Source organism: Cryptomeria japonica, chromosome 8, assembly GCF_030272615.1.
Source record: "Cryptomeria japonica chromosome 8, Sugi_1.0, whole genome shotgun sequence".
Classification (NCBI taxonomy): domain Eukaryota; kingdom Viridiplantae; phylum Streptophyta; class Pinopsida; order Cupressales; family Cupressaceae; genus Cryptomeria; species Cryptomeria japonica.
This window is the reverse complement of record NC_081412.1, coordinates 420,582,173-420,726,351: the sequence shown is the minus strand read 5'-3', so window position 1 is coordinate 420,726,351 and position 144,179 is coordinate 420,582,173. Positions and strand designations below refer to the sequence as shown.

The 144,179-nt window shown below is 36.7% G+C and overlaps 1 protein-coding gene across 4 annotated transcripts; it reads right to left on the bottom strand.

The window, feature by feature from the left end:
• Nucleotides 1–62,889: 62,889 nt before the first annotated feature.
• Nucleotides 62,890–110,913, bottom strand: LOC131075630 (transcription factor MTB3). Of its 4 annotated transcripts, none has more exons than XM_058012460.2 (4): nucleotides 110,146–110,905; nucleotides 109,774–109,995; nucleotides 63,438–63,608; nucleotides 62,890–63,351 (listed from the first exon to the last, which is right to left on the bottom strand). In XM_058012460.2, the coding sequence occupies exons 1-4, from the start codon at nucleotides 110,581–110,583 to the stop codon at nucleotides 63,253–63,255; spliced, it is 930 nt and encodes a 309-aa protein (XP_057868443.1). In that variant the 5' UTR covers nucleotides 110,584–110,905; the 3' UTR covers nucleotides 62,890–63,252. The 4 variants fall into 4 exon arrangements, with proteins under 4 accessions (XP_057868443.1, XP_059065838.1, XP_057868445.1 ...); XM_059209855.1 differs by lacking the exons at nucleotides 62,890–63,351; nucleotides 63,438–63,608 and adding exons at nucleotides 63,839–64,482; nucleotides 109,500–109,561 and having other exon boundaries at nucleotides 110,146–110,913; XM_058012462.2 differs by lacking the exons at nucleotides 62,890–63,351; nucleotides 63,438–63,608 and adding an exon at nucleotides 63,846–64,482 and having other exon boundaries at nucleotides 110,146–110,913.
• Between the last annotated feature and the right edge of the window lie 33,266 nt (nucleotides 110,914–144,179).

Below are 144,179 nucleotides of genomic sequence, written 5' to 3'. Positions count from 1 at the left end.
CAAAGTGAGAAAACTGATATAATCTAGAATGATGATCTGCTTTTCCCACAGCAACAATAGACCCATTATGCATTTCGCTGATTACCACTGCATCTGGTGTGAACTCAACTCGCTTGCCAGAACCAGTGTGAGTGATCTGATAAATAGATAGGAGATTAGTTGATAAAGATGGAACACAAAGGACATCTTGAAATGTTCCTTCACCCACATCAACAGACCCTCTCCCATGCACTTCAACAGGAGTATCATCACCCATTAGGATGGAAGGCATAGAACATGGCTCTAAAGATGTGAAATCATCTTCTAAAGAAGCCATGTGATGTGAAGCACCTGAGTCAATTATCCAAGAATTTGGTTGTGAAGCAATAGCAACTAAGGCCTTACCCTTTCCTTTCCCCTTACTCTTATCTATGTCCTTAGAAGATCCTTCCGATGAACTCTATTTGACTGAATCAGGAACCTTGATATTATTCTTTTCAAGAAGATTTGAAAGGTGATCAATTTGTTTCTTTAAACACTTATGTTCATCATGACCAGGCCTCTTACAATAAGAACACTTGACCTTCTCCTTCTTAGGTTGTTCACCTTTTGATAAAGAGGTCTCATTGTCTGCTTTTGAAGTAGCAGATTTCTGATCTTTCTTCTTCTCTCCTTGGTTCTTTTGTTTCTTATCTTGCTTACTAGACCCTTTATGTTCTTTTGTGCCTTGATTTACAACTAAGGCATGTGACTTAGAGGGCGGGCTTTATTGTACCCATTTGAACCAATTTGTCCTGCTCCCTAGTGAGTTCTGCAGCAAAATCATCTAAAGAAGGCATTTTGAATGTGGTACCTAGGGCACATTTGGTAGCATAGAATGTAGAAACAAACACTGAATAGTTAGGACCAAGCTTAGAAAGAATACTCAAGATCAGTTGCTTATCATCTTTCTTAGTTCCACACTGTTCCAACTGCAATCTTATAGACTTAAGTTTAGTGAAGAAGTCTTGTATAGTATCAAAATTGGTTGGATTCAACCCTATGAGTTCATTCTCCAATTGATGACCTCTTAGTTCATCCTGCTTACCAAAGAGGTTTCCCAAAGTAGTCCATACTGCATTTGGTGTAGTAGCAGATTCAATGTGAAAAATAAGGTCAGGAGAGACTGACATGCACAATGTACCAAAAGCTTCATCACATTTATTAAACCATTTAATCTTTTCTGCAGCATCTTGAGGTTCAGTTTCAAGTCCCATAGTAACACGATGATATCCATGTCTTTTCAGATATATTATCATCTTAGATTTCCATTCAAAGTAATTATATGGTGTTAAAAGTGGAACTGTAGATGCATCCATGATAGCAGAAAAGAAGATTGCAAAGAGTCAAGAAGAGTGCAAGAAAGAAGACACAAGAGACACCCCCCCTTTTCACTAGTCTTTGAAATCACCCCCCCCCAAATATTACAAGGTTGGCACTTTATAATTAGTGCATTTACAAGGCTTTTATCAGATTACAATGCTTTCTAAGGCTTTAATGGCCAAAATAGAAAGTTTAAATACATATAAATTTAACACAAAATCTGAAAAAATTAGCCTTATAGCTGCTCAATGTATCTTAATACCTTTCCAACAACTATTCGTTTTTGTAAAATAGAGTTGTGAGAAGAAAGATATGATCTCTAGAAGGGAAAAAAAAACATGCAGCTGATTCAACTTGCAATATCTAAAAAAGAAGGGTAGAATATTTCAATAAGACCTACAATTATGAAGAGTGCTCATTTCCAGCTTTCCGTCAAGTACTCTGATTTTTTTTACTGTGTTCTCCAAACTCTGAATTTGGTGAAATAAAAGTCACTTATGATTTTCACAAGCCTTCTGGACACTCTGGAAATGCTAAAGAAGCCTCCAATATTACCAAAAATGCTGCAATCACCCAGATCTCAAAGAACACATATATAAAACCAGATTTAACTAGAAGCTTATTTTCCTTTAAACTGTTCTGATTCTCCAGATCACACGAAAATGCAGGAGAAGAGCATACTTGGTTTTTAAGAAAATATTAGCTATCTAACAATCTCAAATCTCTCAAATAAATCAGAAAAGCAATGAGCTATACCAGACAACACTGCTCTAATACCATGTTAAATTCTGTGAGAAGCAAGAATTGAGCCAGGATCTGATGTCGGTCATAGATCACATGCAACTCCAAGCAACGGATGATCGAAGATCAAAATAGCTGAATGAAGATAAATCTGATATGAGAGAAAAATAGAGATAAAGAAGAGAATTTAGAGAAGACTCTCACCGAGCTATCACTTCACTTGTGAAGGTGAGAGTATATTGCTTATTATATAGAAAAATAATAGCATATACAACCAAGAGGTGCATTAACTCCCACCTCCATAAAAAGTGGGAGGTTTTACCTACTACCCCATAAAAAGTGGGAGGTGAGAGTATATTGCTTATTATATAGAAAAATAATAGCATATACAACCAAGAGGTGCATTAACTCCCACCTCCATAAAAAGTGGGAGGTTTTACCTACTACCCCATAAAAGGTGGGAGGTTTTTACCTACTTGGTAAATGCCAAAACATGTGGCATAACCTCCTTACATGAAAACAAAAAAGGAGTTATAAGAGGTGGCACATAAGGCCAAAAGAGGGTGAGAAACCCAACTACCCCATAACCCACTTAGGAAATGACAAAATAGTGGTTATGAGAGGTGGCACAACAAGCCAAAAGAGGGTGTGTAACTCAACTACCCATGTGAGGTGGAGAGTTACACATGTAGCTAATGTATTCTGCCACGTGTCCTCATATTAACCACACCTAATAACCTAAGCAAGCTTAATAATATATGTGTAGGAAAAATAAATACCCCCTAACATAAAGAAAATAAAAAAACCTACACTAACATAAGCTACATGCATTTGAGCTAAGTAATTTTGATAACAGTGGGTCATCGGTAAATAAAGTTGAATCTGCATTTAGTTCTTTTCATCTGAATGAATCTAATGATTACAATGAAAGAAAGTATAAGTACTCTAGAGGAGATCATAGTGGAGCAAGCAAAAGATTTTGGAAGAACATGGAGGAGGTACACAAACTGTATGAAGAAATCAGAAAGCAAGAAGAGTTTGAAGCACTATTGGCCAAAAGGTTACCAAGAGGCAAAGGTAAGTATAAGGGAAAACTACCATTGAAATGTTTCAATTGTGATAAGATTGGACATATGGCTTCTAATTGTCCTGACAAAGATTTCACTGAAAAGAGAGATTACCGCGATGACAAACAGAAAGATAATCATTACAGAGGTCACCGAGACTTCAGAAGAAGAGATAGAAAGACCTGCTTAATTGCTAATGAGGAATCTGAAGATGATAAATCAAACTGATACAAAGGAAGTTGTTTATGTGGCTATTAAGGATGGATCAGATGAAGAAAGGTATGAAGAAAAAGCCCTAATATCTCACATAAACACTAATGATTCTTGGATTATAGATAGTGGATGCTCACATCATATGACAGGAGATAAACACAAGTTTGTTATGTTAGAAGATTATGATGGAGGCTATGTTAGATTTGGTAATGATGCACCATGTCCGGTAAGAGGTAAAGGATCCATAACACTTCTTGATAAAGCAAGATGCAATGATGTTTATTGGGTTGAAGGTTTGAAATATAATTTGTTGAGTGTAGCACAGCTAAACAACACAGGTTACCAAATAGAATTTCAGAAAGGAATTGTCAAAGTTCATGACAAAAATGGAAAGCTAGCTACTACTGGGACACAAACAAAAGGTAATACATTTCACCTTGACTCTACTCACAACAAGTGCTTGCATGCAAAGATTGATAACACCAGGTTATGGCATAAAAGGTTTTGTCATGTTAATTTTGATAATCTGATCAAGATAAGTAAGAAGCACAGAGTAAGAGGTCTACCGAGTCTTGAAAAACCTGAGAATGCTATGTGCCAAGGATGCCAAATGGGCAAGATGACAAGATCTAGCTTTATAAGTAAGTCCTACACTTCTAAGGGAATTTTAGATCTTGTACACACTGATCTTTGTGGTCCTATGAAAGTTCAAAGTTATTATGGTGATAAGTATTTCATATTATTTCTAGATGATTATTCAAGGATGATGTCAATAATGTTTTTAAAAGAAAAATCAGAAGCTTTTCAAATGTTTAAGTGGTACAAGGCTAGAGTTGAAAATGAAACAGGAAGACAACTGAAATTTCTTAGATCAGATAGAGGAGGAGAGTTCACATCTGATGAGTTCAACCTATTTTGCAATGATCATGGTATTAAAAGACAAGTCTCTGCACTGAGGACTCCACAGTAGAATGGAATAGCTAAAAGAAGAAATAGATCTATTGTGGATTGTGCTAGAACACTGATGATCGAGAAGAAGGTTCCACAAAAATTTTGGAGAGAAGCAATAAGCACAGTTGTTTACACCTTGAACTGAGTTCAATTGAAGAAAGGTACTTTGAAGACACCTTATGAAATCTGGTATGGCAAGAAACCTAATGTAAGTTATTTTAAGATCTTTGGAAGCAAATTCTATGTTCATAAAGATGATAGAAATGGCAAGTTTGATCAGAAAAGTGAAGAAGGAACATTTCTAGGATATTCTTCTAGAAGCAAAGCATTTAAATGTCTGATCAAATCATCTAACAAAATAGTAGAAAGTGCAAATGTGAAAATTGATGAATTTGCAGAAAGAACTGATGACAAGAATTCCAAAGAACCAGAAGACTATGATGAATTTGTCTATGTGCAACCAAAAAGTCCTACTGAGATAACTGTTGAAGGAAATGAGGAAGATATCCAATTACCAAGTGATGAAGAGGATCATACAGAGCCTACCGAGCCTGTATTAGCCAAATATGTCAGAAGACATCATGCACCAAGTCAGATTATAGGAGATAAGGATGATCTAGTGATGACAAGAAACAAACTGAGATAGAACACATGTTTGATTTCTGAATTTGAACCAAGATTAGTAAAAGAGGCATTCAACAGTGAAGATTGGGTAAATGCTATGACTGAAGAGATTGATCAAATCAAGAAGAATGACACATGGACACTAGTCCCAAGACCTAAGGACAAAAATGTAATCGGTACAAAGTGGATCTTCAGAAACAAGCTAAATGAGAAAGGAGAGGTCATTTGGAACAAAGCAAGATTGGTTTGCAAAGGTTATGCCCAAGAAGAAGGAATTTATTATGGTGAGACTTTTGCACCTGTTGCCAGACTTGAAGGAGTTAGAACATTGTTGGCATATGCTGCTTTCAAAAACTTCAAGGTATATCAAATGGATGTCAAATCTGCATTTCTAAATGGAATATTAGAAGAAAAGCTTTTATTGAACAACCTGAAGGATTTTTTGAAGACAATAATAAAGATCAGGTATGTAAATTGAACAAAGCTTTATATGGTCTGAAACAAGCACCTAGAGCATGGTATGAAAGACTTCACTCTTATTTGATTAAGATTGGTTTTATAAGGACAAGTGAGAACAGCAACATGTACATGAAGAATGAAGAAAATGGAATACTAATCTCAGCCATATTTGTTGATGATATTATATTTTGTGGAAATGACTTTTTATGCAAGAACTTTGGTAATGAAATGAGCAAAGAATTTGAGATGTCATTAATCAGTGAGATAAAGTATTTTATAGGCTTACAGATACTGCAAATGAAAAATGAAATTTTCATTACTCAATCCAAATACATAAAGGAAATCTTGAAGAAATTTGGAATGGAGGATTCAAAGCCAGTAAGTACTCCTATGACTACAAACTGCAAACTATCAAAGAATGATGAATCTACATCTGTTGATGAGACACTCTACCGATCCATGATTGGAAAACTACAATATGTTGTTCACAGCGGGCCTGATATAGCACATGTAGTAGGTATTGTTGCAAGATTCTCTGCAGATCCTAAGGAAATACACATGACAGCAATCAAAAGAATTTTCAGATACTTGAAAGGCACTGAAGATTATGGCTTAGTATATCAAAAAGGAAATGATTTTGATTTGAAAGTCTATACTGATGTTGATTGGGCAGGCAACATTGATGACAGGAAAAGCACAAGTGGAGGTGTTTTCTTCTTAGGAGAAAAACTAGTGAGTTGGCTTAGCAAGAAACAAGGATGTGTTTCTTAGTTAACAGCTGAAGCTGAATATGTTGTTGCAGCATTGAATTGTACCAACATTGCATGGATCAAAAAATTGTTGGAAGGTATAAATGAGAAAGTTAACGAGCCAGTAACTATATTCTGTGACAATACTAGTGCCATTAATATTTCAAAGAACCCTGTTATGCACTCTAAGACAAAGCACATATCTATCAAATATCATTATCTTAGAGACGAAGCTCATGAAAAGAAAGTGGTGTTGGAATATGTTAACACAAAGGAACAAGTAGCTAATATCTTCACCAAGCCACTACCAAAGGACACTTTTGAATATCTCAGAAGTAAGCTAGGGGTCCTACCCCTATCTCTTACTCATTGACCGAGTTCGGTGAAAGCATCACTTCGATGAATCTATTGAATATCTTTTAGGGAGCTGATGCTAGAGTGATACACTTTAAGAATGCTTTTCTGAAAGTGTACTGGAACAATATTGGGATAATATAGAAAATGATACAGGGAACAGGAATTATAAACAAATGCTCTAACCGAGACTCAGTTGATACACATCAGCAAGAAATAACTTCTTACAGAAACAACTTATGTTTTAGTTCTTTTCATTTTGGCATTGTTGTCAAAGGGGGAGAAGACCTACCCAAGGAGGAGAAGACTACCAGGAGGAGAAGACCTAAGAAGATTAAGAAGAGAAGTTTGATGTATGGGGGAGAGCATTTCAGATTCACAGCAATCCGAATTCTTAATGGTCAAATCAATTGGTTTTGCCATCAATGTCAAAGGGGGAGATTGTTGGCAATATAACAAGGATATTGAGGTTGTTGATGATTATGGACATAACTGATTAAAGATGTTTTACTGTCTTGATATTATTATTTTGTCATTGATGTCAAGAAATTAATTTTCTAATTTAGTATGATGTTGCCATATCTTAAGAAATATCATATGAAGATTATAAAGAAGTCGGTAAAGACACAGGAAAGAATATGATGAATAAAGGGATAAGTTATTCAATGGGCAACTCTACCGAGTCAGACAATGATGAGATCTTGATGTTTTAGATTGTTTTAACATCATACATATGTTGTAAAATATAAAGGTTAATACTAAACTATGTTATCAGGAAAAGAACCCAGTCGGTAAACCCTAAGGAACCTAGTCGGTAAACCCTAAGGTTATCGCAGTCGGTTAATGAAGACAGAATGTCTACCGAGTAAAGTTTAGTATTCACCGAGTTGTAACCAAGCTATAACAGAATGCATTGAATGTTTACATGTGATATTTAATGAAAGAAGCTGATGAGATGGAGCGGATCAATGATTGGCAAGCCATGGAAGAAGTTTGTTAACAAATCTAAGGCAACGGAAAGTCGGCAAGAAGATCTACAACTCAAATTGAACCGCATTACCCTAACACAAGTTCCAAGATGATTGTGCAAGTTTCGAGGCAAGGTAAAACATTTTTTAGATCGTAAGATACAATGAACCTGGACAAGATTGAATATCTGATGGCTATGATTGATCATGGGAAATGTGATCAAGGAGATTAAGCGGTTAGATGATTGTTTATAAATAAGGAATTGTTGATAAACAGTGGATGCAAGCAAGTGTATGCACAGGGATGCTACATAGTGATCACCGAGCACAGAAGCTTGAAGACCTGTTGGAATAACAGAGTATTGATGCCCAGCAGATAGACAAGAATAGTTCTATGTCTAGATTGTGTTGAACAAATAAGAATTTGCTTTAGCATTTGAGATGTAAAGTTGTAGATAGATTGTATTACTGTTAGCTTGTGAAAGTAACAAGAAATCTCTTAACCGAGTGGACTTAACAGTCTTATAAGTAAATCCTCTAACAAGGTGGCATTCTAAATGAGTGTTTGAAATCCTTTGACAAGGTCACTTCTAACAAAGTGAAGATCCTAACAGATCTGAGGGAAATCCCTTAACCAGGTCACATCTAGCAATGTGTTTTGTAATCTTTAATAGGATTGGCTTTTAACCGAGCATACTCTAGAAGAGTATATTTCTTAGTGGGTCTAAAATCCCACAGTGGTTTTTCCCTATTTGGGTTTCCATGTTAAATCTGGTGTTATGAGGTTTATATTGTTCATATGCTTTTGAGTTTGCATGTTTGATAGTTTTTATTCTATGACAGATATAAGTTATCGAGGTAGAATCTAATGTTTTCAGTGATGATTAAGTTTGTATGATTCACCCCCCCTCTCATCCTGTTGGCTATTGGATCTGTACTTATATTAAGTATCAGAACTATCACCACAAACCATATTCTGATGTACCTTGCAAGTATCTAAAAATATTTCTCACCGCATACTTATGATTCTCTCTAGGATCACTCTGAAATCTTGAAATAATACAAACAATATTCATAATGTCAGGCCTACTCTGAGTCAAATAAAGCAAACTTCCAATCATAGATTTGTATCTTGTAGGATTTACTGGTACAGAAACATCTTTTCTTGTCAATTTCTCACTTGTAACCATAGGAGTACTTACTGGTTTAGAATCTCCCATCCCAAATTTCTTCAACAATTCCTTAGCATATTTAGTTTGATAGATAAAAATACCTTTGTCAGTCTAAGCTATCTGTAAACCTAAGAAAATTTTCATGTCACCAATCATAGACATCTCAAATTCTTTCTCCATATTCTTAGAAAACTCTATGCATAATTTATCTTCACCTCCAAGAATAATGTCATCAACAAATACTTCAATAATCAGTATATCATCATCAGTGATCTTATAATATAAATTACTGTCAGCACTACCCTTTGTAAAACCAAGCTTCAAAAGATATTTATCCAACCTTGCATACCAAGCTCTAGGTGCTTGTTTCAATCCATATAAAGCTTTCCTTAATTTACAAACCATGTTTGTATCCTCTGATAGTGAAAAACCATCAAGTTTCTCAATATAAACTTCCTCATCAAGATCCCCTTTCAAAAATGCACATTTAACATCCATCTGATAAACCTTGTAGTTTTTATAAGCAGCATAGGCAAGAAATAATCTTACAACTTCAATCCTAGCTACAGGTGCAAAAGTCTCTCCATAATCAATTCCTTATTTATAAGAATATCCTTTACAAACCAATCTAGCCTTATTTCTTATAACTTGACCATCCTCAATCAATTTATTCCTCAAAAACCCATTTAGTTCCAATAAATTTCTTATTTTTAGGTCGGGGAACCAAAGTCCATGTGTTATTTTTCTCAATCTGTTCTAATTCTTCTTCCATAGCTTTCAACCAATATTCATCTTTGCATGCCTCAATTATTGATACCGGTTCAACTTGTGAAATTAAACGTACCTCATTAGTTGCCAGTCTTCTTCTTGTCATCACTCCATTGCCCTTATCCCCAATGATCTGATCTTTTGAATGATTCAATCTCACATACGTAGGAGTCCTTTGACTCATTGCTCCTCTTCCATGTTCTTTAGTTACTATAGAAATCTTTGATACTACCAGAGAAACTGGTTCAACACTTTGTTCCGGTAAAGGTGCTACCGGTTCAGATATAATCATTTCTATTGCCGGTTCCTTCTCATAAACTCTTATTTAACTTTTGTTCAGCTCATCTACTTTGACATTAGCACTCTCCACAATTATTTGCATTCTCTTGTTATAACATCTATATACCTTGCTTTCATTAGAATAGCCAAGAAATATTCTTTCATCACATCTAGGATCAAATTTTCCAATGATATCATCTCTCTTGATATAACATTTGCTACCAAATATTCTGAAATACTTAACTGTAAGTGTATTTTCAAACCATAATTCATAAGGTGTCTTACCGATTTCTCCTTTGATATGTACTCTTTTGAATGTATAAGTTGTTGTGCTCACTTCTCTCCAGTAGATATGAGGTAGACTAGCTTCCATCATCATTGTTCAAGCAGCATCCAAGATAGTTATGTTCTTCCTTTCCACAACTCCATTCTGCTGGGGTGTCCGAAGAGCAGAAAAATGTCTTCTTATACCATGCTTCTCACAAAATTTATTAAACTCATCAAATGTGAATTATCCACCATGATCTGACCTCAATCATTTAATCTTTTATCTTTTCTCAGTTTCCACTTTAGCCTTAAAGATTTTAAACTTTTCAAATGCTTCATATTTTTCTTTTAGAAAAGTAACCCACGTCATTCTAGAATAATCATCAATGATTAGCATGAAATATCTATCACCTTGAAAACTTTTAACTCTAGCAGGGCAACATAAATCAGTATGAATAAGATCAAGAATATCATTTGATTTATCTTGTATACTCTTAAAAGAGGTTCCGAGTTGTTTACCTATTTGACATTCTTTACATACCGGATTATAGGGCTTCATAATCTTAGGTATATCCCTAGCTTCCTTAGTTGAGCTAATCTTTACAATGCAATCAAAATTCACATGACATGGCCTTTTATGTTATAGCCAACTCTCATCAATTTGTGTAATCAAACATGTCTTCTCACTGGAGTTCAAATGAAATATGTTACCTTTTGTTTGTGTATCGGTTGCAATCTCCAAACCAGATCTGCTAATGACTTTGCAATTTCCATCCTTGAACTGTAATTGAAATCCCCTATCTACCAATTGTCCTAGACTCAAAATATTATGCCTTAAGCCTTCAATATAATAAACATTGTCAATATTGTTCTTACCATCCAATGATATAGTTCTTTTTCCTTTAATCATACATGCTTTGTCATCTCCAAATCTAGCTAGAACGCCATCAAATTCTTGCAAAGACATAAACTTCCCTTTATCTCCAGTCATATGATGTGAAAAACCACAGTCAATTACCCATTCATCCTTGTCTTCAATTTTAGAAGCAAGTGCCTTCTCTTCAGGTATATTTTCTTCCAATGTCGGATCATCTTCTTTGATAGCCAGGAACACCCATTCCTTCCCATTGTCAGAACCACTAGCAAACTCTTATGTCGGTTCATCATCAGAATCAGTAATGCCCTCCTCATCCGCTATGTAGCATGATTTGTCTTTGTTTTTCTTGTACTTATACTTGTTATGATATCCAGGGTTAGGCTTAAATGATCTTCTAAATATTTCTTCAAATCTAGAATTCCTTTTAGGACATCTAGATGCAAAATGACCAATCTTATTATATGCAAAACATTTAAAAAGTGTTTTTCCTTCATACTTACTTCCTCTCGTTCCTTTAGGTACTCTTATAGAAAATAGTGCTTCAAGTTGCTCAAACTCATAATATTCTCTCTTCGTATCTTCTAATTCCTTTGCATATAAATCTTTCCATTATTTCTTACTAATTGAAGATGTAGATTCATGAAAAGTAGATTCAATCTTCACAGCTCTAGAAGGTCCAAATTCTTCAAGCTCAAAAGCAAATAGTTTCCCAACCAAACTATCTCTATTCACAGATGTATTAGCCATTGTTCTCAACTCATTAATAGAAGTATCCTTCATTTTGTAAGTCAGTGGTAGGGCTCTCAAAACTTTAGAAATAATTTCATCCTCTCTCAGAGTTCCACCACAACATTGAATTCCCATAACAATATCATTTACCCTTTCCATAAATACAGTAATCCTTTCATCTTCTTCCATCTTCAGGTTTTCATATCTCACCCAGTAACCATCAAGTTTAGAAATCTTCACTATAGGGTCACCTTCATTAAGAGTCTCCAACTTATCCCATATTGCCTTTCCAGATGATTTGTCGGTTAGTCTCATTATTTGTTGATCAGAAAGTATACACAAGAGGGATTCTCTTTCTCTACAATCATTCTCAAGCTCCTTATCCAGGTTTGTCAGAGGAGGATTGTCAGATCCCGGATTATAAGGTGTGACACCATTCTGTGTGAGTTCCCAAATCTCCTTGCCAAGAAATCTCAGATGAGTCTCCATCCGAATTTTCCATATTGTGTAATTTATTCCATCAAACCTCGGAATATTTCTCCAAAAGATAGCTCCAAAAGAACTAGATGAACTTGAACTATTAGTCGTCATAGGATCCTCCTCAAGCGGTTAATCTTTCTACAGAGAGAAATAAAGCTCTGATACCAATTGTTAGACAATTCAAATAACCGGAAGACAACTAAGAGGGGGGATGAATCAGCTGTCATAGATTACCAGGACAATTAGTAATTAAAACATTAATACCGAAACCCAAACATTACTACTACAATAGCACTTAAACCGATTAAACATAAACAATAATCATAGAATAAATACCATCCATATGACACCAAGATTTATACGTGAAAAACCCAATAAAAGGAAGAACCATGGTGGGAATCCTACCCACAGTCAGATAATACTTCTGCAGTAAGTATGTGAATTACAATTGAGGGGCCTACAATTGTAGGAAGGCCAACAGCCTAGAGTGCACTACTCATCACAAAAGGAGCCTCACTGACTACATAGAAATCTAGACTACAATCTAGAGAAGTGTTGAACTGCAAAAGATAGCATCTCCTATGCCTGAGTACAGTTCGATTAAGCTCAATACCAGAGGACTAAATCCTCTTACATAAACTCAATTCGATCTCCAATGATCGACCAAATCTTCTGCCTAAATGATATTACATTATTCGCACATTACATCCCTTGACCATGACCTCTAACATAACCATGATGATATACAATGAGATCTTACATCTATATATACAAACCCTCAACCATAAACACTTAGGTTAGCCACCAAATAATAAACCAATTACATAATTACAAACCATGTCAGCCTTAGACCAAACAAATAATATCCAACACATAAGACATCCTGGAAACACATCAAGAGGTCCAATCCACATGTTACATTAAAGTCAGTCCATAACCTAGATCAGTCGGACCCAATATAGGTCCACACGCTACAACAATGATCTCCATCTGCCAAGTCTCGAACATGATCACCATCAGCATCCTGAAACTCCACCAGAAGATGCACCAACACCACTTATGCAATTCATAAAAGATCTTCATCAAAATCTCTGTCAGTGAAACTCTCGCCAAAACCATAAACCAAGATTCTAAGCAAACAGGATAGCATCTGATCATCAGACCAAAACCAGCTTACTGAATATGAACATGAGTATCATGAACAAGCCAAATCCATAACCAAATCATACTGGAGCCTACCACAAAACATCAATGCAACACATAAATAATTCCACCAAATGGCCAACAGAATCCATCCCATGGTTGTATCCCTCTTGTTTAATGGTTTCTTGTCTTGGTTTTAGAGAACAAGAGCATTGTAGTGCCCCTTTCCGGACCAAGACACCATGGTGTCCTTGTTCCCCTTAATCAGGATCCATTTTAAATATAGGTTGACACTCCCCCTCCTCGATGGATTTTGGTCCTTGTGTGTCAATGTGACCATTGTAGGTCGACCCAATCAATACATTTACCTATAGGGAACCCTATATAAAAGCATCCTATCAATATATTGCATCATCAATCTGTTGGATCCACCCCTCTTGTAATGTATTGGTTCCTTACATAAGGCTAGTGGACTTATTATCTTAATTGGTGAAACCCTAGTTTTGCACCCAATACAACTCAGACACACACACACATACATACATACACATATATAATATGTATATATACCTACATACACATATGTGTGTGTATGTATGTATGTAAATGTATGTACAAATGTATATACATGTATGTATATATGTATCTACATATGTATATATGTATCTATGCATGTATATGTGTACATATGTCTATATATGTATATGTATACATATTGTTGGTGTAATTAATTATTCATGTTGGATATTATTACACCTTACTTAAGTTTACTTAGGTACGTGCATTTCATAGTAGTTTGGGTATGAGACACTTGGGTGTTTGTGTCACATTGGGATAGTGTGTGTAGGAGGATGTCCACCTTTTGTGGTCTTATCTTGTTGTTACATTCCACCTTCGGTGGGTGATCCACCTCATGTGGAATATTATATTGTTTCTCCTACCTAGCACACCTATTTCCTAACTACCCTTGTTTCTCATTGAGCCACATGTCATGTTTGTGTGCTCACATATCCATATAGCCTTGCCTATATAAGAAGGCTCATATTAATTGTATGTAAAGCTTGATGATCCAATTGATCAGTATTTCCATCTTGATAGAATATAGTTTATTTTTGTCATCTATTTTCTCTCTCTATTGTACTTTTAATTGAGCTCTTGATCTTGGCAAAATCTCACATGGTATCAAACTCTAAAGCGCTTCTTTGATTAGTCATTTTGGAGGCTTCGATTTTTGAATTTGGGGATCTGCTTTTTTCTTTTTTTTGTGGGGGGGGGGGGGGGGGGGGGGGGGGCGTCATATAGTGATTTAGACACCACGGTTGAGTTTGGAAGGCCATTTCCATAAATTTTGACTATAAAGTCAGCTTGTTTTGGTGAGGGAAAAAATTTCACCAATTCTGCTATATTTGTATGGATTTTTTCAAAAATATATATATTTTTTTTAATTTCCTGCGAATTTTATTTTCAAAAATGCATTTACCTATTTGCAAAAAAAATTTATATATCAGGGGTGCATTTTCAAAAATTTATTGTCAAAGGTTTTTTCAAAAAAAAAATTAAAAAAAATATATATTATTTTTCGAGGGGTTTGACCCCCTCGACCATCGTACAGAGCCCACAGATTTTGCAAGTTGTACCGTACCGTACACCGCCACCTACCTCCTCCATTTGTACTACCTCACCAGTGGCCTCACTACCAATGACCTCACCATCATCAACCTCTCGTTTGGGCCCACGCCATCTCCCTGCTGGACCCAAGCTCCTCCCGGCCCCGTCAGCCGCCTATCCTCCCGCCAACAGCTGGCGACATCCTCGACCATTGACTGTCGTTGGTTGCTCCTCCTCTAACACCCTTCCAAGCCACACCACCTGTAGGAAATACACCAAGCAAACACATTGCTTCCATCTATTCGGCATTTTTACCAGTCTTTCTACCACATGGCAACCATCTATTTGGCATTTTCAGCCAGTCTATACTATACGGACGTCGAGTTGGCTGGGGAGGTGAAGTTCATGTGACGTCTAGACAAACGTCAATTTTAAGCTCATCATTTGTCGACAAATTTTTGGACCCCCTCTCATTGAGCTTTTCAGTTTTGCAGTTCAACTTTCGAAGGCAATATCTTGCTCATTTTTGCTCCTTTTTTGGTGCATTTTTTTTCGAAATGGGCTAGAATTTTGTGCTCTTCATGGTGGTCGAGGAATTTTCTGATTTTGATGGATGGAATTTTCATAATTTTCAGATCTTCATGACTATACATGTCTAATCTCGGATTTCACAACTTTAGAGGCTTCGTTTGGGGTCATATGACCTCCTTTTCAGGTGCCATTTTTTTTAAAAGTGCATAACTATTTGTCTACTTTCATAATCTGCCATTAGTTTGCAGTGATTTTGAGTAGAAATTGTACTTTTAGTACTTGGTCATTTTTGGCCTATTGGGTACTTGTATTTTGCTTGGATCTCAATTTAGATCACTTGTAGTATTTGTGGGAGTCTCTTATATCCTATTTGAGGTAGTTGTAAGATTGAAATTGGAATTCCACCTTGCTTTGTTTTGCAAGTGGCCCATTGTATACGGACTAAGTATGAAGTGTCAAATCACCAATTTTTTTTTTTATTTTTTTTTTTTTTGTGGGGGGGGGGTGTTTCTTGATTGAGTAATTTGGGGGGGGTGTCTTATGTGATTGTGTTGGAATACAATGAACCCAAGAACACTGAGAGGAGTGGGTGAATCAGTGTTTTGTCGGTAACCCAAGATTTTAACCTTTTATAACATACACATATAAAATGGTAAATGAAGAAACATATAACATGAAGTAAATAAACCAACCAAATGAATAAACACCATAACACACTAAATTTATACATGGAAAACCTCAAAGAGGGAAAACCACGGTGGGATTTGTGACCCACAATATCAATTCACTAGCCATATGAAAGATATTACATAGCATAGGGGCCTGCACATGCAGGAAGGCACATTGCTTAGAGAACACTGCTCAACACAAAAGAGTCCCATTGACTACAAGCTTCTACTGAAATAAAATAGTACAAGTGAACTCACAAAATGCATATGCAATGCCAAAAAGAGTTTCGGTTAAAGCTTTGCTCTGTACCGGTTCATAAACCCTAAACCTTCTACTGGTATCTCCTTCCTCCAAGAATGCTTTACAAACTATCTACTGATCATAGCATGATATTACATTCACATACAAATTACCTTCATACATATCCTTCGCATCACATAGTTCTTCTACCATGTCATATATCTTGTCCTATCATCTCTTCTACAAAATTACCTAAGGGACTAACTTATATACCCTTACAAATAATATGCCTTATGTCAGCTTACAATACAAAAGATATCAATGTCGGCCCAATAAAATAATTACAAAATGATTTTACAATAAAACATTTTGGATCTAGACTGATGTCGGCTTCACTAAAATGTTGGATGTCGGTGTTGGTACCGGTGATGACCCTAAATACTCAATGCCGGTATCCATCGGTGTATACTTCCAAATGTCGGTATATGTCGGTGTATGCTTCCAAATGCCAGTATATGTCAGTGTATGCTTCCTAATGAATCTTGTTGCCATCAATGAAAACATATGAATCCAATGAATGTCAATTGTCAACAATCTTCCCCTTTGGCATTGATGGCAACACTCATGTGAAAAATGGATTCCCTACCGGTTCAACTGAAAAATGAATCATGCTCCCCCTAAGCAATAAATTATGTCTAATATCCTTCCCATATTTTTTTATCTGATATTTTTCACATTATATACACTCCCCCTTTGGTATCAATGCCAAAGACCGGTGAAATAATTGAAAGAATAATTACAGATTACTTTACCAGAGCTTGACCAATTTCAAAATTTCTGGGTAAGATTTCTCTAGCAATTGTCAATATGTATCCCAGCTGGTTTTGAAAGTTTCAGATATGGATACAAGTCCACTCAGTAAGTGTGCAAGTGTTTCCTTCTCTGTGACTTCTGTCGGTGTAGGCTTTGCAAGCATATCCATACATTCCCTTTTATGTACACTAAGTGAATCCAATCTTGGACTCACCAATCTTCTGAGACTCCTTGTTCTCTGAATGATCTTGTCTCTTTCTTTTTCAAAAGCAAAAATCTGGTTTTCCAAAGATAGAATTTATCCATCAATAGATGTTGTGAGTGAGGTTAATCCATCAAAAGAATTAGCAATATTAGCAACCTTATCATGTAACTCCTTTAACCTATTATCTACATTTGTTGTAAGAATTTCTATGTTACAACAGATCCTATAGATGTTAGTACAATGTTTCAAAGAGTTTTCAATAAGAATTAGTTTCTCTCCAATCTTCCTCTTCTCTGTTTCAATAATCTGATCAAAAGCAACTCCTTTAGCCAAAGTAAATCTCTCAAGTGCTTGTTGGTATGACATCTATTGTAATGACTAAAAGTTGTTAGATATATGCTCAGTTAATGTCTTAAGCTTGCTAGAAGGGATTTGTTCATTCTCAATCATACAATCAAGAATTAGTCTGTGCAAAACTGTTATTGATTGATCTATTATTCCTTTGTCTTTTCAATAAATCATCCAATTGTGAAGCACTAATTCTGAATTTTTCTTTATACTCACTTGCAATAGTCAGATCATCTCTTAGAGTTGTTATTTGTCTTTCAGTCTCTTGTTCATTATTCTGGGAGTGTGCCAAATCAGTTCTCAACAGATTATTCTCATGAGTCAATCTGCCACATTCATCAAATTTGTTCTTCAGAGATATAACAAGATTTTCTTCATTGTTCTTTCTGTCTTCAATATCTTTTGATAACCTCATAGTCAGGTCTTGCATTTCATTCTTCATGAGAATGTTTGCTTGACTCAGCTTCTGACATTGTTTCTTAAGTGCATTTTTCTCTTCATCATCCTGGTTTTGCAAAAGTTCCTTTCTCTTAGTTTGAGCCGATGATAACCTTTCTTGTAGAATAATAATGAGTTTGTTAGCAGAATTCAATTCATCTTGTAGTTTCAAGTTATTCATCCTTTCAGCATCATAATCCTCAAGTGTCATCCCAAGTTGCTTCTCCATAGCCATGTTCAATGATTTCGGTTTCAGGATCTTCCTCAAGCTATTAAACTTTCTCCAAGGTACCAAGCTCTGATACTAATTGTTGGGATACAATGAACCCAAGAACACTGAGAGGGGGGGGTGAATCAGTGTTTTGTTGATAACCCAAGATTTTAACCTTTTATAACATACACATATAAACCGGTAAATGAAGAAACATAAAACATGAAGTAAATAAACCAGCCACGTGAATAAACACCATAACACATTGAATTTATACGTGTAAAACCTCAAAGACGAAAAACCATGATGGGATTTGTGACCCACAATATCAATTCACTAGCCATATGAAAGATATTACATAGCATAGGGGCATGCACATGCAGGAAGTCACACTACCTAGAGCACACTGCTCAACACAAAAGAGTCTCACTGACTACAAGCTTCTGCTGAAATAAAACAATATAGGTGAACTCACAAAATGCATCTACAATGCCAAAAAGAGTTTCAGTTAAAGATCTGCTTTGTACTGGTTCATAAACCTTGAACCTTCTACCAGTATCTCCTTCCTCAAAGAATGCTTTATAAACTATCTATTGATCATAGAATGATATTACATTCGCATACAAATGACCTTCATACATATCCTTCACATCACACAGTTCTGCTACCATGTCATATATCTTGTCCTATCATCTCTTCTACAAAATGACCTAACAAACTGACTTATATACCCTTACAAATAATATGCCTTATGTTGGCTTACAATACAAAATATATTCAATGTCGACCCAATACAATAATTATAAAATGATTTTACAATAAAACCTTTCAGATTCAAACTAATGTTGGCTTCACTGAAATGTTGGATGTTGGTACCGGTGCCAGTGATGACCCTGAATACTCAATGTCAGTATCTGTCGGTGTATGCTTCCAAATACCGGTATATGTCGGTGTATGCTTCCTAATGAATCTTGTTGCCATCAATGACAATGTATGAATCCAATGAGTGTCAATTGCCAATAGATTGTGACTCTCTCCATCTTGTGTTTTTTTCATTTTGGTGCTATGGGTTCTCCTAAATTTCCCCTTTTAACTCCTCATAATTATTCTTCATGGAAGATAAATTCATGGAGTAAACTAATGGAAAAATAACTCATTCATTATGTAAATGGAACTATTACAACACCACCTAATCCTAAGGCTAATCCTATTGAATGGCTCATGAAGAATGCTATGGCACTTAGAACTCTTAGAAAGTATGTATCAAATGACCTCATTTTTCAAATTGATAAGTGTACTACAATTAAAGAGGCTTGGGATATTTTTCAGAAATTGTATGGTCAAGTTGATGAGATTAAAGGTTACAAGCTTGATAGTGAACTCACAACATTGGATCCCAAGGATTTTGATACAATCCAAGATTATGTCACAAAAGCAAATAAGCTAAGAGAAAAGCTAAAGAACTGTGGAATTGACAAAAAGGATGCTTGATTGGTTTATAACTTGTTGGAAAAGCTTCCTTCAGAGTATCCAGCCTTTGTATCTATCTTTCACACACATAGGTTGGCTCAAGGTTCCTCATACACTTCTCCCTCATTTGATTCATTCACGGAGATGTTGATACTTCAGCAATCTAAGTTGACCAAGATAGGGATTCTCAAATCTTCAAAGTCACAAGCTTTGGTAGCTAATAAAAAGAATCAAAGCAATCAAGGAAAAAGCAAGAATCAAAAGCAACCTAAATCAAAACCACAACAAGATGGAGCACAATCTTCACGACAAGGTGATTCTACATCCTCACCTAAGAGGAAATCATATAAGGACAATCTTTTTTGTGGATATTGCAAGAAGTCGGGACATGATAAACACCATTGTTACAAGAAGGATATTGATGGGTTGAAGAATCTTCTTGAGAAGAACAAAATCAACCTACCTTCTAGAATGTCTATATTGGCTTCTTCCAAGGAAAATGATAAAGGAAAGGATCACACTTTTGGGACAAATAAAGGAAAGGGACAAGCTCTTTGTGCTACTATAAGTCATGATTCAGGGAGATGGCTTCTAGATTCAGGAGATTCTCATCATATGGCATCTTTACAGTCTATGTTCTCTTCATTTGGGCCTTTCCACATGCCACAGATTTTGATGGGCAATCATACATACATGGATGTGATTGGAAAAGGATCTATTGCCATTGGGGATAACTCCTTCAATGATGTGTTGTGTGTACCCCACTTGACAAATAATCTCCTTTCTATCTATCAAATCACACATGGGGAAACTAGGAAAACTATGGAGTTCACACCTGATTCAATTATCATTAGAGACTTGGAGACTAGAGCTATCAGTGTGACTGGGGTGGTTGATCATCCATCTCAGTTGTACTCTTTTTTACATTTTGGTCCTATTGATGAGGTTGATTCTTCCTATGTTGATGATTCAAATTTTGAGGAGAACTTTGGGTACTTGAACTTGGGCATTCTCACATGTGACCCCATTCTTGAGCCTTCCATTTCATCTCCTCCTATTGATATCACATCACCTATTGCAGTTGATGATGCAGCTAGTGTGACAGTTTTTCCTTCTTGTGATTCAGTACAGTAGGATATTTCATGTCTTCCAGCTTCAGTTCATTGGGATGACTACTTGACAGACATTACAGGTTTGTTTTTGGAGTCCTACATTGCAGATTTGGGAGACATCATTGATGACATTCATCTTCTCTTTGGTGAAGATGATCCTTCTCTAATTGTTGCGAGGGAACGCTTTGACCCTCTTGTGCATTCTCTACATGATCATTCTTTAGAGGTTGACATGATTGTGGAAACTTTTGTACAATAGTTGGAGGAGGTTTCTTTATTCTTTGAGGAGACATGTGAGTCTTTGGATATTGTTCTGCATACATCTCCACTAGATCTTGGAGTTCCTTTTTCAGTAGTGTGGATCCATTCACCACCTTTAGAAGGGGTCTCTTTCATCATTGACATGGGGACACTTGAGCATTTTTCTGAGACTTCATTCATCGTGAGTTTTTTTCCTACATCTTCCCTTCATGATTGGGGAGACTTCATAGATACACCTTTGGTTTTGTTTCTTCCTAAGGGGAGGAATGTTGTTTGGCGTTCATGGAGAAGTTTCTTCATACATCATCGAGATTCTATCATTGGTGCAAATTCTACATTGAAGGAGGTCTACCTAGCTTCTCTTCTTCTCTCATATGAGGGGACATTTTCCTCACATGGGGTTTTGTCCTTCACATGCTTCTATGAGATTTTTCTTTGTATGTAGTTTTCATCTCTCTTTTGGGGAGGATTTTTTCCCATTGGGTTTTTCTCTCTTTCCCCACTTTGTGAGAGATTTCATTGCATTGGTTTGCATGCATTTGCAGTTGTACCTAACATTGCCTAGTAGTCGGGACCCATTTTGCATTGCTTAGTTGCATTGTAGACTTAAGTACATTCCCCTAAGTTGCACTTAAGGGGGGGTGTTGGTGTAATTAATTATTCATGTTGGATATTATTACACCTTACTTAAGTTTACTTAGGTACATGCATTTCATAGTAGTTTGGGTATGAGACACTTGGGTTTTTGTGTCACATTGGGATAGTGTGTGTAGGAGAATTTCCATCTTTTGTGGTCTTATCTTGTTGTTGCATTCCACCTTCGATGGGTGATCCACCTCATGTGGAATATTATATTGTTTCTCCTACCTACCACACATATTTTCTACCTACCATTGTTTCTCATTGATCCACATGTCATGTTTGTGTGCTCAAATATCCATATAGCCTTTCCTATATAATCAAGCTCATATTCATTGTATGTAATGCTTGATGATCCAGTTGATCAGTATTTCCATCTTGATAGAATATAGTTTATTTCTATCATCTATTTTGTCTCTCTATTGTACTTTTCATTGATCTCTTGATCTTGGCAAAATCTCTCTCTCTCTCTCTCTCTCTCTCTCTCTCTCTCTCTCTCTCTCTCTCTCTCTCTCACTCACTCACACACACACACACACACACATATATATACATATGTGTGTGTATATGTGTGTGTATGTATGTATGTGCAGACACCTAAAATTGTCCTAGCCTGATTAAATAAATATTTTATTTATGTAATTGGTCTCACTTCCTCTATTAATTAAATAGATTTTTATTTATTTAATTAATTCCTTATATTTTTCCTTCCATGACACTTGTCATTTATCTCTTGATTTTATCATAACCACCTTTCTAATATTTTATCATTTTCTATACCTACCCTTTAATCCTAGCCAACCATTTATCCTTTCACCTCTTAATCCTATCCCTCCATTTTCTAAGGTGTTCTCTATATAAGAGGATTCCTTCATCCTTATCAACCCTGATCATTCAAGCAACTAAGAATTTTATGCAATTAAGCGATTTCACAACCAAAATCCATTCTTTGTTGAGCTCTTGTGCACACATAAAATCTAAGAGCAATCATATCAAACAAGATCAATGGATATAGGAAACAATGGAGTTCAAACCCTACCAAGCATGTCAATGGTATAATCTTTCTATTTTGTTGTGATTTTCATATTTTAGGTTATTCATTGGTGTAAGGTGGATTATGTGTAGAACACAGAATACCACTAAGAGGGGGTTGAATCAATGGTTTCTAAGCTTATTCTTTTTCTGATCTAACTTCAAAATATCAGTTATTCACTTATCCACTAAACCATCATACTGGTAATACAAGAAAGAAAGCCAAAGAGATTATTCACACACAAGTAACTCACAACACTAGATTTATGAGGAAAACCCAATATGGGAAAAACCTCGGTGAGAAAAGTTGTTGGAGACTACTGCTCCAATCCAGCCCCACAGGTAAAACATTGACTTACCAAGATTTTGGGCACCAACCCAAGGAGCATCGACCCCTGCACCAAGCTTCAACTTGGTGATGTCTATTGAAATGCTATTTGAATACAGTTAAGGCTTCTTGTTGCAAATGAATTCTACAACTCTTTGATCAAATAACTCTCTGCTGGTTGATAGTCTTTTCTCCTCCACTAGATCTCACATTATTGGTTGTGAGATTACTATCTTTACTTCTCAACCTCTGTTATCTTTCTCTACCTCTCACACATAGTCTCTCAACACACTGTGTCACACTAGGATACTGCCTACTCTCCCACACCTTGTCGATTTAGACTTAGTTACAAGACTACAATTCTATCGGTAGAATCCTCTCACCGATATGCTTGCTCACACACACTGCAACTTTCTTAGAATTCTTTCTAAGGCTCACAATCCTTCTCCTTACTTCCTCAGTCTCCCTTTTTTTTTTCACAGCATCAATTTTTTCTAGTCTTGAGCTCTCATTTCTTATACAATAATTTCCCCCTAGAATACGATTCAAAAACCTGAGCGGTAAGGGTTTCCTCTTTTCGACACAATCTTCATGAGATCCAATCCCACCTATCTAGGATCGATCACCTATCCTTCAAGGATGCACTTGGACATGGTTTCCATTATCCAATGCATATTTTCTAGAAACGGAAATCTCGAATCCGATCTTCTGTCATGAAATCGGTCGACACATCAAGTGCTTCAGAAGTCTCATTTTCAATAACTTCCTGAATCGGATTTACTTTGCATAGATTCAAGTGCCAACTACTCCCTGATCTTCCTCTGTCATTCCCTCTTCCTCAAGCCGCAATGTTAGATATAATCTCATGATTTGTGGCTCCTTCATTAATGGTGATTATTTGTTTCATCAACCATGTCAATGGGGCTTCACCAACCACAACACGTTTGCCACTCGTGCTAAACATGGCATCACAACGATCAAGACATGGCCCACCAACACACAATCAGTATGTCAAACACATACTGATACAAACCTTTTCTAGTAGAGCTCTCTTCTTCTATTAACCAGTAGAGCATCCTATACCAGTAGCATATCTTTACTTCCAGAGGTGTGAGACAACTTTAACATTCTGCCTCTTCATCATAAACAAGCAACCATCCCTTCAGACCAGTTTGTACTTAAACGGTAGGCCTTCATTGTTTATGTTCACCCTTATGTGAATCTGCATCATGTCAGTTGACATCAATGACAACTTAGTGCCAAAATGCCAACAATCTCCCCCTTTGGCATTGATGTCAACTTCTCACGATTCACTTCATACCGATACATTTCTCCCCCTTTGACACAATGACAAAGGGTATTGTTCACTCCCCCTTTGATCCATACCAAGCTCCCCCTTTTACCACTATCAAATCCCCTTGAGCCACATAAGACCAGCCTAAGCAGAAGACACAACTCCCAACATGTGTCGGAGGTACTCAAAAGTGCTTACCGGTAATGGTTTGGTGAAAATGTCTACTACTTGTTCACCAATAGGAACATAATCCATCCTTACCTCCTAACCTTCAACCTTCTCTCTGAGAAAGTGATATTTGATGGCAATGTGATTTGTTCTAAAATGCATGACCGGATTCTTTGCTATGTTGATTGCACTCAAATTGTCACACCGGATAAGAATAGGATCAGTGATGTCCACCTGTATATCTTTGAAAGTTTGCTTCATCCAAAGCACTTGAGAGCAGCATGTAGCAGCAGCAATGTATTCAACTTCAGCACTAGATAGAGAGATTGAGTCTTGCTTTTTTCTATGCCAAGAGACCAACCGGTCACCTAGAAAGAATGCACCTCCACTTGTGCTCTTTCTATCATAAATGCATCCTCCCCAATCAACATCAGTGTATGCTTCCAAGATAAAATCTCCCTGTTTAGGATACCACATACCATATCTGAGTGTTCCTTGTAGGTACCTAAAAATTATGCTAACAACATTCATATGTGACTACTTTTGTGCAGCTTGGAATCTGGCCACCATGCATACTGCCTGAACTATATCCGGTCTTGAAGCAGTAAGATATAGTAGACTGCCTATCATGGACCTGTATAGAGTCTGATCCATTGCCGGTGATTCATCATTCTTGCTTAATTTTTTGTCGGTCACCATGGGGGTACTTACTGGTTTACAATCTTCCAGTTGAAATTTCTTCAACGTCTCCTTTGCATCCTTGATTTGAGAGATAAAGATTCCTTTATCTTGCTGTAATATCTGCAAACCAAGGAAGTAATTCAATTCACCAAGCATTGATATCTCAAATTTTGACTACATCTGATCAGAAAATTCTTTGCAAAGGGTATCCTTGTTGCCTCCAAAGATGATGTCATATACATACATAACCACAATAATCATATGATTTCAATCTTTCTTTATGTACAAATTGTTGTTAGCACTTCCCTTTTTGAATCCCTACTCCTTCAGATACTAATCTAATCTTGAGTACCATGCTCTAGGAGCTTTCTTTAAACCATACAGAGACTTCTTTAACCGACACACAAATTTCTCATCATCATGTAGCAGAAACCCTTCTAGTTGCTCCACGTATACTTCTAAATTTTCATTTAGAAAGCAGATTTTACAACCATTTGGTATACTTTATATCCTTTGTAGGCAGAGTAAGCTAGAAACATTCTAATTGCTTCTATTCATGCCACTGGTGCAAATGTTTCTTCAAATTCAATCCCCTCTACTTGAGAGTATCCTTTGCACACTAGTCTATCTTTATGCCTTACAATATTACCTTCTTCATTCATCTTGTCCCGGTAGACCCATTTTGTGCCAATGATATTGTTGGCATTTTTTATGTTTATGTTGTGATTGTCATTGATGGACACACACTTGCATTGAGATCCCCTTTATATGTATGAGCTAGAGCTCAACCGGTATTTGTTCCAACCGGTATGTTGTATTCTAGTCTTTAGACTATTGGTGATTTTGCAGAATGTGTTTCCCGGTTTGAAGCAGCATGTCAACCCCAAGTAGTTTGTAGATCTCAAGCGGTACGAGGGAGAAAAGCGGCATAACACATTCTTACCAGTCTTCATTTTTGTCAAACCGACAACCGGTATTTTGTATGAACCAGTAATACTCTATGTTGAGTTACCAACCAACATTTTGTGATAAGTTACCAATCCACCAATTGTCTGATGGTGCCGACACACTGACAGTGCTTTTTGTATCGTGTTACTGAGTATGTCTAGATTCATTGAACCTAGGAAATTGAAATGTAATCCTATTGGACTGACATGAAATCAGATTCCTTCATAAGGACATCATGTCTAGGGTTCTAGGTTATTTTTGAAAGTTTAGTTTGTGCTAGGGTTTAAGGTGGTTGATGAGTTGTTGTAAGAGCGATCTTATTTGAGAAGATCAAGTTGTAACTGAGTGAGAGATAGAGAAGACTGAAGTAATGCTGGAATGCATTAGCTGTGAGCTATACTAGATCTAACCAAGCATTCTGTGCTATCTAATAGATCACACACTTGTTGATTACTCACCTCTTTGAAAAGTTTGTAGCCCTTAACCGGGTAGACTCAGAGTAGCCTTTGTAAAATCCTCTAACAAGGTGGTTCACCTTTGTGAATCTAAAATCCTCTAGGAAGGTAGTCCTTGATCAGACTTATCTCCTAACAGAGATTGAGATTCCTAGCAGGATTTGTTCTGGTGAAGAACATTGTAAGACCTTAACCGGTCTGGTTTCTATTCTGCAGATAGTGACTTGTGAGTTCCATCTCACCGTGGTTTTTCCCATTTGGGTTTCCACGTCAAATATCTTGTGTTGTGGTTGTATTGCTTTTGTGGGTGAATGCTTTATTTGCATTTTGGTTTGCTTGTGTGATAACTAGTCTGCCTGTTAAGTTGTCTTACCAGTTTATCTTTAGACTGTTTAGGTGTTTAAGTGCAGTGTTTTTCGATATACTAATTCACCCCCCCTCTTAGTATTCATCAATTGGTATCAGAGCTAGCCTTTCTATAAGTTTAACCACTTGGAAAGAGATATGGGGGAATACACCTTGAGGGAACTTACTCAACGGCTCACTTAGTCTGAGAAAGCCTATGATGATCTTATGGTCAAATACAAGGCATCTCAAGCAAAAAGGAGAGAACATGCAGAAAAGTTGATGGAGCTATCTGAAAATAGTTCTGCAGATGAAGCAGACATGGAAGCCCTAATTGCAAAAGTAAATAAGTTGAATGAATCAAACTCCAACCTGAGAAAGGAGTTGGAAGGACTGACTATCCGGATGTGTCAAGAGCTTGAGAACTAGAGAAAAACTAAAAACCCAGTGAAAGAAAGAGATTGTGAGATCTCCAAGTTGAAACAAGAGATGAGTGCCCTAAATGCTCAACTCCATGCAAGCAAGATGGAAAAGGAAGACATGCAAGGAGAACTGAACACTGCCATCTCTGAGAATGAAAACCTATTGGAAACAAATGCTGCTATTTCCAAAGAACTCTCTGAGTCAAAGGAAATACTTGCTAAGTTCAGCAAAAGTATTGTCAAGCTAGAGCAAAAGCTTGAGTCAGCTAGACCGGTAAAGAATACCAATGGAATTGGTTTCTCTGGACATGAGGAAGGAGAATCCTCAGGAACAAATGCTGAAGCATCAAAGAAGCAACCGACATTCAAAGGAAAAGGTAAGCAAAAATTCAAACCTGTTTTCTTTAACTGTCATAAAGAAGGACACACTGCCAATGTATGTAGGAGCAAAGCCTACAATAATTTTCCTTACTTTATTAACAATGTACCTAGATCTAATAAGTTCAATGGTCATTGTTATGCATGCAAAAGGTTTGGGCATAGAGCATTTGAATGCAGGTCTGTGATGAATAACACCAGAAGATATCCTCAGAGGACCCAAGGAGCTGGTCTGGAATCTTTTATGAACCGGAACCCCAACCGGTTTAATGCTTACAATTATCAGTCAGGTAACAATGGTTATCAACCGGCAATCGGATGGAGAGCAAACTGTTGGATTTGTCATGGTCATGGTCACATTGTTGCTACATGTAGAAAGAAGAATGGAAACATGAACAATGGACCTTGGAGAGCACCTGGAATGATTTGCTATCATTGCAACAAACCGAGTCATGCGACAAGATTCTGTAGAAGTAGAAAGAGTGTATCTGATGATATACCAGTTACTCAAGAAGGAGAAATTGATGTTGTAACAGTTCAAGTAGACATGAACAAAACCTGGAGGAAGAAACCAACAATGTTGGAAGAGGAACCGGTTTCTGCACCTAGTGTGGAAATATCGGAACCGGCAAACTAAGCTTCAAAAGGCTTAGGAGGAGCAAACGGCGAAATGTTTTCGAACCCTCGGTTTATACCGGCAAAAGACCTTAACCAGTATATGATACCTATCACTTGGCAGAAGACCGGAAATGGTAAAAAGGCAAATTAGGGTTTACGCCCTAATAGAGGAGCATTAATGGTGGTAGGTGAGAGACATGTATAAAAGCATTTTTCAAATCATTTCTCACTATTTGTTTTCGAGCGAAGAAAAGTTTTTCAAAGAGCAGAGCAAAGAAAAGGCTATTTGAACTAAGATTTCAAGAAATTGACAAATCATGAAGGAGATTCAAATTCAAATTGCAAATAGTCAAGTGGAGAACACAAAGCGGTGATTCAGCAACCGACAGAGTGTGGAGTGAAGGAGAATCAGAAAGCCCTAAATTCACGTTTTAAAAGTATTTCTCGAGTTCTTAAAATATTCTACAATGGATTTCGCATCTCATACCAGTTCTAGTGCATCCATTGAGTCTGAAAGTTTCATTCAAAGGAAGTCAAAGTATAATGCCTTATCACAAGTTCCGGCTGGAGTGATAGTAGAAGAGGGAATTTCTGACTATATTGATTGCAAGATTGAAGACCTAGGGTCTCTAGCCATCCACTCCCAACTAGGTCTATTTTATGGAAAGGATAAGAAAATCAAACCAGAATATAGTATCTTAGAGAAGAAGAAACTCCATAATGTTGTATACTTTCTGGAAGACTTTACAGAGGATTATATTAGGATCATTTTGAGTAGAGTCCATGGTGACAAGATGTACCTGGAGAGGATGCATGATATCACGCCATAGACAATTCATGTTGTCACCAGTTTCTACAACACAAGGGAAGTGCCAGCTCTGAGGACAATAAGCAAAAATGAGATGTCCAAGGTCACCGGTTCAGTGAGTGACTCACATGGCATGACTGTAAATTCAATCAAGGATGATCTGGTTAAGTATGCCTGCATGGTGATAGGCTACCGAACATTCTCTTCCAGCTGAATTAACTTTGTATCTACTGCAGTGGTAAATGCTGCTTACTGGATGATTAAAGAGGATGCATCATTTGACCTATGCACCGGTATGCAAAAGTAACTCCTATCTAATCTAAAGTCGATCAAACAGGATAATGCACTGAGATTCAAGTTCGGACAACTATTGGTTGGGTTGTTCTTCTATTTCCAAGGCTACTTTCCTAGAGTAGGAGATGTCCAGTGGTCTCCTGACCAACCGGTAACCAAGCAGATCAAGGAAAGCATTCAAGCAATCAGAACCGGTTACCCTGATGTGTTGAACAAGTATTTTGATGAGTTCAGACGGAAAATGAGTCAAAGGATGAGGATCTCAGGTGACATCATCAAGAAATATGAAGATGACATATATTTCACCATCCAGGTGGACAAATGATTAATGGAGGTTGTTGAGTCTAGAATGGAAGAAGTGGAGCCAATGGGCTATGAGGTGATGTACGATATGCTGGAAGGGTATGCCTCAACCCTTATTGGATCACCTCTTGATCCTAAGGCAAAGAGGACTAGAACCTATCTGGAAAGGATTGCACCGGTCGAGGAACCCTCTGTTAAGAAAGGAAAAGAACCAGCAGCAAAGAAGGCAAAGGCAGTGCCTGCAGCATCGGCACCGGCTACTACTGCAACTCCAAGAGTGACCAAGTGGTCACCTACAAAGAAGAAACCGAAAGTGGCACCGGCAAAAGTCTTTGAAAGAAAAAGGAAGACTAAGTTAAATGAATCAAACTCTGAAGAGACTGAATCTGAGGAGATGCCAAAGAAGGTTAGACAGATGAAGAAGATGAAGAAGAATGAACCGGCAACGTCTGCACCGGTAAATATTGATATCTCCTCATATAAACCTTTGACACATTGTCAAATAACAATAAAGAATATTAGGAGAAAATTACTTCATGACTTAGTAGATTATTATGATGAGGAGAAAGAAGAAGTACTACAGGAGATTATTATTTATTTGTGTAAGAATGACTAGTCGCCATCAGAGATTAAATCTCAGACACCGGATTCCTTATATAAGGCATTAGATAATAAATGGCAAATTGCCATAGAAAAAGAATAGGAGATTAGGGAGAAAGTCTTTGCACAGTACTTTCCCGACCTCTCAAACTCAGAATTATTTGATGTTTTGGACCAAAATAAAGGACTCTTCTTCACAAGGAGAAGAAGACTCTAGCTGTTAGAGGGAAGAGTTGATGATGTTGAAAAAGACACTCATCAGTATATGGATCATGCTATCCATGCTCACAAAGCATGTATGGCCAACCTGCAAGTGGAAAAAGAACCGGTTATATCCAAACCGGATGAAGTTTTTGATGAAGAAGGAAACCTGGTTGAAGAACCAATCGACACTATTGATGTCGATGCCCTGGACATAGAAGATGTCACTCAGGACATACCTTCTAAGGGAACAGGATAGGTGCAATAGGCCAAACAGGGTAGTGAGCAAGTCGAGGACAAATAGGAAGTGGCTAAGGAACAGGTAGAGAAGAAGAAGAGGGATGAAGATGAGAAAAAGCGGAAAGAGGAAGAGAAGAGAAAAGAGGAAGAGGAGAAAAGAAAAGATGAAGAGAAAAAGAAGCAAGAAGATGAGAGGAAAAAGAAAGAAGGAGAGGAAAAAGAAAGAAGAAGAAGAAGAAGGAAGAGGAAAAGAAGAAGAAGGAAGAGGAAAAGAAGAAGAAGGAAGAGGAAGATAAAGAAAAGGAAGAGGAAGGAAGAAGAAAAGAAGAAGAAGGAAGAGGAAGAGAAAGAAGAGGAGAAGAGGAAGGAAGCTGAGAGGAAAAAGAAAGAAGAGGAAGACAAGGAACAAGAAAAGAAGAAGGAAGAAGAAGACAAGGTAGCGGAGAAAAGCAAAGCAGAGAAAAAGAAAGTGGAAGAGGACAAGGCAACGGAAGCAGTGAAGAGCACACAGATGGAGACTCCAAAGGCAACTGAGAGACAAGCCAAACTGGCTGATATCACCAGTCCTATCGATCTCTAGTCTGCAAGTGAATAAGAGCTAATGCAGAGCATCAAGGTTGCTCAAGAGTGCCATGAAATCATTTGAAGGAAAAAGGAGCAAGATATAATTCAAGTGGCTGTAGACCCCTTACCAGTTTAATCCCTGGTACCAATCTTCCCAACACTGAATCATCACTAGAAAAGCTTAAGCTACTATGTACAGTAGTGGATGATCAGGTGCAGAGCCTGGAAGAAGCAGCTGAGGAAAATGTCAAGAAAGAGTATCAAAAGGCTCTTAACATTTCTCTAGTGAAGAAGTTGAATGAACTTCGGTCTCAACTGCTAAAAGACCAAAAGGATATAAGGGACGCTTTGGATGAGGGAAATCTGCTACTAAGAAAAATCTATCAACCCCATCTATTCTATGATGATGTGCTAGCTCAGAAGCAAAAGCTTCAAATGGACTTATAGTCTTACTTGAGCACATTTAAGCCATCTTATGATTCCTTTGCAACTTATGGGCAAATCGTTCACCGGTTTCACATCCAGTCAGCCAAAATGGAGCAAGAGATCAGCACACAGTCTAGAGATTTGTAGGAGCTTCAACTGGTTCTACTCCCACGTTTACAAATTCTTCAGAAGTGTTATCTAAACCTGGATGCCTTGACAGTTACACAAGAGATGAGCATAGTTGATGTCATGGAAGAATAGGTCTCCCAGATGCAAACAGAGAAGGAAGTGGCCACCTCCCTACTTGAGTCCTAGTCTCTATCAATGAAACAATTTTTGCAGGACTATAAATCAGTTTTTGACAAGTATTATTCCCTGTTGTCATAAAATTTTATTATTTTAATATCAAATGGAAATAGGGTTGTTCAGCGGTACTTTGTCACTATTGGCAAAGGGGGAGAAGTACTCTATCTATTTTGGAGAAGTATAGGGGAGAAGTATCTGGCTTTAAAATTTTGCTATATGCTTTGATATATGCTATATGCTCTGATATCTCAATGTTTATGCTTTGTATGCAAAATTGCTATACATTGTATTGATTAAGGGATAGTGTATATGCTTAGGGGGAGCAATTTTGTTAATGGCATGTTTTTGTTGTAAAACACTTAGATGTCAAAATTTTATTTTCCTAAGTGTTGCCATCAATGCCAAAGGGGGAGATTGTTGGCATTTTTGATGTTTGTGTTGTGATTGTCATTGATGGACACACACTTGCATTGAGATCCCCTTTATATGTATGAGCTAGAGCTCAACCGGTATCTGTTCCAACCGGTATGTTGTATTCTAGTCTTTAGACTATTGGTGATTTTGCAGAATGTGTTTCCCAGTCTGAAGCGGCATGTCGACCCCAAGTGGTTCGTAGATCTCAAGTGGTACAAGGGAGAAAAGCAGCATAATACATTCTTACCAGTCTTCATTTTTGTCAAACCGGCAACTGGTATTTTGTATGAACCAGTAATACTCTGTGTTGAGTTACCAACCAGCATTTTGTGATGAGTTCCCAATCCACCAATTGTCTGACGGTGCTTTTTGTGTCATGTTACTGAGTATGTCTAGATTCATTGAACCTAGGAAATTGAAATGTAATCCTATTGGACCGACATGAAATCAGATTCCTTCATAAGGACATCATGTCTAGGGTTCTAGGTTGTTGTTGAAAGTTTAGTTTGTGCTAGGGTTTAAGGTGGTTGATGAGTTGTTGTAAGAGTGATCTTATCTGAGAAGATCAATTTGTAACTGAGTGAGAGACAGAGAAGACTGAAGTAATGCTAGAATGCATTAGTTGTGAGCTATACAGGATCTAGCCAAGCAATCTGTGCTATCTGATAGATCACACACTTATTGATTACTCACCTCTTTAACAAGTCTGTAGCCCTTAACCAGGTAAGCTCAGAGTAGCCTTTGTAAAATCCTCTAACAGGGTGGTTCACCTCTATGAATCTAAAATCCTCTAGCAAGGTAGTCCTTGATCGGACTTATCTGCCAACAGAGATTGAGATTCCTAACCGGATCTATTTTGGTGAAGAACATTGTAAGACCTTAACCGGTCTGGTTTCTATTCTGTAGATAGTGACTTGTGAGTTCCATCTCACCATGTTTTTTCCCATTTGGGTTTCCACGTCAAATATCTTGTGTTATGGTTGTATTGCTTTTGTGGGTGAATGCTTTATTTGCATTTTGGTTTGCTTGTGTGATAATCGGTCTATCTGTTAAGCTGTCTTACCGGTTTATCTTTAGATTGTTTAAGTGTTTAAGTGCAGTGTTTTTCAGTATACCAATTCACCCCCCCCTCTTAGTATTCATTAGATATTTTTGTCTTCTGGTCTAGGAACTAATTCCCAAGTCTTGTTCTTCTCAATCTGGTGCAGTTCTTCTTCCATGGCATCCATCCATTCTTTTCTCTTGTTGGCCTCATTGAATGTTTTGGGTTCAAATTCAGTCATGAGGCATAGGTTGACTTGTTCATCATTGCGGGCAAGTCTTCTTCTAGTCTACACACCATCACTCTTATTTCCCAGAATTTGCTCTTCTGAGTGATTTAGTTGTACATACCAGTTGGGAGCCTTCTTAGATGCTACCTCTGGTTCAGTATCCGACTGAAATTCATCATGTTCATCACTGGAGTCATCATACCAATTAATTTTTGGTTGGCATCCTTTGTGCATATCTTCATCAACTCTTACATGTGATAGGATTCGCCTAGCCAACTCAACACTTCACTAAGTTGATGTTGTTCAATTCCACCAACTCACCAGGCCTAGTTGTTTTCCAGACCTACAAGAACTTCTCAATCTCTTCTTTGTATTTTATCTTACTCACTCCAAGGTGTTTGTTTCAAATTTCCTTTCTAGGAACCCTACCAATTCATTATGTTCCCCATATGCTCCATGATGGCTTCTTGGCTCAAATTCATCAAACTTCCCTCCAAAGGTCTTGAAATGTTGCAGAGGTGTGGAGGGTTCTTCTCTCATGTTTTTAGATGGTTTTAAGGTCCATTTGTGGTTTTAAATCCAAAATTTTCTTATCGATTTCAAAAATTGGTCTAGAAAAGGGCTACAAGGGAAAGAGCCCCAATTAGGCCTCCTAGAACCGGTTTTGAGGTCTTGCGCTAAAATGATCCAAAGGAAGCCCAAACAAGAGTGGATTTTCTTCAATTTTTCACTCAACTCTAAGGTATTTCAGTGGTTCTAATCTTCCAACCCTTCTTTGCATACACAAACCCCAAAATGAGAATTTCAAGGGCTTCTAGGCACTTGACTGGCAGCAGCAAGTAAAACTTGGTTTTGGACCTTCAAATGGAACTCTTGAGGCTTCCTCCTGCAAAATCAAATATTTATATTCCTATTACAACTTCCCAAAAGATTGGGACTTTCATTAACATTCACCCTTGCAATTTGTGCTATCTTTTCATCTTGTCTTCTCTAGCCGAGTTGCTCCTAGACTCACCTAGGGTAAGATGGTAAAAAAATCAAAAGACACTTTTATACCTCCTCCTTCCATATGTACATTTTACAATGGGTTTCCTACCATTTCCCAATAGGTCGTGATGAACACACGGTGGGATTTTATGGGGCACCCATTTTAGCAAAAACTACTAATTACAAGCCAAAACTAGCTACTTGAGAAACAAAACACCAAAATCGTAGTAAATGTTATGTAAAAAGATTGAAATTAAAATTAATACCCTACAAAACACTACCAAACTTCAATCCATCATTGGATTCATGGATTCAATCCATTAAACCTTCAATAAATGCAAAATTTGACAAAAACAATGAAAAGTGCAGTCCAAAATCTTGTGTTTCAATTATTGCTTCCAAAATCCAAGTACACCAACCTTGATAAACTTTCAAGAGAGGATTTATATATCCTTCCCATGTGTGGAGTCCTTCCATGGTGTTGGGAAATCCCTAGCTTCAATGCTAACCAAATTCAAGACAAAACTTGTCATGACAACTTTTTGCAACTTTGTGCTTTTTTCACTTTTGATCTCTCCAACCTAAGAGACCTATGTCCAGTAATCAAATGTGACATTTAAAACATTCCTAAGACCTATTTGACCCTCTCTAAGGCTTCTGACAACATTTGATACTTTTGACCAACCAAAAGGCCAAAAACCTACTCAAACACACTATCTACATAAAAATGCAAACCTAGGTAAAATGAACTCCACCTAGGCCTACTTTGACCAAATACTCACTCTTGAACCCTCTTGGAGTCCTTATTTTCTACTAACTTGGCTAGGGTCAGTACAAGCCAAAATTTGTAAAGACAAGAAAACTAGGACCTAGGTGCTCCTGCACCATTCTCCCTAACCTAAAGAGATCATTTCACCCCTTGAGGAATCAATGTTGGATCAATTCCAAGCTTCTAAAACTCTAACTCCATCACCCATGTAGCCTCACCATCATCCATACCCTTCCATTGAATGAGGTGTTCCCAATAGGTTTGATGCCTAGTCTTCTTGGCAATTCTTGAGCTTAACACCTTCTTGACCTTAGGATTATGCTTGGTTGGTAACTGAAGGTTATGCACTTCATCTGAAACCTCTGAGTGACTGCATTCTACACCTTGGACTAGCCCCTTGTATGCAACCAATTCTGCTATGTTAAAAACCAATGACAAGCCAATGTCACTAGGTAGATCCACCTTGTATGCATTTTCACCATACTTAGCTAGAGTGGCACATGGACCTATCCTCCTCATCTGCAACTTGTTTGGCACTCCTTGTTGTAGCCTTCCTTTGTTCAAGTGCACCATCCCCACTTAAAATTGTAGATTTCTCCTCTTTTCATCAACTTTTTGTTTGATTTTTCTTGTGTTATCCTTCAAAGCTTACCTAACTGATTCATGGACCTCCTTCATGGACTGAGAAAATTCCTCTGCATATCCACTTCTGATTGTTGCACTTCCTAAATCCCTCAACTCAAAAATGCCTCTTGTGTGCACACCATAGACTACTTCAAAAGGACTTTTACTAGTAGTCCTATTTATGGTGTCATTGTATGCATACTCAAATTGTGCAAGTATTTGATCCCATGTCTGCCCATACTCTTTGGTAAGGCACCTCAATAAGTTTCCCAAACTTCTATTCACCACCTCAGTCTGTTCATTTTTTTGAGGATGGTAGGCTGATCCAAAAGAGAGGTTTGTGCCAAGCTTTTGCCATAATGTTTTCCAAAAATGACTCCTAAATTTTGAGTCTCTATTTGAAACTATGCTCAATGGTAAACCATGTATCCTTACTATTTCCTTGAAAAACAACTGAGCTATGTGGCATGCATCATGAGTGGTCTTACAAGGCACAAAGTGAGCCATTTTGCTAAATCTGTCCACAATGACATAAATTTGTCATATCCTTGCTTTGTCTTTGGAAAACCTATCACAAAGTCCATGCTAATGCATTCCCAAGGTCTACTTGGTATGGGAAGAGGTTGATACAAACTGGCATTTGTTGAAGTACCCTTGGCTTTTTGACAAACTATGCAAGTCTCTACATACCTTTTCACATCTTGATTCATCCTCGGCCAATAATAGAATCTCTGAACCAGCTTTGAGTCTTATTGACTCCAAAATGACCACTAAGGTTGCCATTGTATTTTTCTTGTATAAGGTTTTCCCTCATTGAGCCTTTAGGCACACAAAGTTGTCCACCTTTGAACAATAGCCCATTTCGCAAATTAAAATCTGAGTACTCACTATGGAAATGATTTTGATACTCCTTGCACACTTGGTAGGCACTTGAGAAGTCTTCATCCTCTGCATACAAGTCTTTAAAACTGTCCACACCTATGCTTCTCAATTGGATTTTTTGGATTGTCAAGAGCTTCCTACTTAGTGCATCAGCTACCCGGTTTTGCTGCCCTTTCTTGTGCTTAATGGTGAATGTATAGGCCTGCATATACTCCACCCATTTCATGTGTTTGTGACTGAGTTTGTCTTGGGAATTCAGAAAACTCAATGCTTGGTTATCCATGTTTACCACAAATTCTTTGGGTAAGAGACAGTGTCTCCATTTTCTTAATGCTTGCACCAAAGCATACAACTCAAGGTCATAAGAGGAGTATTTCCTCTTGGCATCACTTAGCTTCTCACTATGGAAGGCTAATGGTCTTCCTTCTTGGATTAGGACAGCACCTATTGCAACATTGCTTGCATCACACTCCACAATGAAAAGTTTCTCAAAACTAGGCAACACTAGCACCGGTTGAGTAGCTATTTTCTCCTTCAAGGTTTCAAAACCTTTGTTTGCTGCTTCATCCCATTGAAACTTGGCCTTCATACCACCTCTAATGGTATCTAGCATTGGGGCACATATAGCACTAAATTTCCTAATAAACTTCCTATAATACTGAGCTAATCCATGGAAGCTTCTCACCTCTGTTGCTGATCTAGGAGTGGGCCAATTCACTATGGCTTCAACCTTGCTGGGATCCATCTTGAGGTTTCCTTGAGATAACATAAAACCAAGTTAAACCAATTCCTGCTTAACAAACTCACATTTCTCCAAATTCATGGTTAGCTTTTCATCATATAACCTTTTTAATACGGTTTCCAAATGGCTAAGATGTGTTGCTCTATCTTTACTGAAAAATGAAAATATCATCTAAGTAAACCACCACAAATTTACCTATGAAGTCCTTCATCACCTCATTCATGAGCCTCATGAAGGTGCTTGGAGCATTGGACAAGCCAAATGGTATTACAAGCCATTCATAAAGACCTTATGTTGTTTTGAATGTTGTCTTCCATTCATCACCCTCCTTGATTCTGATTTGGTGGTATCCACTTTTGAGATCTATCTTGATAAAGAACTTGGCTTCCCCTAAACAATCCATTAGGTCTTCTAATCTTGGAATAGGGAACCTATATCTGATGGTGATCCTATTTATGGCTCTAGAATTAGTACACAACCTCCAAGTACCACCTTTCTTTGGTGCTAACACAGTAGGGACAGCACAAGGGCTACTGCTTTTCCTAATTAGGCCTTGATCTAAAAGCTCTTGGATTTGTTTGGCAATCTCAATATTTTGTTGGGGAGTCATTTTGTAGGATGCTTTGTTAGGTAAGGATGCTCCAGGAATGAGATCTATTTGGTGGCTTATGGTTCTTTTGGGAGGTAATGCGGTTGGGTTCCCATCACTTACAATGCCTTTGAACTTCTCCAACAAATCTTGCACTTCTTTTGGTAGAGCTTGCTGCTCTTTCTTGCCTTCCTCTTTAGGCTTCACCACTAGTGCAAACCCTACACCTTCACCTTCCTCAAGTGTCTTCAAGAACTTGTTTTCACTCACCAAAAGGACATTGGGACTGCTACCTTTTTCCACCTACCTCAAGGATAGACTGAATCTTGAATGTGACTCCATATTTCTTGAATGAGTATGCATTATTGGCTCCATCATGGATAGCTTGTCTATCAAATTTCCATGGTCTTCCTAATAGAAGATGGCATGCATCCATGGGTAGGACATCACATAGTACCTTATCCTTATACCTTCCAATGGTAAAATCCACCCATGCTTGCTCATTAACCAGAACATGTTGGCCTTTGTTCAACCAAGTGACTGTATAAGTATCATTGTGAGGAATCCTTTGCAATCTGAGTTTACTCACTACTTCTTCTGACACTATGTTGTTTGTGGATCCTGAATCAATGATTACTTTGCATACCTTGTCCATTATTTTGCATTTGATCCTAAATAAGGACCTTCTTTAGCTTTGTTCTTCACTGACCGGTTCCTTGATCAAGGTTCTTCTTATCATCAAGTTGTCACCTACCTCTGACTCTAAGGAAACTTTTGATGTCTTGCTACTTGAAGACTCTTCCTAAAGATAACTCACTCTTCTCTCACCACCTGGTGACTTCTCTAGACACCTATAAGCTGGATGACCAAGTTGGTTACAATGATAACATTTCATTGTTGCAAAGTATGAGGAACCTCTACCTTGGCCACTGGATCTTCCTCTAGAACCACTACTTGATCCCCTTCCTCTATTGTATCACCCTCTACTAGTGTCACTCTCTTGTTCTTTTTTCAGAACTCCTTCGTCCAAAGCCTCCCCTAAGGCCTCTATTATCATTTCCTCTACCCATGCCCCTATTGTTGCCTGAATCATGCCTTCTTTTTAGTTTCTCCTCCACCTTAGAGCAAGTTGAAAGGTTTGATGGACTATTTTTGGACTCATCAAACTGATTTCTTCTTGGATGTTCCAATGTAGTCCATTGAGATACCTAGCAACCTTGAGACTTTCTTCCTCAACCACTTGAGATCTAAGACAAAGTTTTTGGAATTCCTCCATATAGCTTCTAACATCAAGGTCTTTTTGTCTTAGATTTTGTCTCTTCTTATGGATTTGTACTTCATAGTCTTCAGGGAGATAGGATTCTTTGATTTTAACCAGCATTCCCTTCCAAGAGGAGATAGGTTCCTTGCCTATTTTCTTCCTCTCATCCTGCACAAACTTCCACCATGTGAGAGCAGTGCCTCTCAACCTAGATTTGGCCACCTTGACCTTTTGTGCCTCAATTATACCTTCACATTCAAAATGGTTCTCCATGCCCTCTATCCATTCTAGGACCACTTCCACTTCCATCTTGCCAATGAACAATGGTATTCCTTCTAGTGACTTCCCACTCAGGGAATTCAATGCTCTGATGAAGGGTTCTTGCTCCAAAATAGGATCAAGTGTGGGTACCTTATCAACCTCAGCCACCTCCTTTCCCTTCCCTTCTATTCCTTACACTTTTACATAAACTTCTTCTGCCTTGGCCTCAATATCACCAAGCTTACTCACCAATCTTTCCAATTTTTCCTTCAGGAGCTTGTTCTCTTCCTCTTGATCTTCCACTTTCCTTGCCAATTCAGCATTGGTCACCATATTGTCTCCAACTAACTCTCCTGACAACAAGGACATCAACCTTACTAGCCCAAATCTTGTAGGCTCTGATACCAATTTGATAGGATTTGCTTAGCCTACTGAACACTTCACTAAGTTGATGTTGCTCAATTCCACCAACTCACCAGGCCTAGTTGTTTTCTAGACCTAAAATTCCTTATCAATATCTTCTAGGGCTTGGCTCTTATTCACTCCAAGATGTTTGTTTCAAGTGTCATTGCTAGGAACCCTACCAATTCACTATGTTCCCCATATGCTCCACGATGGCTTCTTGGCTCAAATTCATCAAACTGCCCACCAAAGGTCTTCAAATATTGAAAAGGTGTGGAGGGTTATTCTCTCATGTTTTTAGATGGTTTTAAGGTCCATTTGTGGTTTTCAATCCAAAGGTTTCTTATCAATTTCAAAAATTGGTCTAGAAAAGGGCTACAAGGGAAAGAGCCCCAATTAGGCCTCCTAGAACTGGTTTTGAGGTCTTGTGCTAAAACAATCTAAAGGACCCCCAAACAAGACTATATTTTATTCAATGTTTCACTCAACTCCAATGGATTTCAGTGGTTTTAAGCTTCCAACCCTTCTTTGCATACACAAACCCCAAAATGAGAATTTCAAGGGCTTTTAGGCACTTGACTGGCAGCAGCAAGTAAAACTTATTTTTGGACCTTCAAATGGAACTCTTGAGGCTTCCTCCTACACAATAAAATCTATATATTCCTATTAAAACTTCCCAAAAGCTTGGGACTTTCATTTACATTCACCTCTGCAATTTGTGCTATCTTTTCATCTTGCCTTCTCTAGCCGAGTTGCTCCTAGACTCGCCTAGGGTAAGATGCTAAAAATATAAAATGACACTTTTATACCTTCTCCTTTCATATGTACACTGTACAATGGGTTTCCTACCATTTCCCAACAGACCGTGATGAACACACGGTGGGATTTTATGGGGCACCCATTTTAGCAAAAATTGCTAATTACAAGCCAAAACTAGCTGCTTGAGAAACAAAACACCAAAACAGTAGTAAATTTTATGTACAAAGCTTTAAATTGAAAGTAATACCCTAAAACACACTATCAAACTTCAATCCATCATTTGATTCATGGATTCAATCCATTAAACCTTCAAGAAATGCAAAATTTGACAAAAACAATGAAAAGTGCAGTCCAAAATCTTGTGTTTCAATTATTGCTTCCAAAATCCAAGTACACCAACCTTGATAAACATGCAAGAGAGGGTTTATATATCCTTCCCACATGTGGAGTCTTCCATGGCGTTGGGAAAGCCCTAGCTTCAATGCTAACCAAATTCAGGACAAAACTTGTCATGACAACAAAAGTTGTCATGACAACTTTTGCAACTTTGTGCTTTTTCCACTTTTGAACTCTCCAACCTAAGATACCTATGTCCAGTCATCACATGTGACATTTCAAACATTCCTAAGACCTATTTGACCCTCTCTAAGTCTTTTGACAACATTTGACACTTTTGACCAACCAAAAGGCCAAAACCCTATTCAAACACACCATCTACACAAAAAAGCAAACCTAGGTAAAATGAACTCCACCTAGGCCTACTTTGACAAAATACTCACTCTTGGACCCTCCTGGAGTCCTTATTTACTACTGACTTGGCTAGGGTTAGTACAAGCCAAAATTTGTAAAGACAAGAAAACTAGGACCTAGGTGCTCCTGCACCAACATGCACACTCTCAACGAATCTTCTTAGTCTTTTATTGTAGCATTTGTAGGCTTTGTTGTTAGATGAGTAACCAAGGAAGATTCCCTCATCACTCCTAGAGTCAAAATTTCCTAAACCATCCATATCTTTCTTGATGAAGCACTTGCTTCCAAATACTTTGAAGTATTTGACTGATGGCTTCCGGTCATACCATAACTCATAAGGTGTCATTTTGCTATTTGTTCATAATTGAACCCGGTTCAAAGTTTATGCAGAAGTATGAATGGCTTCTTTCCCATATGTGTTCGGAAAACTGGCCTCATTTAACATGGTTCTGGCCATCTCCTTGACTGTCTTGTTCTTTCTTTCTACCACGCCATTTTGTTGTGGTGTCCTAGGAGCAGAGTATTGCCTGCTAATTCCATGTTGTTCACAATAATCTTCAAATTCATTTGATGTAAACTCTCCACCTCTGTCTAATCTTAGGCACTTTAATCTGTACCCACTTTCCTTTTCCAACATCTTCCAAAAGATCTTGAATCTTTCAAATGCTTGTGATTTATCTTGTAGAAAGGTTACCCATGTCATTCTTGAGTAATCATCAATGAAGAGCATAAAGTATCTTTCACCGGCAAGTTCTTTTGTTTGAGTTGGACCACACAAATCTATATGCACAATTTCAAGTGGTCTTGAGGTGTTGTACTCCTTTGTCCTGAAACTCACTTTAGTTTTCTTACCTTTTACACATTCATCACAAAAAGTGTTTACCGGTTTGATGATGGGTGGAATATTCCTCACACACCCCGTTTTGCTTACTGCAACTAAGTTATCAAAATTTATGTGGCCTAACCATCTGTGCCACAGCCAACTTTCATCTACTTGTCCTAACACACATTGGGACTCATAGAATTCCTTCAGATTATAAACATTTTCATTTGTTCTCTTTCCTTCTGCCACAACTTTACTAGTACTGTCTTTCTTTATCTAGCAACCGGTTGAGTCAAAGGTGAATTTGTAGCCTTTGTCACACATCTGACTCACACTTAGTAGATTATGCTTTAGGCCTTCCATATAGTATACATCATGTGCCTTCAGTTTTCCATCAATGCTTAGTGTTCCTTTTCCCTTTATTTTGATTGAGGAATTGTCTCCAAACCTAAGTGATCCACCATTCCAGTCTTCAAGTTTGATGAATTTCTTTTTGTCACCAGTCATAAGGTTTGAACAACCACTATCTACCACCCATAGATTTTTCTTTTCAGCATGCAAGGCAGTCTATACTATGAGACTTGATCCTACCTTTTCCTTTTCTTTCTCAACCCAAACTGGTTTGATCTCCTGCTTTTTGTCAACTACTATATTGAGCTCCGGTTCAATTACTGGCTCATGATCTAGATTTGCCTTCATTTGCTTGATCTTCTTGTTTTTGCATAACTTTGCTATGTGTCCAAATTCTTGACAGTTATAGCATTTTACATTTTCATTTAAGCGGACGTCCTTAAAATTATTGTAGGGTACTAGTTTACTCTTTCTACACTCAAAACTCATATGACCATATCTATTGCACTGATAGCAAACAATATTCATATCTTGGAGTGCATTAAATGGATTTCTATTTTCATAATTCATAGAAGGCTTAATGTTTAACCTATAGTCCGCTATTTTGTGCCCAAATTTGTTACACCGATAACAATAACCATGAAAGTTTGAAACATACCGATTAGGTTGTCTTGGTCTTGAATGAAACTGCCTCATTGGGGGTCTTCCCTTCATGTTGTTGAGTCTAGTGAATCCTTCACGGTCAATTCTTGCATTTCTCCTTGGGTCTGCATGTTGGTGCAAGAAGTGTGTCCTCTGGTTCATTGATGCATACCGATTTGAGTGGCAATTTCCAACAGCATCTGCATATGTCTTTTTGTCAGCATCCTTGCCTACAGTGAATGTCTTCTTTTCTTCCCCTTTAATTGAAGAAGTGAACATTATTTCTTTGTCGGATTTATCTTTGTGGGTTGAACTTTGACCTTCTTCAAAGCCTAAGCCACTGGTGTCTTTGGATTGCTTTTGTTTTCTCAACATCTTATCTAAGGCCTCAGTGCTACCTTCATACTTGCTCCTTATTTTTATTTCTTCCTTACTTTCTTCAAGCTCCTTCCTAAGCTTTACTATTTCTGCTTCTAGCTCTTGATGCTCCTTTTCTTTCTTTGTCAAATTAGAGTATGTAGCTTCACAAATCCTCTTAGTTTCTTCCATCTGTAGTTTTAAGTCAGATATGGCTTGACCGGACTCATCCAGAGGCTGCTTCAAGAGATCTTGTTCATCTACTGCAACAAGCTTAACCCTCTTGAGTTCTCTTCTTGTTTTACTCAATTCTTCAAGTGCACTGATAATTTCACTCTCCAAATCCACTTCAGCTTCAATATCCTCTTCTTTCTCATCTTCACCAGTGGGTCTGTCAAGTGCCATGAAGAGATTGACTTTTCTATCGTTCTCATGGTAATCATCTTCTGATGCATTATCATCATCAGTTGTGTCATCCTCAATGGTATACAAGTTGTTCTAGTTCCAATAGCTTCTCCTCCCTTGACGGTAGTCATTCTTTTCTCTATCTTTGTCGGCAGATCTTCTAAACTCTCTTGACTCATCTCCACTAGTTTCTTTGTGAGGACAATTTGCAGCGAAGTGGCCTACCTTACCACAGTTGAAGCATTTAAGTGGTAGCTTTCCTTTGTACCGATCGGATCCTTTTTTGAGCTTCCTAACAAAGTTTGCTACTTCTGAATCAGAGTCATCACTGGATTCTTTATGAGTAGCAGCTTATTTGCCCTTTTTAGTGATGTTGAATGTTGCTTCTTTCCTTGAGGATGTATCACCGGTTGTTATCATCTCATAGGTTGTTAGAGATCCAAATAGATCATCCATTGTAAAAGTCTTCAGATCCTTGGCTTCTTCTATGGTAGACACCTTAGTATCATATTTGGGAGTGAGAGATCTAAGTATCTTCTTGACAAGAATCTCATCTACAATCTCTTATCCAAGTCCTCTAATAGTATTCACAGTTTCATCAAATCTGTGAAAATAGTCTGCAATCTTTTCATCATCTTTCATTTTGATGCTTTCAAGTTGGCCCCTTAGTGTTTGCAGTTGAGCTTCTTTAACTTTTGCATCTCCCTCAAACAACCTCTGCAATTTGTCCCATGTCTCCTTTGTTGAAACATGGTGAATGACTTTGACAAATTCATTATCAGACAATCCACTCAAGATGGCATGTTTTGCCTTTGCATTATTCTCATACTCCTTTTTTGCATCCAAATCAGAGGGAGGAGTATTAGGAACGACATACCCATTCTTGATCGACATCCACACATCAAAAAAAAGAGATGAAATATAGGTCTCCATTCTTCTGCTCCAGAAGGCATAGTTGGATCCATCAAACATGGGGGCTTTTGAGGAAGCAAATGAGTGAGTTCACTTCTTGCCATTGTGTTCAAAGTCCAGAATCTACCCAAAGTTTTAAAGATAACCGGGAACCTACGCTTTGATACCAATTGTAGAACACTGAATACCACTAAGAGGGGGGTGAATCAGTGGTTGCTAGCTTTTTCTTTTTCTGATCTAACTTCAAAATATCAGTTATTCACTTATCCACTAAACCGTCATACCGATAATACAAGAAAAAAAGACAAAGAGATCATTCACACACAAGTAACTCACAACACCAGATTTACGAGAAAAACCCAATATGGGAAAAACCTCGGTGAGAAAAGTTGTTGGAGACTACTGCTCCAATCCAACCTCATAGGTAAAACACTGACTTATAAAAATTTTGGGCATTAACCCAAGGAGCATCAACCCCTACACCAAGCTTCAACTTGGTGATGTATATTGAAATGCTATTTGAATACAAATAAGGCTTCTTGTTGCAAATAAATTCTACAACTCTTTGATCAAATAACTCTCTATTGGTTGACAGTCTTTTCTCCTCCACTAGATCTCACAGTGTCGGTTGTGAGATTGTTGTCTTTACTTCTCAACCTCTGTTATCTTTCTCTCCCTCTCACACATAGTCTCTCAACACACTGTGTCACACTAGGATACTGCTTGCTCTCCCACACCTTGCCAATTTAGACTTAGTTGCAAGAATACAGTTCTACCGGTAGAATCCTCTCACCGGTATGCTTGCTCACACTCACTGCAACTTTCTTATAATTCTTTCTAAGGCTCACAATCCTTCTCCTTACTTCCTTTGTCTCCCTTTTTTTCACAACATCAATCTTTTCTGTCTTGAGCTCTCATTTCTTATACAATGATTTCTCGCTAGAATACGATTCAAAACCTGAGCAGTAAGGGTTTCCTCTTTTTGACACAATCTTCATGAGATCCAATCCCACCTATCTAGGATCGATCACCTATCCTTGAAGGATGCACCCGCACACAGTTTCCATTATCCAATGCATATTTTCTATAAACGACAATCTCGAATTAGATCTTCTATCATGAAATCGGTCGACACATCAAGTGCTTCAGAAGTTTCCTTTTCAAGGACTTCCTGAATCGGATTTGCTTTGCATAGATTCAGGCACCAACTACTCCCTGATCTTCCTCTGTCATTCCCTCTTCCTCAAGCCACAATCAATCAAATACAATCCCATGATTTGTGGCTCCTTCATTAATGGTGATTATCCATGACGATCAAGACATGGCCCACCAAAACACAATTGATCCGTCAAACACATATCGGTACAAGCCTTTAGCGGTAGAGATCTCTTCTTCTATTAACCGGTAGAGTATGCTATACCAGTAGCATATCTTTACTTTTGGAGGTGTGAGACAACTTTAACATTCTGCCTCTTCATCATAAACAAGCAACCATCCCTTCAGACCAGTTTGTACTTAACCAGTAGGCCTTCATTGTTTATTTCACCCTTATGTGAATCTACATCATGTCGGCTGGCATCAATGACAACTTAGTGCCAAAATGCCAACATTATGTTGGCATAATTGATGAAGATAATGATGAGGAGATTGTCGGCATATGGAGATGTTGATGAGATGAAGATGACCGGTAAAGTTGATGGAGATTGTTGGCTAGATGATGATATAGTTGTAAGTTGTTTGATGACTTTATTTTTGTTGTCATTGATGGCAACCATGTTTTCTTAGTCATCTAAGTCATCTAGACCTATCGGTATAGCCTAACCGGTAGAGGAATGTGTTAGACAACAAAACTGCTAAGTTGCTATAAACTAGTAAACATGAACAGAGTGATGATCAAGTGACTAGTACAAACAATTGATAAATAGTTAGGTGTTGCGGTTTGGAACATATGTTTATGACATTGGCATGAGTTTGTGATTGAAACCACATCAGCAAATTTAGAGTATTGAGTGAGTTATGATTGACTATCATGAACTCTGTGAAGAAGAATGTATATCGGTAATAGATGTTTAACCGGTAATGATTTATGGTTTGGCGGTGGATCTTATCATGTTCATAACTTAGTGATGACGTGTCAAAATCCGTATGTATTAATAAGATGGCATTTAAGCATGTACAAGGATCGGATTTCTTGGGAAACAGCAAAGTGCTTAGTAGAATGTGATAAGGGTTTGATTGCTTATCAAATCGATGTGCAGTAATGAGCAGTGATCATTCAACAGTGGAAATTGTCTTCAAATTTGTTGTAATGATTTGTAAATGCAAATTCATTTTATTTTGAATTTAGTTAGGGTTATGTAGCCGACCTAACTGAAAAGTGTATTTAGGGCTAGTTGGAGAAGAGATTTTGTGTTGGTAGTTTGAGAGAAGGTGTTGTCGAGCTAGATTGAAGTGTTTGCATGTGTGTAGCAGAGTTGAGCTGAAAAGGATCTATACTAGAAAGCAAGGAAGTGTTGTGATAAAATCATTTGCCCTGTTGTTCACTAACAGTTACATCAGTTTGAAATCCCTTAACCAAGTAGATCCTAACAGGTCTTATTTGCAAATCCCTTCACCGAGTGGCTCATTAACTTGAGCTTAGAATCCTCTAGCAAGGTTACTCCTAACAGCGTAGAGCTCCTAACAAGGCTAACGTAAAATCCCTTGATTGGGTGACTCCTAACAAGGTATGCTCTTAATCGAGCATATTGTAAGTTCCTAATCGGGCTAGGCCTTTAACCGGGCGCATTCTGAAAGAGTGCTTTTTTTTGGTGGGTGCTAATTCTTACCGTGGTTTTTCCTAGTTGGGTTTCCATGTGAAAAAACTTTGTGTTCATATGGTGGTTGCATTGTTGATTTGTGCATTTGATATCTTTACATTGTTTGCATAATGATGAACACTTGAGTGAATGGTTTGGTAAATCCGCTTATGACAATTGTTTGAGTAGTTACCGGTACAGTTTGTTGAAGTATTGCAGAATTGTTTTACTACTAATTCACCCCCCCTCTCAGTAGTAACCGGATCCTCATAATAATAGTTTATTGATTGTAGAACTAGGGTTTATGCAGTTGGATCTTTTTTGGTTTTACAATAGTTTAATCTTCCAAATTTTACCGTATACAATATGTATGTATGTATACATACATACATATGGATTGCACTTCACAATCTCATCATGAAGATTATGACATACAAAGAAAAAACTTCAAAAGGCTTCAAAAGTTGCAAAGCCAAACTATGTGTGTGAGAGAGATCACTTTTGTTGGATTACCCAAGGCAAAACTTTCTTTTTTTAAAGATAGGTCTCAAATACTGTTGTTAGATATGCCTACCAAAATGGATCATTACATTGATAGTTTCCTAGGAATGTAATGCTTCAATGGTCATCTAAATCATATTTTTTTGTGGGATGGTAGTGCATCATGCATACAATTGCACATGGCATTCTTATCTAAGAATTTGAACCCAAAGATTCAAGACTAGGTTAATTCTACTAGTAAAGACATATTTTGATATAATCATATTAAAATTAAAATATTTTCTTTTCTCAAGCTAAAGTGGAGGTTTTGTGTAATGTTGACTCTCAGAGTCATGTTGTTAACCTGCAATATGACACAAGAATTTGAAGATCGTTATTTTGAATTTGAGAAATGGATGCTCAATTTATAGATTTCAAATAAGAAGATTGAACATTTGAGATGCATTTGAGAACAAAATCGATCAATGGTCGATATCAATTGAGACAGAATTGATTACTCATTTGACTTATGAGTCAACTGGATTGATTGATCAGATGAATGGATAGATTGATCAAATGACTGGATAGATAAGGTTGTTCCAAAAAATTGATGCATGAGTAAATTGAGTTAACTGAGAAGATGACTGAATTGATTGGGAAGTTGACTAAACTAATTGCCCAGACGAAAAAAGGTGATTGACAGTTAGACTAAAAGTCAGTGCCAGTTAGGAAATTGACATATGTTGTAGGAAATTGACTTGAAATTCAAATTTCAATTGCATTTTATTTGAATTTGGATTTTTGAAAACATGAAATGAAATGCACATTTTATTGAAATTAGATGAAATTAAAATTTGGGGATTTTTTAATTTGAATTAGTAAAGAATGAATTAGTTAATTAAATAACTTTAAAAAATTATTTAATTATGGGAGACTAGAAATTGAATGTAATTAAATAATAAAAAATTAATTATAAGAAAGGGGTTAAATGATTAGTTTATTAAAATAGAAATTGAATAATTAGAGAAGGTGAAGAAATATTAATTAGATGAATAAAATTATCTTAATTTAATAATTAAAGAACAATTTAATCAATTAAGATGAATAATTAGCGTGTTGGTGATGAGACATTTTTAGGTGTCTACATTTGCCCCTCTTTGAGACAAAGTTAGAATAATGTTGTTTCAAATAAAATTAAAAAGAAAAACATGTCCTAGTAAAAATATGTCCCAGTATGTTGAGGCATAAAGGTAGGATGCCCCCTCGAGAGATTGTTTGTGCATTAAAGGCATGAATGATCTCTCGAAAGAAGAAGAATGTAATATGAGAGATGGAAGAATGGTTAGTTGATGACCTGAATGGGTTTGATTGGGGAAAGAAATGGTTGGAGTGATTGTAGATTGATTGATTGATAAGATTGATTGGATTGATTGGATTGATCGGATTGATTGGATCAATTGGAATGATTAGATAAAGATCAAGTTTGGTTTTAGGAAGGACGCATCCTATATAAGACAAAGATGATCAAAGCATCTGGTTTCAGGAAGGATACATCCTGTATAAGACAAAGATAGATGATCACATCTAGTTTTAGGAAGGACACATCCTATATAAGATAGATGATAGATGAAATATGATGAAATGAAGAATGATTAGTAAGAAGTAAATAATGTTAGGAAATAGAATTGATTGATGGATAGAATAGTTTATACGAGGAAATGAAACTATCACGAAATCTTGTGTCTTCATTATAGCACAACATTTTCATCATTGAGCCTTATTGTGTATCAATGGAGCTTTATACACCAGGGTATAAGGAACCAAGGTGTAAATGATATCTCATTGCAATAACAAACACATAGTAGACAATGAGTGAATCCATCCATTCTAGGGTTGTTGTACTGAGGGTCGAGGTATGTGTGATAGTCACAAGCATAGTTATCCTTGACTTAATTTTTTGCATAGGATACTTGCCAAATGAACATACCAACATAGACACCCAAAATAGTTGTGCCCCAGAACTTCATGAAAACACACCACAAACAACAAATAAAGAAAAAGGATCACTAACCATCCCGACTCCTCTAGTCACTTGTGGACATCCTCGAGTAACATAGGAACATAATCCGTCATAACTTGATAAAGATAAATTAATAAAAGAGATAAGACTAACTTGACCAAATGAGTCAATAGCCATACTAATCTTCTTGCCAAGGATAAGTATTTATGGATAAGATGATTGTTTGATTGGATGCCCATTGTAGGAAAGATGTATCCATTAGGACATGATACCTGATAGGTGCTTGTTTAGGAATGATGTATCCGTGAAGTCACGTTGTGTGATAAGGATGCTTAAACTAATAGGTAGTTGATTAATTAAGTTGTAGGCTAGTTTGGTAATTTGTTTGTTGATGCATGATTTGTTAAGCTCAATGTTTTAATCTATTTTGTGTTTCGTGTCTATTGAAATGCTTATCATTTGCAAAGGATAATTTATTTTGAATTGTGATTGATTAATAGTTTTTGTGTTTTTAGAACTTTTTCATATGTTTTTGGATTTTGAAATTTTATTTTATTTTTTTTGGCTTTTGAAATTTTATTTTTTTGGGATTTTGAAAGTTTTTTCTTTTTGGATTTTGAAAGTTTGTTTTTTTGGATTTTGAAAGTTTTTTTTATTTTTTTGGATTTTGAAAGTTTTTTTTATCTTTTTGGATTTTGAAATTTTTTTTTTTTTTTGGATTACAAGCAAGATGTATTTGTTTGCCCCCAATGTGTAGCACGGCAAGGAATATTATGAATGGCTAAATGAACTATTGAGGTGAAGATGGATAGGAGAAAGATGGAGGTACCTAATTATAGAATTGGAGGTGAGTTGGTTTCCAAGGACTATCTCATGACGAATAACATGTTTCCAAGCTAAGGGATTTGATAGTGTAAAAAAATGGCATGTTGCATAGAATGGCATGTGGTCCACATGAAGAGACATGTCAAGAGCTTTTTGAAACCATGTTTTTGCATTTTTCTTTTTGTCCTTAGTTTTGATCAAGATCAAGGATGGAAAAGGGGATATAGATGGAGATGGGATATGAATAGGAGAAGCAAGATCATAGGTATTAATGGATGATGGAAGGAAGGAATTAATATGATAAGGTATATGGACTAGAGGGTATAGATAAGGTGAAGCAAATAGCATGCTTGATGATTATGAAGATCCTTAGCTTTGTTAAGATCAAAGATGGAAAAACAAGATGGATGTAGATAGGGTGATGGATAATGGATGAAGGATAATGGGAGACGTGGTAGGAAGGATAGAGTGGATAAAACATGCCCCCAAGTATAGAGGTGTCCATTTGCAAAAGGGTGATGTGTGAAATATTTAGAACATATAGCGCCACCCGAATAAGTGTTCTTGAACATTTCAAAGATAGAGACCCAACCCACACTTAGAACCTCCAAAACATTCAACCGAACATATCTAGTGACTAGGAAGCATACTCAAAAGAGATAAAGAATCACAAATTGTATCAAGGTACTTAGTCTTTGATTACCCATGTGTGTGCAAATGGGTTCATTCTAGTCTATATGATCATTGTAATCTTTAGAATCTGACATGACTAGCTATGTGAGCTACCCTGACTTCAAAATCATCCTAGATAGAACCCTGTTGCCAACAAACGTCCATAGTCTTGACGAGGTTATCACTATAATCTCACAAATATTGCTTCATTGTCGGTCAAACATCTATAGCCCCGATGGAGTTACTCGCATGTTCCCAAAGCCAAGCAATTTGATATTTCGTTTCGATTCATTATTCTTTTCTTTTCTTCGATTTTTCTTTTCTTTCTCATGCTTTTGTTTTGATCTTTTTTATATTCTTTTTTCTCTTATCATTTATTATTTTGTGCATTGGCTCGTAAGCAATGAAGCTCACGAGGGTTAGAGAATTACAATGGCGCTAAAGCAAAATTTTAGATTTTTCACTAGCCACGTCTTCACCTAAGAAACCACAATGACTTAGAGCAATTGATTAAGTGTGTGAGATATAGTAATCAGAAGATGTCGATATCAAGATACAACAAGTGATTCTCTTCCAAGTCGAGTGCAAATCCTAACCAAAAGATAATGTTAAAAGAAGAACCTCAGATTCTAAAGCATTTTATGAATAGATATCTATGAAATGGATTGAACATAAGATTGAGTGTGGGCGAGCGTTTAACAAAATGACACAAACACCTATTTCACATATGAAGGAGTTATGCAAAGGATTGATTGAGAGAGATGGAAGGATGAAAAATAGGTGTTGGATAATAGATAGGACATTGGAATATTTGCACAAGGATAGATGGAAATTTTTTTAAGTTCAACGTTGGCACTCACCTTGAGAGGTGGTGGAGTGATAGAGGACAAGTAGATCTTGGATTTTGAGATTTTGGGGAAGGAGTTGATGAGGATTTCGGAACATAAGGACCCAAAATGGATGAAGGAGGTGATGGAAGAATAGATTTGGATCGAAAGTGGGAGATGTGTAGATGGACGATTGAGGGAAGCTTTTGGAATAGCAAGTCTAGATGCCAATTCTGATTTTTCTTTGGAATGCATTGCTTCTATGAGCGATTTAGGAACCCACATAGTTTTGGATTTTTAGTTTTGCTTAATGGGCCTTTGAGGCCTTTTGAATATTGCATTTTTTCTTTTGGATCAAATTTTTCTTTGATTTGACATGTTGATCTTTGGATGTATGTGGATTTTTTGACTTATGGATCTTATGCTTGACATCCAAATTGCTTCCAAAGGGAATGGGATTCATGGATGAATAGGAATGATATGGAGGTCTTTTGAATGAGTTGGTGTAGGTAGATAGTTGGAAGGTGCTCAAAGATGTGTGCCTTAGTTGATCTTGATTTATGACAGGGTAATTGGATTGTGAGCTAGGGGTCATATGGATATTGGATGGAAGGATATAGGGTCCTAAGATAGATGGAAGGGAGGAAGACTTTGATTTTGGGATAAAAGGACCCAAAATGGATTTGAAGGATGGGGACTATGTATGCTTGGATTTAGATGGAGTAATGTGGGATTTAGTAGGGACACCAATGTTTTGAGAGTGAATTGTGTAGCCAAGGCCATGATAATTGAGATTTTCTTTGATATGAAGGGGTTTTAATATACCTTGTTCATGTAGGTCTGACCCTTTGCCATGATAATGCATGTTTTTGACAAAAAAAATTAGCAATAGGATACTTGTTGCTTTTAAAACAATACATGAGACCATTTTCAGAAGGATATGGTATGGAAGGAACGATAGGATCATGAAGTAGACTAGATCAGATGAAAGTAGAGGAACCCATTTGATAGGTAAGTGGTTCATGAATAGCTTTGATAGGGGTGATGGGATATTTTGGAAGATTAGGAGGATTATGACATGGAGATAAAGAGAATCTTTGATCTTCACTTGGAATAGGATCATTGGAGTTTGTGCTTTGCTCTTGATTTTGAATTGGATCATTGAAGGGGATGGAAGGGATATCATGACCTTGCTAAGGAAGTGGATGTTGAATGGGATTGGGAAAGACACTTTGCTCTTGAGATGGAAGGGTATCATTGTGAATGGAATACAAAAGGATTAGGGGATCATCATAAGGCTCTTGATAGGTTGGATCTTGATGAAAAAATTGGATTAGATGAAAGGGTTTGTTCTTTGATCTTGATTTATTTCAGGACTCATTTCTTCTGACTTTGGACGATCCTCTTGACACGAGGTAGAAGTTTGAATATGCATGGGGGATTTTTGGAAGGATTCAATACTTTGGAATGATAAAAATGGATTTTGAATGGGACTCTTTGAAGTTGATTTTGAGAGATTGTTTTGATCACCAAAGGTAAATGAGACAGCATGAACTTTCACAGTTAACCTTGTGTTTGAGCTAAGTTATGATTTTGAGAACTTTGTTGAAGCCTTTGGTGACCAAGTTGTTGTTTTGTGACCCTGTTGGAATGCAAATCTTTGTTTTAGGAATTTTTTTGTGTTGAAAGCACAAAATACAAAATGGTTGTTTGATTTTTGAACAAATTAAGAACATCTTCAAATACAAATTCATAGGTTGGCAAAAGGTAATATCTGTTGGATTCCTACTGTGGAAATAAATTTGAGCCACACTTATCTAGAGCAGATAGCTTAGAAGTTTGGCAGCATTGGCTCCCCTCCATGACACTCACTTCTCAAGCATGCCAAACTTCGAATTCCTAAAGACCCATAGGTCTAAAGGAACTTGCTATCTCTACTCTAGACTGTGAGATTGTGGGACGGCTTCAAAGGTCTGACCTCCAGCATTATCAAATAGGGTTTTTTTTGCTTCTAAAATAGTTGCTTCATAGTGGGGGAACTTCAACTGAACCTAGTGTCTACCCATGCAACGGTGACTCATTTAAGAGCCCGTCTCGAAGGAACCGTCAGTGTAGATACACATCACCAAGCAGTCGCGCCTTTTGCCTAACTTATTAATTTATATAGAAGGCTAAAGAAGTACCGCTTGGGTCGTCCCCTCTCACCGACCTTATGGGCTTCTCGAGAGGTAGGCCATCTACCTAAAAAGAGAAAACTTGAGTGTCGCTAACACTTTTCTCTTGCACCCAGGACCATAAAAGCCAGGGGGAAGGATAGTGTGTGTTAGCAGTAGGTCCACTCATGAGCACAAGCATGCCAAACACAAAAGTGATTGATTAATTTTAAACACCAATTGAAATATTATTTATTCTAGAAATCATAGACAATCTTAACTACCTCTGCAAACACAAAATGTTAGTAGTTTGGTGGATTTTGGTCTTTGACTTATGAGTGCCACACATTGAAGATCAAATGTTCATAACACAAAAAATTCTAATCATGTGACAAAAAAAGAAAGAATTGAAAACCAACATGAAATAGAATTTTTTTTTTTTTAAATTAGGATTTTACCTTCAGAATTTACCACATGGATGTGTTTCCAATTGTTGCACCTACGGTACCTAGTCAAAAAATATTCAATTTTTTTTGCAATATTTTCAATGTAGAAATAATCACAAAGACAGTACCCTTAATGAATTTCTAAGAGGTTTCAAAAAGTTTAAGAATTTTAGAAAAAATCTCTAATTTGCCCCCAGAATTTAGAATTATTAAAAAAACTAAAATTATCACATCTCAGTAAAAACAAATGCTACAAATCTGAATTTTGGACTATAAACTTTTTTAGTGATCCTTAACTTGTCGTAAATAAATCTCAGGGAAATTCATTGATTTTCTCCAAAAATCAAATATCTATGGAAAAATATTGAAACTACCATATCTCACTCAAAAATGACAATCTAAGGTTGATTCTTGGACTGCAGAGTCATGGTATTATCGTTAACTTTCAATGAAAAAATCATGAAGAAATTCGCAACCATTTGGGAGATATGATGAAATCTTTAGGCACCCTGCAGTCTTACCTAGAACCTGATTTGCACAATGGTAGTCTTGAAATTTTTTAATAAAACAATAATTAAGATCAAAAAACTGCTAAAATATGAATTTAAAAGAAAGGTGTGGATTCACGTCGAGTTCACCAAATGTATTATAGGAAAATTCATCAAGATCTAGGCTAATTAGATTAAAGGGAAATCATGAAACCCTATCTAATCAACTAAATTCCATAATAGCAATGAAAGCATGCAATCATAACAACAAGATTATGAATAAATTCAATCAAAAACTACCTATTGTATCAACACAAGTCACTTCCATTGTCCTTTTGCTTCTCGTGGAATGTTGGCTCTCAGAGTCGTACTATTAACCTACAATATGACACAAGAATTCAAAGATCGTGATTTTTGAATTTGGGAAATGGACGCTCAATTTATAGATTTCAAATGAGAAGATTGAACGGTTGAGATGCATTTGAGAAGAAAATCAATCAATAGTTGATATCAGTTGAGACATAATTGATTGAGAGTTAAACTCATTTGATTGATGAGTCAATTGGATTGATTGATCGGATGACTAAATAGATGAGTATGTTCCAAAAAGTTGATTGATGAGTTAACTGAGTTAACTAAGATGATTGAATTGATTGGGAAGTTGACTAAATTGATTGGCCAGTCAGAAAAAGGTGATTGACAGTTAGACTGAAAGTCGGTGCCAATTAGGAATTTGACATGTGTTGTAGGAAATTGACTTGAAATTGCATTTGATTTGAATTTGGATTTTTGAAAACATGAAATGAAATGCACATTTTATTGAAATTGGATGAAATTAAAATTTGGGGATTTTTGAATTTTTGAATTTATATTAGTAAAGAATGAATTAGTTAATTAAATAACTTGAATAAATTATTTAATTACGAGAGACTAGAAATTGAATTTAATTAAATATTAAAGATTATTCAATTAAAGGTATTAATTTGAAATTAATTAAATAATAAAATTATTTAATTAATTATAAGAAAGGTGTTAAATGATTAATTGATTAAGATAGAAATTGAATAATTAGAGAAGACGAAGAAATATTAATTAGAAGAATAAAATTAGTTGAATTAAATAATTAAAGAATTATTTAATCAATTATGACAAATAATTAGCATGTTGGTGATGAGACATTTTTAGGTGTCTACATATACATATGTACATATATACACATACATTATGTGTGTATGTACGTATATATACATACAAACATATATACACATGCATGCACATACGTGTGTGTATGTATTTATGCATAGATTTACAAACATAAATGTGTATATACATATGTAGACATACATGCATAGAATGTATGTATGCAAATAAATGTAATGTATATACATGTGTGTTTGTAATCTAGGTCTACATATATACATGTATACATACAAAAATACATACAAATGTACATACATACATACATGGGTGTGTGATCTATACACATACATGCATAGAGTATGCATGTATGTATGTACATGTGCAAACGCATACATATACACATATACCCTACATATACATATGTGTGAATATGTGATGTTTTGATTATATAATCTTGAGAAGGGCTTGGTCCCATTATAATTCGACCATCAAGACAAATAGAGTGAATGTCACAAGATGTGAGAATGGGAAAACAATGAACTAGCAAATAGAAAACTTTTGATCAAAGCAAGGAACTAGCAAGAAACAAGGGTCCTAAGCCTATACTAAAGACTTATCTTCTACAACACACGAAAGAGTATGAGGAGAAGAAGACGAACCTTCCTCCTACAAACCACAACCCAAGCAATTCTATCATCTAGGATGTCATTACAATGGAAAATAAATGGTGACCCCCTCACTGGGGAATCAACAACATCCGAATGAGGGACACCAAGACGATGTATACATGATGTTACACATATATTAGAATATAGAATGTTGTAAATATATTATATGTTTGTATTCTCGTATAAATGTAATGTATCCTATATATACACACGAGTATAGATATATATTTGCATACATATATACAGGTAGTTATGCATATATACAAATGATAGGAGTATATAATGTAGGTAGGTTGTGTGTGTAGTTAATGTATATATGTATACATTGTGTATATGTAACTACATATATATTTATATAAATGTATTGCATATACATACATACATTATATATGTGTATATAATGTATGTACATTAATATATAATGCAAAGAAATCCCAAAGAAGAATTAGGAACCTTGAAAACTCAACCTTGATAGGAACTTTGAGTGACACTTGCTCAAGTACTTTTTCTCCACGACTCCAATGAAACAACACCAAAATGATGTTCTAAATGGACCAACAGTTAAAGTTGTATAGAAGCATGTACACTTCTTGGTGGTCTTCGAAATAATATAGAAAAAAAACCTTTGTGAGATTGATGTCATGGGTTTCCAAAGTATGTTTGACCCAAGTAGTTCGAAACTACTATAAGGGAATGCAACCAACATATAAGTAATTAAACTATAGGTCTCATATCAATAAAATACAAAATCAACATCTATAAAAAGAAAAGCATGTTAGGGGTTTCAATATCATTACCTCATCATTGACCTTGCTCTTTGGTGCCATCTCTTCTACCATTTCGCAACAAAAAGGGGGGCAAAATCTATGTTAATAGACTTAATCTACCCCAAGGGTAGGATTAAAGGTGAAATTGATGTAGAAACCACTAGATTATTTCACACGAACAATATGGAGAAATGAGGATGGTGAAACAATAAATCCTATCATACCAAAGTCAAACTACTAAGCTTGCATAAGCCAAACCAAAGGTACATATCCATATGCTCTTGTATTTTAATTAAAACTTGTTTACTTCTCTTTTATGTTTGTAATATAATTTTTATACTATTTGTCAACTTATTATAATTACATGATTATTTCCTATTTAATAAAAGTTATTTGATTTTTTTAAAGAGTTTTTTACTTGTGCAAATTATAGCTTGCATTAGAATAATATATTTATGTTAATTTAAAATTAGATCTAATAGCTTCAAAGCCGCTCACTTTCTATCTATGGCCTCTCAAGCTTTCTTACTCATCCATTTAGAAATAATTTTTACATTGATTATACAAGTAAAAAAGTATTATGTTACTTAGCTATTTGTATGCTATAAATATCTCTAAGGTGCCCAGAGGACAATGTTGTCAATTTTCTTATTCAGTATCTCAAAAACATTTTCCTTGGTGCATAGGCCTCCATCTATAACTATCATCTCAAGCACACAAAAAGCCTTATAAACTATTCCTTCAACTAATGATGAATTAATTTGTGAATTTTTTTTGCTCATGCAAAGTCCTAAGATTTTATAATCCTTTTGATTAGCCAAGAAGCTTAGTAAACAAATTTAGCCTAAAGCATTTTGCAGGCTAGTAGTGTTGTTTATGGCAACAAACTTTTAAAGAGGAATGCAACAAATATTTTAAGTATAATGGTAGCATTTTTTTATAGGTTTGTTTTTGGTTCTAATCTTTTCATTACTCAAGTTCACTTAGTGGCAAAGCCTAATAACATTTACCCCTAAAGAAGGATTGCCTACTAATAGATGTCCTTTCCTAATTGTTCTTTCATGTGACTACAAGTTTTTTTTAAGCAAGGAAGATTTAAGGTTTTTTTATTTAAATTGAACCTTGTTTACTTCTCTTATAAGTTTTCTTATAAGTTTTCAATGTAAGTTTTATGTTGTCTTTTTCACACATTTAGAAGATTTTTATAATCATTTCAAGTGAGACTTATTTAAGGGATTTTATTCAACTAAACCTTTTTTAGATCTCTTTTTAAATTTTAAAATATATCTTTTACACATCTTTCAATAATCTAAAAGCTTATTGGAATTTGTAAAGATATTGAGCAGATCAATCCATTGAAATAATTAAGATATATGAACTCCAAAGCATCTCAATCCCTTTTTATAGTCTCTCAATCTTTCTAATTCCTTTACCACTCAAAGAGATTTTTTCAATACTAATATAAAATTCAATCATGGATTTCAGAAACCTTTTTCATTACCTAGTTATTCATAAAAGCTATAGATTCTCCTAAGGTGCCTAAGCAACTTTGTTGAGTAGGATTTTTTATCTAATATCATGGGCATCTAGTTATAACTCCTCTCAAGAGCATGGCAAATCATGCACAATGTTGATCAAGATCTTATGATCTAGAAATCTATAAATAAATTTAAAAAAATAAAAAATTGCTCACATGCAAAGACATAAGGATTTGTAATTATTTTGGCTACTGCAAAGCTTATTACACAAATTTAGCTTTTTTTTTTTTTTGCAATTCAATGATTTTCTTTGTAGTAACAAAATCTAAAGAATGCAACAAGAAGAGTATACATGCAAAAGCAATTTTTTCTTCATTTTTATTTGGTTGGCTTTTCCTTTCTTAACTTCACACTAGTAGCAAAGATAAATAACCCTTTTAACAAATAAAGTTTACCTAATATCAAACATCCTTCGCTACCTATTCTTTCACATCCTTATAGTCTTTTTTTTCCTTTCTTCAATTGTAAGGTCATGTTTCCACTTCAAGTGAATTTCTACTTTAATACAAACGTTTGACATGTAACTATAAATACCGTTATTCTAAATGCATTGAACTTCTACTTTAATACAAATGTTTGACATGTAACTTTATATACTATTATTCTAAATACATTGATAGAATTCAAAATCAAATACATGCCCACATGGACTATCCATTAAATGGCTTGTGTTTCTTTGTGTGTTATCTAGCATTTTCAGAGAAAAAGAGAGGTGTCAAAGATACTTGGTAGTTGGCGCAATTCTTAAATCAAAAGTAGATTATGGTGTATAAGATTATTTGGTGCATTTTATTAAGAGTATGGGATGGACATGACTTTTTCAAAGAAAAATTTATGAGCATGTTGCATTTGTAATATTTTATAAGCAAAATAGCCATAGCTAAAGGTGTAGAGATAAAAAAAAAAATTGGTGTAAAAATACAATTTGGATGAATACTTCAAATGGATTTCTCAAACTTATTTGTGATGCAACATCGTGTGGTATCCCAAGTCTAACTAGGATGACCACTCCAAAATCAAATAGTTAATTTGTTCATGGTGGCACCCCCTTATTGAGTATTAGATCTAACAATGAGGTGGAATGGGAAGTAGTTTTTACAAATATCGTTTTCTTCCTCGATTGTAAAAGGTTGTTTGTGCAAGGAGATTCTATGAATATTTTTTAAGGTTTTTGAAAAGGATTTTGCCCCAACTAGAAGAATTGGTATTTCTTCGTTGAAGTGTTGACTTTAAGTCGGTCTTTTGGTGACATTTTGTTTTCGCAATATTCTTGTGAACTTAACATTGTAGCAAATTTTCTTGCCAATGCATACTGTTGATCATGAAACTTTCTTGACCCTTTTCAATAGGCATTTTCTTGATTAAGACTTGGAGGTGTTGGCTTTTAAACCCATAGAATCATTGTAGGTGGCCCTTCCCATTTGTGCCATATATTGGCAAGGATTTTTTTGTGGCTTGTACTACGCCATATTTGGCATGATGACAATTGGCAGCTTGTGTTAATAGTTGGGGTAGCACTTATTTATGATCACAAGACGTGACCCTAATGATTGTAGCATATTCTCTCCAACACTCAAGATGCACATTTGACCATATTTATTGATAAATTAAAATTTAGAGTATAACATGATTTTTAATTTCAATTAATTAATAAATACAATCAAATGGGCATGCTAAGTTTTAGATAGATGTTGGGATTGTAGTAGATCAGTTTTTGTATTAAGTGTTACATTTATGGCGATGTGCTTCTAGATTTGGAATTGCCTCTTTTGGATTTTTGTGGCTTTTTTGGTGAATGCAAGGCTCAACAATGTGTTAATTTGATAGTGCATTTTGATGCCTATTTATGTTGGGTTTTTTGGCTAGTCAATGTGGTTAGCGAGTATCACTCCCCAAAGCTGAAGGACCCCATTTTAAGGGGTAGGTCTCTAGCAAACACTTTTGCACTATCTTCCATTGCCTAGATATTGCTACTCTCAACTTTGTAAAGGGGTTGTGCCTTTCTAGAATTGGAGATTTTGGCCTTCACCAGTCTAAGGCTTCTATTAGGGAAGATTGTATTGCTAAATTGGGGGTGGTTATTCTCAAGGTGAATCATTGATCATAACTTTTACAATTGTTTCTCCTCTTATAGTTTGAGGCTATGGAGTTGCTAGCAAAGGTTTTGGAGGAGGTGGTTGACCAAGCTGATTTGAATTCCATGGCCACAATGGGGATGTATCTTCGGTCAAAAAGGAAATACTTCCCATGTACCAGTAGTTTAAGGAACTTAAAACCTTTTTGCCTGGACCTATGTCTAGTGGTGGATAATCTTATGGTGACTCACTCTCAAGGCTTCCTTGAGGCTTCTAATGCTTTCACCTTGCCTCCATCAGCGGAAGATAACTTGTGGTGGGTGAAAAAGTAGATGAAAGTATTTCACAAATTAAATTTCCCTACCCTAGATTGTGTATGTGTGGGCATTTCTCCTACAGGTGGTGAGGGCGGCTACAGAGAGGAGGTGGTGATTGAGTTGGATGGTGGGGAGAGGATTCAATTGATGGTGTTGGCAGTTGGCAGGCTTCAGTCCATGGTTGTCATTGGTGCCATGTTTTGCAATGACCAGTTTTGTTTTCACAAGGTGGTGGTGGTTTGTTACAAACTGTTTCTCTCTATAATTGTCATGACCATTTTTGTAAGTTTTATATATATACAATAAACAAAAATTTAAAGACAGTCTATACCAAGCTAAAATTAGAAGTATAAAGAATTTTAAAATGTAAATAAATATACATAAATATATATGACATATATTCTTCAATTTTCCATTCCCTTAGTATGAGTTTCTTGGTACGTAAAGAAAACCATCAGAAAAGAAATTCCTGAAAGGGAGGGTCGGTCATCAAAGTTCACCTCTTGAACTTTTCAATTTGAACGTATGCTGCTTCCCCACACACACAGATCTTCGCCATCTCACAGAACAAACTTCAATTAAAATCACCTCATCTAATTTGTCAATAAGCTACTAGTGGAATTCCACAGATTGTCCTTTTATTTGGTAAACCAACTGAACCTCAAACTGTTTGTTTTTAACTCCATGAATCTCGATTTATTATTTCTGTAGGGAAAATAAGCCATACTTAGATGCACTTTCTAATATCATATCTTTCACCTTATCATCTCCACAGTTTTCCAAGTATCTCCCCTCACCCTGAAACATTCAAAACCGATTTATATTTCTAGTTTCAGATACCACATATTTAATTAAATGAGACAATAAGGATTTGTTAGACATACATTAAATGTGATTGTATAGAGGATGTTGTGATCAGAGCAGCAGATGTTTGAATTTATGATGTGCAATGGAAGAGATTCTATGGCCCTTATGAGATTCACTAATATGCCAGACTCTCTCTTGCTGCATATTCGAACATGATAGACTGATTCCCCTGCCTTGCAAATGTCCAGCTGAATTCAATAGCAACAAAAAAAATTGACTTTCAGAAAGACAAATGTGTCTAGATTCCTTTTATATTAATTGAAGAATTTGATATTTATGCTGAAATTTAACAACAATAACAACTTCAATGAAATATTTTGTAACTAAGGTAAACAAATTAGGATGTATATTTGATGATCAGTTTGACAGGTCCTCCAGAGTAATTTGGTCTACAATAAGATTCTTCGTCATCATCATCATCATCAAACAAGTAAAGTGAAAGCCAAAAACAGATCATGAACACTCGGAACAATTAAGAAATATGTATATATTTTTAAGCTGCAATAATGTGGACTCTGCATATCCCAGATGAAGGCAGCACTATGGGCAATTAGTATTTTTTTCTGTAGCATCATGTTTATCATATAAGAAGAACAGTGGCTATTTTACTCCTTAAAGTACTGATGTTCACACATAGCCAAGAATAACCACTGGAGTCTGGAACCGAAAAAAAGCACTGATCCAAAAAAGTTATTGACAAAGAAAATTATCAAGTAGCCTATGCAGCATCGTTGCCAGGAAACTCCATTACAGAAATGTGGACTGCATACCCAGTCCCTGTACACACAATTTCTGGCGACTACATTTATATATTATGTAGCCATCTCCTTTATTCATTTACTCACATACCTATTTTGATTGGCATCCTTGTTCCCATTGGTACCAGTACCCTTGCATCCAGGTAGCTATGCTATAGAGTGATTGAAAATCCAAAGCTACAGCATCCATAATATAAAATTTATAGCATCTGAAACTTCCTATTGTAAAGTCACTCATGTCTCACGTCCAACGTATAGTTGATGCAGGGACCTACTTGTGGGACACAGCACAATGCTCCACAAACTGCATGTTTTCAGGGGCAAATAGCATGACAGCAACATGATTTATTAGATACATGATTGTTGAGGCTAATTATGTAATTTTTACTATTATCAATTTCAAAATTAAACTTTTTTGTAATGCTTAGTAAATTACTAATAGCTATATTTCTTTTAAATAATTTTGTTCCCTTTTGATTCAAAATTACTAGATTGACTTTGGGAATTACAAATTTAAGTGTGACTCAGTAAGCTGCCATTCATGGCTAAACAGTGGAACAAGAGCAGACCATCCAGGCAGAAACTGGCCTAACCAGGCGACCTAGTTTCTGTAAGACTTTATTTTTACATCTAGAATAAATTGCAAATTTTGTTGCAAGCTCAAGGTGACTCCCAACCTGCTCTGAATCAGTAGTTTAATCTTTGTGAACCAGACACTGTGCAGAGTTCACCAATGGGTTTATCTTATGACAAATTGTACAATGACTCAAAATTGGAAACAACGTGACTTTTGTTTGAAGTCTGATGGTTTCAATTTTAATCAGCACTGTGGAGGCAGCTTTTCCTTTTAAAACGATTTACGGATAAGCCCTTGTTGTGACCTCTAAGCCAATGCCTGCTCTGATGTGGCAAACCCTTTTGGCAGGTATGCAGAGGTGGACCTTTATGATTTGCATGGATGGGGTTATTACAACTGTAAGTTGTATTATTCTCCAGATTACTTGAGATGTCTAGGAACATTGTAAGGTTTGCCAACCAGAGTGAGAGCCTGGTATGTAGCCCTAGAAGTCAGAGTAATGACCTGGACAAATGTAACAAACCAATGGCATACATTTGAGCCTTGAGCCTCACTAGCTCAAAATAATAAAAAATGTAGAACTAGAAATACAGAATGATCAAAAGTACAGAATGTAGTATAGTAAATTGGGCTACATACTTCTATCCATTAAGCCTGTATTCCAATTCTGCTACTACCCCTCTCCGCTCCCATCTCCAGCCTGCTTCCACCAAAATCTGCACCTACTGTGCACTGGCCAAAGGAATTGGACTGTTAGGAAGGTCTTGTGGCCCCCATTCCACCCCTAAGGGCATCTTCACTATTCTTAAGGGTCTCAAAACTTCCACTCAATTGTCCATAAAGAGGAACCTGAAGTTGGCTGAGATGAATTGCTTCAACTCATGCAACACCAAGCACAGATCCCTCAAGAAAAGAAAATGGCTTCGATCAAAGATAACAGAATCCTCTGAAAATTCAATTCTCAATGGATGAGATGGATCAAAGGATTCGATATCTAACAAAAAAGTAAGTCAGCCATATCATGGGAGACTACCGTGGGCCCAAGACTCTGTGCTTTTAGGTTCAGGAAATTACTTTCTATAGAACCCTGTTCTACAACTTTCAACCACATGGAAGATCTCCTTAGCACGGTCCCGTTGTGACCTAATCACACATCACCCCATCCCAGATGGGGACCCCCTAGCTTTTCGGCCTTTTTGGTCGTTTGGTCTTGGTTTTTTGTGGGTTTTGGTGGCAGTCTCATCGCTTTGCAGGTGTTCAAGGGTCATTTTGATTTAATCTGCTTTTTGTTTGAGCAAGTTTGGTGAAGTCTAGGGCCTGTTTTGTCTTTTTTAGGGTTTCTGCCTTTTGTCCTAGATTTGAGGGGGTTTCTGTTAGAGTTTTCAAGAAACTAAACGTACAACTGGAATTAGGACCCTTCAAGGAGCCTCCCAGTAAAATTTGAGCCAAACGCAAAGTTCCTATTTTTTGGATTTTACTGAGTCCCGGAATGTTGTCATTTTGCCAAAAATCAAACTTACTATTTTTAGTAATTTCTATTTTTAGTAAGTTTCTATTTATAGTAAGTCATTCTTGTATCCTGTCTAGGGATCTAACGTTGACACTTTAAAAGTTTCTATTTTTGGAAGGTTTGTTTCTGACAGGACCATTTGGGCAAGGTGACAAAGATCAGACATTTGCAACTATTTCTAATTCTGGAAAGTCAGAAAGCAAACAAAGAAAGCCAGAAGATGGTTAAGTGTTGGAGGCCCACTCCTGAAATGGAAAGCTCGGAAAATTTGTCTCTGTCTAGGAAATCACCCCAAATTCTTATATGGTGGCCTGATTCGGAAGAAACTCAAAAACTCCATCCAAGTTCAGAAGAGGCATGAAATGTTGAAATTCCTCCTCTAAGGCAAAATTCCGCCCCAGGCCAAGGACAAGCACCAAAACGAAGAGGTCATGGAGGAGAGATTATTATCTGAGATTGTTGCATCAGATACATTGTTCGATTTTGATGGTGTATCTTCATTCTATTTTAGCAATCTGCATGGTCTTGCTCTCTTCAATTAGATTAGATTTGCTTACATGTTGTTAGGAGAACCGGATTTGATAGGAGTACTTGTTGCAGAATCTGGGCTCATACTTTTGGTGTGCAGCTAATTGTTGTATACCGTGCAAAGTTAGCCTGAGCCTTTTTTTATGTGTACGCTTAACTTCGATCATCAGTGAAGATTGTTCAATCTGATGGTCCATATTGGTGATCTGAAAAACCTCTACACACCCTTTGAAGATTGCACCGCCTTCGCGTAGTTGTGCTCTGTTGGCAAAGCGAAGCGTGGTTTAATTTTGCATGAGTGATCTCGTCTCCTGTTCTTAGGATTAGATTAGCTTTAGCATAGTTCTCTCTACCCTACTCTCATTTACTTTCTGCATAATTCGAAAATCCAAAAAATCCAAAACCAGGGCTTTCATTGCAAATCATCCATATAGAAACCCTTGAGCTTGCATGAGTTTATCATCTTCTTCAATTGAACACACGTAAGGCCCCTTGGGTTAACAACAAACCCATCAAACAATTGAGTCACATCCACGCACTAAAGGAACCTTGGAATTAGCCGTTTGAACTCTATGCAATCTTAGCATATGGACTAATTTTGATCAAGAGAGGGTAAGGTGACCATTAGTGACTTTATTCTGTGTTCGACGCTGTCAAAAAAAACACATCAACAGGACCCAAAAGACAATAAAAAATATTAAAAAGCATTTAAAAAAAACACTCCTAAAGGAATTTGATCACCTCAAAGTCAGGGCATAACATGTTTTTCAACTCATTTGACAAACATAAAAGACCAAAATCGCATTTTTTCCTCCAAGCTTCCATTGCTAGATTTTAAAGGTTGGTCATTTTTTTCCAAAGGTGAGGGCTACAATAGAGTTAAACCTACACCAACAAGGGAGAAATAGCTACAAAAAGAAGATTTAACCATCAAAGATGAGTAAATCTTTCATTTTTTTAAAGCTTTGAATTTTTATTTTTATTTTTAAATTTCAAACTTCTTCTAGATTTTTTGGTAACTTTTGAGTTTTTTTTTGCACTTTTTATGCATAATAAGGGGTTATAATGCCAATTTTTTAAGTTTTAGGGTTGTTAATTTGTAGTTTTTTTTTTATTAGGTTCATACAAAATGGTTTCAATTGCCCTAAATGCAAGTAGTTCATTTAAATTTGGTGCATTGTCACCTCTTTGGTGACATACAATGATTAAACAACTTCCTAGTGGTGGGGGTTATCTTTGGCATTGTAGCCAATGTGAAAGACTGTATGAGCTCATACTCTCAAGTGAAAGCTCACTTCTACACTATTCCTTTATAGGGAATAAACGTTTGTCCTGGGCCAAATAAAAAGGGTTGTCATAGCATCAAATATTGGTTTCTATTAAAAATCAAGAGGATGCCAACATGGTAAGTACTAGATCAAAGGAAAAAGGACATCCTATTTCCAAGAAACGCTTGCACAAAGTGGCTTATCACAACCAATTGGCTCACATCCTTTCATGCCACTGCAACCATCTTCTATAGAAGAGAATGTTTTAGCTTCACATAAAAGAGGCTCATTGGAAAAGGCCTTCAAGAATGAAGCCAAGGAGATTGCAGATCGGAGCTTTGCTCATTGCATTTATGGCAACGAGCTTCCTTTCAACCTCATTAGATTACCATTTAGGTGAGATATGGTGATGGTACTTTCCAATACACCTTCTGATTATGTTTGTCATGAGTATGAAAGGGTGTGAACCACCTTATTGGTGAAGGAGAAAACTTTAGTAGAGGCATCATTGAGAGAAATCAAGGATACATGGCCCAAAACAAGTGTGTCCATCATTTCTGATGGATAGATATATTGCAAAAATAGACCTTTGATCAATGTTATAGCAATATCCCCTAAAAGAGCAATTTTTTTGAAGGTAATGAATTGTGAGAAGCAAGTGAAAGATGCAACTTTCAATGTCAATATTTTCATAGAATCCATTGAAATAGTGGGCCCTAAAAATGTTGTCCACGTCATAACAAACAATGCTGAAAATTGTAGGGCAGCTAGTACTATAGTGGAGAGTACATATGGTCACATTTTTGGACACCAGGTGTGGTCCATTCACTCAATTTGATATTGAAAAAGATTGGCACACACATTGAGCAGATCAAACAAATCTACATGGAGGCCGAGGAGATCCAAATGTCTATGAGTAATCATCATATGTCACAAGGCATCTTTAGAACCTTGTCCAAGTTGCAGTTGTTGAAGGCAATTAAAATTTTATTTTTTAATATATTTTTTTAATTTTTATTTTGTTCATATGTGACATGTATTTTTTACAGGCATTCCACATAATCGTCTTAAGATGACTTGTGAAGATGCGATAAGCAAAGAGCTCTATGATCATCAACAACCTTTCGAGTGTATGGAGGCAATCAAGCAAAAAAGAGCCCAAAAAGTAAAAGCATTGATCTTGGATGATGAATGATGAGCTCACGTGGAATATGTTTTGAGTTTCACTAAGCCAATCATCAGCATAATTAGGTATGCTGATACAGATCACCACGTTTGGGTGAAATTTATGATGGCATGGACTCCATGGTTGAGAAAATAAGAAATAGAATAAAAGCCAAGGAACATGACCCAATGTAAACATTTTTCAAAAGTGTGCAAAAGATCATCATTGATTGTTGGAACAAGACGACCACACCTTACATTGTCACAACCCTATCATGAGAAGCAGATGCAACACAAAGGGAAAATCGCCTTGATGCAAGACTTCACGATTTTCCAAACAGAAGTCCAGACCAGCAATCAGCCACTGTCTACCATGAACAAAGGAACGAAGGAATAACAAGATCGATAAGAGATTAGTTAAGGAAAGATTACATCCAAAAGGTGTGATTGGTTAAGAGCCAAAAGTTGTGAAGACAAATAACAACCATTGCAAGCACTTGTCCCTTTGGAAGAGACGTGCCTCTTCAAGATAGAAGAAGGTATAAATAACAATGATCGGCCGCCAAGAATTATCATCGAACATCAGCAGATAGAATAAATTATCACAGTGGAATGAGACAGATAGTTTGCAGTCCAGACGAGGAAGCAGCAGACTTATAACTATATTAGATCTATATAACTACATCTACTAATACTTGCATCTTGTGGTATATATCTGCCTATGCATTATTGTTAATGTTTATCTCAATCTATATATATATATATATATATATTTGTGACTGGCTATTGAATGTATGTGTCTGCAATAATTTTGTGTGAAACCTCCATCATTTATGGAAGGAAGGAGACGTAGAAAAGAGGGGAATTAGAAGATTGCCATCTAAGTAGGCCACCTTAGGGATGTCCATGTTACCTGCCCCTAGGGTCAAGAGGGCAAAGATCCGCTCTTGGGCTTAGATAGGACACTCAAGAAATCCCCACTATGATCTTCTCTCTGACTCTACGATGATGGCTATTGTCTTTATGGGGGTGAGACATAGATTGGAAAAGTAGGTACATGCACCCCCCTACATAGGCCACCCCAGTGGATGTCCATGTTGCCTGCCCACCGAGGCCAAGAGGGTGAGTGTCCAAATCCCTAATGTGTTTGAATGATATTATAGATATTATATGAATATTATGTGTTATTGTCTAACACTAATAATTGTATATATATATATATATATATATACCTTGGTTATGGTTGCAAGATTCAAATCCGGGATTGTATTGTTTAAGGAGATCTTTTTCTTAGTAAAGATGTAGCCTTAACCCTAACTTGTTGCAAATGTGATTCTAGGGAAAATTTGGAAGGGGCATTATATAAATCTCTTAGCATTTGTTTTGTCACCAAGTACTAGAGCAAAGAGATATTTTCCTTGCTGGGGAGGGTGCCACCATATAGGGATGAAGAGGTTGCTACTAGCTACAAGATTGCATTTGGAAGGATACTTCCATATGAAGAACTCCAAAGTGTTGTCTTGAGTGAGTTTGGCCACTTCATATCTTAAAGGAACCATGATGTTTCTACTCTTCGAGACAAATATAGAAAAGATTTTCATGAATGGTGGTGCATACATGGTCAAGGCTATATTTACTTGCAGCCTATTGAAATTAAAAGTCTTTGTCAAGTATGTATCTTTTTATTTTTTATTTCTCTCATTTTTTTATTTTACTATTATGGTATGTATTATATTTTATAATAGTATAATTTTAAAGTGCATGTTTTGTATTTATATTATTAAATACTAAATGTTGTATGCAAATTCAACAGGTTGCAAGTTCTTCAATTGAGTGGAATTGGAGTTCTAACTCAGTTAAGCGCAACCATTTGAGTGCAAAGAAAGTTGAGGATTTAGTCCATGTACACTCCAACCTTCTTATCTTGTCACGTAAGACACCTGAATACAATGAGGGTGTGACAAAGAATTCAGATCTAACTCCTAAGTGTGCCAATTTAGAGGCTACAGTTGCATAGCTTGCCAAAGTCTATATAGATGAGGCAACTTCTACACATGACATAGCTATTGGGAGTGGCACTCCAATTGATTGTGGTTGAAATGAAATTGAACCAAATGTTGACTTTGATGCTTTTGATGAAGAGCAATATGAAGGCTATTAAATATTGATTAAAATTTTCATTATGTTATGACATTTTGATTTGGAAAATAATTGAAATATGAGTTTGAGTATTTCCATTTTTGCAAATTATGAATATGAGGCATTAAATATTCTATTTATTGGTAATTATGAGGATCACTATTTTTATATTTGATAATTTATAATTTCGAATATATATATTATATAGCCAAACCCATACTTGTAACCAAAGAAAATAAAATTGTCGTACTGCCATACCTAGTACTCATACCCACACCCAACCCTATACCGAAACCAATAATTTAGGTATTTGTGTAATATTACACCCATTGATGCATTATAGGATGATAGATTGCATTATGATACTAGTTCACTTGTCTTCGTAGAGATGTTATGAATACTTCATTGCATCCTTGTTTATTACATCATGACATTGTTGGTCTTACTCAGGAGTTGTTACTTGATGATTTTGATATTTATTTTTTCAATCAATAAGGAGGGATTATTTAGAATGGCCCCACACCAATGGAGGTCACAAGGAGACCTCCTCCCCTTCAACATAGTCAACTTAGAACGACTTACTCAACTTTATTCAACTAAGAAGTGACAATGGAAATCCAAGAGCCACCAATTGGAATCCCAACATAAGATAATGATTTTAATAGTTTTATTGAAGCATTTTTACATGCTAAATCATTTTCACTTGCCAGCTATGAGTATTTAGATGATGATTTCTTATTGAATAGTGAGTTTAGACTTCATTTAAGTGGTAGAGCTAAAAAACAATTTGATTCATGTCACACTTATTATACATCATTCCATGATTTATCATGTGATTTCATAGATTACTTTTCTATTGGCCCTAGACCATGTTCTACTCATGATTCTCATTATTTGAAAGATGCTTACTTCTGAATGTAGCAATCTGACTTAGTTTTCTGATTCTGAATTCTTTGGCCAGAGGTAGAAAAAATTGGTTTTGTATGTTTGATTTGTGGTATGTTTGTTTGTGTTTTTGCAATGTATATATGCCTTGAAATTTAGATAATGCAATTGGAAGACAATTACAAAACATGAACTAATGACTGAAATTGAATTTCAGATTGACTGATTTTCTAACAGCAATTATCAAAAGCCAATAAATAATGGAATTCATCAAAGATATCCCAAAATTGGCCTACCACAGAGGTCCAACGCCTTGCCTGGAGGGCTCCTTTATTAGCTTAAATGAGTCCAGGTGCTACTACAGGAGCTACCAATGAGTCCTAACTGCTCCAATGAGTTTTATTCCTCTAAAAAATAATTACCAAAAACAAATCTAACATAAATAGACCAAACTACTACTGATTCCTTCAAGCCCCCAAGAGACTTCACTAAAAATGGGCAATTTTCCACACTGATTTGCTCATATCTCTCTCCAATGACATCATAAGCCTGAAAAAATGATTCCAATCTTTATTCCTACTACTGACAATGATATTTGCACAAAAAACCCAAAGGTAAACCCTTCAATTTATTTTTTATGAATTCCAGGCAAGTAAGGATGGTACGGCTGGCCCTGGAATGGTACGGCTGGCTTCAAGGAGTGGAAACCTTGCTGTAAGAACCTCCAATCTGATCAGAACTTGCTGTCCAAACCCTCTCCTTGCTGTCTTAGATGATAAATCACACAATTTGGTCCTCCAATGACCTGAATTACTGAAAATAGTGCCAAATCAGGTAGGGGCTACGTCCAACCTGTGAGAATAAGGGAGATTTCATTCCCAAATCCATACCACAACATGCAGATCTGAATTTGCAGAATAGCTCTAGCTATGAAGATGAAGAAAATAATCCAAGAATACTCAACAATGAATCCAAACCCAACTTATGCCTTCATCTCCCAAGTCGAACCCCTTAGAGGCATCAAAATTAGATTCCAATGGAATCTTTCCTCTCTTGAAAGTGACGCCAACTTAATGAGGGGTCTCCATCATGAAATTCGTACCACCTTTTAAGTTATTACTTTGCCTAGGAAAAGGGTCATGTAACTTTTTAAATAGAGTCACTTATTAAATCATATAGTAACTTATAAGTTACTTTTATTAACTTATTCTAATTTTAGAAAAAGTAACTTTATAACATAAAATTATAAAGTTTTATTATTAATGGCTCACCAAAGCAAATTATGTCTAAGTAATTGTCCCCTTTAGCTAACCAATCATCTCCCCACGTTGAACTTCACCTGTGGAGATGTGTGATAGGTGAATTTAAGCATCTGGATGGCAACTAGAGAAGTGGGGACATGTTGACGTGTTTTTTATGCACATGCGAACACAGAATAAAATACCTAAAGGTACCTTATCCTCTCTTGAATAAAGCCTCCAAATGTTGAAGATGTCACGAAAAGGATCAATCGGGGTGACTTCAAGGTTCTTTTCTGTAGGATCTCTATGTGTGGATAAGTTCTCTGTGGTATGATGTGATTTGCTGGAATTACAAGTCCTACTAGCTAACTAGAAGACAAACAAATGGAAAAAGATATAGGGTTCAGGAAGTCTACTCTACTACCTAGATTGCGAGAAGATGGATGAATGACTAGGTGGATTCCTACTGGGCTGGGTCTCACCATTAGGCTGAACAATTCAACACCAACTCAATGCAATCTTCTAAGGGATGCTTCCAATATGTTTAAATTGTACACCATCTGACAATGATCACCATTCAAGAAAATGCATGAAACAATAGACGTGTAACGACTTATGATTAAGCTCATTTCATTCTAGTTGACCACGCAAGGCACACTTACCATCAGTAAGAGGCTAGTGGTTTGGATTAGACGGATTCCACATAGGTACATTCAACAATTTCCTTCATTCGATCTAATCATCTACCATCTAGAATTGAAGATTCAACAAGAAACCATGCATATTGAAAGAAATGACACACTTCACCATTACTTCAATGAAAATGGAGTTTGTTTACAATCAATGGCAACAATTTCTTGCCTTGTCCTCCTATTCTACTCTAATTGCTATTCTATCAACTGACTAATCACCTCCTAACTACTCTCTATTCACTAACTCCTTTCTATTATCTATCTATATTGGCCTTTACAAATGAAGAGTTGGGGCTTACATAGTGCCCATAATACAATTCGATGGCTAAGATCAATTTGAGATCAATGGCCAAGATTCAATAATGAAAACCCTAATTAGGGTTTGTTACAACCATTACATAACATTTAATGCTTGACCAATGAAATAATTGTATTAATTGGACACATGTCTTCTCTGGAAAATTCAACCAATGGATAGCTGGGGTAGGTACATCGAAGTTTGTGCCACCTCCCATGAGTTAGGTACATTGAATCTGGACACGCTGAGGTGGACCAACCCAACTGGAGGAGTGATGACTAGGATGCCACCTCGTCTGACACTTGGTTGATGCCAATTTGATGTTGCTGAGAAGCTAGCTTTAATTAACTCTTCTGAAACTATCTGCTCCTTCAACGAACCCTTGCTCTGACTTCTTTTGTCTTTGATGTGCAGGATGATTGATGTACCTCGCCTTGGAATGCTGGATTTGAAGAGGTTAGTCATGATGATGCTTGTCCGAAGAAGGTCGTCCTTGTCGATGCTAGAGTGGAGGAGGTCACCCTTATCCTTGCTTGATCTTCTTTGATGATACTGAGCTGGAGGAGATCATCCTTGTCCTGGACCGGATCTTCTTTGATGAGAACTTGCCGACTTGTAGATCCTCCGGGTTTTGGAGTCGCCATCTTGACACCTACACAACATTTCAACATTAGTCCTTGAGCATTTAAGGGTAGAAAATAAGACTCAAAAAGAAGATTTAAGATATTAATTAGGAAACTTCATGATAAATCTAGAGTTATCATTTCCTAATCAACCAATCCACACTTAGACTTTTCTAAAAAAAATGTCTAAAAATCAAACCTTGAACAAGGGTGTTAAGATGATTTCGCCATACCTCCTCTTGAGTATTAAACTCTAAGAAATGATGTAAAAAAAAATGAATTTCGCTAGGCAAAGTTTAAATCATAGCCTCCTCTTGGATGAATCGCGCCTCCATTAACCTCCAACACTTAGCAAACTTTGCCTCCAATCTTCTGGATTTCGCTCCTCAAATTGCTCCTCAATTAGTAGAATTTCGCCTCCAACATGCTATATTTCACTCCTCCAATTCGCACTTCAACTTTGCACTTGAAAAAGGATGAATGAATGATTAAAACTTGAACAAAGCATCTCCTATGATATAGAGCGCTCACCTTCCTCTCTCCAAGGCCGACTTGCCAAATAAAAGGTGAAATAATAAATAAAACCTTAAAAGAGTAGGCCGACTTGTCAAATAAAGGCAAAATAATGCCTTGTGCACTCAACTTGTAATCTTTTATTTTTTTAAATTAATTTTAATACCTCTAAGATGCTTATTTTGATTATTTCAAGGTACAAAATTAATTTATTAAATTAAAATGCCTTTAATTTAATGCGAATTTGATTTAATCTTTCCAAAGGCTTCGAAGTGAGCAATTTTGAGGAATTTGAGGAATATCAATGCTCAAATGTGGTAAAAATAAAGAATGCTACTAACTTCGCCCTGGACCCTTGGTAAGGGTCAAGAGCGAACTTTCAATTTAGGCCTTGCATACCTCATTTTTCTTGTCCAAAACTTCATCTAGGCATTTAAATGGCATCTCTCATTGGAGTTTTGAATTTGATTTCATTTGATCTTTAGGAGGAAAGTGTATTTAGGGTTTTTTCACCCTGGACCCTCAGAGAGGGTCAAGAGCGATTTTTCAATTTTGCTCTTAATCCTTCATCTTTCTAATGTCAATCCACCTTATAAGGGTAAGCAATGATCTCCTTCATCCATTCCATGCATGTTTGATTTGTTTTTGTAAGGCAAAATAGGTGCTCCAAAGATTTTCACCCTGGGCCCTTAGTAAGGGTCAGGAGCGACTTTTGCAAATTAGGCTAGGATCATCAAGCTTTGGAGGCAAATCCTTGTTCATCACATTTTGGAAGACCTTCTCTACCTTAGCACAACCTTGCCTTAGCACAAACTTGGGAGGAAAATGCTGGTTTTGTGATTTTCGCCCTGGACCTTCAGAGAGGGTCAGGAGCGATTTTGAGTCTTCTGCACAAATTCTTGATCATTCCAACTTCAAATTACTCTTAAGGCGTAGAACATCATACTTCACTCCCTACTGAGTCTTGAGAACAAAAATATGATCTCGAAATGCAAGGAAAATGGGCATCCTTGGAGAATTTCGCCTTGGACCTTCAAAGAGGGTCAAGAGCGATTTTTGCTATCTAGACCAAAATGCATCACTTTTCATCTCGAAGTGTCTTTGCTAAGGAAGATGTCATCTCGTTTCATGCTATGAATAGAATTTCACGCCCAAGAAAGGTTAAAAAATGTGCTTGTAAAGAATTTTGCTCTGGACACTCAACAAGGGTCAGGAGCGATTTTGGTGATTTCAACAAAATCCTTAATTATTTCAAGCTAAAACTCTTTCAGGAGGCAAAAGGAAGTTGCTCTTGTTTCACTCATGTCCAAAACTTGACTTTTTTCCATGCAAGATGAGAGCTATTCAAAATTTCGCCCTAGGCCCTTAGCAAGGGTCAGGAGCGATTTTTCATTTAATCTCAAAAATCATCACTTTTCCTGTCTTCAAAACTTCAATCGCCTTTAGTGATGTTCAATCATCCTTCTGAGAGACCCTGCACAAAACAAATTAGAAAAGTCAGTGACAAATATGACTTAAACAATATTTTCGCCCTAGTCCCTCAGCAAGGGTCAGGAGCGAGATTCACCTTTTAGGCCAAACTGCTTCAACTTTAAGTTTCAAATCACTTCACAGGGCAAGATAAGATCGTTTTCAAGGCCAAGAACAAGGTTTCGAGCTCAAACAAGGTGGCAAATGAAGTTTATAATGAATTTCACTCTGGACCTCCTGAGAGGGTCAAGAGCGAAATTCGCTTTAGACCCTCTGGAAGGGTCAGGAGCGAAATTTGACCTTTTGAACTCTCTGTCAGGATAATTTTGTGGAATATAACATTTAAGTATAAGAAAGAAGAAGATACTTTCAGGATGTTTGAGAGTGGTTTCAGACCTCCAGGAGCTATATTGCAAAATCTAGTTTTTAGAGGATTTTCAGTTTCCAGACTTAGTCAAATTTCAGGATCAGGACATTCCAGACTTAGCCAAATTTCAGGACATTCCAGACTTCATTACTCACCAACTTGACCTGACTCAAGCAGAACCTGCTATCCAGGTGATCCCCTTGGCGACACTCAAAATGCAAAGGCTAACAGACAAAACCCTAAAAGACCTAGAGAACAAACCCTAAAAAGCAAAAAGCAGGGGTCCCCATTTGCAATGGGGCAATGTGTGAATACGTCACAACAGGACATTACAGTCCTCCCTTCCCGGGATTGCTTGTCCTCAAGCAACTAAAGAGCTGGATGTTGTAGAATAGCTTCTCCTTCCCAAGTGGTATCCTCTACAGGCAAATCCTTCCATCTAACCAAATACTCTCTGATCACTCTGCTCCTCAATGTCCTTTCACGCCTATCCAGGATCTCAACTAGAACCATAACCAACTTCCCTTCCTCATCCAAGGGAGGTAACACTGAATAAGTCATTGTGCCCTGTCCAATTGCCTTCTTGAGGCAAGATACATGAAAGACACTATGAATTCTACTCTCTGGTGGAAGCTCAATCTCATATGCCACTTCCCCAACTCTCCTCAAAACACGGTACGTACCATAGAATCGGGGCTTGAGCTTCTGTGCCCCACTCATCTTCATAGAACTATGTCGGTAAGGTTGGAGGCGCAAGAACACCATGTCTCCAACCTCAAATGATCTCTCAATCCTATGGCGATCAGCATATAACTTCTACTGATTCTGGGCTCGCTGAATGTTCTCCTTAAGTGCCTTAAGAATGTCTTGGCTCTCCTGAAACCAATCCTGTGCTAATGGTGCTCTACAATCTCCCAGTGCCAAATCCATAAATGTCATAGCATCATAACCATATAGCGCACGAAAAGGAGACATATCAATAGACATATGATGTGTCTTGTTGTAGCAAAACTCTCCTAAATAAAACCAACGAACCCATGTACGATGTTGTCCTGACACATAGTTGTGTAAATACCCCTCAATCCACTTATTCACAATCTCAGTCCGACCATCGGTCTAAGGGTGGTAGCTAGTGCTAAGTGTCAACTTTGTGCCAGTGGGTCTAAACAACTCCTGCCAAAAAGAACTCATGAACCTACTGTCACGGTCACTGACAATGGTCTTTGGAAGACCATGGAGCCGAAATACCTCTCTGAAAAATAGATCAGGAACTGTGAAGCTGTATAATCTGATGCTATGGGAAAGAAATGAGCATATTTTGTCAACCTATCCACTACTACATATATGCAATCTTTCCCTTGCACCTTGAGAAGTCCAGTGATAAAATCCATCGAAATACCTGTCCACTTTTGCTCCGGAATGGGTAATGGTTGCAGTAGACCAACAGGGTATGTATTTTCAGTTTTGTTTCGTTGGTAAGTAATACATTCCCTTACATGCTGTAAAATATCATCTTTGAGGCCCTTCCGAGTGAACCTCTCTCTAATCTACCTGTAAGTCTTGCCATACCCCTGATGTCCTACTACAGGAGTGTCATGAAAAGCATGTAAAATCTAATTTTTCAGTTTAGATTCCGGAACCAAAAATATTCTTCCCTTGTAGTAAATCACATCATCCACAACCGTGTACTTGTCATCTTGAATGATCACATCCATAATTTCACATGCATGCTGGTTTTTGGAATATTCTACCAAAAGTTGAGATTTCCAATCAGCTGAAATTTCACTCAATGAACAAAGAGCAGCAATAGATGGCCTCTTAGATAATGCATCAGCAGCTACATTCTTTTTCCCCTTGACATATTCAATGTCAAAATCATATGCTTGGATCTTACTGACCCATTTTTGCTGCCTTTCATTGAGATCTTTTTGTTCTATAAGTACTTAAGGCTGTTATGATCAGTTTTAACAATGAATTTCCTTCCCACTAAGTACTGTCTGAATTTTGTGAGAGCATGCATAATAGCCAACATTTCTTTATCATAGGTAGAGTATAATTTTTCATTTTCCTTCAATTTTCTACTCTCATACACAATAGGATGATGATTTTACATAAGTACTGCACCCGCACCTTCTCCTAAAGCGTCACATTCAAGCACAAAAGATTGAGTGAAATTAGGAAGTGCCAACACAGGGCAAGTGCTCATTACCTGCTTAAGCCTATCAAATACCTCCTGTGCCTCCTGAGTCCATCTAAAAGCCCCCTTCGTGGTGAGATCTATCAAAGGTGCTGCAAGTTGAGCATAACCTCTAACAAACCTCTTGTAATAAGCACATAGCCCAAGAAAACCACGCAACTCTGAAATGTTCCTGGGAGGTGGCCAATCAAGAATAGCCTGGATCTTCTCCTGATGGACTTTGACTCCATCAAATCCTATCACATGACCCAAGTATAAAATCTTAATGAGCCCAAATTCACATTTGGACATCTTAGCATACAATGACTATGATTTCATAATGCTCAACACCTCATCTAAGTGCCTCAGATGTTCCTCCCATGATCTGATGTAAATCAAGATATCATCAAAAAACCCCATCACAAATTTACGCAGATGCTTATTAAATATGTGGTTCATGCATGACTGAAAAGTAGCAGGGGCGTTAGTGAGACCGAAAGGCATTGCTAAGAACTCATAATGACCGTAATGGTACCTAAAAGTTGTTTTGTGAATGTCTGATTCTCACACCTTAATCTAATGGTACCCCGATAGAAGATCAATCTTCGAAAAATAAACTGAGCCATGAAGCTCATCCAACAACTCATCTATGCTTGGAATGGGATACCGATTCTTAATGGTTTTCTTGTTGAGCGCACGATAGTCAATACACATGCATAGGATCCCATCCTTCTTCACCAGCACAATTGAAGAAGCAAAGGGACTAGAGCTCGGTCTAATGAATCCCATGACCAGAAGTTCTCTGATGGTCTTCTCTATCTCATCCATGTAGGCCTTAGGATGGTGGTAGGGAGTGGTCATGACTGGTTTTGCTCCCTCCTCTAATTCTATCACATGCTCAAAGCCTCTATCAGGCGGTACACCAAGTGGTATATCACCAAACACCACCCCATGCTTATCTAAAATCTGTTGTATGTCAATGTGATAAGTTTTGCCATCCTGAGATGAAGGTGCTTTAGATGAGATAAAGTACTGTGTAGCCCAAAGGATATCTCTGTGCCTAATAATAATCTCCATCCTGCGAGAAGAAACCTCCTTGGGGCCTCCATCTGACAATGCCTTCAATATTGTCTTCTTACCATCAGCTAAGAACTCCAACTGCATCCTACGGTGATCAATGACATATCTGCCAATCCCCTGTAACCACTGCATACCAATAACTGCATCATAATCCTCTAATGGTAAAACATAAAAAATCATCTATCAAAGTGTAGTCTCCCATCTAAATATTGAGTTGAGGAATCCTCCTGGTACATCCCAACACTACACCATCTGCAACCTTCACACCAAGTCCTAAAAATTCCTCTGTCTGTAACTCACGTTTCTCTATCAAGTGTTGATCAATAAAATAATGGGTTGCTCCAATATCTACTAAACACACTACACGATGTCCCTAAATAGTTCCCTTCAATTTGAAAGTGTGGAACTTAGGATAACTCGAGAGAGTGGCCATGGTGACATTGGCTATAGCATTTGCATTAGTAGAATCAAGCTCTATCTATGGTGGCTTAGCATGCACTCCCTCATCATCAGTGTCCTGTACGTGCTCATCCTCCACATCTGAACTCACCTCAATGAGATGGGCTTTGCCTTTGCCAAGGCATCTGTGACCTGGTTCCCAAGGTTCCTTACAAGTAAAGCACATTTTCTTTCTCCTCAATTCATTTCTAGACTCCTGATCAATCTTAGGAGACGATGTGTTCCCCTTCTATAGATTAAAAGGCTTTTGGAAGGGTTTGGAGTTCCTGGGAAAGTTTTTGTTTTGCTGAAAAGTGGAGGATGGAGGTGTGGTGTCCAAGTCCAGAGTAAGTTGTATGGCCTCCTGTAGAGCCTTAGACTTCAAAGCCTTGACTAAACCACGGTATCTCTCCTGAAGACCCTCAATGAAAAGCATCACTACCCTCCTATCGGGCATCTTAGAAACCATCACTGCTATACGCTGAAATTCATTAATATATGACTCCACGTGTCCTGATTGTTTCAAGAGAGCTAAATACCTGTAATAAAGTTCCACATCTTTCCAATCAACCCTGGCAATCAGTCTCTCTATGAACTCTGGGTATGAATGAATAAGGGCATGACCAGTCATATGCGACACCCTCCAAATGCAAGACAGCAAACTGAATGGCTTCATTTTCAGCCATGGGTTTCAAGGATAGATATATATCTAGCTTGTGAACCCACGCTCGAGAACTAGTGGAGCCACTGCCATCAAAAGTGGATAAAGTCAGCTTATCAGTAGCTTTCTTCAGATCATTATTCCATTGTTGTTTGGGTCCCCTATCATTTGGTCCCCTCATAGAATCACGGTGCTGCATACAATATTGATGCAATGGAAATGCATCTCTGATATGTGCTGGAAGTCAAGCCCACTCATCGTTGGAAGCCATGACTGTATCATAAAAAGTGATTCCATTCAATGGATCAGCCAAAGGTAGTTCATCTCTAGGAGTGAGCCAAGGGAGCATAGGCCTGTCCGTTGTCCTCGTATGGGTCCTATCTCTCCGTGGTGAGATGGATGCGCTACCTAGCTAAGATGGAGTCCTACTGCTGCCACGACTCCCTACAGCTGAAACTGTCCTACTACTGCTCCTACACTTTCCCCTGTGATTTCCCAACTCCATTCTATCTAGTGTGCCTTGTAACCTGTTAATTGCCTGAACAATTCTTGGTTGTCATTCAACCAAGCTCCTCATAATCTCATCAGGATTGAGTGGTGCCTATCTCTCCTATCTGGGTGGGCTCTTGTGTCCTTCTGGTATATCACCCATATTAGTCTCAAAGGGTGATTTCGTGACAAAGTTCAAATCCAATCTAGGTCTCCTGCATGTATAATACCTGTAGGTACCAAATCTGCCCCGATGCATAGAATTACTCTGATGACCCTCAGGCTCGCAAGATCGTCGCTTTGATACCATTGAAAGATGTCGACTACTAAATGTAGCAATCTGACTTAGGTTTTTAATTCTAAATTCTTTGGCCAGTGGTAGAAAAAATTGGTTTTGTATGTTTGTTTTGTGGTTTTATGCTTTTTTGTGTTTTTGCAATGTATATATGCCTTGAAATTTAGATAATGCAATTCGAAGACAATGACAAAACATGAACTAATGACTGAAATTAAATTTCAGATTGAATGACTTTCTAACAGCAATTATCAAACGCCAATAAATAATGGAATTCATCAAAGATATGCAAAAATTGGCCTACCAGAGGTCTAACGCCTTGCCTGGAGGGCTCCTTTATTAGCTTAAATGAGTCCAGGTGCTACTACAGGAGCTACCAATGAGTCCTAACTGCTCCAATGAGTTTTATTCCTCTAAAAAATAATTACCAAAAACAAATCTAACATAAATAGACCAAACTACTACTGATTCCTTCAAGCCCCCAAGAGACTTCCCTAAAAATGGGCAATTTTCCACACTGATTTGCTCATATCTCTCTCCAATGACATCATAAGCTTGAAAGAATGATTCCAATCTTTATTCCTACAGCTGACAATGATATTTGCACAAAAAACCCAAAGGTAAACCCTTCAATTTATTTTTTATGAATTCCAAGCAAGGATGGTACAGCTAGCCCTAGAATGGTACGGCTGGCTTCAAGGAGTGGAAAGCTTGCTGTAAGAACCTCCAATCTGATCAAAACTTTCTGTCCAAACCCTCTCCTTGCTGTCTTAGATGATAAATCACACAATTTGGTCCTCCAATGACCTGAATTACTGAAAATAGTGCCAAATCAGGTAGGGGCTACGTCCAACCTGTGAGAATAAGGGAGATTTTGTTCCCAAATCCTTACCACAACCTGCAGATGTGAATTTGGAGAATAGCTCCAGCTATGAAGATGAAGAAAATAATCCAAGAATACTCAACAATGAATCCAAAACCCAACTTATGCCTTCATCTCCCAAGTCGAACCCCTTAGAGGCATCAAAATTAGATTCCAATGGAATCTTTCCTCTCTTGAAAGTGGCACCAACTTAATGAGGGGTCCCCATCATGTAATTTGTACCACCTTTTAAGTTGTTACTTTGCTTAGGAAAAGGGTCATGTAACTTTTTAAATAATGTCACTTATTAAATCATATAGTAATTTATAAGTTTTGGATTAAAGAAAAAACAGGTTTTGAAGGGGCCCCGAAACCCTTTACAAGATGATTCTAAGAGGATTAGAATCAAATAGCATCTTCCAAAACAAAATGGGCTGCAAGGATAGGCATAGAAATCGGCAACCAAAGAGACAACAAAAGCCCAGTCGGGCACAAAAAGACAACAGAAAGACTAAACCTAGACACAAAAAGAACCAGCAACAAAAAACAACCCAATTCCATTAGGCTTCTGAGGGTCTCAGTGACCTCAGCCTCTAGGGCATTCATGGTGTCAACAACAACCTGCATAGCGTTATGATCCAAGTTCTAAAAGGCCACCTTCTTCTTCATGTTCCCTTGAGTCCTTTTGCAGGGTCCATCACCACTTTGAGCCACCTCAACTTCCTCACCAATAACAACAACAGCCTTATCCAGTTGGTCCAAACTTTTCACCATGGTATTCATAACCATAGCAGACTATTTAACAATTTTATGACTCATAATCATAATGGTCTTGAGGGTGTGCTGGATTTTTTTGTAGCCATCCTCAACCCGGTTGATGCGTTCCTCCAGATTTTTCTTAAGCTGGTCAACCCCTTCCCCTGTTTTCTTGATACAGTCCATGGCCGAATTCTTCTCATCCTCAGTCCAATTCCCATCATTGTGCAAACCAAGAGATGAACCAATGGGGAGGGAATCCATTTTGCTACCTAGAGCTCTTTGGTTAATCCGGATCTCGTTGAGTTCATGAAATAGCCACTTGAACAAACTCAAGGTGTCGATTGCATGTTCACGAGCTAAACCCAGCACATTTTCATAATCCTCCCTCTTATAATTTAGCTCATCACTTTTAGGATTAAGGTCAATAATACCAGCCACACCCATATTACTAGTCTCCTTAAAGGAAAGAGGAGAAGTCGGGACATTAGGGTTACTAGGGTTCTTATCAACCTTCTCAGAAGAAGAGGGGGAGCCAATCTTAGCCGAAGTAGAGGACATAACAATATTCTTGTGACCAAATGATCCCTTCCTCGATTTAGGTTTAGAGCTTGAAAGAGTTTCCACTTTATCTTTTTTCAGGGGAGGTGTAGTCTCCTCAGACCCAGACCCAAAATCGTCATTCTTAGAGTCTCCCACACTAGTCTCATCATTCTCGAAAGAAATATGAACAAATTCCTCAGGGGGAGGAAGAGCACAAAAATGTGCATCAATAAGAACCAGCAAACCTTCATGCACAATGGGAAACTTAGCAGGGTTCTTACGGTGGTCACTGAAATTAGCCCTAAGGGCAAACATGAGGTAGAACAGGAAAGACATTTGCACTCCATGGTGGAAATGATTCAGAATAACAAAATGTTGGCCATACACCCTAGTATACCGACCATCCAAAGTAAGATAACTCATAATTACCTTGAGAAGCTTTTGCTTGAAAGGTTTGATGACCACAATATCATAGTAGCTAGCCGTCTTCTTGACAATTTTAGCCCGTTCCTCCTCTTCCTTAGGAAAACCCTGCATAGCTTGCTCCATGTACACCCTATCTCTATAATACTTCATGCCTTCCATAGTGTTGATGTGTATTTTGTACACGACCAAACACAGAATAAAATACCTAAAAGGTACCTTATCCTCTCTTGAACAAAGTTCCCGACTGCTGAAGATCTCGCCGAAGGATCAGTCGAGGCAACTCCAAGGTTCTACTTTGTAGGATCTCTACTCGTGGATAAGCTCTTCGCGGTATGATGTGATTTTGCTGGAATCACAAGGGGACTTGCACTCAATGACCTAAATGTCTGATTTGCTGGAATCACAAGTCCTATTAACTAACTGGAAGACAAACAAATGACAAAAGATGCAGGGTTCAGGACATCTACTCTACTACCTAGAATGCGAGAAAATGGATGAATGACTAGGTGGAGTCCTACTGGGCTGGGTCTCACCATCAGGTTGAACAATTCAACACCAACTCAACAGAATTGGCGCTAGAGGGAGGTCGAACATTTGAACGTCAGATCTTGTCAAGTCACATCGCATTTGAAGAAATTATCCAGAGCTTTTTACCCTCCTCCATGCTCAACAGAATTGGCGCTAGAAGGAGGGTTGAGCATTTAAAAGTTGGATCTTGTCAAGTCACATTGCATTTGAAGAAATCATCTTAAGGCTTGTTACCCTTCTCCCACGCTCAACAAAATTAGCAGTGCCTGACAGCGAATGCGAACTCTTGAATCCAAGGAAGATCAGTGGAAAGCCTTTTCTCAAACACGCGATGGAAGTGATACAGAGAAGGAAGGTGATCGCTGGGTCGTCAGTTGGACTTGCGAAAGAAGGAAGCAAGCTGGAACCAGTTGAGTGTTCAAGTTAAATCTGAGATATTCTAGATCTCCCTTATTTCAAAAAATCCAAAAAAAGTGAAAAATAGAAAATCCAAAAAAGTGAAAAATAGAAAATCCAAAAAAAGTGAAAAATAAAAATAAAAATAAAAATAGAAAAATCAATCAAAAATCAAAAAGAAAAGATTTCTCATGGAGCAACAACAATTTCACGATGAGCAACAAGTTGATTTTCCTGAACTTTGGTGGAGATTAGATACACAGCTTTATCCACGCAGATTGTCCGAGTTTGCAAGACCAGGGCAGTGTCGAGTTCATGAGACAGAGGAACATGATGAAATGCATTGCTTGAAGTACTTATCAAGGATGGAATCGGCAGCACAGGGAAAAATCTTCTTTTGGGATGTCCCCAGGCTAGAAACAGAAGAAGGTAGCTTCAGTGTCCCAGAGAGAAAGGATCCTCTTCTAAGCTTCTTGTGGATGATCGAGAGTCAACTCATTTTGGATGGTGAAATGCGCTTAGAGAACACATTACTACCATTGTGGTGTAGAATTCACAACTTGCCTCACTCCGAATTTACTTGCTCAGTATGTGAAATGGCTATCAATCAAGTCAGAAACCAATTTGGAATGCCAACTTTGTCCGAGGAAGAATGTATTATGAACAGATCTTGGGGTGCACATCTTGCAGTTGAATTCAGGTGAACCTATGAACAGGACATTGCTCCAGCATCTGATTGTGAGAAGGATCAGTTGTACGTTGACGATACAAATGCACCTAAGGAACAATGTATTACAGTGGATAGCTCGCCATGCCATGCACCTGAAAAAGAATACCATGAAACAAAAGTTGAAGAATCAGTTGAAAATACTCAAACAGTAATAAAGGAAGATCCAGGAGTTGAACAAGCAATTAAAGAAGAAGATGACTCATTCCTTGAAGAATTCTCGTTTATGCTACAAAAGGAGATCCTTGAGATTGAATTGCAGGAGTTTTCAAATGGCCTCATTGAAGAAGACAATCAAGTTGAGATGTTGAACAAAGAGATACAAATCATCATAAGTGAGCCCAGGTATGAAGAACAATTCAAAGGGGCGCTTAAAGATTTCATCACCATTATGCTATTTGATGAAGCACTAAAGGACCATATAGAGGAAGCACAAGTGGAATCACTGCCCAAATTTTTTGAAGATAAGCAAGTTACTGTGAGTGATATGATCCATCATCAACTCCGACCTCCCGAGACTATGCTTGAAGAAGAAAGGCCACCTGAGATTATCTTTGATCGACTAGAGGAAATGTTTTGAGGCTCAATCCATTAGGGAGTGCTTGGTTTTTGAAGACATGCTTACAATGTTTCATGAAGATGCCTGGTTTATGCAAGATATCTCAGTGAAAACAGAGAATCTTGAGCTATTCAAAGGGGCGCTGAGCTTGTTTCAAGAGGACTTTCCAAATCAAGGTCAACATATTGCGAATGCTCGTGGAATGATTCATCATCAATGGCGACCTCCTGAAGCAGCTAGTGACCTCGCTTCCGACAATACAGTTCCGTCTGAGCCAGAAATGTGACAAGTTGTCTCTTTCCTCAATCCTAGCCTTGAAAGTTATTATGATTTTGATTATGGGGATTTTGGGAAAACAACTTGCATCTAGATTGATCATGGCCCTAATGAATTACCCCAGTTGATCATTTTAAGTGAAAACTTGCTTGAGTATGAAAAATGCATGGTGAGAGCTTGCTTTTCTGTGTTTAAGGATGAATTTGCCCGACTGAGAACCATCACGTTTGCCATGCTCCTGTTGCACAACCTAAGAAATCATGTGAAGTCATGTATATATTTTGCTTCTTTGAGTCATGTTGAGTCTGGGAGTCTTGTATATAGGTTTAGAGTAGGTTTTCTTTTCATGTCTTTAGTTAGAAGTTTTTGAGCCTTGTTCTTAATTTGCCTTGAGTCATTTGACTCATGATCTAGTGTGGCTCAGGTAGTTTAGTTGTTTGCTTTCTTTAGATAGTTTGCTTTAGTTTAGTTTGCTTTGAGTCGATCTGTCGGTCGGTTTGCTTTAGTTTAGGTGTCTTGAGTGGGAGCCTCCATCTTGTGAGAAAGGCGTCTGTGTTGTTTCTCGCACATTGGCAATATCCTAGATCTTATGTTAGACTCATTTCGTAGATATCTATTCATGAAGTGCTTGGAATCCGAGGTTGTTCCTCTCCAACTTTATCATCTGATCAGGATTTGTACTTGACTTGGAAGGGAATCATTTTTTGTATCTTGATGCCGACATCTGTTGATTACTATATCTTCACACATTAATAGACTCCGAGTCATTATGGTTTTCAGGCAAAGCTGTGATTGGTGAAAAATCTAAAATCTGACTTCAGCGCCACCGCAATCCTCAAACCCTAGTAAGCTTCACTGCTTACGAGCCAAAGAAATTGACGAAATAAAAAAGCAATATCAAAAAGAAAAAATGAGAAATGAAAGAGAAAAAATCAAGAAAAAAAAAATGAAATGAAATGAAATACCTAAATTGGCTAACAGGAATATACGGATAACTCCATCGGGGCTATGGATGCCCGGCTGGCAATGGAGCAATGTTCATGAGCTTGCGGCGATAACCTCGTCGGGACTATGGACGTCTGACTGGCAGCGAGGCTCTATCCAAGATGCTTTTGAGGTTCAGATAAACTACGTAGCTAATCACAGGGGAACCTAGAGATCATAATTGTCTTGTCGAGAGGAATGAATACACTTGCACACACATGCGTAATCAAAGACTAGACATTTTGATCTGGTTAGGGATTCTTCTTCTTCTTTGAGTATACTTTCTAGTCACCTGATAAGTTGGGTTGAATCTTCCAGAGCTTCTAAGTGTCAATTAAGTCTTTATCTCTGAAATGTTCAAGAACATTTATTCAAGGTGGCGCTAGATGTTGTGACATATTCACACATCGCCCCATTGCAAATGGGGACCCCTGCTTTTTGCTTTCTAGGGTTTGTTTTCTAGGTCTTTTAGGGTTTTGTCTGTTAGCCTTTGCAGGATGAGTGCTGTCGAGGGATCGTTGGATTACAGGCTTTGCTTGAGCCAGGGTGAGTCCACAGGGCCCCAAAATTAGGGTTTCTTTGAGAGTCTTCCTTAGGGCCTGGTTTTGCTCTCGTTGCTAATTGTGTCTTGCTTTGTGAGTGGGTATCATTCTTGAGGGTCTGAGTTAGGTTGAGTTGGTGAGTGATGAAGTCTGAAATGTCATCCTGATCTTCAAATGCCCTGAAATTTGGCTAAGTCTGGAATGTCCTGATCCTGAAATTTGGCTAAGTCTGGAATGTCCTAATCCTGAAATTTGACTAAGTCTGGAAAACTGAAGAATCCTCCAAAAACTAGATTTTGCAATATAATTCCTGGAGGTCCGAAACCACTCTCAAACATCCTGAAAGTATAGATGGAATATAACTTAAAGTATCTTTCTTCTTTCTTATACTTAAATGTTATATTCCATAAAATGGTCCTGACGGAGAGTCCAAAATGTCAAATTTCGCTCCTGACCCTTCCAAAGGGTCCAAAGCGAATTTCGCTCCTAACCCTTCCAAAGGGTCCAGAGCAAAATTCTCTATAAGACATTCTACTTTGACCAAAACTTAGAACTAATGCATTCCTAGGCTTGAATGAAGGTAAAAACGCTTGTTTGAATGAAGAAATGTGAAAATGAAGTCAGGATCTTGGCCAAGATTAGGAATTTCGCTCCTGACCCTTCCAAAGGGTCCAGAGCGAAAATCTTTATAACTCTTGTTTTCCTCCTTATTTTGGCTAGGCGTTGGCTTGATGGGAGATGAATGGGTATGTTTTTGCCTTGAGAGGGAGTTTGATTGATTTTGAAGAACAAGATTTTGGCCTAAAGGAGAATTTCGCTCCTGACCCTTCCAAAGGGTCCAGAGCGAAATTCATCATAAACCCTATTTCTTGCCTTGGATAGACTTGCAAGCTTGTTCCTAGCTTGGAAAATGACCTAACTTTGCCCTGTGAGATGGTTTGAAGCTTGAAAAATGAGCAATTTAGCCAGGAATGAGATTTTCGCTCCTGACCCTTCCAAAGGGTCTAGAGCGAAAATCTTCTTAAAGCTTATTTCTCCCTAACTTTGGCTAAATTTTGATGTGCAGGGTATCTTGGAAGGAAGGTTGGACATTCTTGTCACCTTTGAAGATTTGAAAGCATGAGAAAATGAAGAATTTTGGACAAGAAGGGAAATTTCGCTCCTAACCCTTCCAAAGGGTCCAGAGCGAAATTCCCAAAAGCTCTTATTTTGCATTAAAGAAGGTCAAGTTTTTTGACATGGATGGAAGAAGAATGACTTGATTTTGCCTCTTGAGGTTGTTTTGAACTGAAAAAATGAAGGATTTAGCCCAAATGGAGAATTTCGCTCCTGACCCTTCCAAAGGGTCCAGAGCGAAAATCTCTATAAGAGACATTTCTTGCCTGGTTTGGTCAAATTGAGGTGTCCAAGACATGATGAAAGGAAGAATGAACATATTGAAATCCTTGGGCATGTTTAGAAGTTGTGAAAATGAAGGATTCTAGCTAGGAAAGGAAATTTCGCTCCTGACCCTTCCAAAGGGTCCAGAGCGAAATTCCTTGTAAACCTATTTTTAGCCTTTCTTGGACATGAAACTTTATTCCTAGCACAATGAAACATGAAATCCTACCTTGCGAAGAAGTTTCAAGTTGAAATAAATGAAGATTTTTCGTCAAGATTGAGAATTTCACTCCTGACCCTTCCAAAGGGTCCAGAGTGAATTTTCTCAAAACTTCTTTTTGCTATCAAAGTTTTGCTAAGTCAAGTGTGGGATAAGGTAAAATCAAGAAGGAATTGCCCCTGGGAGTGACTTGAAGTTGCAAGAAATCATGAAAGATGAAGGAATTGAGCCTAGAAGAGATTTTCGCTCCTGACCCTTCCAAAGGGTCCAGAGCGAAAATCCTCAAAGTCATCTTTTCTTCCAAAATTTTGGACAAGACCAAGCTAGGACAAGGGTGTGAGAAGGCATTTGGATTGCCTTAGAATGAATATTGGTTGCCAAGAACGCAAAATTGAAAGCCTAATGAAAATTTCACTGCTGACCCTTCCAAAGGGTCCAGAGCGAAATTTCTAAAATTCCCCTTTTTCCTTGCAAATTCAAGACAAGATTTTGGTTTTTATACCATGGGAAGGAGAAAGACAAGATGTTCTATGCCTTGGAAGTGATTTGAAGTTGGAAGGATGGCAAGATAGCCCTAAAACAAGATTTTCACTCCTGACCCTTCCAAAGGGTCCAGAGCGAAAATCCTAAAACCTACCCATTCCTTTCAAATTTATGCTAAGACAAGGTTTGACTAAGGTAAGAAATACCCTTGAGACTACCTTTGACTTGATGTTGGTTTCCAAAAGTGATGATTTTAGGCCAAAGGAGGATTTTCGCTCCTGACCCTTCCAAAGGGTCCAGTGCAAAAAACCTAAAATCTCCTATTCTGCCTTGCAAAACGAAATCAAACTTGGATTGGGTGAAAGAAGAAAGATATTTCCTAGCTTTGTGAGGTGGATTGAAGTTGGAACAATCAAAAATGAGCTACAAGCAAAGAAATTCACTCCTGACCCTTCCAAAGGGTCCAGAGCGAAAAACCCTAAAAACACATTTTCCTTCAAGATTTGAGTAAAACCAGGCCTGGACTACAGTGAAAGAAGCTATTTAGAATGCCTTGGAGAGATTTGGACCTTCAAAAAATGTGAATTTTGAGCTCAAGAGAGAATTTCGCTCCTGACCCTTCCAAAGGGTCCAGAGCGAAATTCTGGATAGGTCCTGTCCCTGGCTAGGTTGTTGAGCGAAATTCCCAAAATGCAGTGTTTCCTTCAAAATATTGTTGAGCCTAGTCAGTGGTTGAGATGAATGGACCTTGGAGATTGCCTTGGAGAAGGTCAATGATCAAGCAAAGGTGAATTTTGACCTAAAAAGAGAAAATCGCTCCTGACCCTTCCAAAGGGTCCAGGGCGAAATTCTTGAAAACACCTATTATTCACCTTGTTTAGGCTAAGTTGAAGGCAAATTGCAAAATTGTGATGGCAAACCTAGGTTGTGAAGATTTTGATTCATGAAGCAAACAAGCCTAGATGAGAGGTTCAAATAAGCCTTGAAATAATTTAAGCCTCCATCACTTTGAATATTTTAATGCCTAAGGAAAATGAAGATTCATCAAGCCTTAATCAAGCTTTAACATTCACTAAACTAGCCTATAGTCTTTCACTAAATTTGCCTATTACAAGACATTTGGAAGACTAAAACAAGTTCGCATAAATTAAGGCATTTATAACTTAATTAATTAATTTCTAAGCTTTGAAATACATGAAAAATCCACCTTTAAGCTTTGGAATTAACTAAAATAAATAAAAAATAAAAAATTATGCTTGAGTGCTCAGTATTTCATTATTTTGCCTTTACAAGCAAGTCGGCCATCCTTTAAGAGGGGTTTTATTTTATTTTATTCCCTATTTGCCAAGTCGGCCTTGAGGGAAATCAAGGTGAGCGCCCTATATAAGGGAGGTGTATTTTAACAAATTCAAATCATTCTTTCATTTATCTCTCATGCGAACTTGAAGAGCAGATTTGGAGGTGCGAAATTGAGCAAGTTGGAGGATAATTTCCAGATTTTGGAAGGTGTTTGAAAGCGAATTTCCAGAATTTGAGAAGCTAGTTGAAGGCAAAATTCTTTTTGAAGGCTGATTGAAGCTTAATTCATCCAAAGGAGGACCTGAAATTCAGATCAAATGTCCTTGTCCAGCAAATTCTCATCTCCCTTCATTCATTTTTCAAGGTTGATAGCTAAAAATTCAAGGAAGAGGTATGAAGAATCAGATTCTTGAAATTTTTTATTCAAAATTTAGTTGGATTTTCCATAGTAATCCTTGGAAAATGTAAGTCTTGTACAATCTGATTTTAATTTAATTTGAAAATTCATAATTCTTAGATTTATCATCATTTTCAAATTAATATTTAGTTATTTCCTTGAAAGGTCTTGAATCCTATACCTTTAGATATTATGCTCAAACCCTAACTTTAAGCTTTTGTGTAGGTATCAAATAACGACCTTCTCCAATCCAGCATCAACAAGGACGACAATCTCCAATCTAGCATCATCAGGGATGACATCTTCCAGTCCAGCATTCCAAAGAAAAGTACACCATCCATCTTGCACATCAAAGACAAAGGAGGTCAAAGCAAGGGTCCATTGGAGAAGCAGACAGTTTCAGAAGAATTAACTAAAGTTAGCTTCTCAGCAGCATCAAATTGAGCATCAACCAAGTGTCAGACAAGGTGGCATCCCAGTCATCACTCCTCTAGTCGGGTTGGTCCACTTTTGCATGTCTAGATTCAATGTACCTGATTCATCAAGAGATGGCACTAACTTCGATGTACCTACCCCGGCTATCCATTGGTCGAATATTCCAGAGAAGACGTGTCCAAATAATGCAATTATTTCATTGGTCAGAATTAAGTTTGTTGTAACAAACCCTAATTAGGGTTTTCATTGTAAAATCTCGGCCATCGATCTCAAAGTGATCTGAGCCATTGAATTGTATTGAGGGCACTATATAAGCTCTGGCTCCTCATTTGTAAAGGCTAATAGTTAGTCAATAGTCAGAGAATAGTTAGTCAATAATAGCTAATAGTTAATAGTTAGTAATAGAAGCCAAAATAGTAGAATAGCAATTAGAGTAGATTAAGAAGAGAAGGCAAGACATTGTTGCCTTAATTGTAAAGACTTCTTTTCATTGAAGATATGGTGGAATATGTTGTTTCTTTGCAATGTGCATGGTCTCTTGTTGAATCTTCATTTTTGATGATAGATGATTAAATTGAGTGAAGAAAATTGTTGAATGCACCTGTGTGGAATCTGTCTAGTCCATACCACTAGCCTCTTACTGATGGTAAGTGCGCCCTGCGTGGTCAACTGGCATAAAATGAGCTTAATCTTAAGTCGTTACACGTCTATTGTTCATACATTATCTTGAATGGTGATCATTGTCAGATGGTGTACGATTTGAACATATTGGAAGCATCCCTTAGAAGATCGCACTAAGTTGGTGTTGAATTGTTCAACCTGATGGTGAGACCCAGCCCAGTAGGACTCCACCTAGTCATTCATCCATTTTCTCGCATTCTAGGTAGTAGAGTAGACGTCCTGAACCCTGCATCTTTTGTCATTTATTTGTCTTCCAGTTAGTTAATAGGACTTGTGATTCCAGCAAATCAAACGTTTAGGTCATTGAGTGTAAGTCCCCTTGTGACTCCAGCAAAATCACATCATACCGCGAAGAGCTTATCCACGAGTAGAGATCCTACAAAGAAGAACCTTGGAGTTGCCTCGACTGATCCTTCGGCGAGATCTTCAGCAGTCGGGAACTTTGTTAAAGAGAGGATAAGGTACCTTTTAGGTATTTTATTCTGTGTTTGGTCATGTACAAAATACACATCAACACATAGATAACCCAGTAACCTAAGCAATAAGGGCTTCATCTACCAGGACCCTCCGACCATGAAGAATAATCGAGCCATCCTTCCAGTTTTTAGCAAAATACCTGGTAACATCTTGATTTCACCCTTGAAGCCTCTCAATGTAATTAGTAAACCCACCTTTCTTCAAAATTCGCCAAACATTCTTTTCATTCTTAAGCTGCACACAGCTAGGCGGCTCAATTCTCTTTCTAGCACCAGCCATTTTCTCAAGCTCTCTATAATTCTCTCTGCAGCGAATTTCCAGAGTTAAGGCAATACTCCAGAAAATGTATGAAATCACCCACAAAGCATGCGAAATAAAATTGCATCGATTATTATGTCCTCTTTGGCCACCTGTCTCAGAACGGAAGGTATTGGCAGTTCTAAAAACACGCAAAGTCATAATAGCACTAATAATCATTAACTTTACTCCCCTGACTTCGCTCATGGAGCAGATACATCGCAAGTTCAGAGTCCAACCTGTCACCATGGGTCTAGCAAAGTTGGGTCTTACACGTCACTCCCTTGTTGGCAAGGAAGTCAGCAATCACGTTGGCTTGTCTATAAATATGAGCGAACATACATTTATCAAAGGTTTTAATAATGTCTTTGGCTTTTTTCATCCAAATATCAACATTCCAAGTCGAAGTAGAATTTCCTTTAAGGTAGTTGATAATGTTCTTAGAATCCCCCTCGACCCAAACAAGCTTATAGTTGTTTTGTTTTGCAAGTTTAAGGCTGTGATATGCCCCTATAGCTTTGGCAACATTATTAGTCTGTTTACTGAGAGGGATTGCAATAGCAGAAATGAAGTTGCCATTGTGATCCCGTATCACTCCACCACAACCAGCTTGACCCGGGTTCCCTTCAGCCACGCCATCAAAATTGATTTTGACCCAACCTTGGGGAGGAAAGTTCCAACTAATGTTGTCCCTGAGGTTGACCTTAGGGGTAACTATATGATGACCAAGATTCCAGCCCTTGACAACATTGACTTCATACTCCTTAAGGATGCCACTATGAATTGGGCTAACAACTGAGAGGTTATCAGAGATGGCTCTAGAAATTTTCTTAAAAACAATATCAGAAGGGAGATGGGTGTCCCTAAAGATGCGATTGTTACGTTCTTTCCATAAGCTCCATGCCATATGAGGAAACACAAAAAGCCAGATCTTCTTTATGAAGGGATTTCTGGAGGGCGGATTCCATTGGTGGACAAACTCCTTAACAATTCCCGATAAGGTACAGCAAAGATCCAATTTCTGAATCACCAGACTCCAAATCTCAGAGGTGTAAGAGCAATGTAAGAACAGATGGTCCACCTATTCAACCGCCTGCAAACACAAGTAGCATCTGTTTGGGATAGCAAATCCCCTCTTAACAAGATTGTCAGTGGTTAGGATTTTATTAAGAAAGAGGAGCCAAAAAAACATATTGACCTTAGGAGACAGGTTCTTAATCCAAACTTTAGAACACCAGGACACGTAAGGTTCCTTACAGGCATCCACAAAATCTACAAAAACCTTCCCATTGGGGTTGAATTTCCAGATTAGTTCATCTTCCACTCTTTCCTCCAAGCCAAAATAATTTAGGGAAATTTGCAATTGGGTAAAAGAAGGATTAATAGCAAGAAGATTAACCCACTTACCCTCCTTCCAATAGTCAGCCACCATGGGGCCATGAGAAGCCACACAAAGATCTTTTAAAGATCCCAGAGTAGGATCCGAAGCAAGTGAGTGATGCCCAATCCAACAATCATCCCAAAACCGGATTTTTCTACCATTCCCAAGCTTCCAGTGGGCTCCCCAGCTAGCCACATCCTTAGCCTTGAGAATATTGTTCCAAAGATGGGAACCAACGGGGATCTGAGAAGAACTCAAAAACTCCTGCCAAGAATGAACATTAGAAAGATATTTATTATGCCATAAGGTGTTCCATTCCCTTCTACAATCATAGGACCTCCAAACCTGTTTAGCCAGCAAAGCAGTATTAAAAGTTTTTATGCTTCTAATACCCAATCCACCAACTCTCCTTGGCTTGCAGACAATCTCTCAGGCAACCAGAGGGATTCTTCTCTTCTCCTCAACTCCTGACCAAAGGAATCTTTTTTGAGTTTTGTCAATAATATTAGCTAATTTAGAGGGAATTTTGAACAAACTGAGAGCATACACTAGGAGGTTCTGAAGAGTAGCTTTCAGCAACTGAATTTTACCAGCTTGACTCAAAAGGTTACCTTTCCATCCAGCCAACATCCTATTAAATCGATCAATTAAAGATTGCCAAAAGGACTCAGAAGGTTTAGCTCCCAGAGGGAGACCCAGGTAAGTAGAGGGGAGCTTACCAAATAGGGAGCCAAGAATGTTAGCAATCTTCATTTGGCACTACTCAGGAGTGTTGATAAAATAGATAAAACTTTTAGTTCTATTAACCATCTGTCTAGAGGCTTTTTCATAGATGCTAAGAATAGATTTGATGACTCTAGCTTCTCCAAAAAAGGAGCTACCCATTAAGATGGTATCATCAACAAACTGTTGATGAGAGCAAATCAATTGGCAGAGGACGATTTGAGACCTTTCAAGGAACCATCGACAAACTTTCTGCCATTATTGTGAAAAGAATAGGCGAGATGGGGTCACCCTGCCTAAGACCCCTTGAAGTTCTAAAGAAGTGGGACAGCAAACCATTGACAATGACAGCAGAAGAGGCAGTAGAAATGAGCTGCCAAATCAAACTAATCACCTTGCCGGAGAAACCAAACGCTTGGAGAACATTTTTTAAGAAGCACCAATCCAGCCTGTCGTAAGCTTTAGCAATGTCCAATTTTAGAAGAAAGCCTTGAGACTTCGCCTCCAAAAGAGAATGAATATTTTCATGAACTATGATGATGGAGTCAAGAATCTGTTTGCCTAGCACAACGCCATTTTGTTGAGGGAAGATCAAAAGAGGAAGAAAACCCAGCAATCTCGACATAAGCACCTTGGAAATAATTTTGTAGAAAGAGTTGCACAAGCTGATAGGCCTAAAAGCATCCAAAGAATCAGCCCCTTGCTTCTTAGGAATAAGGACAATGAAGGTAGCATTCAGTTCCTTCAGCAGAGATCTAGCTCCAAAAAATTCATTAACAGCATTAGAGACATCTTCTCCTACCACATCCCAAAAGTGCTGAAAGAAAAACATAGGAAAGCCATCGAGTCTGAGAGCTTTACTACCATCAAAAAGTAATTTATAAGTTACTTTTATTAACTTTTTCTAATTTTAGAAAAAGTAACTTTATAACATAAAATAATAAAGTTTTATTATTAATGGCTCACCAAAGCAAATTATGTCTAAGTAATTGTCCCCTTTGACTAACCAATCATCTCCCCACACTGAACTTCACCTATGGAGATGTGTGACAGGTGAATTTAAGCATCTGGATGGCAACTAGAGAAGTGAGGACATTACATTATTCCCCTTATAGTGACCCTTTCTTTATGGATCCCATGGATTTTTTGATGCATCATGATGATATACCACTTTTCAATGGAGAAACTCCTTTGGATTCTTGTATATTTTATTATAATCTACCTTTGAGGGATTGTGGGTTCCACAGAGTTTCTTGTAATTCTAGGCATATCCCTTACTGCTTCCTTTTTGCTGATCTTGACAAGATTGTCAAAGTTAAGGTGGCCTAGCCTTTTGTGCCATAGCCAATTTTCATCCTTTTGAACAAAATTACATGTTTCTTCATTTATTTCATTTAGAATATATAAATTATTTGCAATTCTATGGGCATTTGCAATGATTCTTCCATCCTTTTTAATCTCACATCCCTTAGACAAAAATGTCACACTATGTCCTTGATCACAAAGTTGGCTAACACTTAATAAATTTTCTTTTAAGCCTTTGACATATAGCACATTCTCAGTTTTAGTCTTTCCATAATCTAAACTAAGTGTTCCTTTACCTTTTATTTCTCTTTTTGTGTTATCACCAAACCTTACTGATCCTTCATCTGCTGGTTCAAAAGAGATGAATTTGTTTTTGTCCCCTGTCATGTGCCTTGAGCATCCGTTGTCTACATACCATCTATCCTTCTTGTTCTTTGCATGAAGAGCTATTTGAACAAATAAGGATTCTTTCTCTTCTTGCTGTTTTTTCTTCCAAGTCATTCTAGATGTTTCCTCCTTTTTGATAGGTACATCTCCCTTTCTTGGTAAGCTAGGGAAGATAGTTCGGCAGAATTTGGCTGTGTGTCCAAAATTGTGACACTTAAAACATATTACATCATAATTCATTAGAGGAGAAAATGAATTATAGTTCTTTGGAGTGAAGTTAGAAATATTTCTAGTATGACTTCTACAATCAATTGCTTTATGACCAAACTTATAGCATGAAAAACAATGTCCTTTGAATGGATAATAATTATTAGTTACATGTGATTTCTTTATGTGAGATGTTTTCAACGTATTTGTGGGAGGATGAGATTTTTGAGCATCATTCTTCCTTCTTTTGTTTTCTACTGTCTTCCATGAATCATCCAAAGTTTTTGAACTAGTGGCATTTGCTGTTTGATCCTCTTCATGTCCTAGACCTGATTTAATGAGCGTAGGTCTTTGTGCCTTAAGAAGTCGATCCATTTTTTTGGTGTTGTCTTCAAATTTTTGAAGTTTCCCCAAGTCTTGTTTTAAGGAGACAATTTATAATTCTAATTTGTTGCATCCTTCCTCTTTTCTTTTAAGCTGATCCCTTATTTCCTTCTCATTCTTCTTTGCTTCCTCCAATTGTATTTTTAAGTCTTCAATGAGCTTGCTTGATTCTTGTAATTTTGTCATATATTTTGAGACCCTTCCTTTTAGCTTTTCATTGTGTTTATATGCATAATGTAACTCTTCTTCAAGATCTACATCTTCTTCATCACATATAGCCTCTTGTCCTTCTTCCTTCTCATCTTCATCATCTTCGACTTTCATTGCCAGAAAAAGAATCTCTTCTCCATCCTTGCTGGACATATCTTCAGAACTTTCCTCCGATGAACTCGAACTTTGCTTAGAGTAGAAGCTTTTGTTATGTTTTGAGTAGTTCTTCTTGAAGTATTTCTTTTCTTTCTTCTTTGAATAGCTTTTCTTCTCCTCTTCACTGCTATCACTTTCATTTTGAGGACACTTTGAAGCATAGTGCCCAACCTTGCCACAATTGAAACATTTGAAAGGGAATTTGCCTTTGCCCTTTTTGAACTTTCTCATGAAGTAAGCTTCAGCCTCATCTGATTCACTGCTTGTACTCTCTTTTGGTGTATGATTTTTGTTCTTGCCCTTCTTTGATGCTTTTAAAGATACCTCCTTTTGTGATGGTTTGTCTTCTCTCCTCATTTCATAGACTGTGAGGATTCCAAAGAATTCATCTTTTGTTAATGTTTTCAAATCCTTCATTTCTTCTATTGCTGATATCTTAGGATCAAATTTCATTGTCAATGTTCTCAACAACTTTCGAATGAGAGGTGTGTCTTCAACTTATTCTCCTAATGCTGTGATTGCATTTACGATTTCATCCACACGCAAAAAGTAGGTGGCGATATCTTCATCTTCCTTCATTTTAAGGCTTTCAAATTTCATTCTAAGTGATTGAAGCTTGGCCTCTCTTACCTTTTCATCCCCTTCATAGATACTTTTCAGTTTGTTCCATATCTCTTTTGCTGATTTGCAGTGCATGACTTTTGTAAATTCAGAATCAGCCAGGCTGCATAGGAGAGCATGTTCTGCTTTGGCATTATTCTCACTTTTCCTCTTTCTTGCTGCATCGGTCGGAGGAGTTGATGCAGGTGTGTATCCATCTACCACGGAATGCCAAACATCATAACCAAGTGCGTTCAAATAGGCTTTCATCTTGATACTCCAAAATGCATAATTTGTTCCATCGAAAATTGGATTTCTAACTGCATAGTTATCTACCATTGTGCTCTTTTGAGGATCTACCTTCAAGCTGTAAGGCTATCTCCGAAGGAACCAGCTCTGATACCACTTGAAGAGCACACATTTATACTAAGAGGGGGGGGTTAATCAGTATAATGAAACTTTTCAATTCAATATTTTATATGATAGAATCAATCACAAAAAAATTTTGCATATGAACACAATAACACAAAGATTTAAGTGGAAACCCAATGCTAGAGAAAACCACTGAAAATGAATGCTATATATTTATGTTTCTTCTTTTACAATTTTGTGAGCACCAACCCACTAGAAGCACCAACTCCCTAACTTTGTTTTGTGAGCACCAACCCCCGAACTCTGTTTTGTGAGCACCAACCCACTGGAAGCACCAACTCTCTCTGCTAAAATTGTGAGCACCAACTCACTCTTCACAAATCTAGTTTTCAATCTTGAACATGTTGCTGTAACAATGGATGATGGACAATGGTAGCACTCTTTAAATCTGCATACACATCTTCATACAAATATGTCACAATTTCTTTCTTAAATCTGTTGTAAGCTGATCATAAATCTGCCTTACTCTTCATTTCAATTCTGCATGTGCTAAGTTTATATATCTGCTATTATATTCTAAACTTATGCTCTTTTAGGACTGATTGTTCATGTTTCTCTTTGCACACCTCTTACTTCACCTACGTGAGGTATACTTTCAAAAATCCACAGTTTTATACACAGTATATATATCTAGCATATCAACTTCCCATTCAAAGCATTTTTTAAAAATTCATATATATATGTGCTAGTTCCACCGGTTGCAAACCAACATCACTTTTAGTTTGAAAAGTCATATCCTTCAATATTTCAATAACTTCTTTTTGTTAAATTCTATTAATAAACTTTTTACAGGAGTATTTGTTTACCAAAGACTTTTGTTTATATTAATAAACTCTTATGCCACGATACCTTAGACAATACTTTTTCATAATAAACAAACCACCGAACTTAATGAAGCTCGATAATATGTATCGTAAAAATAAGGTATGCAATTTATTTACGATATTATTTTCTCCCAGCCGGTATTAAATAAGTTCCGCTAAACACAAAGATTAATAATTTTTCTGTCGAGATTTATTTTTGGTTTTAATACCGTTGATAATATGTGATGAATATAAGCTGCTATACAACACTTTTAATTTTGCCGCTCCATATCTATCTCCGCTTTAATTAATTTAAAGTGTGTCGCCAATAATATTGTTCAATATATTAAAGCTCATGAGGTGCCGTCAAAAATACTTGGTTAATATATCCGCCATCAAAACATTTTTTCGCTTTAATAAACTTGCCACTATATTAATATATTTGCTGATAATTATAAAGTCTTTCCATATTATATATCGGGTAATAAATATATCGGATTATTTATAAAGTCTTTCCATTAATAGTTTTCATTTGATTTTGATTTTTGCCTTCCAATAATGATATAGATACGAACCATGCTGACTGTAATCTTCTGCTTCATCGTGCGGATTTGCCAAGAAACTTCCAAACCAACACCCGACTCTAGGATATATTTTAGATACTTTCATTCTTTCTGTGATGTCATTTTAGATGCTTTCTGCTTTCAATTAATTTGACATCAATGACAATACTTGCATCAGATGATATACCACTTTTCAATGGAGAAACTCCTTTGGATTCTTGTATATTTTATTATAATATACCTTTGAGTGATTGTGGGTTCCACAGAGTTTCTTGACAGGGGGCATGGGGGTGTGGGGTTGAGTTTCGAGAACAAGGGTACCAATGGCTTGAATTTGGGGATAGTGGGAGGACGGCGATGGAGTGGCAGTGGGGGGGGTAGCATTGATATACAAATTGAGGTGAATTGAAATCTCCAAGGCAAAATCTGTAATATAACATCTTTGTGAGTGCCCCATGAAAGGAAAATTAGTTTTCATGAAGTTAAAGGTTGCAATTAGTATGTAATGGCATGTACCATATAGCAACAGGGGCATCCTCAGTAGAGACGATAGAGATGGGTGATGCTATGGGAGGATGTTTCCCCCAAAGCCCCAATCTCATAAGCATCCCCCTATCGGGGATGAGGGGTTTTTAGGGAGGGATGCATCCCCATGGAATAGAGTACATTCTTATACACCTTCCATTAAAAAAAAAACTTCATTATATAAAGATAAGGATGCACCTTGCGATTCATGCACAACTCAAATCAAAAATATTTTGAGAATTCACTACATAAGTTAAGCTTGTGCATATGGCATTAGAACAACTTTTGAAACATAATCTCATTACCTTACCTCTTGTTAAACCAATGGATAATTCTAAGTTTGACCACACAAGACTAAATATTTTTGTGTTTATCAGCATACACATAGACATTCTATAGATAAATGCATTCCATTTAAAAATAGAATTTGAGAACTTAGAGGCAAAGGAAAGATAAGCATTGAGCATACTCATGAGGCCACAACTTCCTCACTTGATGAGGTTAATTATATGAAATTTGAAAATAAATTATATATAGTGAGAGATTGCTCTTGTTCACCATAACACACCCTATGTTGAGGATATATATGAAATAAAAGAGAAATCACTTGAATACAACATCTCTGCCAACTCTTTTAGAGCATACATCACATTTGGCATTCTTATATCCCATTCTTCTTCACATGGATAGACCCACAAGGGGCATTGGTTTTGACAATGACACATCTTCTAAGTATATTATAGACACATATGATGGGGGATGAGTTCATTGCTATTCCCACGCATCCTTCTCGAAAATTGCCAGATTTTTGTGCTTTTGCTTTCCTTTATTGGCTTTATGTTTCCATATTCCTAGTTAGCATGTGGATGACTCAAAGACACCTTATGAATGCTAATCCAAACCTCTAGTTTTGAATGCTACCTGTTGTGACCATTTCACACATCGCCCCATCTGGATGGGGACCCCCTCTTTTTTCTTGGGTTTTGCTTTCCCTTAGCTAGGTTTTTTCTCTGCCTGCTAGGTGTTTTGAGTGAGTTAGTGGTCGCTTGGGCTGGGTAGATTAGGGTTTCCTTCAAAAAGCTCATCCAAGGTTTCTTTCAGAACTAAATTTAATCTGGGCTTGGGGAAGTCGTATGTTGTATGCCTTAAACCCTAGTGTTATCTTTGAAGGATCTTGCCTTTCAGGAGATTGAAGATGGATAAATTGTGCAAAAGGGATAAAAGTCGTAAGTCAAGATAGGTCAGGGTTGTTGGTTTTCGAGTCAAAATCTTGTCTTTTGTCGAGTCAAAGTCGATTAAACAGAGCCAATGGCAAAGAAAGGATTCAGGAGGAAATTTTAAGAATTGTTGAGCGAATTGGCAAGGAAATGGATAAGTTATGCATCAAGGGATGAGTCTGGAGGTAAAGTCGGGTCAATCTTAGAGGAAATCATGCCAAGGCTAGGATTTCGCTCCTAACCCTTCCAAAGGGTCCAGAGCGAATTCCTCCACAAGACACTCCATCCTGACCCAAATTCTGAGCTAGCCCATTCCTAGGCTTGGAGGAAAGAAAAAGCACTTGTTTGAATGAGGAAACGTGAAAAATGAAGTCAAAATCATGGCCTAAGGGTGAATTTTGCTCCAGACCCTTCCAAAGGGTCCAAAGTGAAATCCTTCTTGACCTTCAATTTTAGCCTTGGCCATCAAAATGAAGATTTTGGAGTCAAGTAGAAGGCAAATAGACTTGGATGAGGCGAGAGGAGAGCAAATTTGACCAAATTTTGAAGATGGATTGGGTGAAAGAGGTAGGAAATCAAGCAAAACTAGAATTTCGCTCCTGACCCTTCCAAAGGGTCCAGAGTGAAATTCTTAAAAGAGACCTTTTTCCCTTTTGGTTGCACTAAAAACCTTGTTCCTTGGGCGTAGTTAGAAAGAGAATGATGTGTCTTTGCCTTTTGTAGTAATGGAATGTAAAAGAATAGAGGAATTTTTAACAAGACAAGAATTTCACTCCTGACCCTTCCAAAGGGTCCAGAGCGAAATTCATTTTTTCTCTATTTTGCTCTCTAGGTTGGCCTTGTTTGGAGCTTCTAAGGAATGATTTGGGGGACTTGGATGCATATTTGCCTTGGAGAGAAGGTTTGAAGCAATAAAATGATGGAAATCAACCTGAAGGAGAATTTCGCTCTTGACCCTTCCAAAGGGTCTAGAGCAAAATCCTCCATTTGACCTCCTTTTTTGCCTAAAGCCCTAGGTTGGCCTTGTCTAGAGCTAGTTTGATGGTGGATTGCCTTGATTAGGATGGAATGAAGTTGAATTGACTACGTTTGAGGAAGAATTGGATGAATGAAGTAGAAAATCAAGCCAAGAATGAGGATTTCGCTCCTAACCCTTCCAAAGGGTCCAGAGCGAAAATCCCCATAACTCTCATTTTCTTCCTAGTTTTGGCCAAGTGTTGGTTTATAAGGCATGTTGGAAGGTGGATTGATATGTTCTTGCCTTGAGAAGTGGTTGAAAGAATTGAAAGATGAAGATTTTGCCTAAAGGATGAATTTCGCTCTTGACCCTTCCAAAGGGTCCAGAGTGAAATTTTTTATAAACCTCATTTGCTCCCTTGCTTAGGCTACAAACCTTGTTCCTTGGGTAAAGAGTGATGTATTTTTGCCTTCCAGAGAAGAATGGACTTGAAAAGATGAAGAATCAATCCTAGAGTTGGAATTTCGCTCCGGACCCTTAAACCACTCTTTTCTCTCAATTTTGTGCCAAGTCTAGCATGGGTCAAGGTGAATTAGGATTGGAGATGTCCTTGGGCATAACTTTGGGTTGCTAATAATCAACAAATACGAAGGAATTAAGCAAAAACTAGGATTTCACTCCTGACCCTTCCAAAGGGTCCAGAGCGAAATTCCTAAGATCACCTATTTCCCCTTCAAAACAAACCAAACTTTTGGTTCTTATAGCCAAGACAGGAATGGAGTAACGTTTTCTTGGCCTTTGAGGTGAATTGAAATGGAAGAATGAAGGAATAAGCTCAAGAGCAAGGATTTCGCTCCTGACCCTTCCAAAGGGTCCAGAGCAAAAATCCTAAAACCTATTCTATCTTCCAAAATTTGTGCCAAGCCAAGCCTAGACCAAGGTGAGAGAAGTTGGGAGATGCCCCTAGGATTGCCCTTGAATGGATTTTGGCCACCGAAAATGAAGATTTTAGGCTAGGACAAGGATTTTACTCCTGACCCTTCCAAAGGGTCCAGAGAGAAATCCTAGATAGGTCCTGTCCCTAGCCATGATTTTGAGCGAATTTCCCCTTTCAGGCCTTTTGGGGGTCAAACAAGTATGAGGATGAGATTATGGCAGAGGAATATGATTTAGAGACATTTGATCTTGGTCCACTTACCTCCAAGCAGGCCATGGAAGAAGCGACTAATTCAGTGAGAGCACTTAATGATAAACTCAAAGAAGAAATGGAAAAGAATAAGAGGCTAGAAAGGGAGGTTAGCACTTGGAGGAATTATTTTAGCCACCTTAATCAACCATTAAGGCGACAGGATCCAGCAATATCACCTTTGCATGCACTTCCTCCTAAATCAATAAATGAGGTAGAAAAGATGAAGAACTTAGCCCAACTCATGAGTTCATGGATTGATGAATCTTACAAGGTAGCCATTGAATTTGTAACAAGAATGATGAAGACAGACCACAGGGCTATCCAAGTCCTTGAGATCATTCATAATCTATTGATAACTATGGATGCATTTACTCACACTAGAGACATTGTCATCCCAGTCTTACAAGTGATAAGAAGGACGCCAAGGCAGGTTTTAGCACAAGAGAAGATAATGGATGGAGGAACCCATAACCTTCTGCAATGGTCAACTTTACTCCAAATGAAGGAAGTTCTATTCGAGGACATCAATACTAGATGCAGTTGAGTTGAGGGCACCATCCATCCTATTCAGGATAAGGTGTTTGATGTATTGTGTACAATCCTTGACAGAAGGATAGAGATCGAGACAGATGTGGATGTCCAAGAATTGGAAGACAGGATCAAGATTATTTTTTGCAAAGAGGAGGACATGATCACATAAAAGCAGCGAGATCAGATGTATGCTACTATGTTCCTGATCAAGAAAACAAAAGAGCTAGAGCCTATATGGGAGATGACCCTTCTCGCAGCTTTTGATCAAGTCCTTCACTTGGAAGAACGAATGAAGAACCTGCATGAGACTCCCATTGCTGAGATCGAGGGGATTACGTCCATATTCATTGAACATGCCAAAAAAGAACATAGAAAAGGGACCAAAATTCTAGATGAAAAGTTGTTATGAAATGATGTGGCAATTCAATTCCTATTGGGCTATGTTTTCTCGTTATTTGTGCCAATTTCTATTGGCTATGGAATGATTATGCTTATCTTATTAGGGTGATTTTTGTGGCAAACCCTAATTAGGGTTTAGGTGTCAAGATCTCAACCTTTGATCTTCTTTAGATCCAGGCCGTTCATTGTACTTGAAAGTGCTAAATAAGCCCTCACTCAATTCATTTTAAAGGTTAGAGTTAGAAAAAAAGAGAGAAAAGACTAAGATTGTTAGCAGCAGAGAAAGAAGTAGTGAAGAAAGAAAGTTGAACAATTGTTGTTTTATTTTGCTATGAGATCAATAAAATATTGAAGTTATGGTGTTTTATTGCAATCCTTGTGGCTATCTTCATGGTTGTTTATCTTCTTGAATCACTCTTAGTAGAGACAGTACTTAAGTTTTAGAATTAGATTGAAGGACAAATGTTGTGTTTGATCTTTGGTAAAACTCATAGTCCAAACCACTAGCTCCTTACTGATTGTAAGCACGCCTTGTGTGGTCAGCTGGAGATATTAAGATTGTTTAAGAGTTCAATCATTATTGGAGATATTGATATGTATCTTAGTGATAGTATCTATCCCATTGATGATTCAAAAATCATTGAATCCCCTTAGAAGATTGCACCAATTCCAATAGAGTTGTAATCTTTTGGTAATACTGAAATTGGTAGAGTTTTATCAAGACCAGTCCTCATTTAGTCATTCCTAGGATTAGTTTAGTATCGCCTCCTTAAAACCCTTATCTTTTGCCTTTTTTTTGAAACATCAGTTAGTAAAGTTAGGAGAATTCACTTTCTTCATTAAAAAGTAGTGGCAAGAACAAGCTTTCTTAGAAAATACATAAGGCCCCTTGTAAAACAGCAAACACAACGACCACTAGTGATTATCCACGAGTAGAGAACCTACGTAACAGAACCTTGGAGTTTCTCCGATTGATCCTTCTGTGAAATCTTCAGCATTCGGGGAGCTCTATTCAAGAGAGGATAAGATACCTCTAGGTATTTTATTCTATGTTTGGTCGTGTACAAAAGACACATCAACACTACCCCTGGTGGGCATGGAATCAATCCTTGTTTCTTTAAATCTTTAGGACAACCCAAAGCCCAACCATCATTCCAAAGCTATACAAAAGAGCCCTGGGCTATTCTCAAAAATCAAATCCAATGCTATTGTTGGCCATTGCAGTTCCAGAGCTTCTTGAAGCCACTGTATGTCTATAAATGTCGGTTGCCCAAGCAATTGTGTTACAACAATACAAAAGAGAACAAATAAATGATATAAGAATGTGGTAAATGAATAGGAAGTATAAATGCAAACAGATTATATGGCCACATAACTGCTCTTGGGTCCAAGTAATGCTGTGGAGCTTAAGCCCACCAAATTCATGTTTTCCAAAAATGAGCTTAGGTAAAGCCACCCCTCACTGCTCAGCAATTGTAGATTTCAAAGGTCCTAACCCAAGTCCCACTCACAGCAAATTTAGCATACCCCATCCTGAACATAAACCACACAAAATTTATTCTATACAAAAGCTCCGCTCTCTCCTTACCACCATTCAATCCAGCTCCACCTCCCACCACCATTCCCCTTGTGGGCCCTTATCACTAGCTTTTCCTCTCTTCCCAACAATCATCCATAGCTAACACCTACAGAAAAGTTTCCTCCAGCTTGGGTTATTGGCTTAAAGCACCTAGATCTCACTCCTAAGGGTCATCCAGCTGCTTCAAGAGTGGGGATAAGCCACTTCTCAGTGCACTTCTCAAGCCCTTATAAGTGAGACAATCTTAGCTACCTTCTCTCCCTCTGTAAATGACTAAATACCACTATAAAAGATCTCACTAAAGAATGTCATCTCCTTGGAAACAATATGGCCGAGTTGGTTAATGTCACAAGATGTCTTTTTACAAACAAATAGGTATCCATTACACGACAACAAACAGAGCTTCCTCGACCTCTTTCCCTGCCAGGGGACACTCTTAAAGCCTCAAACTTGCCTGGATCTGGCCCAAATAAGAGAGACGAAAACTCACCACCAGCAGAATGCTCAGATCCAAGCCCTGCCCAGTCAGAATCCTCGGAGACTGCTAACCCTGCAGAACCACAGAAATCAAACCTTATAATAAGGCCAGTCCCAAATTATGGCACAGTTCAAGATTAAACTCTGGGGGAGAACTGAAAGAGGAAGAGATCAAGAAGAATGTCAAAGCCAAAAAGAAGGCCAAGCTCTGACAAGGAGACCTCTTTCTCCTGGCAGAATTTTGTTTTCAATGTGTTAACAACAGCCCTCTTTCTTTCCTCTAATATTTACTTAGAGATACAGACTCTCTCAGTGTTGTTACAACTCTTGCAATAAGAGCTTTTTGATACTCCCATCTGAAACAGACACTCGTACTCCTGTTCTTCTGCTTACTTTAATTAGTGGTTTTTTATGTTGGAGTTGTTGAAAGTGTGTTTTATCCTACGATGGTTCTGAACAATCCTACCGATTTGCTGATGACTCTATGGTCGTAATTTTATCCATCTTTTAATAGAATTGAATGTTATCTCCCCTTTCTCCGTTCCTTTCCCACCAAAACCAATTAATTAAGAAAAAAAAGACTGAATGATCCAGAGTTAAGAATTCACTGTACATTGAATGATCTTGAAGCAACGGTGAGAGGCTTTAACAATTGGTGGTATCTTCCCTGAAACTCTGTAATAGAGAATACGCAAACTAAGAAACAAAAATCCATGTACAGACCCCAAGGGTTTAAAGCCATTAGAGACCCTGAAATGCAATTTTACACAGCAAACTTGAATTATGAATGCAAAAAACATATAACCCTTATTTGATAATTCAAGTCAGAAAAATAAATAGCTACAATAAGATCTTTATCTGAATGTGGTTGGGCAGTTGATACTAACCCCTAAGATTTTTCCACCCTGCAATATGTTGGGTGCTTGCGGGGTCGTTTCCTCCGATTTAGGCGACTGTATTTCCAACAGATTAATCTTAGTGACAATGGTATTTGTATCAGTAATTTTACGATACAATGCCCCATTAATTTCACTTTCAATCTCTGCTACTTGCTTCTGCAACTCCATTAAATAGCTGACTGCGTCGCCTATGATTGACTGTTTGTCCATCTGTAAAGTATTTTTAAAACAACAATTCAGTTTACTCTCCAAGTCAATATTTTTTTGTTCCTAAAACTTCAATATATCCTATTCATTGTCCTGTGTTTAAGGAAGGAGAAATCCACAACAGCTACAAGTAGATTTATACATGGCACATACCTTACTGATTTTGGGAACAACAGAACGCAATTTATAGAGGGACTCGTTCAATTTCTGTCTTCTCTTTCTCTCAGTATGTAAATTTTTGGATGCCTGCTGCAACTTCACTTGACCATGATCACTTCTGTACAAATCTTCAATGTCTGTCCATATCTGCGTACTTGCATAAGCAGGATGATGATGAAAAAAGTCTTCTTCATCAAGCATCTGGGGCTCCATTCCATCAATTATCACACTACTTGTTGCAGTTTCCATGGTGGGATTTTCTGAATCAGTATAAGCGTCTTCGTCTCTTTTAAGTTGAGAGCAATTAGAGGAAATGGGTACCCCGGGCTTTTGCCCATAAAGAAGAAGAGAAGCCTGGTCCACCTGGCTGCAATTCATACCATAAAAATTTCTAAAGTTTTCCAAGCCTGCAACTTCCATTGACCAATTCATTTCATCCTCCGCAAATGAAATGCTTTGGAATCATCAGATACATCAAAATCAACAAGTCTTGTTAATATTCCCGCATTTCATTTTCATTCGGACGAAGTTTTCAGATAAAAATTTGATAGCCATTGCTCACCTACTTTATCTTGGATTGGCCCAATTTAGTTGCAGGGTCAAATTAATTGATGGCTTTACAGCCAATCTCTCCTCAACAATGGCCTAACTTTACCATTGTAAGATTCTGTATCTGCCTGTAACATGAGACACCTCTATCCCTACTACAATATTAAATTAGCCCATAGCTTTAGCTTTAATTATTATCATTTAATACTTAATAGAACACCCATCTAAATGAAAACAGGAGCATGTTTATTATTATTCTAAAATCTATGGAGTTGATCAGGTGGTGAGTCATTTTCATACCAAATAGCGTATATCAGACGTATAAAGATGCCAGTTAACCATTTCATTACCATCCAACGAATCATTTTTTTATTATTAAATTCCATTTTGTTTCTTCTTAGAACAGGTCATGTGTATAGAAATTGGTTTGATACAATTATGTAGATGAAAAGCTTGTTAGGCTGAAAAGTGCTACCTTACACTTTTCCTCTCTGTTTTCCACTCATTTTTATTATTTTATATGCAATGATTACCAATTACCAATGATTTGTTTTTGTATTCATAAAGATTTAGATTTTATATTTTTACTCTAGGTCGATATTATAAGTATAGTGCTAAATTTCGTTTAGTTCTAATTATAGTTTTCACTTTTAAATATTCAAATTAATTTAATTATGGTCTTAAGTTGACCTCCTTTAAATATTCAATTTTTGGTGCTAGGGTATTTTATATATAGACAATTCACTTTTAAGCATCCAAGATCTATCATCTTTTGTTTGGCTATTGTATTATCATTTAGAGAATATTGAATTGTCAAAGTATCAACTAGCATCAATATCTACTTTAGTTTGACAAATTAGACATCTTGAATGGTTGCTTGACTTGTTCAAATTGTTAAATTGGTTCCAAGGGTTTGAATAAGATGAAACTCCTAGCACAACAAAACTCCAACATCTCTAGATACCACCAATTTCATATAGCAAAGGCAAACATGTTTTAGTAGGTTCAGGATACAAACATATGATTTCCATATCCCATGATGTTAGCATATATTGCTTATGGTTTTAACTATGTGAGTTTTTTTCCTCAAATATTTTAAAGCAATATCTTCTCTATTTGTGTCTTTCTATCTACTTCCTAATGATGGATCATGGAGTTTTCTATAAAACATATGAGGGAAAAAACTCATACAGGTTTTAGATGCATAGGTCAAAGTCAAGGTAGAACATCAAATCTATATATTTGAGATTAAAGTGACACATGTGGAGATTAGTTCTATTGCAAGATTGACCAAAGCAAACAAAACCATCAAACAATACATTAGAGAGTTAGAGTCTCAAATCTTATCAAAAAGAAAAAGATTGGATCATTGAGCATAATCTATAACAAACTATCCATAAGTCGTAAATGAAGGTAAAGACTTGTCCCTTCTTTGTCAATTTTGAAAAGCACATTTGTGTCACTATCTTAACTCTTTATCTATATTTATTTGTTTGCTATCATTGATTTATTACTTTACCTTAGAGATTTAGTAAAGAGCCATTTCATTTCTTTTCATTTTGGTGCACCTAAATCCAATCTTACACCCACTAGGGTTTTGTCTTAAGGGTTTATTCTCTAATTTTACTTTTAGATATGAATAACTTCTAATTTATAGATAAAGTTTGAAACTTATATGCTTATTGACTTTTAGTGTTTGTTCTTTTGTGCATTTGTGCCAAGGTATTACCATCCTGCTTCCCTTTAAGAAAGCCCTTAATTGAATCTCTCAATGGCTACAAGTCAGGCTAAGATTGGCATGGTTAAAAGTCATGAATGATAATGCTCATCTCAATAAGGAAGAATTATTTGCATGTCCATGTTGAGCAAATGGATAGGCAAGATATTGTTTTAACCATATGCATGATTTCTTTGGATCTTATATATTTGGCTCATGATGTTCATCCTACATATTTAGTTAATATTTTACACAGTTTTCTTTATTGTTTAATAATCCATTAGGACTAGAGGTTCTTAAAGGTATAGATGAATGAATAAGTTCTTCAATCACTCTGAGTGATGTGGTCATCCCCCCCCCCCAACCAGCCTCTTCTTTTGTTACTCCTCATTTCCCTCCACTTTTATGGTATGTCCTATGTTCATCTCCCACTTCTTTTAATCACAAACCCATGAACAATATATATTAATACCTTGATCCATAAATCTATTACCATTTTTCAAAGAATGAAGAATTTTGATTACTCCAAAAATAAGAATTCTTATTACCTCAAATATAGAAGGGTTCTTATTACTCAACACCTCCTATTTTACACATCTCGCATCTCTTTCTAACCACTTATACTCATCCCACTTTGTATACTTCATATGGTTATCCTCTATAGTTATGCCTACTTCCCACACTCATCCCGCTAGTGTTATGACCACCCATCATTCTTCTAGTATTGTCACTAAATCTCATTTTCCTTCTAGTTCTATATCTACTTCTCATGTTGATTGTACTTAATCATCTTCCATTAAATCACAACCTAGTTTCATCCTAAATCTTGTTTCTTATATCCCAACCCCTAGTATAACTCTTTCCACTATTGACACTATTCTTTAAAGGCTCAATAGCATGGATAATAAAGTTGAAGAGGATGTATCTATTGAACCTAAACACAATCCACTTGCATTTGATATTGTGACTTGTCCATTACCAACTAGATTTGTAGCTTCTAGATTTAAAATGCAAAATGGTAAAGATATCCCATGATACAATTGAAGTTCTTTAATGTTGAATGTTTAGATTTTGTGCATGAGGATAAGTTAGTGGTTTTAATCTTTATATATGATCTAAAAGAACATATTATTAAATGGTTATAATCACTTATGCATTGATTTATTCACTCTTTTCTATAAATTTATCCAATGTTTTTATGAGTCATTTTAGTGTGAATTTGTTAGATTGAAGACTACTATTCCATATTTCTTTGCTAGTCAACAAGAATTTAACAAGTATACACATCATTATATCATAGTATTTTAATTCTTATCTATCATATGCAACATCTACTTCCTAATGTCATGCTTCAAAGTACATTATTTAGGGGATGATTGTCCACCATTCAACAAAGTGTGTGTATTAAATATTTATTCTTTAAATATGGATTTGTGTTTGCATATAAAGAACCATTATGTCAAAGTTAAAGTTGTTAGCAAAAAATGCACCATAATGTGGATCTTCACATGCTCTTTCTACTCCAACCCACTGTTTGGTTGGGAAAATTAGGGTTTCACCAATTAGGATAGTAAAACCACTAATCTCACCAACTCAACTAAACATTTAAAAGGGGTGTAAATTCAATAGATCTAGCCACAGTTCCTAGTTGAGATACTAATTAAATTTACTTTCTTGTTGTTTCCCCTTTTATAGTTGAAATTAAAATTGAATTGTAAGTTCTAGGGTAAAACAATTGAGAATTGAAGCAAAACAGTAATAATATAGTGTTTTAGATTTCAGACATAGCCACAAATAGAGATATGAGAAGAGGAAGTGAATCAAAATGTGTAGCTGAAAATTTAGGCGAAATTATCGAGACCAAGAGGGTAGGGTGACATGGTCCTACAAATTTTGAATAGACAAGCAAGATATTTTCTAGATCAGGGAGATGCACAAGATCCACTATCTACAGATTCAAAAAAATTCTAGGGACCAAGGCAGTGGGGCTACTTAGTCCTCCACTTTTCGCGCCTATAAAATTTGAACCTGTTTGTTGTTTGTGCTATCGGAATCTTTGATCACAACACTTGAATTAATTTTTTGCACATAGAGAAAGAGAGAAAAATGGTTGTGGATAGGGGTTTGACTTTGGTCAAACCTAGTTTATGAATTAATCTTGAAATTGAAATGATAATTGAAATGGAAATAGAATTGAATTGTAGCAAGATTCTTTCCTTTTGAGGCAAAGGCTAGATCTAAACTTGAATGCTTGAAATTGAAGTTGATACCTTAATGAATATTTCTTGACTCCTCAGACAAGGGTTTAGGATGTCATGTAGAATGTCTTCATGGAAGTTTGGTCATGGATGTCATCTTTAATGCTTGAAATTGACTCAACCTCTCCTTCAATGCTTGATGAATGCTTGATTGCTTGCTCACTTAAATTCACTAAAGTGTAATTGAGAGAGAGATCCAACTTATGCTTAGACTTCAAATGAGAGGGTTTCCTCCCTTTATACTTAACCATCCAAAAATTATTTGAATTTCTAGAGTAGGCTGACATAGGACCTAAATTCTCGTCGACTTGAAGGGGCTATTAATGGGACTAAATTTGGGTCCTGATTAGGAGGACTAGGGTGGTGGGGTGCACTGGTCCTATTAATCGAGACTCAAATTTGAACAAGGGATAGAAAGGGAGTTGAAAATGCAGATTTTAGGAAGGTGTTAGCAGAATCAAAGCAAACATCAAGCACTAAAAGATAGAACACTGAGGTGAGGTCTAGGTGAGGATGAAATTCGTTTGTGGATATAATTTATGATGCTACATTTAGCCCCCACTTTAGCGGGAGTATAAGACTACACCCATACTCACAATAAAGTACAAAGTTGCATCGATAAACTTTCATCAAGATACCAAAGAGACAAGATAAACCAAGCGCCCAGGGACTTTAGGATCTTACAACTCTAATATCAAGATAAAAGGGACAATACATGAAGGGGAAAGAGCATGACTATACTAGCCTAGTAATATTTTTGCTTACTGTGAGTCATGAAAAAGAAAATTTTGAAATACCAAATTACAAATCAAAAGGCTCAGTTTGCAAAGTATCTTGAACATTAAGTTGAATTGAAAAAATGTCATTAGTGTGTGCATAAAGTGTAACATTGAGAAAAGTGTGTGCCCACATGTTGAAGCGATTGCATATGCCTTATCGAGAGCAATATCTTTAAGGTAGCATGCATCCAAAAGATAAGCATGTTACCACAATGAGATGTCCCCAAGAAAGGGAAAATCAAAGGATAATGGTCACAAAACACATTAGAAAAAGAAAACAAAAAACAAAAAAAAAACAAAAGGGATCCACTAACTTTGGGGTTATTAATGCTCTTGTGATAAATCAAGAATAATTGTATTGAATTGACCTCATCCCCAAAGGTAGTGGAGCTACGAACACAATGACAAAAAAAAAACAGAAGGGATCCACTAACTCTTTGGTTAGTAATGCTCTTGTGATAAATCAAGAATAATTGTATTGAATTGACCTCATCCCCAAAGGTAGTGGAACTATGAACACGATGAAAAAAAAAAATAGAAGGGATCCACTAACTCTAGGGTTAGTAATGCTCTTGTGATAGATCAAGAATAATTGTATTGAATTGACCTCATCCCCAAAGGTAGTGGAACTACAAACACAATGGAAGAAGAGCACAAGAGATAAAAAAAAAAGAGCATATTTATAAACAATATCACGTGCATGAAATATACAAGAATTAAGATACAAATAAAGGAATGTCACAATAGATTCAGCCTCTTTATTACCTTGTACTAGCAAAGTAACAAGGGTAATCCAAAGAGAACCTAGCATAACACAAAAACATATCAAGTAACACCTCACGAGGGAAGCACATTATGAACAAGCAAACACACAAAAGAGAATCCACGACATGAATGAATCTAGTCAAGCAAATCATCCACCTCCCAATCTTTCTTAACATAATTTAGGGATGGTGGAAAAGATGCAAGAGGAGCCATAATAATCATAGTAAATGGAGCTATTGCAAGTTCCAAACAAGGACCATGCCCTAATGATGAATCACTTTGTTTGTTCCTAGGAGCTCTAGGATTAATTCTTTTGAAAAATGTGAAGATAACTCATGTTTAATCTCAACAAGCTCATACATGTCATCAGAATAATTAGGATCATCAACATGAGCAATATTATCATCATCTAAATTAATTGTAATATGATATTTAACACAAAAAGAAGTTGAAAATCATTTTTCTTGAGCATTTTTAACTTAGGTGATTGGAGTTGAACTTCTTCCCTAGGGTTAGGTGAAGGATAGACAAATGGGACCGTGGTGTCTTTAAGGAGGAAAGGGTTTGGGAAGCAAGCTCACAAGCCTTATAATAACATCTTCATTGGCATTCTCTTGCACAACTATTCCTTTTAGTTTTAGTCAAGCCTTACGAAGTTTGAGGATCAATTGACATACACTTCTTTTATTCCCTTATAAGGGGGGCAACGAAAGAAACCCCAATAGGTTGAGAGACACATGATGCCCTTACCTTTGTAAGATGTAGGAGGTGGGATTGTGGCATATATAGGAGGAATAGAAGGAGTAGGAAGAAGACCAAGTCCAGGATGAGGAAGAGGAATATCCATAGGTGTAGGGTCTCTAGGTTTACTCAAGGCTAATATCATCTCATTTTTTCAATTTTGGTAAGATAAGAATAGGATGCCATTTCAAGGATTTAAGGGCTCAATTTGTTTAGGCCAAAAGTAATCAAGATTGAAATTTCCACGCTTCATTGTGGGTTGGTAAAGGCTATGGTTAATTTTTATAATAGTGCCATTACAAGGGAATTTCAAGTATTTATGAATTGTATAAGGGATAGCATTCATGGAAGAGAGCCAAGGATGTCCCAACTTCACGTGAAATTGATTTGATGTAGGAATAATAGAAAAGGTGATATTTAAGCACTTAGTACCAACCTCAATTGGAAAAAAAACCATCATGCATCTTAACCATAACATCAGATTTATCATATGTTACTTGATGCAATTGTTGAGTAAAAATATGTTCTTTAGTAATCACCATACATACCAGATCAATGAGAACCCCTCATGAGAGCTTGTCTTTGATGTTCATAGTAATATATAATAGGCCATCAAGTGCAACAATAGTCTCACTAGGATCAAAGGTAATGCATAGGTCTCTTGTAGGTTTAGGTTTATCCATGAGGTTCACATAATTATTAGATTCTATACCAAGGTCATTGGGGAAAAAAACAAGTGGTTCAGACTCAACAACATTTGTAGAATGAGAAGGAAATAGATTTGTGAAGATTTCTAGATTTTGGTTAGGAGGTAATATAGACTTATTCCCTTTGTCATTCACACCAACTAAAAATATAGTATTGTTATCAATAAATTCTTGAATCTTATGCCTCACCTAGTAACATTTCTCAATGTCATGACCTAGTCGATGATTATATTGACAAAAAGCTTTAGGATCATGGGAAGCTATAAATGGTTTAGAATGGTCAATTGGTTTAATGGGAGGAAGTTGCAACATATTATCATTCATCAACCTCAACATTATACTATGAAAAGACTTATAAAGAGAAGTTAATTCTTTTCTAAAGTATTTGGATAAAGGGGTCATACCTAGTGTCTTGGTTTCCACTTGAGTGTTGATGTTATCATTTATCTCGATGAAACCTTTTTTGTGTTTGAACTTCATAAAATATTGTTTAGTGCTCTCATTCTTATCAACTAGAGCCATTAAAGAAGATGTTTTAAATTGACTCACTTGAAGCTGATAAATATGAAGAACTGCACACAATTGGGTAGAAGAAGTAAACTCATAAAATAGAAGCTTATCTCTAATATCCTTTTGTAAATTAGAAATAAAAATTCTCTGAACATCATGGTCAGGCACAGGATAAGAAATTTGTGAATGCAAATGTTTATATCTACCAAAAAAAATGGTCACTTATTATTTAATTCCTTTGTTACAATGAATCAAATCAGTCAAAGTAATCTTAGGACCAATGTTATTTTGAAATTATTGAATGAAAGCGTTAGCCAGTTGTTGAAAATAAGTAATAGAATAAGGAGACAAAGAACAATGCCATTGCAAGGCTTTATCTCTAAAGGTTTGAGTAAATAATTTTTCCATGAGTAAATAATTCTTCATTGTTAGAAGCATGAGCTTGTATGGTTGTCATTGATGTCAAACCTGGTTATCTGGATTTATGTTGGTCTGGATATTTTTTTGGTTGTTGCAGTTGTGTCAAAATGGTCTGGAAAAGTTTTGGTGCCCTCTGGATATGTTACAAATTGTGTTGTGGTTTAGTGTACATTGTTTCATGGCATGTGTAGTATTCTTTGTATGTTTCTTTGTTCCACAAAAGAGCTTTGTTGATTTATGTTTAGGATAAATTCAGTTATGTTGTGGCTCAATATGTCTAATTAAGCTATCTTAGTTGGATCATATTCTTTTGGTCTGGATATGAGTTGGAAGCTATATTGGGATGTTGTTATGGATCTCACCTTGACGTGTGGAGATCTACATGGAATATTTTGCATCAAAAGACGTTTTGTGGCCGACTGATTGCTATATCTACACATTATGTTTGGTAATGACCTTGGAGAATGTATTAGCATGTGTAATTCATTGAATTAATCTTGGAAGGATGTATTGTAATATGTTTTGCTTCCCTCTTTCTCCTGGAGTGGATTGTTTTGAGTAGTTTTGGTCTGGGTGGCTTATTTTGTATAATATTACTTATTCTATTTTTGGCCAATCCTCAATTAGGTTTTCAATGTTGTATCTCATATTTAAGGAGTGTGGATGGATGAGTTGAGTAGTGATGGAAAAGTGAATTATATGTGTTCAAAGTGTATGTGAATGATATGCAAGTAGATCTAAGATTGTGAATGTGTGAAAGTCAAATTAAGAAGAGCTTTGAAGGTGATATATTCAGTGAAATAGTGCGTTGTGACAATAGAAGTTATTAGAGATATTTTCCATGATGTTGGTCACTTGATACAGTTGTTCAAGGATAATTTCATGTTAAGGAGAATCCTTCTCAGTTTCAATTCAACTATTTTGTTCATTGTTGATTGATGGCAATTCCTTTTGCAACAATTTGTATCTTGTCCTGAAGAAGTGACCTTCAATTGAGCAAGTCCTCATTTTGTATATTTCCTAAGGTTGTGTGCCTTATTCTGCAAGTACGGAGTAGTGAGCTCTTTGGTAGGAATCCATATTCATTGTAAATTGTTTATATATATTGTTAGTTAGATTCTCAACTTGATTTTTCCTTGTTTAGGTTTTCCATGTAAATCCGGTGTTCATGTGTTGATGATTATTGTGTTGTTAATTAAGAAAGTTGATATTTTTTAATAATTAATCTATTTTGAAGTTTTGAATTGATTCACCCCCCCTCTCAGTCATGTTGTGCATTCAACAATTGGTATTAGAGCATTGGTTCCTCTTTGGAAAGCTTAATCACTTGAGGTAGATTAAAAAATGGCGTAGGAACTTCTTGTTAAAGCATTGATGTTTAATGGAACAAATTTTCGTTATTGGAAGGCAAGATGGAATCTTACTTGGAGACATTGCAAAATGGAATCTAGGATATTATTCAGATTGGTTACCAACAACCTCAAAATGCACCTTTGACTTTAGATGAAATTAAGGCTCAAGAGGCAAATGCAAAAGCTAGAACAATACATATCAATTGTCTAAGTGATGAATTTTTTGGGAAGGTTAAAGGATTGGAAGAAACTAAGGAAGAATAGAACAAGTTATATTATGCATATGAAGGCGATCTAAAGACTCAACAAGCTAGACTCTTGAATTTGAAGCAAAATTTTAAAGGTTCCAGAATGGTTGATGATGAAAATATTGAGAACTACATACACAGAGTGAATGATACCAAAAAGGCTATCCAAGTTGTTGGTGGGCTATTAAAAGAAAGTGATGTTATCAAAAAGATCCTTTTGATATTGACCAAACCTTACAAACTAAAGAAGTGTGCTATTGAAGAATGTCATGATCTAAATAACTATTCTATCAACTTATCATAATGTTGTCTACCTATGAAATTGGAGAGATGAAAGATATAAAATCCTACCAAAAGGAAGTTGCATTCAATGTGTCAAGGATATCAAGAAATGAACTAAAAACAAGTGAGAACCTAGATGATATTGAAGCAAACTTTGTAAGAAGACTAAAGAGAGGATCTGGAAAGTACAGAGGTAAGTTACCCTTAAAATTCTTTAATTGTGGAAGAATTGGTCATTATGCTTGTAAATGTATATATAAAGAAGACTATAGAAAATTTGATGGCAATGAAAAGAAAATTAGATATAGAATACATGATTTTAAGAAAAGGACAAATGATAGAGATAAAGGGAAAAAGAGTTTCTATTCTATGGAGATACATTCATTTGAAGAAGAAGAAGATGGTGAGGACTCGAATGAAGAATAGTTTTCTTGGCTATAGAGGAGAAGAATCAGAATAGGTTCAGAAGACTAGAAGAGAAGACTGCATTGCATTCTAAGGTATAACCAAGATTGTAGATCATTGACTCCAAATGTTCAAATCACATGACAAGAGATAAGGAAAAGTTCATTAAAATCCTAAGAAGTATGATGGTGGATCAGTAAAGTTGAAAGAGAGGAAGTTGCATTGCTTTGTGGAATAGGAAGTATCATGATTGATGGTAAGCATCAAACTGATGATGTTTATTACATAGAAGGTTTGAGAAGTAGTTTGTTAAGTGTTAGTCAGATGTGCAATAGAGGTTAGGAAGTTGTGTTCACCAATACCGGATGCATAATCAAAAAAGGAAAAAACTAAAAATGTGGTAGCATAAGGTATTAGAACAAGTGAAAATGTTTATTACATAAAGGACAAAAGTAGAAATAGATGTTTTTTGACTCAAAGACATGAATGTTGGTTATGGCATAAAATAATGGGACATGTTAACTTTGACAACATGATAAAGATCAGTAACACTAAAGCAACGTAGATTTACTGAAGTTTGTCAAGCCTATTGATACTGTGTGCAAGGAATGTTATTTAGGGAAGTAGACGAAGAGAAGTTTCAAGAACAAGGAGTATTCCATTTCATATCTCTTGGAGATGATTCATATAGATCAGTGCAAGCCTACAAGAACAAGTGGAATTCATGGAGAAAGGTATTTCTTGTTATTTATTGATTATTATTTAGGATGACATGGGTTACATTTTTGAGAGAAAAATTTGAAACTTTTGAAATGTTTAAAGTTTTCAAATCAATGGTAGAAAATCAAGTTGATTCTAAAATCAAGTGTTTAAGATCTGATAGAGGTGGAAAATTTACTTCAAATGAATTTTACAATTTTTGTGATAAATATGGTATTCAAAGACATTTTCTACTCTGAGAACTACTCAACATAATGGTGTAGTAGAAAGGAAGAATAAGACTATTATTGAGATGGCTAGAATTGTGCTAAAGGATGCTAACTTGGCTAATGTGTATTGGAAAGAAGTTGTGCATATTGTTGTTTACATTCTTAATAGGGTACAGATAAGAGTAAATCATACCAAGACACCTTATGAACTATGGAATGGAAGATCTCCTACTGTGAAGTATTTTAAAATCTTTGAGAGTAAGTGCTATATCGAAAGAGATGAAAATGATCTAGATGAAGGAATATTCTTAAGATATGCTACGAATAAAAAATCCTAGGGCAAAAGCACAATGTTGTGTCACCCTTTGGGCTAACTGGTGCAATCTGGCCAAACTTAGTTCAACCAAACTGAGTTTGGTTGAACTAAGTTCGGTCAGACTATTTTCCTATTGCGTGGTGACCATTGGTGTGGTCATGGTGCCTAGATGACACCAAGAGTTCGATTGAACTTTCCTATGTGTCAGGTGATATGGTAGCAAAATCACCATTTTGTCTGCATTTCTGAAACTTTTCACTTGTACTCTATTTTTCGTCAAGCAAAATATTTTTTTACAAAAATAAAAGAAACCCTTTTGTAGAGCTCGAAGTCAGGAATTTGGACATATACTTTTTTAATATTTTGATTAATTTAAATATTTTTTATTTTTTAGACATTGCAAGTAGGTTTTTTAAGTCAAAAAAGAAGTTGTTTTGAAATTAAAAAAAAAAAAAAACTAAATGATATTAAAAAAAAAATTTAAAAATGTATTTCACTAGATGAGAGAATCTTCTCCAAAAGGGTATAATTTTTTTTTTTGATAATGGTAAATTTAACAGACAAAAGGTGACATTGAATGAAAACTACCAAATTTAGACTTAAAAATATTATTACAAGAAAAATATACATTAGAATTTAATTTTTTTTAGCAATGCATATATATATATATATATATATATATATATCCTCTATTTGGAAAATTAAAATCAGAAAAAACTAAGTTCATTTTCATTTTTTTTGGTGATGCCCACTAGAACCCCTAATTTTCAACATTTTTCTACAATAAAAAATCTGTCTTTGAATATATTAAAAAAATGTCAATTTAAAAAATATAAAAATAAAATGATAGACAAATTTCATTAATATATCTACATTTGATCAGTTCACATCATTTTGAAATTCAATTGAGAAATTTCACTTTTATGTGGTCGAAGTTAAACAATTTTAGTTGTTTTGGCCACTTCCTTTATAAAAGGGTGACACAACATTGTGCTTTTACCCTCTACCAATGTTATAATAAGAGACTAAATAAAATGGTAGAAAGTACAAATGTGAAAATATGCGAGACATGGGATCAAATTTCCTTTGAACCAATTCAAGAGATTGAATTTGAGATCATTCCAATTGTTGGAGAAGAAAAGATAGACCTGGAAGAGAACAATGTGGAAGAGATAGATGAAACTGAAGAAGATAAAGAAGAACCAGAGAAAGCAATTGAGACTCTGAAATATGTGTAGAGGAATCATTCAAAAGATCAGATAATTGGATATAAAAAAAAGGATTTTAAAGAAGAAGAAGTGTTATAGAGATAAATGAGTAAGAAATTTACTATTTTCTTTCATTTATTGAACCTAAATCATATGAAGAGGCAAGCAAAGATGAAATTTGGGTAAGAGAAATGGAAGAAGAATTGAATCAGATATAGAAGAATTAGACTTGGTAACTGGTACCTATACTGGTGGAAAAAAATATGATAGGAACTAAGTGGGCATTCTGGAACAAACTAAATGAACAAGGATAGGTCACGAGGAACAATGTGAGATTGGTATGTAAAGGCTATTCTTAGGTAGAAGGTATTGACTTTGAGGAAACTTTTTCTCTAGTAGCTAGGATGGAAGCTATCAAAATGTTTCTTGTTTTTTCTGCTTACAAGAATTTGAGGTATATCAAATGGATGTTAAGTCAACATTTCTAAATGGAGAAATGGAATAAGAAGTGTACATTGAGCAACCAGATGCATTTAGATTGTTAGAGGATCCCAATGTGGTTTGTAGGTTAAAGAAGGCATTGTATGGACTCAATAAGTACCTAGAGGATGGTATGCGAGATTGGACAAATATTTATTACATTAAAACTTTAGGAAAGGCATCGTAGACAAAAATCTTTATTTTAAGGTTGAAGGCATTGAGTTGTTGATGATATTATCATTAAAGGAAGTGATGGTTTGTGTAAATAATTTACAAAAGAGACGCAAAAGGAATTTGAGATGTTTATTGATGGAGAAATGTCATTATTTCTTGGCCTACAACTTATTCAGTTGGATAACAAAATCTTTATTTATCAAGCTAAATATTTCAAAGAAATGTTAAAGAAGTTGATATGGAGAATTATAAACATGTTACTACTCCTTTAGCTATTGGTTGCAAACTAGGTAAAGATGATACACCTTTGGATGTTTATAAGAAGTAAATACCTAAAATTAAAGGATTGTTATATCTTACTGCCTCTAGACCAAATATTATGAAGGTTGTATGTTTAGTTGTGAGATTTCAGGCTAGTTTGAAGTAGACTCGTGATCAAGCAGTGAAGAGGATTTTTCAAATATCTAAAAGGAACTCAAGATTTTGGTTTATGGTACAAAAAGGATGGATATTTCATGTTGAAAGCATGTATAGATGTTGATTGACAGAAAAACATTGCTGACAGGAAAAGTACTACTAGTGGTGCATTCTTTTTGGGAGATAGATTGGTTTCATGAATAAGTAAGAAGCAAGAATGAAGCAGAATACATTGTAGCAACATCTTGTTGTAGTCAAGTTATGTGGATGAATCAAACTCTTAAGGATATCAAAGTGATATATGATGAAGTTAATCCTATAATGTGTGATAATACCAGTGCTATAAGCATTTCAAAGAATCTGGTTATGCATTCAAGAATAAAATATATCTCAATTCATTATCATTTTTTAAGAGAGAAGATTGTAGAGAAAGAAATTGGATAGGAATATATTTCTACAAAATAATAGGTAGCAAACATTTTTACTAAGACATTGGTAAAGGATACATTTGATTATCTCAGGGAGAAGCTAGGGGTTACTGCCCCTCCTTTTTCTAATTAGATGCATTTCAGTGACCTGAGGGAGATTCAACGCTTATCCTTTATCTCTTAGATTGATGTTGTTGCTACTCTTGGGGGTATTAGTGGTGGGTGTGTGTGTGTGTGTGTTAGTGTTATGTAGTACCCTTTGTCATTGTTGTTATAGAAGGAGAGAGTGTGAGATTATTAGAGAAAGTTGATGCTAGATTTGTTCAAGCTATTCAAATGTTGTGATCAAGTGTTGCCATAAATGAAAAAGTGGGAGATTGAATGGTTGTCATTGATGTCAAACTTGGTTATCTAGATGGATGTGGGTCTAGATATTTTTTTGGTTGTTGCAGTTGTGTCAGAATGATTTAGAAAGCTTTTGGTGCCCTCTAGATATGTTGTAGATTGTGTTACAATTTAGTGGATATTGTTTAATGGCATGTGTAGTATTCTCTATATGTTTCTCAGATGGTTTATTTGTTTCACAAAAGAGATTTGTTGATTTAAGTTTAGGATATTCAGTTATGTTGTGACTTGATATGCCTCATTAAGTTATCTTAGTTGGATCATATTCTTTTGGTATGGATATGAGTTGTAAATAGCATTGGAATATTGTTATGGGTCTCACCTTGGCATGTGCAGATCCTCATGGAGTATTTTGCATCAAAAGATGTTCTGTGGTTGAATAATTGTTGTATCTACATATCACGTTTAGTATTGACCTTGGAGAATGTATTAGCATGTGTGGTTCATTTAATTAATCTTGGAATGATGTATTGTAATACGTTTTGGTTCCCTCTTTATCTTGAAGTGGACCATTTTGAGTAGTTTTGGTCTAGGTGGCTTATTTTGTATAATATTGCTTATTCTATTTTTGGTCGACCCTTTATTAGGTTTTCAATGTTGCATCTCATATTTAAGGAGTACAAATGGATGAGTTGAGTAGTGATGTAAAAGAAAATCATATGTGAAGTGTATGTGAATGATATGCAAGCAGATCTAAGATTGTGAGTGTGTGAAAGTTAGATTGAGAAGAGATTTTAAGGTGATATATTTAGTGAAATAGTGTGTTGTGATAGCAAAAAATATCAGAGATGTTTGTCATGATGTTGGTCGCTTGATCTAGTTGTTCAAGGACAATTTCATGTTCAGGGGAATCCTTCTCAGTTTCAATTTAGCTATCTCCTTCATTGCTAATTGACAGTGAGTCCTTTAGCAATAATTTGTATCTTCTCCTAAAGATGTGATCTCAGTTGAGAAAGTCTTGATTTTGTATCTTGTCTAAGGTTGTGCACCTTAGTCTGCAAGTCTGGAGTAGTGAGCTCTTTGGCAGTAAGACATATACATTGTAAACTATTGACATATATTGTGAGTTAGATTATCACCGTGGTTTTTCCCTGTTTGGGTTTTCCATGTAAATTTGGCATTCATGTGTTAATGGTTAATGCTCATGTGTTGATGATTATTGTGTTGTCGATTAAGTAAGTTGATGTTACTTGTAATTAATTTGTTTTGAAGTTTCTGACTGATTCACCCCCCCTATTAGTCCTGTCTTGTGCTCAACATTCACATGAGTCAAGGGTCACCTTTTCCATCGTATAACTCCAATTGAGGAAATTCCACATGTTTAGGAGGGACCACACATACAATCTCATTAGATAGTGGGCTCACAACATCAAATGTGGGAACATTGAATTTGGATTGAGTTAAAGAAGCCAATTGGTGGTGTAAGGATGAAATTGTTCAAGCAAGGTTATTAATAGTTGCTTTAGTGGATGAATTGGAATTGGACATATTGGATAGTAATCAAGGAGTAATATTGTTGTAGGTGGAGGTTGAGAATAAGGAGGTGGAACATTATGGTATGTTGGTATGGGAGATGGTTGTGAAATAAATGGAGCTCATGGAAGAAGGTACGTAAGAATATTGATTAATAGGATCGCCCCCATGACTAACATGTGTAAGATTAACATTTTGTGTGGAAGTAGCCATGATAGATGTAAATGTAGGCATGCTAGGCAAGGATGTAGGCATAGGAATGAAATGGTTGACTTGGCTAGTGGGTTAGAGTAACCAAGAACTTCGACACAAATTTTGGTTGGCATAATATTGGTATCAAAAATATGAATACGACCACACAAAACATCCACACCTACCTTGTCACTTTGAACCATTCTTTTTAATCCTTCAATCAAAGGGATTGCCTCACTATCTAGGTATTGTTGACACATCCAATGTTGAAGATTTTCAAACTCATTATTAATCTTCTCCAATTGGTCAATAGTAACCCTAGTTAGTGAGTCGTCCTCATTGTGAGTCTCCATGATGTGGGGTATGCCATGTGTGGGATTAGAGGAAGCACCAACATTCACACAGAATATGTTAATCAACTAGGGATCCATATCCTTTCTATTTAAACCCTGGGAAGCCCTAAGTCTATAACTTCTTCTCATTGGCACATTGGATATAGGATTAAGGGTAGTAAAACTTATGCACAAAGTGGGAAATAATGAATGCAAAGTTTGGAAATGCAATCTATAACTAAACAATTTAATTTCTTTGTAAAATAATTGATTAACCAATGAATTAAATGTTGGACATTATCGCTGCTAGGATATGTTGTTGTCATTGATGTCAACATATTCTTGCTCCAGTGATTGCAAATTGGTTTGTTGTATGAAGTATTTCTAGTATCATTATATTCTTCTGTATTGGTTTTGGTGATCCAAAAAGCTTAATTGATCATAACATATGATCCAGTTTTGCAGTTTGTCTTTATGATTAGTGCTTTGCAGAGTTCAATATTTCCTCTGGTATATTTTGACAGATATTGAGCTGATATTTTGGGAGATTGTTTAGAATGGTCATCTGTATCTTCATTTTAGATGGTTCATGATGTGATGCTCTGCAAGTTATCTTTCTTTGTGATAGCTATTGTTGATTGAGTATTCTTGAGTTTCAAATGTTGATCGATGAAGATTTGATAAGTGGTGTTGGTACATCTATTACTGATGATTCTAATGCGCTTGTTGGTGTTTACTAAGGATGTCCTATTTGTTTTGATGATCTGTGTTGATCGTTGTGTTTGTTCTTGGTAATTTTGTTGAACCCGTGGTGATGAGCATTTGGAAATTTGATTTAGGTCCATGTTTTGTCATGTACATCATTATATTAGTCTGGTGATCAATCTTTATATCATGTGATATAATTTTGTAATTGAGAGTTGAGGATTTAGCCGACCTTGTTGTCAAGGTTGCTGAATTGTATAAATAGGTGATATTGTCATGTAATTTAGGTATCAAGGTTGTGTTTGCATTATCAGAGAGTGGTGTATGTGTGAACAAGTGATTCATCCTTTAGCATTGTGATTGAGAAGAGATTGGTGTTACGGAGCAAACAATTGTGCTGAACCAAAATTATCATCAGGCATTTGAAGATGCTATTCTTTCAGTTCATTCCTTTCGGATTGTAATCTGAATCTTTTTGTAAGTCAGTGAGACTTCCCTGAGGATTTTAGCCTTCCGGGTTATTATATTTGAGCAATGAGCTCTAGGGAGTGTGCCTAAATGCTGGTGCATTCCCCATTGTAATATTTACACATACTACTGTAGAGTATCATCTTATTGTGGGTAGGTTACCACCGTGGTTTTTCCCTTAACCAGGTTTTCCACATCAAAAATCTTGGTTTTGTGCTATCGATTTGCTTATCTTTGTTGTTGCTGCAGTTTATCAGATTTGTATTTGTGGTTAAGTTTGTAGATCCAGTAGAAAACTTATTCACCCCCCCTCTCAGTTTTCTCTCATTGTTGTTGCCAACAATTGGTATCAGAGATAGATCCTCCAAAATAATCTTAATGCTTGAGGAGATCCGAGATGGAAACTAGAGGTGTTATCTTTAAGAAGGAGAGCCTGAGATTTGATGGAAGTAACTAAGCTATATGGAAGAAATAGATAGAGGTGCACTTGAGATGTCTTGGAGAAGATTACAAAGAATGACTATTATGTTCCTCTGAATGGACCGGTTACTACAGACGAGATTAAGGAAGCTGAAAATAACATTAGAGAAAAGGAAGCATTGTTGAGTACTCTGACTGATTCAGAGATGACAAATGTAATGGGACTTCAGACTTCACATGAGATCTAGGAGAAGCTTGAAACCTTGTCTGAAGGAGATAAACAAGTCAAAGTTGCTAAGATGCAGAGTTTGAAAGGGAAGTATGAGATGTTGAGGATGGGAGATGATGAGAACATAAATTCATTTATGGCTAAAGTGAATGAACTTGTCCTCGGTATCAGATGTGCTGATGGAACCCTTGAAGAAGATGAAATGGTTGCTAAGGTGTTGATATCATTGCCTCTTGCTTACAAACATAGGGTAGCTACTATTGATGAAATCTAAAGTGTGACTATTGTGATAAGAGACATGTTGGTCTAAAAGATTGTTGCATTTGAATTGAGCGAATTTGGTGAATCACATGGAAATTCTGAGACAACATTTAGAGCATCTATATCCAGAAAGAAGTATGATCTTGAAGAATGAAAAATATCTAGATATGAGAGAGAGAGAGAGAGAGAGAGAGAGAAGAGAGATGGAAGAGAAAGAAAGAGAATTTGAGGAGCTTGAAGCTTTGATTGCACGAATATTTCCTAAGGGAGCCAGTAAGTATGATCGATAATTTCCTTTGAAATGCTTCTCTTGAAATAAGGTAGTACATTTTGCTTCTAGATGCCCGGAGAGAATGTCTAAGTATGATAGGCATAACAAATTTGATAAGCATGATAGTAATGATAGATATGAGAAGCATGAGAAGTATGATAAGCCTTAAAAGCCTATAACCGAAAGTATAAGAATCAAAAAAATTGTTATTATGCTTCTGACGAAGGTGTTATAGATGAATAATTAGAAGGAGATGTTGTGTTTATTGCTATCAAAGAAGATGGATCGGTGCCTGTTGATTCCACAAGCTTCACTATTGAGGAGAAAGCTTTAGCTACTAAAGTTGAAGAGAAAGATGAATGGGTGATTGACAATGGTTGTCCACATCACATGACTAGTGATAAAAGCAAATGTGTGAATATAGAAAGGTACAATGGTGGATTAGTAAGATTTGGAGATGACAAAGGCTGTATGATCGGTGGTAGAGCTTCTATTTCCTTTGATGGTAAGCATAATACTGATGATGTCTTGTATGTTGAAGGTTTTAATCATAAGTTTTTAAGTGTTGGATAGATGGTTGACAAAGGTTATGATTTACAATTCAAGAATGGAAAATTTAAGATCCTAAATGCCTTTGGTATAGAGATTGCATCTGGAACTAAGATTGAAGGTTATATCTTTCATTTGAATGCTGGTGATAAAAGTTGTTTGATTGCTCAGATTGATGAAAGTTGGTTGTGGCATAGGAGAATGTGTCATGAATGATTAAGATCAGTTCTCCACAAGATATTAGAGATTTACCTAAAATTGTTAAGCCCGTTAATCTGGTATGTAAAGAATGTCAAATGGGTAAGCAAACAAAAGTTTCTTTCAAGAGTAAGCAATATTTATTTGATGGGTTGCTTGATCTTGTGCATACTGACCTATTGACGCAATCAAGGTAGGGAGATCCAATGAAGGGCATCCTCGCCTTGCATCTTAGAACACAAAACACCATGCAAGATATTGGCAACTGGTAACACAACACAAGATCTAACCGGTAAGAAACCCTAACTGGTAACACAACATAAGATATAACCAATAACATATAAAGAGCAACCTAAAATGGTAGAAGTAACATGAGATATAACTAGTAAATAGATAAATCAATCATTGCAACTATTTAAAGAATTACATAAGTCTTTAGTGGCTACACACATTAGACTGAAATCTAGGATTACAAAACAATCATTACAACACAAATCTAAGATCCACAAATCTTCTGCTCAATGAATAAGCCTCTGGTAATAGTCTGCACTATTCTGCACTAATCCGGACCTCAGTCCCTCCAGACTTCAGTTCCCCAGACCAAAATCTCTCCAGAAACTACATCTTCACTCGATCTCTTGTTTTTCTGACCTCTGTCCCCAAAATGAATCTCTAAACTTTTCCTTTATACCATCTGCAAGTAATAACAACTCGATCAAGTTGGCCAAAGACCAATCGGTTCATGATGAAACATGTAAATGATAACATGTGGGCACAAATCACCAAGAACATCTTCAAATGCATAAAAATTCACGCAGTCCTTTAGAAACATCGAACAAGGCCCAAGCTCAATGATCCACAAGTTACGAAAACCACCCGCAACCCAATTCATCTTCGCTCCATACACTGCAAAACCAACTGATAAGAACATACCACTCCTGAGCCAATATCAGGATCGATGTCTCACCGAGATCAAATCCAAGTGATGGTTTGAACTACTCTGATGCTCCTGCATCAGACTCTCGAGGTTAATTGAAAAGTGAGTCCCATCACTTGATCTAGTTCGATGATCTGTCAATAGGTACTTGAAACTACCTTAGGAGTTTGACCGTCTAACTACAGGTTCTGGTTGCCTCTCCTCAGTGATCTACTGGTCCACCCTGCAGCCTACCTCAGTTTGGCGATCCGTTCAAGTCTCCACCCACTAACTACCTCAAGCTCAAGCTCAAGCTCTAGGTTTGATGGTCTACTTGCAAGCCTTGCATTGCATCATGTTCAATTATCTGAATAAGTATACAAGCTGCCTCAACTTCCTTTCCAACCAACCCGTACATAACTAGGTCTTCTTCGATCAACAGGTTCATAAACCAGCTCTGATAATACTTGACACAATCAAGGTAGGGAGATCCAATGAAGGACATCCCCTCCTTTCAGCTTAGAACACAAAACACCATGCAAGATACCGACAACCGGTAACACAACACAAGATCTAACCAATAAGCAACCCTAACTGGTAGCACAACATAAGATCTAACCAATAACAGATAAAGAGAAATCCGAACCGGTAGAAGTAACATAATATATAACTGGTAAATAGATAAATCAATCATTACCATTTAAATAATTACATAAGCCTTCAGCGGCTACACACACTGGACCACAACCCAGGATTACAAAACAATCCTTACAACACAAATCTAAGATCCGCATATCTTCTGCTCGACAAATAAGCCTCTGGTAACAGTTTGCATTGTTCTACACTGATTTGGACCTCAGTCCCTCTGGACTTCAGTTCCCCCAAACTAGAATATCTCTTGAAACTACATCTTCGCTCGATCTCTTCTTTTTCTGACCTCTATCCCCAAAATGAATCTCTAGAATTTTCCTTTATACCATTCGTAAGCAATAACAACTCGATCGAGTTGGCCAAAGACCAACTGGTTCATGATGAAATGTGTAAACGATAACATGTCAGCCCAAATCACCAAGAACATCTTCAATGCATAAAACTTCATGCGGTCCTTCGGGAACATCGGATTAGGCCAAAAACAACATCACTCAACGATCTACAAGTTACAAAAACCACCCACAACCCGATTCATCTTCACTCCATACACTGCAAAACCAACCGGTAAGAACATACCAATACTGGGATTGATGTCTCACTAGGATCAAATCCAAGTGTCAGTTTGAAATACTCTGGTGCCCCTGCATCACCTATGTGGACCTACAAAAGTTAGAAGTATGTAGGGTGACATCTATTTTATGCTACTAATTGATGATTATTCTAGGATGATGTGGGTTGTCTTTTTGAAGGAGAAATCAGAAGCATTGGAAAAATTCAAGATATTCAAAGCAAAGGTTGAGACTAAGACAAGATTGAAGGTGAAATGTCTGAGATTTGACAGAGGAGGAAATTTTTGTTCAAGTGAGTTTGATTCATTCTGTGAGAAGCATGGGATTAGAATACAATTATCTGCTCCTAGAACCCCATAGCAGATTGGAGTTGTTGAAAGGAAAAACAAGACTATTTTGGATGCTGCAAGGACTATGTTTATTGAATTGAATGTTCCAAAGATCTGCTGGAGAGAAGTTGTTAGCACTATTGTTTACACATTCAACCAAGTTCATATAAAAGGTGATACCGGTAAGACTTCTTATGAGCTATGGTTTGGTCATGTTCCTACAATGAGATATTTAAGAATTTTTGGTAGCAAGTGTTATATCAAGAGAGATGAGGATAGAAGAAAGTGTGATGCAATAAGTAATGAAGGAATTTTCTTGGGATATTCAACAAAGAGCAAAGCCTACTGGTGATACAATAAGAGACTGAAGAAGATAGTAGAAAGCGCAAATGTGAAGGTTGATGATAACTATGGAAAAGAAATCAAAGCATGCAAATATGATGATGGCCAGCATATTGTTTTAACACCTATTCAGACTGAAGAATTGAAGCATAATGATTTGGTAGAGATAGTTAACTCGGATGTTGTTGATGTCGATGGAGAGATGCAGGAACTTGAAAATCAGAATAATCAGAAGACTCCGAGGTATGTAAGATTGAATCACTCTAAAAATCAGATTATTGGTGATAAAAATAAAGGTGTGATGACTAGAAGAAGGCTAGTTGCTAAAGAGGTATATTTGATTTCCAAAATTGAACCTAAAGATGTTGTTGAAGCTTGCAAATATGACAATTGGATAAGGGATATGGAAGAAGAATTGAATCACATTGAAAAGAATAACATGTGGGAACTTGTGCCTAGACCTAAATATAAGAATGTGATTGGTACTAAATAAGTATTCAGGAACAAATTGAATGAAGTTGGTGAAGTTGTCAGAAATAAAGTAAGATTGGTATGCAAAGGTTACTCACAAAAAGAACTAATTGATTATGAGGAGACTTTTGCTCCAGTAGATAGACTTGAAGCTATTAGACTATTGCTTGCATATGCTACCTATAAAGATTTCAAGGTATATTAGATGGATGTCAAGTCAACTTTTTTGAATGGTGATCTTGAGGAAAAAGTCTACATTGAGAAATTTGATGGATTTTCATTATTAGATGATGGTGACATGGTATGCAAAATAAAGAAAGCTCTTTATGGATTGAAACAAGCCCCTAGAGCCTGGTATGCTAGATTGGATAAGTATTTGCTGAAATTGGGATTTAATAAAGGTATTGCTGATAGTTTTCTATATTTTAAGATTGAGAATGATAACATCTTGATTGTTGAAGTTTTTGTTGATAAAATTATCTTTGGAGGAGATGATAACTTGAGCATGAAGTTTGTTGGTGATATGCATAAAGAATTTGAGATGTCTATGATAGGAGAGATGAAATTTTTCTTAGGTTTGCAGATTTGACAGACTGGAAAAGGTATTTTTATATCTCAAAATAAATATGTGAATACATTTTTGAAGAAGTTTGGGTTAGATGACTCCAAACTGGTTGGAACTCCTATGGTGACTAGTTGCAAATTATCTAAAAATGATGAATCTCCGAAAGCTAATAATTCTTTGTACAAATCTATGGTTGGTGGACTGCTATATCTTACTCAGACTAGACCGAACATTATGCATGTTGTGTGCATGACTGGTAGATATCAAGCTGATCCGAAAGAGAGTCATGTCACTTTTGTGAAGATAATATTTAGATACTTTAAAGGAACTATGGATTATGGTTTGTGGTATATGAGGAATGATGATTTCATGTTATGTGCTTACACTGATGTTGATTAGGCTGGTGATGTTGATGACTGGAAGAGTACCTCTAGTGGTGCTTTCTTTTTGGGGAATAAATTGGTTTCATGGGTGAGTAAGAACAAGATTCAGTGTCCTTATCTACTATTGAAGCTGAGTACATTTCTAATGTTAGTGACACTCAAGTAGTTTGGATGAAGAAAATGTTGCAGGATATTAGAATTATCTATGATGATGAGCCTACTACCATATAATGTGATAATTCCAGTGCTATTAATATGTCAAGAATTTGGTGCATCATTCAAACACTAAACATGTGTCAATCAAGTATCATTTATTGAGAGAAAAAGTCAGTGAAGAAGAAGTAACGTTGGAATATGTATCTACAAAGGAACATATTGCTGATATGTTCACTAAGCCTTTGCCTACAAATATATTTTTCTATTTGAGAGACAAGTTAAGGGTATCCACCCCTCCCGATGAGAACTAGATGCATTGAGCTGCATCAATCTGGTGGAATCCACATTCTTATCTTTTTGTCTGGATCGATGAGTTGGTGCTACTCCTCTAGTGGAGTAGTCTGTTGGTTTGGTTTTATATTTTGAGAATATTTGACATTGCTGTCAAATGGGGAGGAGAAGCATGTGAAAAACTATTTAATCTTCCTGATCTTAGGTGGAGTTTGTTGGAGATGTTTTCTTTCTTTGCATTGATTGTTTTTTACATTCATATGTTGCCATCAATGCCAAAGGGTGAGATTGTTGGACATTGTTGCTGCTAGGATATGTTGTTGTCATTGATGTCAACATATTCTTGCTCCGGTAATTGTAAATTGGTTTATTAGGTTCATGGTTTGTCGTATGGAGTATTTCTAGTATCATTATATTCTTATTTATTGGTTTTGGTGATCTAAAAAGCTTAATTGATCATATCATATGATCTGGTTTTGTAGTTTGTCTTTCTAATCAGTGCTTTGCAGAGTTCAGTATTTCCTCTGGTATATTCTGATGTGATCAAATCTTGAGTTGAGATTTTGGGATATTGTTTAGGATGGTCGTGTGTATCTTCATTTTAGATGGTTCATGATTTCGTACTCCACAAGCTATCTTTCTTTGTGATAACTATTATTGATTAAGTATTCTTAAGTTTCAAATGTCGATCGATGAAGATTTGATAAGTGGTGTTGGTCTAGCTATTACTAATTATTCTAATGCACTTTCCAGTGTTTCCTAAGTATATTCTATTTGTTTTGATGATCTGCATTGATCGTTGTGCATTTTCTTGGTGATTTTGTTGAACCAATGATTTTCTTCATGTTATGTGGTTTTCTTGGTGGTGTAGTGTGTTGCGGTTGATCATTATATTGGTCCAATGGTCGATCTTTGTATCATGTGATGTAAGTTTTTAATTAAGAGTTGAGGGTTTAGTCGACCTTGTTGTCAAGGTTGACGAATAGTATAAATAGGCAATATTGCCATGTAATTTAGGTATCAAGGTCATGTCTGCATTATCAGAGAGTGGTGTATGTGTGAAAAAGTGATTCATCCTTCAACATTGTGATTGAGCAGAGATTGGTGTTGTAGAGTAGACAATTATGCTTAACTGAAACTATCATCATGCATTAGAAGATGCTATTCTTTCAGTTCATTCCTTCTGGATTGTAATCCAAATCTTTTTGTAAGTCAGTGAGACTTCCCTGAGGGTTGTTGCCTTTCGGGTTATTATATTTGAGCAGTGAGCTCTAGGCAGTGTGCCTGAATGCTAATGCATTCCCCATTGTAACATTTACACATACTTCTGCAAAGTATCATCTTATTATGGGTAGGTTCCCATCATGGTTTTTCCCTTAACCGGGTTTTCCACGTCAAAAATCTCGGTGTTGTATGTTGTGCTATCAATTTGCTTATCTTTGTTGTTGTTGCAGTTTATCAGATTTGTATTTGTGGTTAAGTTTGTAGATCCTGTAGAAAACTGATTCACCCCCCCTCTCAATTTTCTCTCATTGTTGTTGCCAACATATAACAATGTGAATTATGATATTGAACACTAAATGCATCTAAATCTAAACATAAAATATCATAAAAATTAGATTGCAGAATATAATTGAAAAATTATCCAACCCACAAGTTAATTTTAGAAGAATAAATTAGGGTTTTTATGAATTTCACCTCTAAATTTATGTAATTCGATTGCATATATGATCTATGAGTGCAAATATGAACGTTTAAGTGCAATGTAAAATTAGAAATAAGAATGAGAATAAAAAATAAGCATGAGGCGTGTCGGGTTCACCAAAATGTTTGGTTGGGGAAATTAGGGTTTCACCAATTAGGATAGTAAAACTACCAATCTCGTCAAATCAATTAAACATTTAAAAGAGAGTGTAAATTCAATAGACCTAGCCACAATTCAATTAGGGAAAAGGGCTAAGATACTAATTAAATTTACTTGTTTCTTGTTTTTGTAGATGTCTAAAATTAATTAAATTAATATTTAATTAATTTATGCCTTTTCTACATAATTAATTTATTTAATTATGTCTATCCCATTCTTCTTAAAATTAATTAAATGAAAATTGATTAATTTTATCACTATAGTCCAATAACTAATTTATCAGTAAATTAATTATTTCCCCATTCTTCTAAAGTCACCTCAATTATTATTTCTTCTAAAACTCCTATCAGGTAATTAATTTTGATTTATTAACCTAGCTATGTGATTCCCACAAATCACTTTCTCTAATCTTCTGCTAGCCTAATTAATTCCTCCTTAATCATGCTTATCATTATTCCTCAATTTTAAACTCCTTCACTCATTCTCTCTCCTCATTTCACATCCTCCTAACTTGTCCACTTGCACTCTAACCCTCATTAACCTACCTAATCACTCTTCCCAATCATTTTCACATCCCTAATCACCTTGATTAGGGATGGGTCAACTCTTTTCCATAAATGGATTATCCCCTCTCACCCTCCAAACCTTAAATGCATCAACTTTGGTCATTTCAAGGAATTTGAAATTTCTTGAATCTCCCCATGCCCTCTCTTCCCAAGGAATTTTTAATTTCATTTCTCATTTAGTCTTCCCACACAATCTATTATTTAGGAATTTTTAATTCCTTTGTCCTCTCCCCCAAGGAATTTTTAATTCTTTTTTATTCTTCCAATATACTTGGGGATTTCTTCCCCATGTACTTGAGAAGTGTGGAGACAAGAAATGCCTTTATGGCAAATCTCTTGAATCCCACACCTTGTCCTCTCAATCCTCTCCCACTTTCTTTCAATCTCAATCCTTTATTCCAAATCAATATTGGCCCTCCATTTTGGCCTCCTCCAATCTATAAATTGGATTCTCCTCCCTCCATATCCATGTCCATCATTCAAGTAGACTTAAGTTGTCCATTTGAGCTTCAATCCATCTAAAGACCCACACTATGTGCAATTCATGCCATACTTAGCCAAATCCATTCATCCCCACTATCATATCAATTAATCCCTTGTTGTGTAGTGGAGAGAAATACACAAATCAATCATCAAAATGAGAAAAACTCATCAAGTGGATCAAGGGCGCATCCACTTCATCACTTGGCTCAATTGGAGGAGGAAGGCAAAGGTATAAGGTTTTATTGCATGTTTTTATGATTTAGTTGTGTTTTATGCTTATTGTGTGTAATTAACCCTTCCACCATTTTCTTGTGCTCATTTTGGCATGCTCGATGGGACCCATGTCCCTATCATTTAATATTTTTGGCTTTTTTTTAGCAATTTTTCTCGCAGGTTTGCATAATGGCATCTCAGACTACACATTGGTGTCTCCACCATCGTTTTGATGTCTATGCAAGCACATATCAATGTCTGTGTTTGAATTGTTCTCTCGCCTAACTTTTTGTTTGTAGGGAACCTATTTTGATGTCTCCAAAATATAGAATGATGTCTTTGCTATTGTAGTTTTCTTTTCAAGTTGTTTGCAGTTTTAGTTTAATTAAATCCAAAAGTCTAGAAAAAAAGAGTCATCTATAAGTTTAAAAACCACAAAATAGTAGTTAGTTGGTCTTATTTTCATCTTATTTAGCTGGTATTTGGATTTATTGCATTATATTTTACTCATTTTAGGCTAGTTAGTGAAATTTTTCTAGGAACTGCGCTTTGGCATCTACGCTGCAAATCAACGTATTTGCCCCTTTTCTTTTCCTACCTTCTGGAAGAGTTCAAATTTTGAAATTTTAAGCTAACCGTTCTATGTAAAAAGTTGAATCGGTGTCTGCACTGGTTAAATCAACGTCTCTACACATGTATAATTCCGCTCAACTTTTGAATTCAAAATTTGAAAATTTTCTCACATTTTAGTATGTTTTTGTGTATGGGCCTTTAATCGGTGTCTGTGTAGACGTTGGCGTCTATGCTTGCCCTTCGATGTCTACGTTGTGGGTAGTTGTTTTTTTCTGTGCTACAAATCAAATTTGAGCTTTACAACTTTTTCGTATGTCCAAGGCATAAAAAACAGAACTACTAACAATTTTTGCAACATGTTTGTCAAAGGCTCTAAGTTTTATCACTAAATTTAGTTTCCTTTTTTGCATTGTAGAGTAGAATTTTTTTTTATTGGGGTTAAAAAGATCAATCATTTTTTGTGTCTTGTGCAATTTCTCAAGTGTAGGGTGGACCCTCCATTATGCTTAGTATCCTATCCCCTCACCTTCATGGATCTTGGGTGTAAGATAAAAGTGATTAACAACACCCGATTTCTATTTTTGTAGAAAGTTTCCTCTTGGGGTTCTCATCACTCCAAGGGAGTAATGTTACAAGCTAGGGTTGCCATTGCACCATATGATCAACCTGTCAATGCCCGATACAACCACTAGACTTATAGAATCCACAAGAGTTTGTTAAACCATGTCACGCATCCTCACGAGGGACGCTGGCCCACTACCAACAATCCCCCTCCCAGCGTCACTCATCGTGGCCTGTGTGATTCGAACCTGTGACCAAGCTCTTATACCACTTGTTACAAGCTAGGGTTGTCATTGCACCAAAAGATAGACCTATCAATGCTAAATTCAACCACTAGACCTATAGAATCCATAGGAGGTTGTTAAACCATGTCGCAAATCCCCGCGAGGGGCGCTGGCCCACTGCCAACAAGTAGTTCAAAATTGGGAGACGTTGGGGATATCGTCTCTCCTGTTACAATCTTGAGCAAATTTTTTGTGCCGCTATATAAATATATTGGTCAAGAAATTGAAGTGTTGAATAAATTAAATGTATGTGGAAGCCTTCTCTATACTGATAAGCTCAATTAGAGCCTTAAGTGGCTTGCTTCAAGAATCTGGCATTAGTCTAGAATCCCTCAGAATATTACTAGACATCATGTTATAGTAGCCAAAATCCTTACATTTGATGGTTTAGGGAGTGTGGATCATACCCTATAGATACTTCTCATGTACCCTTCAAGATGAGATGGGAATCCCTTGGTTATAAGATATTTGGATCTTTGAGGTAAGAGAATTTGGTATGCCTGAGAAGTGAGTGTCATGGTGGGGAGCTTGTGCTACTAGAATCTCTATCTATCTGCTTGCTTGTGGTATTCCATTATTGCAGAGGCTCCATTGAATGGTTTCTACTTTCCATCCCAGGTTGTATGTCTTTTGCATGTATTCAATGCCCATACCACTAAATTTTGTAACATCATGATAATCTAGGCCCTCCTCACTTTCATGCTTAGAATAAGTGTTACTTTGGTCAATGTGTTTGTCACTGTTTGATTTTTCTTACCAGGGGTAGACAAAAATCCAAAACCTTTAGATTTGACCAAAATTTTCCAAATTTCACCCCAAAATTTGTCAAACCCGAGTTTCAGCATCTTTGCCTGAGGAAGGACATCTCCATCTTTGTTTTGGTGTCTCTGCCACTAAGGATTGACATCTCCATTTTTGAGATTGATGTCTATGATTCTATTTCAGTGTCTTCACCCAATTAAAATTTAACCAATTTCACTCATGAACCATAAGATCAAGTTGCTTAAACATCCCAAAAGGTCCATTTACCACCAGGTGAAGAAGAAGAATCCAAGTTACAAACAAATCCTCAAGCATTGTAAATTCTTGTACATCAACCACAAACTCTTGTTCAAACATCGTACCTTTTTACATTGTTTCCATGATTACCTTCATGGTTACATCAATGAGTTTGATGAGTATCCTTTGAGAACTCATGCTTTCCATCAATGATTAGGATTATCCCAATCAATCAATAGGAGTGGTCACATACCATTGTCTAATTTCCCTCAACCATAAATCACTTATTAAGTCTTTCCCCATCTAAGGTAATCTTCATTCTATCTTTTCTCTTAAATCCACATTCTTCCATAATCATTGTCTTTTTTATATTTGAGGACTTAGCATATCAATCAATCAACCTTAATCCAACTTCAATCAATCAATCTCCCAATCCAAGATCAACACTTTGCAAAGTCTGACTTAGACCTTTTATCATTTGCCAAATCTCCAATTAGCTTTGTGCTTGAGAAAGAATTTGTCTCAAGTATATCGTTTAATTGATCCTAATCATTTGGGCTGATCAAAACCCTAAATCCATTTGCCCTATGTTTCTTAGGAATGAAGTCTATCCTAAGTAGAATAAGGTTTGATCTATTATTTATCCAAGGTATAAGTTTAGCCTATCTTGGTTGTTACCTCGCTTTGTGGCCCGCATCATTGACCCCTATACCTCATCTATGTCCTAATCCAAGGGCTAAGATATCATCCAATCAATCCTATCCTAATCCAAGGACCATCTAATCAATTTCAATCGAATTCAAATCAAATCCAAATTTGCTAAGTCCTTCTCATCACTTTTTCTCACCAAATCCAAATTATTCCAAAGTATTTTCTTGTTACTTTCATCTTTTAGGTTACTCGTGCATGGTCCTGACTTGCTCCCAAAAAGAAAAGATGGTTGTTGAGGGTAATGAGATGCCTGAGACTAGTCACCTCTTCGATCATGATCCCCAACAAGAGGAACAATTTGTTGACCAACCTGAGAACTCCCCATGTTTGAAAACTTTCATGGATGATCCCTACAATCAAGAAATGATAGAAAAATTCTTCAAAGTTGATCCCAAAGGCCTTCTACCTCAGCTTATAAGTCAAGGGACGCATTTGCCCTCTAGTTTTGACCAATTAGTCCTTGGCACTCTCGTAGATGGTGACCTCATAAACTTCCCTATTCTCCCTACCATTATTCACCTACCACCTATGATGTTTGCACCTACAACCTCTTTACCTCCAATTTCTATCCCCCAAGCACTTCTAATCTGCCTATCTCTCAAATTCCTAGGTGATCTGCACCTCTCCACAATTTAGCCAACTACATTAATGCTAGCTTGCCTCCTACCATCACCATTTCTATGTTGTGTCCTTCGATCACTTCACAACCTCTCATTTCCTCTTATTAATATATTGATGGTGGTATCCCATCTGTATCCAATCAAATCCTTAGCTCTAATGTAGGTCATTACATCCCTAACGTCCAAAATCAACAAACTGACCTCATGAAAGAAATTTAGTACATGAAGGACCTTATCAAGAATTTCAAAGATGGAACTCATAAGAAACCTTACACTTTCGAAGAAACTTTTCCTTGTCCATATGATCCTTCTATTTTGGTCGCTCCATACCCCCCAAGTTTCAAAATGCCTAAGTTTGAAAAATACAAAGGCAAGGGTGATCCAAGAGACCATGTCCACGAATTTTACATCATCTTTCAAGTGGTCTCTTATAGAGATGTCTACCTTAGAAGACTTTTCCCTAAGAGTCTTAGTGGAGATGCCCTCACTTGGTTTTCCACCCTACCTCATGGCTCCATCAAATCATTCCCAAACCTTGTAGAAAAGTTTGTCACCCATTATGCATACAACATTGAGAATGATGCTTCCATGATGGACCTATGCAACATAAATAAGGGTCCTGGAGAAACCTTTGCTAATTTCCTCCAAAGGTGGTGACATCTCATCAAAAATTCCCTTGGGATATACTAGGGTCATACCAAATTGAGTTGTTTCAAAGTAACCTAGTACCATAAATGTCCCACCCCTTAAAATGTCAATGTCTAGACTTATTCAAGAAAAACACTAAGAAAGGTCTATCTTTAGAGCATGTGCTCTTAGAGGAAGGAACATTGAAACCCTATAAAAAATCTAATCAAGGTTCTTCCTTGTATAATGATAAGCCTAAGTATTGGTCCAAAAGTAAAACTATTGTCAATGATGGAGTCACTGATGCTAGGCATGTCCAAACTGTGACCATCTCTACCAAACCCACCACCACCAATAATCAATTCAACACCCAATATAATTCCCACAACCAATCCCAACTCCACAATAATATCTCCATCCAAGGTTGACCTCCCCATTCAAATAATCAACCCTAACGCGAGTACACCTTGCTCATTGAACCAATAGAGGTCATCTTCCAAAAGCTTGTCAAGGTTGGCACCATCGTCTTTCCAATGACTCGTCCTTTTGATGCAAATCAACCAAAACCCAGATGGTATGATGAGAATGAGTATTCTGATTACCATTGTGTCCAAGGTCATGATACAAGAAAGTGTATGAAACTAAAGAATTATATTCAAGATTTGATTGACAAGGTTGATGTTGAGGTTGCAACTACCAAATTTGGTAATTCAAATGATAAACTCAAGATATATTAGGACCCCTTCCCCAAGCATGGTAAAGATAAAGCTTCATCATCTCATGAAGTACACTATTACTACACCAACCACATCACTGGCATTGACTCCTTGGTAGGCCGCATAGAACCCACTGATACCCATGTCAATATTATTACAACCCAAGGAGTTGATCCTTCATCCACCCCTCGCAGACCTAGGGTAACTATTCAAGGTGCCCCTCCCTTGTAGTCATCAAGAAGAACCTCCCAAGAAAAGATTCTCATTCAAGGTGATTCACCTTCCACCTCATATTCCTAGAATGACTATTATGTCACAACTCGCAAAGGGAGAGTAACAATTCAAGGAGCTCCCCCTCCTCTTGAATCCCCCATATCATCTACCCACCGTTATGAGATCCTTGATCGCCTCAGTAAGATGCTTGCATAGATATCTATCCTTGAACTCCTCAAGACTTCACCCATTCACAAAGAGATCCTTTAACAAGCCCTCCTAGAATCTCACATTTCAGATAACATCAATGCAACCCAATTCCAAACCCTCATTGGAAACCTTGTTGTGTAAAATCATCTTGTTTTCACATCCAAAGATGCTCCATTTGTAGAACCATCCCACAATAAACCCCTTCACATTGAGGCTATTTTTCAAAAGCATAAAATCAAGAGGGTCCTTATAGATGGTGGATCTGGACTGAACCTTTTTCCATACAAATTAATCAAGCAACTGGGTATCTCTGAAGATTTGGTTGACATGTCTAGCAAGATCACAATTAAATCCCATGACAATGCAGGAGAGGTCTTTAAAGGCACCATAAAACTACCTCTTCAAGTGGGCCTTGAAATAGTGAAAACTACATGTCAATTCTTGGACCTTGATCTCCCATATAACATCCTCCTTGGATGCCCATAGATCCACTCCATTCAATTTGTTCCATCCACTTACCATAAATG

Bases quoted from the DNA above. Each gene is read 5' to 3' on its own strand.
- LOC131075630 (XM_058012460.2), bottom strand. From the start codon at position 110,583: ATGAATTGGTCAATGGAAGTTGCAGGCTTGGAAAACTTTAGAAATTTT. The intron at 109,996-110,145 runs GTATGTGCCATG...AATACTTTACAG, and splicing joins TTGTTCCCAAAATCAGTAAG to ATGGACAAACAGTCAATCAT. The intron at 63,352-63,437 runs GTATGTCTAACA...TGAATGTTTCAG, and splicing joins TCTATACAATCACATTTAAT to GGTGAGGGGAGATACTTGGA.